This window comes from Barbus barbus (assembly GCF_936440315.1).
Source record: "Barbus barbus genome assembly, chromosome: 48".
Lineage (NCBI taxonomy): Eukaryota > Metazoa > Chordata > Actinopteri > Cypriniformes > Cyprinidae > Barbus > Barbus barbus.
The window spans coordinates 13,625,366-13,769,544 of NC_136726.1; the positions used below are offsets into that span (position 1 = coordinate 13,625,366).

General features: G+C 37.3%; 9 protein-coding genes across 13 annotated transcripts; 6 read left to right on the forward strand and 3 right to left on the reverse strand.

Annotated features, from left to right (window-relative positions):
* Window positions 1-339: 339 nt before the first annotated feature.
* LOC306866278 (adenosine deaminase 2-A) lies at window positions 340-7,662 on the reverse strand. The gene is made up of 10 exons (XM_079411371.1): window positions 7,559-7,662; window positions 6,298-6,631; window positions 4,807-5,026; window positions 4,518-4,728; window positions 4,299-4,426; window positions 3,889-3,979; window positions 3,701-3,809; window positions 3,396-3,553; window positions 3,047-3,249; window positions 340-2,901 (listed from the first exon to the last, which is right to left on the reverse strand). Exons 2-10 carry the CDS (start codon window positions 6,596-6,598, stop codon window positions 2,811-2,813), a joined length of 1,512 nt encoding a protein of 503 aa, XP_079267497.1. The 5' UTR covers window positions 6,599-6,631; window positions 7,559-7,662; the 3' UTR covers window positions 340-2,810.
* Window positions 7,663-11,488: 3,826 nt separating this feature from the next.
* LOC306866731 (uncharacterized protein) lies at window positions 11,489-44,089 on the reverse strand. The gene is made up of 18 exons (XM_079412034.1): window positions 43,794-44,089; window positions 26,530-26,624; window positions 24,249-24,432; window positions 24,003-24,130; window positions 23,837-23,905; window positions 23,639-23,706; window positions 22,992-23,152; window positions 20,178-20,267; window positions 19,945-20,089; window positions 19,208-19,337; window positions 18,998-19,035; window positions 18,789-18,880; window positions 18,581-18,707; window positions 17,832-18,190; window positions 17,542-17,691; window positions 16,701-17,433; window positions 14,810-16,583; window positions 11,489-14,659 (listed from the first exon to the last, which is right to left on the reverse strand). Exons 1-18 carry the CDS (start codon window positions 43,911-43,913, stop codon window positions 14,602-14,604), a joined length of 4,521 nt encoding a protein of 1,506 aa, XP_079268160.1. The 5' UTR covers window positions 43,914-44,089; the 3' UTR covers window positions 11,489-14,601.
* A 1,307-nt stretch (window positions 44,090-45,396) lies between these two features.
* Window positions 45,397-57,132, forward strand: LOC306866732 (mitochondrial glutamate carrier 1-like). Of its 3 annotated transcripts, XM_079412037.1 has the most exons (11): window positions 45,516-45,583; window positions 47,003-47,197; window positions 47,322-47,444; window positions 47,855-47,923; window positions 48,293-48,348; window positions 48,512-48,602; window positions 49,460-49,575; window positions 49,793-49,985; window positions 52,864-53,033; window positions 55,420-55,495; window positions 55,603-57,121. In XM_079412037.1, the coding sequence occupies exons 5-11, from the start codon at window positions 48,321-48,323 to the stop codon at window positions 55,742-55,744; spliced, it is 816 nt and encodes a 271-aa protein (XP_079268163.1). In that variant the 5' UTR covers window positions 45,516-45,583; window positions 47,003-47,197; window positions 47,322-47,444; window positions 47,855-47,923; window positions 48,293-48,320; the 3' UTR covers window positions 55,745-57,121. The 3 variants fall into 3 exon arrangements, with proteins under 3 accessions (XP_079268161.1, XP_079268163.1, XP_079268162.1); XM_079412035.1 differs by lacking the exon at window positions 47,855-47,923 and having other exon boundaries at window positions 45,397-45,583; window positions 55,603-57,132; XM_079412036.1 differs by lacking the exons at window positions 45,516-45,583; window positions 47,855-47,923 and adding an exon at window positions 45,763-45,911 and having other exon boundaries at window positions 55,603-57,122.
* Window positions 57,133-57,307: 175 nt separating this feature from the next.
* atp6v1e1a (ATPase H+ transporting V1 subunit E1a) lies at window positions 57,308-60,783 on the reverse strand. Its single transcript, XM_079411804.1, has 9 exons — window positions 60,589-60,783; window positions 59,865-59,930; window positions 59,672-59,781; window positions 59,528-59,594; window positions 59,342-59,431; window positions 58,955-59,023; window positions 58,752-58,846; window positions 58,576-58,663; window positions 57,308-58,476 (listed from the first exon to the last, which is right to left on the reverse strand). The coding sequence occupies exons 1-9, from the start codon at window positions 60,619-60,621 to the stop codon at window positions 58,414-58,416; spliced, it is 681 nt and encodes a 226-aa protein (XP_079267930.1). The 5' UTR covers window positions 60,622-60,783; the 3' UTR covers window positions 57,308-58,413.
* cpa2 (carboxypeptidase A2 (pancreatic)) lies at window positions 60,426-65,049 on the forward strand. Its single transcript, XM_079411803.1, has 11 exons — window positions 60,426-61,811; window positions 61,900-61,981; window positions 62,087-62,221; window positions 62,342-62,440; window positions 62,520-62,621; window positions 62,711-62,812; window positions 63,249-63,368; window positions 63,470-63,566; window positions 63,649-63,848; window positions 63,943-64,027; window positions 64,804-65,049. The coding sequence occupies exons 1-11, from the start codon at window positions 61,747-61,749 to the stop codon at window positions 64,989-64,991; spliced, it is 1,275 nt and encodes a 424-aa protein (XP_079267929.1). The 5' UTR covers window positions 60,426-61,746; the 3' UTR covers window positions 64,992-65,049.
* Window positions 65,050-66,137: 1,088 nt separating this feature from the next.
* On the forward strand, window positions 66,138-69,396 carry LOC306866945 (carboxypeptidase A2-like; the record flags this gene model as incomplete). Its single annotated transcript, XM_079412399.1, has 11 exons — window positions 66,138-66,202; window positions 66,302-66,383; window positions 66,493-66,627; window positions 66,748-66,846; window positions 66,926-67,027; window positions 67,117-67,218; window positions 67,653-67,772; window positions 67,874-67,970; window positions 68,053-68,252; window positions 68,347-68,431; window positions 69,209-69,396. 11 exons carry the CDS (start codon window positions 66,138-66,140, stop codon window positions 69,394-69,396), a joined length of 1,275 nt encoding a protein of 424 aa, XP_079268525.1.
* Window positions 69,397-74,676: 5,280 nt separating this feature from the next.
* Window positions 74,677-78,244, forward strand: cpa4 (carboxypeptidase A4). Its single transcript, XM_079412398.1, has 11 exons — window positions 74,677-74,772; window positions 74,870-74,951; window positions 75,075-75,209; window positions 75,392-75,490; window positions 75,588-75,689; window positions 75,768-75,869; window positions 75,938-76,048; window positions 76,960-77,050; window positions 77,512-77,711; window positions 77,845-77,929; window positions 78,015-78,244. The coding sequence occupies exons 1-11, from the start codon at window positions 74,708-74,710 to the stop codon at window positions 78,200-78,202; spliced, it is 1,260 nt and encodes a 419-aa protein (XP_079268524.1). The 5' UTR covers window positions 74,677-74,707; the 3' UTR covers window positions 78,203-78,244.
* Window positions 78,245-78,658: 414 nt separating this feature from the next.
* On the forward strand, window positions 78,659-107,910 carry LOC306866397 (structural maintenance of chromosomes protein 1B-like). 3 transcript variants are annotated; one of them, XM_079411583.1, is made up of 28 exons: window positions 78,659-78,883; window positions 79,511-79,699; window positions 79,787-79,899; window positions 79,992-80,195; window positions 80,271-80,509; window positions 85,968-86,226; window positions 86,546-86,686; window positions 86,813-86,895; window positions 87,122-87,329; window positions 95,674-95,859; window positions 95,961-96,146; window positions 96,251-96,397; window positions 98,348-98,485; window positions 98,587-98,703; window positions 99,103-99,209; window positions 99,331-99,472; window positions 99,984-100,129; window positions 100,218-100,371; window positions 100,474-100,575; window positions 100,660-100,816; window positions 102,554-102,708; window positions 102,797-102,948; window positions 104,819-104,888; window positions 104,973-105,083; window positions 106,077-106,728; window positions 107,261-107,407; window positions 107,490-107,598; window positions 107,722-107,910. In XM_079411583.1, the coding sequence occupies exons 1-25, from the start codon at window positions 78,775-78,777 to the stop codon at window positions 106,170-106,172; spliced, it is 3,711 nt and encodes a 1,236-aa protein (XP_079267709.1). In that variant the 5' UTR covers window positions 78,659-78,774; the 3' UTR covers window positions 106,173-106,728; window positions 107,261-107,407; window positions 107,490-107,598; window positions 107,722-107,910. The 3 variants fall into 3 exon arrangements, with proteins under 3 accessions (XP_079267709.1, XP_079267711.1, XP_079267710.1); XM_079411585.1 differs by having other exon boundaries at window positions 107,526-107,647; XM_079411584.1 differs by having other exon boundaries at window positions 107,526-107,598.
* Window positions 107,911-111,363: 3,453 nt separating this feature from the next.
* On the forward strand, window positions 111,364-113,948 carry LOC306867012 (TBC1 domain family member 10A-like; the record flags this gene model as incomplete). Its single annotated transcript, XM_079412478.1, has 6 exons — window positions 111,364-111,495; window positions 111,657-111,744; window positions 112,112-112,219; window positions 112,304-112,473; window positions 113,412-113,537; window positions 113,821-113,948. Exons 3-6 carry the CDS (start codon window positions 112,215-112,217, stop codon window positions 113,946-113,948), a joined length of 429 nt encoding a protein of 142 aa, XP_079268604.1. The 5' UTR covers window positions 111,364-111,495; window positions 111,657-111,744; window positions 112,112-112,214.
* Window positions 113,949-144,179: the final 30,231 nt, after the last annotated feature.

The following is a 144,179-nucleotide window of genomic DNA, read 5'->3' on the forward strand; positions in this document are numbered from 1 at the left end:
GTCTCTGGGGGTGAATGGAGGAGTGGGCGGGGCTGGACTCCGGGCTTCTGCGTGATGATTCGAGGGTCTGTCGAAAGACTGCATCTCCTTTTGATTGACAGCGATTGTGTCCTATAAGAAGTCGCTGATGCTGAAGCTGTTCGAGCTCAGGCCCATAGCGGATTGACAAACTGCTGCAACCTATTTCTTGGTATTTGCTTGGCGAAATTGCTGGCCAATTTTCTTACTTGGTGTTCCTTAACCCACCAGTGTGGGCTGTCTCGTTTTTCTTTATGAAGCGAAACAAACTAAAAATACTCCACGAGTTTTGATCGTATAGATAAGAGCAAGGTATCATTTGAAACTGCAAAGTCTACTTTTATTTGTGTATAGTCATAATAACAAAACAATGTGCTTTTAAAAAACTAGAGAAAATAAACAGGGTGCGTTCTCTGCGGGCTCTGTCTCTGTCACATCTTCACAGACACGAAAATAAAACAACATGAATACAAAAACAAATATTCTATGTTAAAGTAATCCGTATGAAACCAATGCGATGTCAACTCATATCTAATGCTGTCAGCGTTATATAACTGAAAGATCTGCTGAGAGAAATAACCCAGAATTTCTAAATGTGTTGTTGTTTTTTCCCCTTCAGAGCACATAAACAATATACACTATGAAAATGCCAGGTGCAAAAGCTTGGAGACAGTATATATAGAAATTAAAACTTTTATTTAGCACACAAGTGATGATAAAGACATGTATCATGTTACAAACGACGCTGTTCTTCTGAACTTTCTATTCATCAAAAAAATAAAAAATTCTTAGCTCTTTTCAACATAATAATAAATGTTTTTTTTAGCAGCAAATCACAATATTAGAATGATTTCTGAATGATCATGTAACTGGAGTAATGATGCTAAAAAGTCAGCTTTGAAAGACAGTTTTGATTGATCCTAATAAAATGTTTAACTGCACTCACAAGTGAATCTCAAGTTATTTTGTGTGATAGCTAAATATATACTTAATAAACGTATACATTTATTTTATCCTCATATTCTTTCTTGTAACTCTTCCTCTCAGTCACATACTTGACTCATTATGAAGCTCATTATGCAGGCCTGTCTTCTCAGATGTGAATGTGAAGGTTGACGCCTTCTCGCATAGACCCTTTTTACTCAAAAAATCAATATATTGTTTTTTGTGAGCAAACAAACAAGATGATTTTCACATTATTTTGAAGCAAAATAATTTTTGCTGTTTACAGTGTTATTACACTTTAGCCGTTTATATATTTATAAGCAACTGGAAAAAAGCACAAATGTCAGGGCATGTCAAAACTTCTCCAGGCCCCCAAAACACCCTCAGACCCCAGAGGGTTAAAGACATGGAGTTGGACAGTGCAATGCCTCAGCTTTACAAACTGTTCTCATTAGTGGCAACAATTGGAGCTACATCTGCAGGTATAGAAAGGAGCTTCTCCTGTTTAAAGCGGCTCAAGTCCTACACCCGTAACACAATGGGCCAAGGCCGTTTAAGCAGCCTAGCTCTGCTGGTCATTGAGAGGACACTGGTCAAGTCACTGGAAAAGACGCCTAGTTGGTACGACAGGGTCACAGAGCATTTTCTAATTTACGTATAAATAAATGGACAATTTGTATGATGTAGGCCGAAAATGAGCTTCCCCTCTTTGAAAGACCAGCAGTGGTGTTGAAACGGCTAATAATAAAATGTGACATTCTGTAGTTTTGTCTCATATTCATCTTTTAATCATATTTGCAAATGTCTTGATTCCACAGCCAACAGAGCAATTTTGTCTTTACTGTTCCAATACTTATGGATGGCACTGTATTTACAGTTGGAAATTTACAGAATAACTTCATGGAACATGATCATTTCCTAATGATTTAATATCCTAATGATTTTTGGCTTAAAAGAAAAATCGATTATTTTGACCCATACAATGTATTGTTGGCTATTGATGCTACTTATGACTGGTTTTATGGTCCAGGATCACATATTTTTTTAGAACAGTTTAGGACTTTTTTCACTTGTAAACAGTGCTTGATCTGTGTGTATTTCTCTCCTGATTCAGACAATACATTTTCACTGGAAAAAGCAATATTATAGATGAAATACACTATTTTAAGTGGAAGCAACGGTTTGCAGTTAAAAACTTTGTATTGGTGGATTTGTTTATTACAAACATGCAACTTTTTACTTCACTGGAGTCATATGGATTGCTTGTGGATTATTGTCATGTTTTTATCAGCTGTCTTGACTCTCATACTGATGGCATCTATTCTCTGCAGAGAGGATCCATTGGTGAGGAAGATGAAGAAACATACTCATCTACATCCTGAATGGCCTAAGGGTGAGTACATTTTAGGTAAACTATTACTTTAAGAACTTCTTTTTCAAATACAATACAAATTAACTGACATTGTACATCACAGTTTTTCTGGCTCATCAGGTGTCCTGAAGTGGTCTACCTTGTAAACGCCTATATGTTGTGTGACTTTGCTGTCATAAAAATCGAAAATCTTGATTAGCATACACAAAACTGCTGTCATCAGCCTGAAGGTTCAAGCAATGGAGTCCTCCATTTTGTTTCAATGGAAGTCAAGATAATCAGTACACAGATTCTGCACCAGATGGCAGCACAGGCCAGTTCAAGATAATACATTCACTTTCTCACATCAAGCAACAGCTAAATTGCAGAATTCACACCCCAGTATGTTCACCAATATGACAAACATAAGGGGAAAACATCCTGTAAAAAATGCCCGTAGAGGATGTTTAAAACCTCCTGATTTAGAGACCACCTGTTACAGTAAACTTTCCGAGACAAACTTGTCCCATTTTACCAACAATACCTCAATAGCCTTTTTCTTAGTTTGACTTGGCAATGAGCTGTACCTAGAAATAAAGAGCGAAAGGACAAATAAGTTACAAATAAACAGCAAAGCCTGGTTGTAGATTATGCTAATGACCAAAAAACATACAAACATTTAAGTAATGTCTGTATAAATCCTAAACTATGACAGTTGTAGTTATCTGTTACCTGAGGGAGTTTATGACCAGCTCTTTCAATGTGCCTAAATTAAAGCTCATTCCTCCAAAGCCCATGAAGGCTTCGTAGAAATCGTGTGAAAGGGCAGTGGCCCCAAATAGAGCTGGATCATCCGAGCTGATCACTACAGGATGACCCTCTGCCATCAGCACTGCCGCTGGGTGGTCCCGCAAGTCTGAGACCAGTTTCAAAACCTGACAAAGAGTTAAAATCAGTATTTTCAAATAAGTGGCTATTCAGACAATGAAACATAAATATAGCAAAGACTGAAAAAAAAAACAGTGGAAAGCTGGAAATATGAAAATGATTTATTTTGAAGGCATAATGGGTAATGCTATACCTGATTTGAGATTGGACAGACTTCAATTGGTACATCCATCTTTCTAGACATCTCTTTAACTACAGGATGACGTGCCAAAGCAAAGCCATGACCTATTCGTGTGGTGTTGAATAGAAGAGCATCCATGAGGTTCTGATCCACATCTGTTCCCTGTGAATCTGTGTGGGAAAAGCGAATAACGTTACAAGATGTTACTATAGCAACTATAAAAAAAAGAACAAGCACTCAATCTTTTTAAGCCTAAAGGATGACTTTGAGTTACGCTGCTTTATACTAGATGAAAGAACCAAGATGTCAAAAGAAACCTGTCTCTCCTGCATGGAAAAAGTAGGGCAGGTTAACGCCCCTGTCTTCAGGTAGACTCAAAGCATCCTTGAAGTACCACAGAGGTCTTCCAAGGTCTTCTCGTCCTACCTGGAGTTATAAAAGCAAATGTTTTCTTCAAAGTTTATTCACGAATTGTATTTCAGCAATATGCTCATCATATACTCACAAAGTCAAAGCCTGCCATAATATCTGGAAAGTTCCCGTGTAGTGTCATTGCTTCCTCTACTGTCTTCACCGCCTCAGTTGCATTTATACCCCTAAGAGCAACAGGAAATGATTTCTGTCAATTCAAATTTTCTTTAAATCAAACTAATATTTCAAACAAATGCTGTTCTTTTTAAATTGTATATTTATCAGAGAACCCTGAAAAAAAGGATCACAAAAAAAAGGTTTCCACAAAAAAATATGAAGCAGCACAACTGTTTTCAACATTGATAATTATAAGAAATGTATCATGAGCAGCAAATCAGCAAATTAGAATGATTTCTGATGGATCATGTGACACTGAACACTGGAGTAATGATGCTGAACATTCATCATTGCTATCACAATAAAAATTTACAATGTTTCTTTCACCTGTGGATGGTAAAAATCACCCGAGCCCCTAAGAAGTCTGGGTAGTTTGCAGTAAATCTTCTCACAACATCCTGGCAGGCCCTCATACTCCAGTCCTTATTATTTAGTCTGCCATCAAGTTCATATGTCTTGAAAATGAGCACATTATTAGTATTTATTTACGGTACACACAATTTTAAATTGATTTTCTTTATTTTTTAAGGAGAAATTCCTCCATACCGCTGGCAGCAGCGCCCTGATTTCTACATACATGATGTTGTCCTCATAAAACTGTCTGAGACCTTCATAGAGGTAGTCTTTGAACACAGGTGCATAGGTGACCAGCCCATAGGCCACTAAGAAAGCCTGCTCAAATCTCTTCCACACAGTATCTTGGCTAGGATAGGCTCTGTCTGGGTCCTCGGTGAAGAGCGTGAGATTTCGAATGAAACTGTGGATACAAATGCACATTTGAGACAAACATCCCTCACCTATAGTCTCAGATTCACTGTTTTATTTCAGGCTATACCTGTTGTCCAAATCAGTGCTGTTTTTAATCTTCTCCCTGATGGATCTGAGCAAAGTCCATGAGGAGCAGCGTGGACGAGATGCAGGCTGTCCAGAGGAGAAGATAAACTGCACGGTCTGCTCATCTGTGAAACACACGTAGCAGTTCTCTCTGTAGGTCACGTTCTTCACCAGCCAATCCACACTTACCATAGCAAAATCATGAACATGCAGGGCCGCACCTGGACAAAAGATAGATCAGATAAATCATCATAGTTAAGCCTAGGTGGAGTTTAAATTGTTCATACTTTGTCTTTCTATATTTATATATTGAATCGTTCAAAAGTTAATGTTTTTAAAAGATGCTTCTTATGCTCACCAGGGCTGCATTTATTTAATCAAAAATACAGTAAAAAAAAAAAGAAAAACAGTAATATAAATAACCGTCTCATTTCTTTTTTTTTTTTTTGATACTTTGATGAATAGAAAGTTCAAAAGAACAGCATTTATTTGAAATAGAATCTTGTAACATTGTAAATGTCTTCATTGTCACTTTTGACCTATTTAAATAAATGAAAAGTATTAATTTCTTTAAAAAATAAATTAACAAAAATTGTACTGTCCCCAAACTTTTGAACGGTAGTGCATATATATTAAATAAAACACACAGACATATATACACTCACCTAAAGGATTATTAGGAACACCATACTAATACTGTGTTTGACCCCCTTTCGCCTTCAGAACTGCCTTAATTCTACGTGGCATTGATTCAGCAAGGTGCTGAAAGCATTCTTTAGAAATGTTGGCCCATATTGATAGGATAGCATCTTGCAGTTGATGGAGATTTGTGGGATGCACATCCAGGGCACGAAGCTCCCGTTCCACCACATCCCAAAGATGCTCTATTGGGTTGAGATCTGGTGACTGTGGGGGCCATTTTAGTACAGTGAACTCATTGTCATGTTCAAGAAACCAGTTTGAAATGATTCGAGCTTTGTGACATGGTGCATTATCCTGCTGGAAGTAGCCATCAGAGGATGGGTACATGGTGGTCATAAAGGGATGGACATGGTCAGAAACAATGCTCAGGTAGATGTTTTTCCCTTTTCACACCATTCTTTGTAAACCCTTGAAATGGTTGTGCGTGAAAATCCCAGTAACTGAGCAGATTGTGAAATACTCAGACCGGCCCGTCTGGCACCAACAACCATGCCACGCTCAAAATTGCTTAAATCACCTTTCTTTCCCATTCTGACATTCAGTTTGGAGTTCAGGAGATTGTCTTGACCAGGACCACACCCCTAAATGCATTGAAGCAACTGCCATGTGATTGGTTGATTAGATAATTGCATTAATGAGAAATTGAACAGGTGTTCCTAACAATCCTTTAGGTGAGTGTATATATATATTATATATATATACACATACATAGAGAGAGAGAGAGAGAGTCTATTTCTGATTATTATCATTCAATCAAATCACTAACTACACAATAACTCTGCATTATTACCTTTAGGCATCTTCTGAAGCAAACTAAAGACAGGACTTTGATCGATGAGGTGCTTCGCCTTGAAGAAATGCATGGACGGTGGGAACTGTCTTGCTTCCATATCATGCTGCTTCAGTTTCTGAAGCTTTCCGTCAAGCAGTTTCTCTCTCTCGTTCAGTGTTATGTTGCCTCCTGTCCGTCTAGACTCCTCCAGCCTTATCAGAGCATCCCGCTTCCTAGGATCTGGTCCACAGTTACATGATGCACACCACAGAAACAGCATCCACATCCTCATCAGGTCTCTTAGTGTCACTGCGTGCATGGCTGGGATGCAATTCAACCACAGATCTCTGTGCTATTGGTGAAAAGTAATAAACAAGTAGCTGGTTAATTATTTAAAGGTGCACAAAGTGATTTTTTTTTTGTTTATTCTCCAATGATTGATATGATGGTCTTGTATTTAATACTAAAAGCTGATGCAGTAAAAGTCAAGTAGAAGTAAATGTTTTCAGTTACTGTGTCCATTCGTGTCAGTCGATTATATTTTGTTGAATTTAAAAAACAAAACAAAAAAATATATTTATTATTATTTGCATTGGTCTCCCCAATAATTAATTTGTAAAATATGTTTGTTTTTTTTTTGTTAAAATAAAGTGATAGTATATAGCAAGTCATGTCCACTCATACGTAGAAAAATCAATTGTAACATTAAATTTTTGCTTTCAAACACTCACACAAACAAAGAAAAAAATACTCAGAACATATTAGTCAGCTGTTTAGTGGCAGACAGAATGTACTAACAGTGTTGAAACTGCAGAAAATGGGATTTGGTCGCTACTTGCACTTCTTTTTTGACTCTCAGCAACAGATTTACATTGAAACCAGTTTCAACCTTCAACCACCAGTTTCAACCACCAGCTGCCAGCTGTTGGAAACGGTTTACTTCTATAAGCAAAATATAAACTAAAACAGCATATAAATTAAATCTATCAATCCTGCTAAAACAATATAACCCACATGACAAGCGGCCTGTTACTCCACCTATTATCGGTCAGGATTTTGCTGTCTAGCTGCTGTCACAGTCACATGTTTTCTTTATAATGCTGATATAGATCAAAAACGTCCTGACATGCCTTTCGAATTTCGATTGATTTAATTGCGAATGGACTTAATTGTCAATATAAATAGTTTTTCACCAAGCACATATTACATCGCGTTGTTATAAAGACCAATAAACGTATAGAAAATAAATACCTTCCGACACAAAGTGAACATGTCTTACCTGGCAAATGAGTCCGCCGTCTCTCTACAACAACCTTAGGCAATAAAAAGATGCAAGCTTCTGCTCCACTACTGACTTCCACAACAAAAAGTGACGTCATGTATTTCCTTGGAGCTCATTGGCTCCGCTCTGCGCCAGTGCGCGTGGACATAAGACACGCGGAGGACAAAGACTTGTCAGAGTATTCAAACACTAGAGTATATTAAATTAATTTCGGCCTTGTTTTTTGAAGTTTAAAAGTCCATAAGGCATCAGGTGATGACTACGAAAGCGATATCTTTCACTATTGCCATCTCCAGTGAGGTCTCTCAGGCGTTTGAACCCTGACTGAAATCTTTGAGACTTTCTGTGAGTAACGTTACACTAATGTTAGTTCAAGTAACGGAATATCACGGTTATCTATAATATATACAGTATATGTATAATGGCCATTCCTATGGAGCGATTTTTGTGCCAATATTTATCAAACAAATCCAGTGTTTTGCAAATAAACACAATCTGCTTTGCAAAGAAAAACTCAATTTTCAAACAAACGCAAAGTGATTTTCAAATACAAAACTCTTTGAGAGAAAATGCAGAGGTATGGACAAATATATGTATTGTGTGTTACAACTGTGAGACTCATTTGCCTTTTTATGAGGAAACTTGGCTTGATTTTCTCACAAATGTGACAGGCTGATTTTCTCACACGAGTGCGGGCAGATTTTCTCACATGTGCAATTGAGCAACTTTCTTTTCCAAAACAGCAGATGGCGCTGTTGGTCAATTTCCGCTAGTCTACCGAGACCTGAAACACCTCTTTACCTTTTCAGATCAATATGAGTGGGGAACAGGTGAGTTTCTGTCTTAATAGATCTATAATTAACCATTTAGATTTTCACAAAGCGACCCTACTACAGTGTCAGTGAAATTCACAACAAGTGCTGTAACGTTGTTAACATGATTGATTAGTTAAAAAATCAGAGCTGACCTGGATAAACATTTAACTAGGCTGTCTTTCCCTATAAAAACTGATCTATTCTCCGTACCTCTTATCCTCTGTTCATACCTGCAAACTTGTCGCTTTTCGGCGACAATCGCCGCTTTTATTGTCAATTGGGTCATTCACGTGAATCGTGTAGAACCGGAGAGTTTTTTTTTGGGTGGGGGGGGGGGGTCTTGCGTTAATTGACATCTGGGCCGATCGGAATCTCTACTGAGCTCGCGCCTGTCAAGAGAGGGAGGGCTTGCGTGCCATGTAGGCCATTATTGGACAATTCTTATAAATGACATTTTTTCTGGACTAATCGGAATCTCAGCGCTTGGTTCAGGATCTTGAAACACACTGCCATCTGTGTTCGCGCCTGTCAAGAGACACCTGACCTAATGTGGAAACTGATGGAAATTGAATTCAAGGTAAATCAGTCTTTTTGGAGCGAAACAACAGATATTTGTTTGCTTAAGTCAAATAATGTCAGCTAAGTTAGCGTTTTTTTTTCATACAGTTAGCCTATACTTCGAGCAAAATGCTTAATAGCAAGCAATACAAACGGATCCAATGCTGGAATTTCCGTTAGCAAGATAGCAAATTTTCTAGCCATCTAACATTGTTAGCTAGTTGTAATGTTAATTCCTGCATTGTCTGACCGTCTTGCTAACTAAAGTTAACCATTTAGCTTGCTACGTAAGTATATAGTATTTCAGATAGCCAACTTAGGTTGCAACCTTATCATTAGCCGCTAACTTAAGCCAGGTGCTCTGCCCTGAGTTCTGGCTACTACTCCAATTCTGAGCTACCCTGGTTAACGACACGTTATGGAGGTTGTCGTGTGCGCAGCAGTCATTCAAGTCAGCTGGATGTAGCCCTACTTTTAAAGCGTTTTTGATGTGTTGATGTGGGTAGATGTGACTGTTTAGACAACAGCTGATGCGAGAGTAATACAGTGTAACAAAGCAATTTGACGTCTTGTTGCATTGGATGCGCCGCCTTACTTGTAAACAATGTCTATTTAGAATCTGGCGAACGTGCAAGGCTAATGCGTTCACAGTGTCGGCGTCGCCCATTCTGCACCCCCCCCCCCAAACACTGTCACCCTTTTTTCTCTGAGTTTGCAGGTCTGTCTGTTGGATCGCGGGATATAGAATATACATATATATTGATACAATTGTTCAACATTCAAAACGATGCAAATGTATAATAGATAGCAACAATATTGTGTACCAAAAATGAAAGCTTAGACAATTTAATTTAGTATCAGATATAGTAATATCACCCAAGAGGTCATTATTTATTAAGAAAAAAATGAAAACAAATCACATTATTTAGTGCAATATCTAAAACTTTTTTTTTTAAATGATGTAACTGCAATCATTTGTCTAAAATAATTACGTATTTTTTTAGCTTAGCAAAATTATGAATATTTATTTTCTGGTGTCACTCTTGTCCTGTCAATTGGGGAGAAGGATCGAGTGATAGGATCACGCTGATATAATATAAATTCAGCATTTTAATAAACAGTGGTTTAATAAACAGCGTGCTACACGGGTGAAGACACACTCTGGACAGCGAGGACTCTTCTAGGAGTGACTCAGATGACCAACGTTTGCATTTTAAAGAGCCACTAATATAATTCCTGACGGTAGCCTTTTATTCTTAAATTCACGAGTTAAAATTTTGCTCGGCCATATATAAAAAGCTACATCATTTTATTTGAATTTCTCCAAACAGGCTATTGTCAGACTAAAATCTGCTGGTATATTGGTTGAAATAGGAAATATCTCCTTACAGGCCACTTTTAGTTTTAAATGTTGTACAAGGCATGTATATTACTCTACTATATTAACATAAATATGATAAACTGTGATATCCCTTATGAAAATTAAAGTTGTTTTTACTATTGTAAAAGTGTGGTAACCATGTTTTTTTTGCAGGTTACCATTTCAATATAGGCAGCTTTACTACAAATACCATGGTATTTATTTAGTAAAACCATGGCTAATTTTCATAAGGGATATTAATGTTTAGATTATTTTTACATTTACAGTAGCTGAATTACAATAAAGCTCACCTGAACTTAAACTAGTTTGATTATAGTAGCCTATTTGTATAATTAGATTAGCCTACTCCTCTCAGTAGGTTGTCTATGTGTAGTTTTATACTTGTTTAAACTTCTACTGCAGAGGTAGCCTATAGCATTTCTCTCCACTGTAGGCTATGTTTCAACATATATACGTAGAAGACAATAAATCTTACTTGACCTAACGTAAAAATAAAATTCAAAATGCTTTCATTTTTGGTACACAATATTGTCGCTATCCACTATACATTTGCATTTTAGTATTACAATATATTGTGACACGATATATTGTTATACCCCTGCATTGTTTTGAATGTTGAACAATTATATCAATATATATGTATATTCTATATCCCGCGATCCAACAGAGGATAAGAGGTACGGAGAATAGATCAGTTTTTATAGGGAAAGACAGCCTAGTTAAATGTTTATCCATGTCACCTCTGATTTTTGAACTAATCAATCATGTTAACAACGTTACAGCACTTGTTGTGAATTTCACTGACACTGTAGTAGGGTCGCTTTGTGAAAATCTAAATGGTTAATTATAGATCTAGTAAGACAGAAACTCGCCTGTTCCCCACTCATATTGGTCTGAAAAGGTAAAGAGGTGTTTCAGGTCTCGGGAGACTAGCGGAAATTGACCAACAGCGCCATCTGCTGTTTTGGGAAAGAAAGTTGCTCAATTGCACATGTGAGAAAATCTGCCCGCACTCGTGTGAGAAAATCAAGCCAAGTTTCCTCATAAAAAGGCAAATGAGTCTCACAGTTGTAACACACAATACATATATTTGTCCATACCTCTGCATTTTCTCTCAAAGAGTTTTGTATTTGAAAATCACTTTGCGTTTGTTTGAAAGTCGAGTTTTTCTTTGCAAAGCAGATTGTTTATTTGCAAAACACTGGATTTGTTTGATAAATATTGGCACAAAAGTCGCTCCATACATTCCTGCTAACGTGTAGTTTAAAATGTAACCCAGCTTAGTACCAAGTCATTAGTGCAAAATGCATCTAACAGTTATCAAAAAAGTTACCATGGTTTTTCAGGCATTTACTCTACCGTTGTATTCTTAAAAGTACTTTGGAATAACGTTACCATTATGTAAACGCCATGTTATAATCAAAGTAAAATGTCACTGTCCTCACCTTTAGTAGTGCATTGTATTTTTATGAGGGTAAATTAACAGAAAATTGAGAGCAACATCTAATGAAACGTAATTTATTCTAAGAAATGTACAGTATAGAAAATACTTCGGTCCATTTCCAAAATAATTTGTCAGTCAGGTAAGAACTTGTGAGCTTCACATAATGAATGTTACAGGTGTCGTTTTGGATGCCATCTTCGCTACTGAGGTAAAGTGAACCGTTTCAAAACAAACATAACACATTTATATTAAAAATGACATTTACAAAACATAAGAGCAAATAAATATGATTCACATTTAACCAACTAGTACAAACAATAAATGACAGCAGAGATGTGGAAGGATGGATTTCAAGAGATACAGTTCCGTTACCCAATACCCACCAATAGGTGAAAGAAAATAAAATAAAAACATCTGCACATAGCAAAATCCACACATTCTTGTAGTCCATTACAGCTAAATCCTCCCATTACATATTAACAGTGGAGAAAGGACAGTCCTCTGACAGACTGCTAAAGTGATACATCTTCACTTATGAGCAAAGACAGGTACAAAATGGTGGACAATGTCCATGTCATCTCACAGCTGCTAATATTTCCATATCCCTAGTTCATAAAATACATAAACAGTTCACGTCCACAAAAATATTACTGTCTGACATTTTGCACCATCACAGGTTTCTGGGACAAATGATCTCAAGTGTACCACAAAAATCACTGTCAAATCCTTCGCACAAATGTGTACAACCTCCTTTCCACTTCAGCATGGATTCCACAAAATGAGGGCAAAACTTTCTAGGATGCTGCCTTCATTTCACTTATGGGTGTAAACACCAACATTCAAAAAGTGGAATGCAAATGTTTTAAATCATGTTCAAACTTGGTAATGATAAATTAATAATTACCGTTTGGTTTTGCAAGTGAACATATTAAGGCTATATATAGTGTTGATGTATGGATCAAGCTGTAAATCATAAAAAAGGATATTTAAGTGTACAAAAAAAAAAAAAAATCTCCACATGCGTTTATGAAGGGAATGGAGAATGTGCCACATTCTGGCATTATGAGGTAGATATTCTTGCTGCCATATTCTCACAAATTGCTGTTTCTTTTCAATGGTTTGTCAACAAGAACTGAGTAAAATAGTAATTCAGACAGACCAAGAGAACAATAAAAAAGCAGATATTCAAACCAATTCATTTACTGCAGGACAACAATAGTAGTAACAGGAAATAAAATGAACAAAAACATTCTAGTTCATTTTCCGATCAACCTTTCTCCCCCCAATAAAAAGGACAAAAAGCATTTAAAACTAATTCAAAGAACACCTGTGTCTGTACTGAAGATCACAGATGAATTGAAGTTAATCACAGTTCCAGTGAAATTTCATTGCAATTTTTTTTTCCAATGAATATTCTATTGACAATACCCGTATTAAAACCACTACACCCTGAGGACACAATCAGTACATTGAATTAAAAGAGGATGCATTCATGTCATATGAGCACATCGACATTTCTCCTATTTGATAAAAGGAGCTACAGTGGTACTTTTACAAGTTTTAAGGCTGATATATATTCTCTCATTAATGCATTTTTAGTATTGCGACTCCAGCTGGTTGTCAGTTGTGACAAATTCAATTTACATTCCAATAATGTGAAAAAAACATTAAGATTGACGACCAGTGATTAATGATATCAGGGGAAGACAATAAACCAGCCTTCAAGGAATCCCAAAAGCCATGGATTAATAGAAAACTGTCTAGATATTCAGAGGTGAAAGATGACTACCTCGGTATCTGAAATCTGATTCAATCTGTGCGCGCACAAACTAGCAGGACACATCAATATGGAACAAGACAATGCATCAGAGATAGAGACAACTTGAGTGAAAAGTTAGAATTTAGTCCCGTACAAAGGAGCACACATCTAATTTATGTCCAAGGCCACTAATTCCAGTATGAAAGACTATTCCTAGGGCATAACAAATACAGCAGCCAAGTTCTCTGCCAGTCTAAGAAAAAAAGACAATCTTCAAACTGAAGTGGCATTAAAAGAATGCACATCACCAAAAATAAAGTGGATGCTGTGTTTTAGTTGAGATGAACATCACCTCATTAAAACACCCCAGGTGAGGTGTTTTTCCCAGTGGAGCACAAGATCCATCTTTTATTCCTTAAGTTGAATTACTACTATATCTAAAATCTTTCACAGAACATTCAAGTACATGAAGGCAACCGGGTCTAGTTTGTCCACAGAGCTTGAAAAAAGCTCCAGTAGGCCCAGTACCTTATTTACTACACCTGAGTTTAACTTTAAACCAGAACATGAACTGGTAAATCATATCTTTCTCTTCTCATCGACTGCAAAAAAAGTAGTTTATTTACTTCCCAAGTAACAGCCAATCCAAAGGAAATTGGAGATGTAGTTCCTTTGTAGGGAATGAGGCCAAAGAGACATTCCAGGCTGAAAAGAGAAGCTGCAGACCAGTATTATGGAGTTCAAACAGTATTTGCGCAATAAACAGGACTGACGATTCACAGCTCTTCCTTGGTCAATGATCCCAACTCTTGGTACTGTGAGTTGTTCCTTTTCCTCCTCACTGCAAAGGAGTGCCTAATCCAGACGAGGATGGGTTATCACGATTTCAAAAACATCTTCTAGGTGGGTAGTGGAGCATGCCTGAGTATCAGGACTTCAAATGATAAAATAACTTGCCTAGATCAGCAAATGATCATATCTTCCTAATTTTTGTTGTTGTCTCAATTTTCCTGTATAATTCAGGATGTAACAGTGTTGTAAAAGATATACATTTTCCTTGATTTTCCAATGAAATCCTACTTTTCATACTCCTTGTTTATTACCTGGACCATTGGGAGATGCTGTACCCAACATCTGGTGCCTATCAGACAAGAAAAAGGGTTACTAAAGGTAAGGAAAATTGATGTGAAGGCATTATATAGACAAATGTAGATGAATGTGTAAGTGCATCATTCTTCTGGATCCAAATCAATTACATCATAAGATCTGAGAGATAAATGAGATCTCTTACCCAGTGCGAAGTAAGTGTTCTGCAACCACTGCTCTTTGAGGAACCATCATTCCCTGGAAGTGTCCTGCAACATTTGAATGCCTGTACATAGCCATGCGAGATTGGCCTGGAGAGAAAGGCAGGTGCTGGGGCCTCTGTAAAGCTTCCATCAAATGTGGATGAGGATGCTGTGGTGCAAAATGTCCACTGGGAAAGTGCTGGCCAGAATACGGCCCACTTGCCACCATATGAGGTGGAGGAGCACCGCTTTGCTGCATGCTGGGATGAATGCCACGAGGCCCATATGGGAAACTGAGCTGAGCTGAAGTACGATGTCGGGCTGTTGCATTATGGCTGTCCAGGTCCAAGATCTCCTTTGGGCTCTCAGACCGTTCAGAAGGCTCTTCAGTCCTTGCCTGCTTGGCAGGTCTGCCATCCTCTCTGTTTTCCAATGCACTGCTATGGGACCCATCAGGTAAAGGACTAGGTGACATTAAGCTCCCAACAGATCCATCCGAGTCATGTGGAGACATGCTATTGTCCTTGTGTCGACCAGTAAAACTTCCAACGGATGGTGATGGGTAAGAATTGGGCATCATTGGGTGCTGAGGCTGGTATGGAGGTCTAGGCCACTCCTCAGATGGAAATCCAGGTCTGCAATGTCGGGGGTGCTGATAGAACTGCTGCTGGAACTGAGGATACATGCTGGATTGGCCTTGAGGATGCTGTGTGGCCATGCGATACTGGTATTGTTGGTGATAAGCAGGATAGTGTGCAGGATTTTGATGAGGGTTATTTCCCTGTGATGGTGGTCCCTGGTTTGGGTAAGGCTGGTGATTTGGCGGGTGTAATCCTCTACCCATCTGTGGGCCAAAGTGTTGATGTGCTGGCTCAGTTGTACCATATTGGGTCATAGTGTTACTCTCTGAAACCTGAGAGTGTATTTGAAGAGCCTGATTGTGAAGGGGTGCTAGCTCCTGCCTTCTTAGCTGGGTTTGTGACTCTGGACTGAAGGGCTGTGGTTTGTAAAGCCCGCTGGCACAATCAGTTCTCATGTTAGCGTTGCCGTCATCTTGGGAAGCTGTACTCCCACCTGACACTTTCCTGCTGGTAGGCTCACAAGGCCTTTGGTCTCCCTGATCTGCTGGAGAGGGTTGAGCAAGTGGATGTGATACAGGGTGGCTAGGTGGTAGAGAGCTGAGGGTTGCAGGCTGATGAACACCAGGCTGACCCCCCTGAGGTGGAATCTGTGGCATTCCATGAAGAGGTCCTGCCTGTGGTCCTCTGACTGATACATTGAATGATACTTGCGGTGAGCTGTTCTGAGCATACTGATGAGATGCATTTTGTGCCATCTGTTGAGGAAGATTCTGCAGAACATGTGAAGGAACATTCTGAGACTGCTGTTGAGAACCATTCTGAATAAATTGTGGTGGAACATGTTTATGGATTTGTTGAGAGTGATACTGGGGAATTTCATCTGGGGTTTTATGGGACATTGACTGAGGACCATTTAGGGGTAATGAAGAGTCATCCACAGATTTTTGCTGTGGGGGACCTGGTTGGGATTGAGAATTTGGATTATTATCATTGTGGATTTTCTCTAGATTTGACAGTCTATGTTTCTCTTCATTCTGACTGGGACCTTCCGTGCTTGGATTGGACACAGATCCCAGAGCTGTTCCTAGAGAAGGTTGCTCAGATTTTTCTCTTGGATTGGGAGGAGAACGGCTGTCAGCTTCAGTCAGAGCATTTTCTCCAGTTAATGGTTTTTCACCAGATTTTGGACTTGAACCTGTCAGGATATACAATGGTGTATTAATATGCGCTTAGATCATTGCAGGTGCACATCCCATTTTTATTGAAAGCAATAGTGCAATACCGAAATATGGCAAGGAATACCAACTCTTACCTTTGGGGGATACGGGAGTGTGCTGGATGTCTGCAGCACCATCTCTAACAGGCCTGATGAGCTGGTTTTCAGGAGAAGACAATGCAGCAGAAGCATTACCACCACTTTGTGGGGCGGGCTGAAAGTTCTCAACACGATGAGACGATGAGGTCGAGAGCTGCTGGAGGGCAATCATCTCTGGGCTATCAAGCATGGAAGCCAAATGTTGCCTTGAGACCTGAGGGGCCCCTGGTGGTCTTTGGCCAATGGGACTTTGGGAGCTGACAGAGGGCATTCTATATTGACCATTTGTCATTGCATAAGCAGTACTGTGTGGAGGATGGATCATATTGTTATTGTATGGATGCTGGCTTGTTGCACTCTGCTCTTGCATCATAGGTCCACCAGGTGTCGGCTGCCCATGATGGTTCATGGGAGGCCACATCCTGGGTACGCTCATACTATGGGGGCCATAAGGAGGGTAGGAACTATGCATTGGGACACCTGGCCTGGGATACCGGTTCCCCATAGGCTGCAAGGACCGTCCTTCTGGATGTTGCTGTGAAGGGTACATGTTGCCTTCAGGTGGAGGGGCACAGAAACCTCCAGGCTGAAGGGTCATTGGCCTTGGGCCAAGAGAAGGACCATGAGTAGGACCAGGATAAGAATGTTGCTGATGTGGAGGTTGAAGTTGTTGGCCATCAGGTCCAATTGGGTATCTAGGACCAAGATGTGGACCATTTATGTGGGAACCCTGATTAAAAATATAAGAAAGAAAACCATTATAAACAACCTTCAAGACGTGAGTTAACAAATTTTAAGGGACTGAATCTAATACTGCTGGATGAAGATCATTACATACCTGCATGTTGTACTGAGGTATATACTGACTTCCATGGTCCACCGGTGGCCTGGACATGAGGGGTCTCTGTCCAGGATATGGATACTGAGGGTCAATCATCATTCGTTGAGCATACATTCCTGGTCCCAAAGGACCAGCAGGTTGTTGAAACTATCGGCAAAAAGATCACATCTTTTATGAAATACCAACAATAAGAAGTGCTCCAGGAAAAACTTTTATGATAAGTCAAAACTGTTGTTTCAGCAGTAAGCAATAAACAATTTTTGTGTGTGTAGAGAGTGCAGTCTAACCTGTTGAGCAGGATGTAGCATGCCAGCTTGTTGCTGTCCTGGGTGGATGTTATGAGGATGCGGGGGACCATTGGTGTAGTGTGGGGGAGGGTACTGTAAAGCAGATTTGGGTTTGTCGTGTTGCTGATTGTTTCCTTTTCCACTATTGGATGTTTTGCGTTTTTGAACTTGCTCAGTGGCTCTGATCAAGCTCTCAGGACCTGACTGTTTGTGACTTTTGCTCTTCTTTTTATCCTTGCGGTCACGGTCCTCACTGCTCACATGAAACTCTTCGTCCGTGTCGCCATCCTCAGAGGGGAAATGCTTCAGTAGGGCTCGGCTAAAGCAGCGTTCCAAGGACTCAGCCATTATTGTGTATTCTGAGGAGATACAGACAGGTAAACAGAAGCGTGCACACACACAATCTCATCTCCCCATGCACAGCAAGCACACAGTTGACCTCTGACCCCGCCACCCCCCAGGGGAGTGCATTCTGATGGATGAATGGCTCCAGGAAGGGGAGCTGCAGGGCTGGAATGTCTCTGTGGCACTGCAGGACCTGGTGCACTAGAGGACAGCTCAATCACTCTCTATTAATCAATGTCAGATCCTCTCCACATACTTCCACTACTTGTATGACTTGCTTTGCTCATAAATTTTTAAACACTGCTACACATTCCTACATTTGAGCAGATTATTTTTAAACAGTTTCACTTCTGCTTAGCTCTTCTGCTTAACTTGGCAACAAAACAGTGTTAAATCATATTTACCACTATCTTCTCCATTGTATTCCAGACAGTTCTCAAACATAAGCTTTACATCAGCCACAAACTCATCCTTAGCGACGTACTCCCCATCATTCAGCTTTCTCTCAATGGTGGACAGGTCCATTGGAGTCTGACAAAACATTTTAAGCAACTTTTTGAATTATTCTTAACAAGGTAAAACTAATTTCTTTATACCATCTTGTATGCCCACCTGTATGATTTCATGATAGTTGGGGGCATAAGACTCATCAACAGGCTCCATGAAAGGCCAGGCATCTTTGTGTGCTTTGAGGGCCTCCAACACTGACAAGAAAATAATTTTACATTATTTCAGTGGAACTTCTACTTTACTGTAAGTAGTGAATGAGGAAACAAACACTTTGGTTTGACCACAACACAAACACCACTGTCCAAACGTACCTTTGTACAGAGCAGTGTAATCATCATCTATGTCATAACTACAATATAGAAAGAGAAATGAGTACCGAATAGCAACAACCACACGGAACTACACAAAAGCTTACATATATTAATTAAGTAAAAGTAAAATTAACATCAAATGCATGTTAGGAGACCATTAGCAAAATTCAAAGCTAATACTTAGTTTGAAAGCTAAAACAAAGTCCTTACAACTCTTTGGTGCGACGTGTTCGGCGACTAGGTGAGTGACTCTCCAGATTCAGCAGCTCAAGAGGAAGTTCTTTTCCTTGAGAGAGCAACCAGGCCTTCTCCTCTCGCTGCTTCCTTCTACGTGCACGCTCTGAAAAACATAGAAAAACGCATCAGTGAATGACAGAATAATAAAGCACTTTACACTTATTATTACCATTAATAGTGCACTTGTTACCTGCCCACTTTTGCCTGGGCCAAGGTGATGAAAAGTTTGCAAACTAAATCAAGTAGTAATATGAGCAATTCATCAGGCAGCTTTAGAAGGCACATTTGATCAAAGGGCACAGGCAAGATAAAGGAGAGAAGTGCTTTATATGCTGACATTAAAGGCCCTGACTGACACACCCTGCTGGGAGGATTAAAAGAGATCGAGGAAGAAACCACTGGAGAGAACTGCAGGCCCGATCTTCATCCATAATACATTAATGTGGATAGGCCCATCAGCAGCAGCACAATCAAGAGTTAATTAACCCGCTGACAGGGGATATCAGAGCTGGCTGATTCTCACGAGGAGTGAGGCTGATCGTTTCCCTAGGTCAGCTCTTTGTATGATTAAAGCAGCCTTGGGTTAAAAGCATACTGACTTCAAAATCCCCATGTTGAGACAAGACCACAGAATGTGCTTTAGCGTCAGCGTGTGTTTGATCATGCTTCTGAGGAAACTTTGGTCACTGGTTACCATGAGTGTGACTCACCCTCGACAGCTTTGACTCTCTCCTGTTCCTCTCTCTCCCGTTCTTCCTGAAGCAGTCGCTCTTCTTCTTTCCGTTGTTCAGCGAGCAGGACTTGCCTTTCCAGGTCCTCCTCCTTCTGCTTGTCCACCTCATTTGTGGCTCGTGTCTGCTTGGCACAAATTCACAAATTAAACAATAGCTTACATCACATAGATAAACACGAAAGTGCTGACACATGTTTTAAAAAAGCCAACCCCATTCTCTTTGCTGCCATTTTGTTCAGTGTGGCGATGGCTGTTGTGCTCTTTGGGTGGATTCAGAAGCTTCTGCTTCATCTCTTTCTCCTGGGGAAGAATAACCCTGTCAGTTATACACATATGTGGGTGTCAGGTAGGTCACTTGGGAGGGGTATCAACCCCTCCTGAATATGCCCTTTTGTTTTAACCAAGAGGCTGAAGGAAGGTTAAAGGGTGTCATCACAAAACCAAACAGCCCATGGCGACAAAGGCCCATCTTCGCCCCCATCTCAATATATTCAGGATCTTCATCTTTGTGCATTACCCTACAACACTTAATCCCATTCTAGAAGATGGAGTGTCTGTGGTATCACCACTTAAGAGGTCAAAAAACCTGCAGCGCTGCAGGCCGTCAATCACCATGCTCCAGCTCTCTTCAAGGTGAGAGCCTGCCACATGACGACAGCTAGATGGATTGGCTCTGACAGGGCTGTGAGGACTTCTTGTGTGCATGTGTGAGAGAGTGGGTGGATGGGTTTGATTTGAAGAGACAGTTGTCCAAGTTAAAACCCGTTGCATCAAGCTTGCGAAAGAAAGTATCTGGTTCTTTACAGATCTATGTACAGGTGTGGAAAATGTGAAGTTGCATAATGCTGGAAGCACTGACGCAAGATGTACATTTTACAGTGAGGGTATGTAATGGTGATTGCTGGGAGCATGGTAGTTATGGCAACCAGACACCATCTAATAGGTCTTAAGCCTTTTCACACATACAGACTTTTCCGGAAAGTTACCGGTAAATTGCCGTAAAGATATCATGTGTGAACAGGACCTTTTCAAAAATACCGGTAAATTCGTTCCGGCAATTTACCGGTATGAGAAGTTGTAACATTACCAGTAAATTGCCAGTAAAATCTGCTGTGTGTGAACACAGAAGGAAAATTACCGGTATGAGCACGTACGAGTTCAGAACGCGCTGACGTAAGACTCTACTCCAGGCCAATCATAACCTTCTGATACAGATGACGCATTCACTCCACACTTTCCCACGTATCCGCCCATGTCCGTCGCACAGACCTCTGCATTTGTGTAACATAACTGTTTTTTGTATTTTTTAAACTGTTCACATTTACTTAAGAAAAAACCTGGATACTCGCCAGGACAGCCATTTTTGCGTAAATTTGTGTGTATTTGGCCACTTAAGTACAACAAATAAACTACGTAAAATAACTCAATATGATACTCGCTATAGGCGGCTTTGGATGTGACTGTGCGCTCAGCCTTGAAACAGCCTCTGGAGAGCGCGAGTACCTACTGGCTTAAAAATAAATAGACGTGTAAATAGACGTGCAAATTATACATTTTTGTGACGATGCAACAATGACCCAATTAAGCAAGTTACAATTTTGTCAACCGTCCCGAAATGCAAGCGAAAGTCTTGGATCGGTGTGCAGCAGCTCGTTGCAGACGAGATGCGCTGATGTGAAGCCGCTTTGATAAGAGTGAAAGAGAGAAGACACGGTCCAGCTGAATCACTCACACTGTTTTCAAATGACATTTAATCTGCTAGTTTGTGTGGATTTATTTACTCGTATAACCTACTTGCTATCTTGAATAAATGTTTGCAGGAATTTCCCTCATTATAAACTTGAAAGCTGCGGGGATGAGTAAAACTATGTAATATATACACAATTCCCCACGAAAATTCTGGACATGATTAATCATAACTAAAATTAGAAATAAAATTTCATTTTTTTTTAGTATTTTTTTCCCCCAGGAAATTGCTGTTTTTAAAATTCAATAAGCAACTGATGCACGCAGTTAATCACTTAAGCCGCCCACCAATGTAATCGGCTGAATGTTCCGTTATCTCTCCCTCCTCTAATCACATGCCGGATCCATCACCCCGCTTTGTTCAAGGGCCTCGAAATTTTCAAATTAAGCACTGGATTGTAGTCGTCTATTATGATGTCTCTGGGACAAAAGCAGCTGCATGAATGCAAAAGTTTGAAACAAAAATGAAACCAACAAAAAGACTGACCGCATATACAATGTTTACAAATACAAGCGCAGCCATTGGAGGTTAATGATGTCACAGAATTTACCAGTATTTTGAATGAATATGTGAATGGTGCTTTTCCGGAAAAAAGACGGAATGTTGTTGCCTGTGTGAACAGCACATTTTTGAATTTACCGGTAAAGTCGTTCCGGTAATTTTACGGCAATTTACTGGTATTACTGTGTGAAAGGGGCTCTTGATTAGCCACGGAAATGACATGTCAACACCACTGCAAAATGTGCATATCAACATACATCTGATATAGACAGTTTCTCACTGGTAAAATAAAGCAAAGATCAGTTAATCTATTATCTATGTGCATATGAAAATGATCTAATATGGAAATAGCTTTAAACTTGAGTATTAGTAATCTGCTGCACTATGTACATACTCAGTGCCTCTGAAATTATTCTGGAGCACTTGCAATTGTCCCTAAGAACAATGGACCCTGCATGGCAAATTAATCTTGAGCCAGTGTAGAGGATAATTACTCCTGATTTAGATTTTATGATTTTAAGAACAATGCATTTTGAATTTAAATCATTTAAAAAATATATTAAGTAGTTAAAAATAATTTTATTCATGTTTTCTAAATTACAAGAGGTTAATCAAATTGTTCTCAAACGACTTCTCAAAGAAACATTTATATATCCTACTGACATTGCTTAACTGCATATCTCTACTAAGATTATAACCCGTATCCCAGTTTGACTCATTATGTGACTCATGATTACATCACATGAGGTGCAATCAGACAGAGTGAATTGTCTCACCTTGTGTTCAATCATTTTTCTGATCTCAGGCAGGAAGTTTTGAGTGATGATGCGGTGCAGGTGCTGGTCCTGAGGAGAGATTTTGTCCTTAACACTTTCGGCTAGATTGACCCACTGCTCCTCTGTGTCACACACCAGAGACCAGGCCCCACGCTCACGCTCTGACAATACATAATACAAATATCGCCTCATTAACAGATTCAAAAATGATCAATATCAAGGATTATTCATGTTCAAAGATCAGTTAAAAACCTCCAAAGTACACAAAAATGACTAACAAAATACACAAATTTTATAACAAAACCAAAGCATCCTGATAATAATTTGTCAGATGCTACTAAATGTATTTAACTACCAACCAGTAGCTTGAGCTTTGATCTCTTAGAAATCTCTATTCACCAAGCTACAACTGCTGGCACAGTTACTAGCATTTAATTTCAACTTGTGTCATGAAAGCTCCAAATTTCATGCTTTTGCTGAAAGAGCATTTCATGCACATTGCAGCAGACATGCATTACGGCCGCCCCGGGCACTTTAAGCCACTTACAATGCAGAATAATAATGAAGGAAAAATGGTTCTTCAATAACCCTACATCTTTAGGCCTAAAACAAACTAAAAGCAGCAATACTTGTTTCCAGTGTCTCACCTATTACAGGCTTGGGCTCCACAATAATTTCATCCTCTTCCTTCACAGAGTCTTCCCCCTCCTCCTCCCTAAAAGCAGCAAAATTAGACACTTATCTTTCTAAATAATGCAACTTCAAAGCACCAAACTATGACTAGGAAGTCTTTGTACAACAGCATCTAATACAACGCATTAAACAGATGTTTAAAGAGGTCTTACGTGGCCAGTCTATCTTCAGACTTCTTTGGTGGCCTCCCTCTTCTTTTCTTTTCTCTGTCGTAATTGTCACTGTGAAAATGTTTTTTGCAAAGGTTTCTTTTATATACACTAACAAATATAAATGCCATTGTTTCTTGTAGGCCTTTGTGAAAGCACCTCTCCATACCTGTATTGGGGAGACATTGCTTCGACTGGCTCCTCTTTGTACAGCCGTGTACCATAAAAGTACCAATAGAGGGCCCCGTTCCCATCCTGACCCAGAGGCTCAACACGTAAACTATCTGCATCCAGGCGCTGCAAAATCCAGGATTTATTTTAGACAAAACAAATCTTGATCACTTCTGCTATGGTGAGTATTAAACAAACAAATGCAAAAGCTGTATCTGTTTTTGTGCTATGACAAGCTTGCTACCTTGAGCCTGTCGAAGACATCAGCAGCATCAAGACGATAGTCACAGAGTCTGTGCAAGAGTTCCACCTGTGTGCGGAGTGGCAGCTCTTCAAACTGGTGCTCCTTCAGTGGATTGGCCTTCCCTTCTTCCAATTCCCAGCGGTAATTGATAATGTCTTCCAGGTAACTGCTAAATGACTGAATCCTAAAAAAAATAAAAACCCCACAAACTGAATATTTTGGTTTGCAATGCATTTTATATCTAGAATTGACCTAAACATTAATTAAAAACTTTCCAAATGGTGGATTTGCAAAAAAATCTAAACATTACAAATATTAGCAAAAATAAAGCCGGGTTTCTATCCCACACGTCAAAAAAAAAAAAAAAATATATATAGTAGTAATTTCTAGGAGTTTTCAAAATGCAGACAAATTGCCCTGACAATCTACAACAGGCAACAACATATTTGCTGGCCTGATGTCTGGAAGCGACAACATGTCAACATATTTCTGGAAAGTAATCATTGTCAGTGATCTCAGGGAATTATTCAGTCAAATGTCTTGATGCAGTCACATGAGACTTTGGATGCCCATTTAGTAATTTCCACTGCAATATGTGCATGTCTTCTAAGTGAATCAAGTTTTTGAACAATTTTATTCACAACTTTGTTTTATATTCAATATTTCAAAATTTGCTTATGAACGTAAAGCAAAATATCTACTTTGCAGCAGCCTCTCACATCCATTTTTAAGTTATGATAATTCTTATGGATAAATTATTCATATGATTTAAGGTCTATTACTGTCTTTTTGTGATGACATAGGCTATATAAATAAAAGTTTGTTCCACGTGGGGTCAATTCGATCAACCCAAAACCCAGTTCCTGGTACTAATGCGTAGGGCAAGAGTAAGCCTCAGGACAACAAGAGAGAAGGTAGAGAGCAAAAAAGGAGAGAAGGAAATAGGCTTATCTTGAGAAAGCAGAATGATCTCTCTCACAGCTGCAGGCCCCCTGCCATTCCATCTTTCTCTGCCTCTCTCTCTCGTCCGTAACACTCCCTCCCCCATTCTGCTGGGCCGTTTAGCACATGTAGAATGAAAAGGGCACTTCTGTGAAAGGCCAGTGCCCCGCGGCCTCCCCCTGGATGCCAGTTGCTGTCGAATCCAATAAAACCCTGCGTCCTGTTAACGGCCTGCCCGAGTATGCGAAAGGGATCATTCTTGCCTACCCAGTCATCGACTGGGTAGGCAAGCAAGACTTCTTTTTGCTGCTGATGAGGCACCGCTATGGAAGGGAGCTCCCTTTAAGGGCCAGTCATTTATCACAGCACTGACTCACACAATAACTCACACTCTTTACAGGGATGGGGCCCATGGCCCCTTGACCTACTACTGCTGCAGGTATCCTAGCTGCACGACTATGGGCAACTGGTCTAATGTTGGATTCCAAGTCAAACACAGGATGTGGATTGGGTATTAACATGCACAAGATATTTCAAGAGCACTGAGGAGGGGTGCTAAATTACCAAAAACAGTACAGTACTCTCAATAAAAGGTATATTTTAGGTTAATACAAGTTAAGCTCAATCAACAACATTTGTTGCATAATGCTAAAAAAATAACAATTGTTTCATCCCATGTTTTCTTTAGAGATTAAAGAGGTTTCGGCATGGCACTTGCAATGGAAGTGATTGGGGCAATTCTTTAAAGAGGATTTAAAAGAAATGTGAAAATGTAAATTTTATAAAAACACTTAAAATGTGTACTATTTGCACTGTGAAGATGTTTAATTTTTTTTTTGTCATTTTAGGGCATAATGTTTTCATGGCAATAAAGCTGTACAACTAGATAACTACACAGAAAAGCTTGTGAAATTAATTTAGTAAGCAATTTCATCACACTAAAATCATGTTAATAGTCATACTGTTTAAGTCTTGTGGTTATAATATTAAAAGATTTATTTTTATTGTTTTAAGTTTACAGATTGGCCCCATTCACTTCCATGTGGAAATGACTTTTTATGGAAATCAACATTATGACATTGGGCCATAAGTACTGACTGAGTTTTATTTTCAATTTGTTTTTTTGTTTTTTTTCTAAATGCATGTTTAGCTTTTTTTTTATTGATTTCATTTTTGTAATTTGTTTTGACTTCACAATTTTTAATTAAAATCTTTAATATTTTTTCATTAATCAGTTTTACTCGGATGTACATCATAATATGGAAGAACAGAACTGTCGCTACTTAAGTAACATTGTGACCAAGGAAGGAACAGGAAATACTGATGGTGATGCGCTTACGTGATGTCTCTTCGCTGGTAGCATCCTTTCAGCAGGGAGCAGAGGAGGTCTGAGAGGAAGTCTTGGTCTTGTTTCAGTAGTGCTTGCTCAAGTTCCTATCAAACAGAGAACAGCAGGCAGGGGAGGTTAGCAATTATAGCAGGGTTGAGTTTAACTAGCAGCTGCTTTTACAAACTGATGAAATGATATCAGTTTTAACAGCCCAGTGTGACATTTTTATACCACTCTTTCACTGATGAGAAAATGTTGTGGCTAACTAAAGCCACATAGCGTGAGGCACTCACAGTAGTAATGTGGATTTATGTATTTCATATGGTAGTTTGACATTTTCAGCGAAACAATATAACCTCCTGTTACAAAATCTTACTAAAGCTAAAAGTAAAGGGATGCAATAACAGATCATTTTTGACTACCTTCTAAGGTTGTCATTATGCATTATGACTGAAACCAGAGAAAGACAAATTGCAGTTACAAGGAACTGTCTGTAGAGTGATGGCACTCAACCATAGCCAGTTCAGGAACCAACCTGACAAACTTCTTTTGTTTGCAAGAGCCACATGTTTAAAACCCCTTCTAAATGTGCACTGAATGTTGGGTGAAAGTGGTGTCACCTTAATTAAATTTAAGCTGTAAGATTACACCACTACAAAGCACTTTTACACACCATTTGGCTTGGATAAATCCAACTTCTTGTATAAATGTTTGTTACTCATCCTCATATGTCTTTGCTTTCTCACCTGTGTGTTAGTGACATTTAGCCCAAGGTCAACTTTGACTGGTTAATCAGCACATAAAGTCGGGGTATGTCACAGTAAGTACATTTAAGTATGAACAGTAGTAATAAAGCTACAGTGGGTTTCGTGTAGGAAAGCTACAGTCCTCATCTCTCCAAGCACACATAACACAATATGCAAATATTTAAAAGGATTAAATGCACTTTTGCATTAACTCTGTCTTTCATTGTAAGCATACAACACAGAGCCCAATTGTAGTACAATAACTTGTATAGTTAATTTTAGTTTAGTGGTGTTGTGGCACCCTTGCTTCTCAACCTTCAACTCAACACTGCTCCGGGTGTGTGTTCACTGCTGTGTGTGTGCACTTTGGATGGGTTAAATGCAGAGCACGAATTCAGAATATGGGTCACCATACTTGGCCGTATGTCACGTCTCTTTCACTTTCTTTTTTTCACTTCAAAAGTTTGAAGTTAGTTGGACTAAAGCAATTTATCGTCCAATACTGATCAATCTCAATTTTAAAAAGATGGTCACACTTTAGTTTGGGGGCCAATTCTGACTATTAACTAACTATTAACTATGACGTTGCCTCAGTAAACTTCAGTAAAGTTAAGTTTATGTATGGGGTTGGATTAAGTTATCTACAATATGGTCATGCAGAATAAAGCATTAACTTGTGTTTTATTAGGACTAATAAAAAGCCAATATGCATGCTATTATTAGCATGCATATTGGCTTTTTATTAGTCCTAATAAAACACAAGTTAATGCAACTAGTTAAAAGTAAGAATTGGTACCTAAACTAAAGTGTTACCAAAAAGACAATTCTTTACTTTAGTACTAGGGCTGAACGATTTTGGAAAATAATCTAGTTGCGATTTTTTTTTTTTTTTACCAATATTGCGATTGCGATTTAATATGCAATTATTTTTTAAAGCTCTTTATGTTCTGTATTATTCAAAGACAAGCAATAAATCATTGTATAGTATGACCAACACAATATTAGATAGATTAAACATAAATGTTCTTTTCTGTAGGCCAGGCCTATATGTTATGATGAAATTAGGTGATGCATAAATTGGTAAGAATGACATTTTTGAATGACAACTATAATCACAGTAGTATATTGACTGTTGTCACAGTAGTATTTGTTGAACTTCCAGCCTTGTAAGCATGTAATAATTATGACAACAAAGCACAGACAAATAAGCCTGGTGTAAACATTATTATGAAAGTAAAAAAATTACACAAACTAAAGTAGATTGCAGAAATCTGTTGCTTCACCACACTCAGTATTTAGGTAATTAATTCAAAGGCACTGTAATAAACATGTGGATTGCACTTTTTAAACACTTAACTTTAGACAGACTTTAAATAAATTTTATATATATATATATATATATATATATATATATATATATATATATATATATATACACACACATACATATACACGCATACATACACATACATGCATGTATGTATGTAAAAGCACATGTAAAAACACATACATACATACATACATATACACACACACTTATTATATAGTCTGTTACCTTAAGGTCGACGTCTTCAGTAATGAAATGCCCCGCAACACTGTTACTGCTCAAGTAATTTCCCATGTGCCATTTTGAAGTAGGCTACGTTCATATATACGCTTTCAAACATTTCCGCATGTAGCGTGCCACGGTTGCCAGGTTTTCACAACAAAATCCACACAATTGCGACTCAAAACTAGCCCAATCGTGTTTCGAGGGGGGTCTACCGTTAAAAATCGCATTCCGGCGGGAAAAACATGTTTTTTGGAGGGGTTCCCCTAGTAAGATTCACATTTTAGGGGCTAAATATCACATTTTTGGAGGCAAAGCGTGGACTTGGCAACACTGCCAACTTGATGTTTCCTCTGAAGACTGCTTAGATGTGTTCGACTTGAAGCAGCGCTGTCATCAAAGTACTGCGAGAGCTATAAGACAGCGGACGTCTCCTTATGCTTTCTCTCGCCGTACTTTGATGAAATACACTGATCGGTCTTCAAGTCGAACACACCTCTTTACTCTCGAGTGTCACGTGACAATGTAATCGCAACATCTGCGGTTGAAAAATCACGTTTTTTCATATCGCGATATTATCGCAAATGCAATTAATCGTTCAGCCCTATTTAGTACAACTAAAATCAAACTTTTAAAGTGCGTTTAAACATACTTTGTGATGTGATTCACAAATGTGATTCATGTGAAGGTTAAGCTTTGGTCAGAAGTTCTCAATCCTGAAGCAAACTGATGCATTACATCATAACATCTAGCGTAGCCAAGTTACAAAATATCTGGGCACCAGGCTCAGTACCTTCGAGGGGCAATCCAATCCATGAGCTATTACCATCATGACCTTTGGCAAGACACTTCAGCCTGGGTTGCTCTGAAGGGATTTTCACAATAATTGGTGTACTGCAATTTGCTCTAGATGAAAGCTTCAGCTTAATGACAATTCAAAGCAAATTAGACATCTGAACAGGCTATGAAAACATTAGATAAAACCAATACAAAAAGCAATAAGTCACTGTCAATATGAATTAACAACGGAGTACTACAAGAGTACGAAAGTATGATTGGAAACCACCTGACTTTAAACACCAAACAAGTTGGATGTATAATAAAATCCTTAAAGAGTAACTGCACTGAAAATGCACTCAAAAAATGTCCAGGTTCTTGATCAAGCGAATAAGATGGAACTGTGGTTTAACCTTGACCCCTGTCTTATTCTATTGTGTTGCAGCTATAGAGGGTTTATGAAGCAGCAGTAAGTGGGACTGCAAACTCCAGCCAACTGAAAGGAGCAGAAGAGAAGCTAAGCGACAGCATGAGCCCACAGCAACGGCTAGGCTGACCCAGCATGCACTTCTCTCTCCTCAGGATGCCCAATGTCACCAAGAAAGAGGGAGGGAGAGATCGAGAAATGTAAATGGCCAGTGCTTCATCACTGGTTCATCTCAAGGAGCTTAGCGACTGCGGTTGCTTTCCTTTCACAAGGACTCAGTGAACCGCTCAGTCCCTCAGGCAACAGGGAGCACTTTTCAGCTCCCGTATAAAATCCTCCCCCTTTTACCCCTTCAGAGCAGAGTGACACTACAAAATTAACTCAAGGGCGAGAGAGGCAGCCCATCCATTCATTGTGAGATTCACTCAAGCTGCAGATTGCGGTTTCTCTCTAGAGAAATGGCAGAGAGAACGGGGTCACGGAGGGTCAGCTCACACACCTCCTGGTTGTGGAGAGGCACGGAAACCAGGAGCCCAGTGTCAGCAGGAGGAAAAACAGAGGGAGAGCTTGAAAAACAGGACGATACATGTTTGTGCTTAAGGTGAAAAAATGCACTGTCCTTAGATTGTTCTCTAGGAAAAGATGTCAGTGGTATTGCATAACATGCTGAATCTATTAGGTTATTTTGGGTTGATTGTTGAAGCAATTTAAAAGCTATTGATTACCCCTTCCAGGTACTCAATAAAGAGTCTAAAGTGTCCGTGAAACTCCTTATTGAAGGAGACCGTCTGCTCGGACAGGAAGTCCAGAGGTGAAATGGATCCACCATAACAAAAAGTTTTACTTTTTAAACACCATAACAATCCAAATTTTGTACCACTTCATGTCTTCATCTATTTGTATCATCTCTTCACAACTCACTCACACTCTGAGTGTCTAGGGTTGTCATGAACATCTAGGATCATCTTCGAGTGATGGGCCTTTCTGGCCTTCCACACATCCCTCAGATCCTTCGCTACGCCTACAAAACTTCCTGGTCCCTTGACAGTAAGAGGGCCAGAGTGGGCCCATCTATCAGTGCAGCCTCAACTTTGATCACACTTCAAACCTGAGGCCGACTGCGGGGGATTAACAACCCCACTTCGCTTTTGAAGTGCCATTCAGTGGCTCAGATGGCAGAGAAGGGGAATTAATGTTGTGCGTGTCCTTTCCTTCACAAAGTCTCCTTTAAAGGTCCCATGACATGCTGTTTTTTGGATGCTTTTATATAGGCCTAAGTGGTCCCTAGTAATGTATCTGAAGTCTCATTCCCGAAATTCAGCCTTGGTGCAGAATTTCAGCCACTACGAGCCAGTCCCAAAATGAGCTTTCCTTAGGACGAGCCCTTTCTGTGTCTGTAGCTTTAAATGTTAATGATGAGGAGAGAAGCGGGGCAAGGTGGAGGGTGGGTGTGTGTCCTGCAGCTTGCGGCCACGGTACCATGCGCTAATGTTGACAGTGGATGTATCACAATGGCTCGTAGACTCGCAGTCGTTCAAGCTTTTCAGTTTGACCCAGAATCGATCCGGATGGAGAAGCACCAGATGAAGAAGTTGCAACTCAGCGGCTACAGCAGGACGTCTCCGAATGGTTAGTTTAAAATATTGTGTCTGGATATGGTCAGTGTTTCCCTCACATAGACTTTACCTGGGCAGACCGCAACAATATCCACCACCCGCTGCCATCAGCTCCCGTGTCTCACACACACGAGCACGACTTTAGCACAATATTTAGTAACTTTCAGACCCTTTAGGCGGCTTTTTTCCCATAACTGGTACATACTAACAAACCTAGCGACGAAAAAAAAAAAAACCTTATTCAGTTGGAAGATGTCTCCAGTACTGCCCCACGAGCGCGAATTGCGCTCGCCTCGCACGGCCGTAGCTCATTTTCTCATGGGCGGGCAAAGCAGAGAAAGGGGAGGTAACCTTTCCCCATATGACGACATAAGGGGAAGATTCCAGATCGGGCCATCTGAGCTTTCATTTTCTCAAAGGCGAAGCAGGATACCCAGGGCTCGGTTTACACCTATAGCCATTTCTAGCCACTGGGGGACCATAGTCAGGCTAGGGGAACTCATATTAATGTTAAAAAAACCTCAAAGTGAAAGTTTCATGCCATGGGACCTTTAACAGCTCCCTGAAGATCTCCGACCTCAATCTTCTTTCTTAACCAACTAGCAAAACAGGTATGGCAAGTGCACAACAGTTGGGCAAGAAACCAAAGTGATGGCATTTGATGAATCATTAGGAGTAACATTTTCAGTTAAGTCCAAGGTTAAAGAGAGTTCACATAATGACAATTCTTTCATCATTTACTCGCCCCATGTGAAATTTTTAAGAACAGAGAGGAAGACTTTTAAGAATAGACTATGCCTTTAATAGTTCAAGCAAATCTTTAACATGGCTGACATGGTAGGTCAAATGACATCTGGGGCCGGATTCACTAAACATTCTTAAGAAATTTCTTCTTAACTGCCATTCTCTTCTTATTTTCATTCTTCTTAAGAATATTCTTATCTTTTTTTTCTTAAGATTGTTCTTAAGACAAAAATGAAGAATTCAAATTCTTGAAAAGAATCTTCGTAAAAATCATCATAAATAACTTCTTAAATTTAGGACACCCCCAGACTTGTCTTAAATCCAAAACAGTAAGAATTATTTAATGAATTTATTGGGTTATTTCAAATTAATTGTTATATTTAAGCATTACAACAACATTAGCTACATATAATACATAGTATGACTATTAATAGCGATGTGCGCAAGTTTTCTGAAGTGACAGCGATGACTGATAATGTAAACAATGATCGTTCATGATTAGCCTGTGTGTGGCACTACTTTTTGCTGACTTCAAAACTCAGTAGCAACTCTACAAAAACGAGTAAGATAGGGAGCTTTAATTGGACGCTATTATTTTAGCTTATAAATACGACAATCTTTGGCAGTATGCAGCGCATATAACTGTGCAGCGCGGACACACAGAAGCGTTCACTCGGATGAGATGTAAAACACAGCACTACAAAACCGAATCAAACAGATCGCTGCGGCTTGAGACAGGCTGTTCAAAAACATGCCGCATTAAAAATGTAAAGCTGAGCGCCAGTCAAAATTACAACAAAAAGAGTGTGTGTGCTTACTATGATTATAATGGTAATCTGCAGGAAGTGCAAAAAGACAATAAAGTGTGAGTTTAGACTGTCATTTTCTTCTGAACAAAATTAAGATGTTCTTAAGAATATATTTGAGAACTTAAGAATTTTTCAAGAATTGCACTTAATTAACATTCTTACGAACTTCGTATAATTTATCTTAAGAAATTAATTAATTATCTTAAGAACTTATTTCTTAAGATTTTCGTGAATCCGGCCTCTGCAGTTCAAGAATGTTTGAAGTGACACTACTGAAAACAGTTCATAAAATCATTAGTTTGTATATTTTATTAGTCTCAGAGCTAACTGAATGTCACTGATAAAGGTTTGTGTATCTGCCATGACAGCTTTGGCAAAACTGAGCCGCCCCCACTATCAGTCCTTGGTGCACACCAGAAACTCTCTACAGATGGTATACGGACAATTAACAGCTTTTGTTGGGTAAGGGAGCAACAGGAAGACAGTGAACGTTCCTCTATCTGCATAACGTCACCCCACTCCCTGAACTGTATCTCTTGATAGCACACTTTCAACCTACATAACAGTACAGCAACATTATGAAGTAAAACTTTTACAATCTAACTGTGGACCTTAAAGTAACTTAAGACTTTCTTCTTACATACATTTTTGCAGTGCAACAGATTCTGATGAGCAATGGTGGACTGGCGGTTGAGGATAACGTACAGTGGAGTGATACAATCCTGATAAGGTATTGTTCCTCTCTTCTCAAGAACTTAACCATGCATAAAGTTGCTGCCCAAATAACCGAGTCACCAGTGAGAAAGTGCATTGTTACCACTTATTCATCAAGACATTGGCCCGGTTTCACAGACAGGGCTTAGACTAAGACAGGATTAGGCCATAGTTCAATTAGGACATTTAAGTAATTTTTATTAACATGCCTTAGAAAAAACATTACTGGTGTCCATCTTGAGACAAAACAAAGGCACTAATATGTTTTAAGACCAGTCAGTGCAAGTTTATTTCAGTTGAAACAGCTCAGAATTACATTTTAGTCTAGGACTAGGTTTAAGTGAAACGGGGGATTCTGTCCTATGACAACCCTAGCTATTTACCCTTTCTAATGCAAGTACAATATATACTGTATACTTTTGCAATAATTATGGCTCATCCAGTAAAATTATAAATCTATTACTTTTTTAAATGTATTTTATTTGTAACTAAATACTAAAAGAGTTATTTAAATCAAATAAAAATAAAACAATCACAAAATAATCAGATTAAATTATGTAGCTTTAACTTTTTAAATACTAAATTCATAACTAGGCATTATTATATGGTTGTGTAAAATGCAAAATATTTTTGGGTTCAATTTCAATAATATTTTGGTCATGCCACCCACCAGTCAAATTTTACAAAGGGTCAAGAGCAGGGCCACTCGTCTCAATGTCAGGGCTAGGTGCAACAGGTGGCCATGGATGGGTGGCCAGACACATCCAGAGTTGGGGATCATTAACTCTAGGAAACCTCCCCTCACAATGGCCTCCCCATATTCTCAAGTCTGTAGCGTGGCCTCCACTTGGTGGTCTTGTTGCCAACATATTTAGCAGGATATTAGCCTATACCACCAGGTGCAATTATGTTCTTATGTATGGGCCATTAACACAGGCCTAGTTTGCCAGGAAAAGTCAAACAAAACGGAGCATTGGGGCTTAACACATGCACAATGACACTTATGAACACAGAACAAAAATAAGTCTTATCAAAACATTAACAAATACTACTCCACCAAATAACTTCATTACTTACAGTGGCAGCTAGGGCTGTGACTGTGGCAGATTTTTACCACCGCAGTGGTAATGGACCAACTACTGCTGGTGGCGCAGTGTTGTGTATATTTATATATATATATAATTCTGAAACGCAAAAATAAATAAATGAGGCTCAATCAGCTATTAACAAACGTGCGTGTTTATTTTAGCACTTCCGTCAGTGAACACTCAGCCTGCAAAACACTAAAATAAATATCAAAGAAATAATACAGTTAAATAGGAAAGTAGCCTTAAATAAGAAAGTTAAATACACCATTTCTACCTCACGCAAGCGACACAGTGAGAACCCATTATAATCAGTGATGCTGTCTACACTAGATGCGGCATGATACGACACGACAAATCCCTCACAGTAAACTGCCTCGTCCTATTTATGACGTACTGACACAAAGTTCAAATGTCCCGTTGACAGAGTCCACCTGTTGTGTTGCGATGCGGCGTCCGGTTTAGACACTCTTCCGCCACCAAGCAAGCGGGTGCGTTAACTCCTCGTTTGCACGCGCTCTGTGGAATAGGAATCGCGGCGTATGTTTCCACATTTCTTGTTAGCATCTTCCATTTACCGCTGTCTCATTCATATTTGGCCAGTTTGGAGAAAGCCTTACCAAAACAAACCTGACCAGCCGGGCGTTTGCTATCACGTGAACTTGAAGACACTTTACAAACGCGGATGGGTGACATGAATGGAAATGATTCCAGATCGTCGATGTAGTATTTGGTTTCCCAACAAGGTCCATCGCTCATCACTAAATTAATTTGCTGAATGCAGAATAAACTATTTTCCTGCACTCAAACCTGCCAATCTAAAGACTAAACAATAGTCTAAATAAAACAATTTTCAACTGTTACTATTATTACACTTGCATACAAAACTTTGTATTATGCTTGTTATATAGAGTGTTTGACGTCACGTGCACTATCACCGGTGGCAATAGACACAGCAACCGTCACAGCCCTAGTGGCAGCATGAGTTTGAAAGTATACTCGCTGTTTATTAAAGTCTTCCTGCTAAACAAATGTCAACAGATTAAACCATGCCTTGTCAAAGTTAAAGTAAAAATCATAATAAAAAAAAAAAAAGAAACTTATATTGTAAAATACAACTGTATATTTTTTATATTAGAAGTTTTAAAATGGAAGATTTGGCAATTTGATATAAATAAAATTACTTTTAAAAATTAAAAAAAAAAAATCAACATTCAAAGGAAGGGGAATTCATTTGAAAAAGCATAACATTACATTTTTTTTCTTTAAATACCACTCATTCAAATGTCTTTTTATTCATAGCACAGACTATAGAAGAGACTTGCTTATCTATAGTTCCACTACATACAGATAAAATATTTCTCATTGTAGGCCTAAACATAACTTAAGTTAATTTGTCGATTGCTTGTGAGTCTAAGTTGAGTCTGAATTTAGGTGTGAGGTTCAGGTTGAGTTGGTCTGAAAAAGAGGTCAGAGCAAACTGACATTGTCTATTTTTAACATCATTGAACAGAGTGTGTCGTGATGCGAGCACAACCAGGAAATATTACCATAAGCATAACAGACAAGACAACCATGGCTTCTCTCCAAACAACTGTTCCCAAGAGCAGATGAGTGGGTCTAGCCGAGCCATTGTTACAAACTCATCTCTCAAAGCACATCGACAGCCCCCAGCACACCCCTCCAAAACACACACACACACACGCTTCACACATACACGCTCTCTCTCTGCCACCTCCGCTGTAGGCTGAGGATCCCTCACGTCTCATGCGCGCAGCCTCCCCCACCATCCAACTCCATCCTGCAGGGTGACATTCCCGCTGAAGCCCCCATCACTGCCGCCCCCACCTACTCAACTGTCTGCGGGGATAGAGCTGCAATCCCCAGTGACACACTAAACATCAGATTTCCCATCGCGTTCTTACGAGCTCCCAGCAGGTTCTTGTATTATGCTGCCACGAGCAAAAAAAACAGCACGTCGCTCTGAGGAGCACCTGACAGTCACACTCTAAGCGGGTTAACACACAACCCAACAAACTAGGATCACAATGGGGCCTTCAATTTCATCCCAGACGTAACACAAACAAGCAACGGCGTGTGGAGCAGCAGCCTAAAACTGGAGACAGTCACTGGGAGCCATGGGGCGCTTCAACAATGGAGCTGCCTGAAACAAACACCACAGAGTACAAACCCCTCCAACCCGTACCCCATGTGGAACCATCTGATACATTTACTTCTGCCCTCACCTGTCAATCAGAGGTGGGGGAGGGGAGTTGGTGATCACAATGTGGATACGGTGGTTAAGGCAGAACTGTTGTGCACATATGATGGATTCACTGTTGCATGGGGTCATTATTTAACACATGAAGAATGCAAAGTTAATGCAAAACTTGATGCCATGATGCTAGATGGTTGTTATGCAGATGCCAAGGTGTTATGAGTGGTTTAAGGCCCCATTTTTGGAATCAGAGAAGCTGATAAATCTGTCTAGTACTTGAGAAAATAAAGATTTTAGCGTCATAGATTTAGATTTAGATTTGAGTCATAAGATTTTTAAATGTTATTGTAAGTTTCTTATGATCACCAAAACTTAATTTGTTTGATCAAAAATGCAGTAAAACAGTAATATTGTAAAATATTAAAATGTTAAATAACCTATTTTAATTAACTTTAAAACATTCCTGTGATGGCCATTACTCCAGTCTTCAGTGTCACATGATCATTCAAAAATCATTCTAATATACTGATGTATCAAGACACATTTCTAATTATTATGAATGATGAAAACTTTGTATTTTTCATATTCGTAATTTTAAAGGATTCTTTGATGAATACATTATTTATGAATACATTGGTATTAATGAACACCATTTAATGTGTCCTAACTGAATAAAAGTTTTCCTTTTTTATTCCTTCACTTCAAAACTTTTGAACAACTGATCACAATGGCAAAAATCTTAAATCTGAAGACTTACAGAGATCATTCACATTGCAAACAGTGCAGGACAAGAACATGTCTTGGCAAACTAATTAACAGTGATAAAGTTAAGAATGCGTGAAAGTCTTCTCATCTGGTTGACTGGAGTAAATTGTTTAAAACATCCAGAATGAAGGTGGGTGAAAGCGGCCCTTTTCAAGCCACAGCATCTGGGGTCTGATGACCCATCAGTTATTGATGGTGCAAATCCCACAGCCAGAGCTCACTTCCTCCTCCTCAAACTCACAGGAGCTCTACTGAGGAGGAGCCCCTCACACATCAAAGCTGCTAATTCAACACAGGCTTCACACATGCATGCGCATACGCGCTCATGGCCATCCTTCTCAATCGGCACCCGGTGTTGGAGCAAAACGAGAGAACACTGCAGATCCTCCTGACACAAATCCATTTTCCTCATCTTAATCCATCTGCTTTTCAAAACAAGAGCCGTTGTCGGCTCCCACTCCGCCAGGCCCCATTGAGATTAAATCTCCCTTTACAATCAAGAAGTGCAAGGCCCTAAAGAAAAGGTGCCCCAGACGAACACCAGCACCCAGTTACGACCATCTTGGCTCTCCGGGGGGAGAGGCAAAGAAAGCCACCATCTGTGATTTAGTCATGCTCATGCCAGGGCCAATGATGGAGCAGCAGTGTGCAAGGAGGAACGTGAATGAGGCTCTATTCAACATTGGCAGAACACACAACCCCAAGTTGGGTGGAGGAAAGAGCATAAGGGGGCACTTGTACCCGGAGCTGAAGGTGAGATGAGGAAGATGAAAGGGAGGGAGTCCGTGATAATCCACTGGGAAGACACAGAAAATTCTGCCATGTAAAGATCATGGATGAGACAAACAGCTGTCAGCGAACATGTGGACGTGCTACATCAGAGCTTGACAAAGGCTTAATGAGCTCTTGCACAATGGCCTGTGATCTCTGACAGAGACAAGCGTTAATTAGTCTGAATTATAAACTCGCTCAGTCACAGATTCTCATTAGAAAAGACAGAGAAACAACTATCAAACCTGTGCAAAAGGAGTCCAGCCACAAGAGAATTAAAAGTCAATTACAAGGATAACTGCATCAAACCCTGTAAAAATCTAATCTTTGCAAATCTTCAACAACAAAAAATATATAATGAATAATAGACATGGATTACCAATACCAACTCCATATAAAAAAACTGTGACTTTGTGAGATTTAGGCCTAAAGTCTCAATTGTGAGATATAAAGTTGCAATTACAAGAACCTGCAAATTTATATCTAATGTGACTTTAATTAAACAGTATGACTTTGTTTCATAATTGAGCCTTTTTTACACAAATTGACTGTTTCTTGTAATTAAAACTTTGACTTATCACTATTTCCTTAAAATATGACTACTTATAGTAGTCATTAAATCGTAATTTTTTTTTTTTTTTTTTTACTGTATTTCTGATCAAATAAATGCAACCAAAATGCATGAGAGACTTTTTTCTAAAACAAAATAATCCTTACAAATCCCAAACTTTTGAACAGTAGGGTAAAAATGAATGTCAACAAAATGGAATCTGGTTTAGGAGAAATGGAAATGGCTGCAAATCTACTAAAAGGATCGAATGATCGCAAACAGTCAATTCTTTCAGAATTGAAGAGTGCTTGTGATGGTTGGTTCCTTAAAATGAGAACTTTGAGTAATCAGCTCAATGAGCTTGTCTTTCTCCAGCTGCCCACATTTCTGATTTTGCCCACCAAATATAATCAATTCAGAAACTAAATTAAGTCCCAATCCCATCTTTTGCGGAGGCAAACGCTTGGAACAAATGCTTACAGATCAATTATCCACCCACTCTCTAGACACCATCAAATTGATAAAGAAGACATACGAAAACAGACAAGCAACAAAACACCAACTCTCATCCTCTGTGTGGAGTCGGCTGGCTCTGTCCTCTGGCTGTGTTTGTGTATGAGGGGTGAGGGGGGGGACATCCTGAAGGACTCTGCCTCCCTCAGCTCTCGAAGGCGGTGGGATTTCAGGGCTCGTTTCACAGCCACACTGCCAGGAAATCAAGCGTGCTTCACACAGACAAAGAGCACGGACAGAGCCCAAGCGAATAAGGCCTCTTCCTGCCGAGCACTTCTCTCATCTCACGAGATAACATTACGACTGTGAAGTGTAACCAAGGAACAATGTGCAAGGAGCCATTCTTACCCCTTTTCCACCAAAGCAGTTCCAGGTTCTAGTTCAAAGCCAGTGCTATAGCCGGTTCTTAGTTGGTTCGACTGGCGAGCGCTTTAAGAACCGGTTGCTTCTCCACAGGCTTCTCCACAGAGCCAGGTCTTACGTCACTGAATAAGTTTCATGTTTCGGTTCACTAGCGAGGCACAACAGGCTTGTTCGAGGTGCATCAGCGCCACGCAGATTGATCGATCGATCGGGACACAACACACTAAAGCACCGCGAGAGCGATCCAAAAGCATAAAGAGCAGTCTACTTTCCAGTTGCTCCCGCAGCACCCCGATATGCCTTGCACCGAACGGTCCGCGCAGCGCCGATCTATCCCGGACAAGCCTAAACAAACTATCAGCAATGGCAGACGTTGCTATTGATGTTCATGGCTTTGCGAACCTACATCGGCATCCAAACACGGCGAATCAAACGTGTTAGCGTTTAGCTGCTATTTCAAATATGGCGGTCCAAGTTTCTGTTCGTCTTGTTGGTCACGGTAACCCCGCCCCCAGCTCCTGACGCAAGCGGTTCTTCCTTCTAGCCCAGCAATGTTTTGGTGCTAATTACGAACCGCTTTTCCTGGTTTGGAGCTGGTGCTTTGGGTGTCGAAAAACAAAGAACCGGTTTGAAACTAGGCTCTGGCTCCGAACCAGCACTGGAACTGCCTTGGTGGAAAAGGGGTATCTGTCAGCTTGCCATGAAGAATCTCCATTGTCGGCCCCCGGAATGGATCCTGAGAAGGAAAGGAGCTGGCCAACACCTTAATCTTCACACTGGATCATTGCCTTTGTAATATCCACTGTGTTCGACACACAAAGCTTGTGACACTCATCAGCAAATTCAATCTTTCAGTGGTTTTCAGCCTTATGGCAAAATAAAACAAGATTCTTGACTTTGCTTTTCCCTGTTTATAATTATTGTATAATGCTCAGAAGTCAAAGTTTGATTTAAGTGACAAACGAATATTCAACAGGTGAGATTGTTAAGGGCTACATGATAAATCAGGTGAATGAGAAAATCAACGTGAAAAGTAAATGTTTATTGAAGACAAACAGCCAGTCATACGGCCACCTTATAGGGTAGGCTTTCTCCAACATAAAAGACATTGTATCCTCTTACAACTGGATTTGCGTTCTATTTACCGAACTATCCACCTGCTTTTTTTAGACATGGCCCAGGATAAGATCAACAAGGGCTGACAAACAAACAGGTGAGGTACATGAAAATGTCAGCTAAGCCAATGCATCACCAAATCATCTTAGAGCAAGTTGCTGGGAAATCTGCTTTGATTAAATTCCCTACAACTTGTGTTGACTGGCTCACGCAAATAAGATGGCAAAGTTTGACAGAAATCCAAAGACGCAAAGTGGATGCAAGAAAATAAAAGCTCAATTTAAAATTTTTGCACCTGAACTCTAGGATTTACAATGACAAAACATGTTCAACCTTCTGCGGTAATGCAAATACAACAGAATCCTTACTGTGTTCAACAGCCACTCCAACACTAATAAGCATTGGGACAATTGAGATTATAATAGAGGACTGGATCAATGTGAGGGATGACTTGAAAAACGTCTCAATCACAAGATTAAAACAACCGATTTGATTATTCACAATCCCATTCACGCACGGCTGCGAAGTTACCAGGATACTGAAGTGGGACTGAGAGCTTTTGTGCTGAATGACCTTGGACACCTACACTGAATGCAATTAGGATGCAAGGATGAATCGCGAAACAGTCAATGACTTGCGCCTGACACAGACTCCCACCCTCTGAATGTAAATCCTTTGACACTGCATTGACACATGCTGCCTGTAATCTGCAATCACTGCTTTAAATAAGATTACCAAACTGTGCTCATAGTAAACTTATGCAGGAAGATGGATATTGCAAAAAAAAAAAAAAAAAAAAAAAAACATAACCCAAAAGAAATGGTCATGGCAAAACAATCATCCAACATACCAATTAGAACCCAATAATTGGCTTGATTTTTTTTTTTTTTTTTTTTTTTTTTTTACAAATATTAACTCTTTGTTAATAATCTACTGATCATTTTTTTATTCTTCATATCTATTTTTATTCTCATATCTATTTGTTATTTTATTTTATTGCTAGTTTATTTCTGTATATATGTTTACTGTGCTTTTTCTATTTGTATTTTTGTAAACGAGGTTTTTCTTAAATTTGTTGGACAATTTGTTGGACAGTCGTACAATACATTTCACTACATGTCGTACTACGTATGTATATGTATGTGACAAATAAAATTTGAATTGAATTGAATTGATCAATGGCATCATTTGTCTCTGAAATATAGCACCTACAGGCAAAGAAACTTATTTAAAAGTATTGTTTGAATAATTTACAGCAATTTATTCTTAAGCAAGAAAAGTTATTACAAAATTCTGCATAAAATAAATCTTTAGAACTAATATCAGCAGCTGCATACCAAATTATAATTTAAAAGTAATAATTGGTGGTTATAATAAAAAAAAAATTAAAAACGAGTCAAAAAATAAATAAAAGACACTTATAATAATCTCTCATAAAATAATCCGCCATGAACAGGGCAGTATCAGTTGATCTCTAGTGTGCAATTCCTAATTGATCACGCCAGTTAACTTTTTTCCTGGAAGTAGCACGCGGTGATCAGCACCCCAAATCCCTCCTGCAATAACAAAGCCAGTGACCAGCACGTTTCACACATGTGGGGGTCGAGATGGACAGAGATTACTGACGCCTGTGACAAATTCACTGTTGTTTCCAAATGTTAGTTAAGGGGGAGACGTTCAAAATGAGGTGTCAATGTAAAAACGACTAAATTTAAAGGTTTCTGGCTTACATTCACATCGGTAAATCAACTTGAGACTAATTTCACAGCATCATTGTAAAGTGACTAAATCAATAACACAAACAAAACAGACAGACTGTATGGAACAATCACCAATTCGAAGGCAGCCTGTGATCCAACTATAAACTTGTAACCCAATAATCATGAACTTGGCTTGTTTTTATAACAAAGGACCATGCTTAAACAACACAGCACATCAAAACAAGCCTAGGTGATCCAGTTAATCAAGTCACTAGAAAGTTTGAGTCAATCGTATATCTCAAAACGAAAGAATGAAAACAGGTCGTACAACTTTATATTAACAGATTTTTAAACAGACCGTTTATATTAACAATGTTGAATTTCAACAAGACGAAATAAAGTCTAGCCTACAATATATAACCCAGTCGCGCAGTTTATAAACAAAGACAAAACCAAACACTACTAACCACTTACAAAACAAGTTTTGTCTTTAATAAAATCTCATTATGAAGTAAAAACGAATCACAAACAGCCAGCTCTTCCAGTGTTTTGAGTAGACGTCTGGCTGGACGGTTTAGTTTTGTTATTATATAAACCGACGCTAAATAACTGACTTTATCAATATCACTATCAGAGACTTGCGTTGGCGAACCATTGTTAACGTTAACTCACTAAAAGTGTGAATGTTTAAAGTAGCAAACATGTGGCTGGGAAATACAGCAAAGTTGAGTTTGTTTTGTTTAGTTTCAATTTAATGAACCTGGCGGAAAGGAAACAGAGGCGTAAGTGCGTGCTACAGGTATAATTTACCTCGATTTCAAAGTCTGGTAAATTGAACGCCGTCCTGAAGAGAGAGCAGAAGTGCGCTATGGCGGGGACTTCCCACCAAGACTGGATCTCCTCCACAGAAGTTATACATCCCTGGGACATTTTTCTGTTATCCAACGAGTGTCTCACATTAAAAAGTGTGGCTTAGACGACTCCGTCCGGCGTGTTCCTCACATAGGACTTGTTTAACTGAACAGTAAAACTTGTTGTCCTTGCGGTGCAGCAGCCATTGCGACCCGTAGAGTCGTACAATCTGTTTCAATCCGCATTTCACAGGAGTAGAACAGATGAGCTGGGCGCTACCATCGGCACGGGGAGAGGGGTTTACGGGCACCAAAACAAATAAAATATCAACACAAATCAAACTAAACCCTTTTTATATCTGTTGTTTACAATATTAGGCACTTTTAATAATTAGCTGACCTGATCGAGTCACAGTGAGAGACAAAATATCGTACTTAGTCAGTTATGCGGTCAGGTGTCTTACCTTCTTTTGAAGTGGTATGTTCATTTAAAGGGAATGCACACACATTTGAATTTCGTTGAAAGGGAAGTTGCGCTGTTGTTATTATTGGAGAATCCTCGCGACTGATCTAGATGTGAACGACAGATAGGATGATAATACAATACTCTGACATTTTGTTTAATTAGTGTTTTTTCTATCCTAAAATATTTGTTTGATTTATCTACAAAAGTCGATTAACACTGTAATTTATTGCGCTAGAGATGTTTTTAAACAGTGCTGTTGGCATAGTGATTATAAACATAAAGTGACATATTATTCGAATTATTATTTTTTAAACATCAGAATGACACGAGTTTTAAGACTAGGACCTTTTGACTAATTGTAAAGATGTTAATAACAAATTGGTGTTCAATATAAGGATCCAGCGCCCCCTGTTGACACGTAACCTATCTATCTATCTATCTATCTATCTATCTATCTATCTATCTATCTATCTATCTATCTATCTATCTATCTGTCTATCTGTCTATCTGTCTATCTATCTATCTATCTATCTATCTATCTGTCTATCTGTCTATCTGTCTATCTGTCTGTCTGTCTGTCTGTCTGTCTGTTTATCATTTTTGTTAAATAATTTGTTAATATATCATAAGATATACTTTCTATTTTTCTGTTTACATGAACTTCATATGAATAATTGAAAAAGGTTGTTTCCAAACAGTAGCATATGCACAGATTAGAATTTGTTGTGGTGAATAATAATGATTCAGAAAAAGAAGGAAAAAGATTTTTAAAAATCACATACCCAGTACTATAATATGTTTTATTTGTGAATTATGGCATCTTGGTTTATTACAGCAAGATAAATAGTAATTTCTTCATTATGATCATCAATAATCATTTGGTAGCCACAACTGTCCAGTGGATGTCACAGATATGGATGAAATATATATTAATATGTGAAACTTCTAATGCCTTTAAAAGCATAATTTTAAAATTTATTTTTAATATAATAATGTTAATGTGGTAGATTTTTTTGTCATTTGAGATGAAGTTGTGTAATGCAATGTGCATGCTTGTGTTTGTGTGCATATGTGTGAGTGTGTGTCAAGTTTCATTACTGGAAAGCTACACAAGAGGGAGGGACTTAAGCACGGAGGGACAATGCGTGTGTTTGTGCAACGGCCCCTGAGTGACGGCTGGCTCTGTCGGATCTCTTGTGCCTGACTACGGCTGCTGCACACATTGTCAGCGTGCAGAGGGAGAAGTGGACGGCTTGATCCGACCGGTCAATGCACTGACAGAGGTAAGAACATGATAATCATTCTCTCAAACTTGTGAACTGGTCAAATATGCTGGCTTGCATGAGGTGGGATATGTTTGGGGTAGTTGTGGAAAGTCTTAGCGAGGGAGTGCTTTAGGATGGGGAGGGGGGCCAGATCTCACTTGTCTGTGTTTTGGCAGTGGAGGGGTATGAATAGAGCAGGGTTGAAAGAAAGCAGGGCTGAAGAGAAAGGCATGCTCAGAATGCCACTGGGTTCCAGAAAAGACAGAGCGAGAGGAAGAGAGAGGGACAGAGAAAAGGGAGGATGTGAGTATGCCGGAGGAAAAGAGAGAATGGTACCCCAAATGAGGTGAGAGTTAATGGAAACACACACAAGAGTAAGGTTATGAGAGGGGAACTTTAGGACAAGTGAGGGAAAAGAGAAAGCAAGAAAACGAGTGACACAATGAAAAAGTATAAAGAAATCCTGCAATTTTCCCTGCAGTAATGAGTAGTTGACAAAATTTCAAGTGGCTTCAGTGGTTTGGCTTCCATTCAAAACTATTTTAAACTTCAAATTCTTTTCTGTAATTGTTATGTTTGCAGTTTAATTCATTGTGAGAACATTTGAATGATTAAATATTGTAACTTTAACATGAACTAACAATCAGAAATACATATGCAGCATTTAATAATTTTAGTCAATGTTAATAGTAACATAGCACATTATTAAAATCAAAAGTTGTATTTGTTAATATAATTTAATGGAACCAAGATAACATGAACTTACTATGATCAGTTGTATTTTTATTATCTAATGTTAACAGAAATATAAATAATAATAAATCAAATCAAAATAATGAATACTGTATCTAATGTACTGTTCATTGTTAGTTAATGTTTGTCAATGCAGTAACCAACATTAACTACTAGAAGCTTTTTATAAAGGGTTACTTTAAAAATATAAAATAAAATAAGATAACAGGAAGATATAGAGATTTCCTTATACTTGTGTAAATTTTCACCAGAAAAATTATGAATAAAAAAAAAGTCAACTACTCAAAGTTAAATTTTTTTACATTCATCTACTCTAGAAAACTAAAAACACTGATATACTGACATAAGATTTTCTGTAAGATATTTGCATCTTTTTACAAATGTTGTGGATACTGTGTTGAAGAACAGGAAATCATGTTGATAAGCCCTTCACCTGTTAGCTCTCTTCTCTAGATTAATTCAAGAGGTCACAACCTCATTAGCAGCAAGATTAGAGAGACTTTAGGAAGGAGGATGTTCTCTGTTTGTGCACCATAGAAAAGCACTATTCAGAAAGTAAAATCAGTGATTGTGCAACCAATGGAAAGTCTACTTTTATTGCAGAAATATTGCATGTCATTCTAAAAAGTCCCTCTGGAATCACAGCTATCCTGAATTGTATTTCTATTTTGTCTTGGTTAACAGCAAGTTCCAAGGTGATTTATTTTTACCAAAGAGTTGCTGTTCATCCTAAAAGGAAGGGTGTGAAGGTTGGCACACCGTGCCAGGAGGCTGGCCGGGTGGGTCGTGGACGGTTTGTGCTGACACTTTTGCAGCAGAGAGAGAAGAATTGGAGGAAATCAGTTAAAGTGTGGCCAAAATGGCCGAGAAGAAAGTGAGGTAAATTTTCTATTTCGTCTGATGTCAGATATACCATTTGAGATCCATCCAAGCTGTTATATTGACATGTTTTTGTGTGTGGTTTTTGTCCTGCATGTGCATGTTTGTTTCCTGATGTTGACAGCCTCCCTGTTAAGCTGATTAATGGGGGCGTGGCTGGACTGGTGGGAGTGACCTGCGTGTTTCCTATTGATCTCGCCAAGACCCGCATCCAAAACCAGCAGGGTGCTCGTGTTTATAGTGGAATGTGAGTTCAACATCTTTATGAGGTCCAATAACTATGTTGCATTGCGTATCCCCCACTTTGTTTTGGGGTCTCTTGATTTGAAGGTACACTTTAAAAATGAAGGTTCTTAATTGGAATCTGTGGTTGCATTAAGAACATTCATGGAACCTTTGAATTGCACAAAAAGATCTTATGGCCCTGTGTGTACTTGTTTTTGAAAAACATTTCTGAATCTAAAAAACAACTGCTTATGGTTTCACTAAAATAGAGTGAATGGCGAACGCAGCATGTGTTGGTGATTTACTCTGGGCGGAGGACTTTATCTGGATTTTACTGAATGACTCAGATGATGCAAAACAACTTGAGTCGCATGCTTTTGCATCTTTGATCTGTTCACGCTCCCAAATGTTTTTTCATCCCTTTTTAAGTAGCTTGCTCTAAGATATCTTTATGCGTGTGTGATACCATTGAGATGAAGAGAAGAACTCTTTGTAGTGATGGTGCGTAAAGAGCTCTTTTATTCTTTGTACACTTATGTAACAAGCTAAATACCCAAGTGGTTTGTGGGCAAGAGACAGGCTGCTATGTTTTAAGCTCTTTCTTCCGCACATTACTCACTCTAAGAATCCTTTGTGAATGTCTAATTTGGCTGTTCATTATACAAAGATATAGAGAACATTTCGGTTTCGGGTGTTTAAGATATTTTTTTTCTGGTTGTTACCAAACATGATAAGAAATACAACTTTACAATGCATTTGTTAGGGATATTTTATAATAAATTGTGATTTTATTACATTTCAATTAGCATATTTCACAACCAGATTGGAGTATTTAATTAATCATATCGAACATTTGTATTTGTTATGAAGGTTGGACTGTTTGGCAAAGACGATCAAAATGGAGGGCTACTTTGGCATGTACCGAGGTATAAACTTTGTTTTCTTGTGCTGACTTGTACTGACTCAAAATTAAAATCAAAATTTAATTTACCACCATGTTGCACGTTCCTGCTGTTATTGACGACAGTGTTATTTTAAATATTAAAAGTCAGAAATTCTCAGAATTTCATTTCACGGTGTTTCTCTCAGGTGCAGCTGTGAATCTTACACTGGTCACTCCAGAGAAAGCCATTAAACTGGCTGCCAATGATGTCTTCAGACAGAAGCTCTCCAAAGATGGGTAATCACCACTTTTTAACCATTTATAAAAGCAAGCATCTCATTACAGTTTAAACATAAAGAAAAAAATTCTGCAGCACTAGCGGAATAAAAAAAAAAAAAAAAAAAAAGACTGTTTCAAACAGGTTTCTGCAACACTCCCACATATGATATTTGTCTAAAAAAGCTATACTAATTTAAATCTCACAGTTATTTGAAAGCAGTATGTGTTTGATCTACTAAAAGTATTGGCTAATTCATTCATGAATCGAACCGCACTTGTTGCGCTGTATGTTTCTGATTCATTGAAAAGAATGGGCACATTGGAATAAAATGAATAATACACTTAAAAATGAACATTCTTTCATAATTTTACTGTAGAACACAATGGTTCTGGTTGCACTGTATGTTTTTGATTCACTAAAACAAATCAGCTTATTAGAGTAATTGTTTAGGAATCAGACTGCTCTGGTTATGCTGTATTTTTCTAATTCACTAAAATGAATCAGCTCATTAAGAGTCATTGTTTAGAAATCGAACCTCACTGGTCGCACTGTATGTTTCTGATTCACTAAAATAAATTGGCTAATTAGAGTAAATTGTTTGAGAGTCGGACTGCGCTGGTTGTGCTGGACGTTTCTTATCTGCTGAAAAGAACTGTCTCAGTAGAGTGATCTGTGGATTCAGTAGCAGTTTTAGGAAAACTGTGCAGGTGACTCTTTTTACTATGGTTCTTAACAAAGAAAACATTGTCTGTAAGCTATTCCACAGAGGCATTTAGATCACCAGCTGACTAATCTAAGCAATTATTTCTTTGGTAAATGCAATAATGATCATGCTCTCATCTGCCCCATCTGTCACTGTATCTATCACCCACAGAAAATTAGCTCTGTGGGGGGAAATCCTTGCGGGCTGTGGAGCCGGAACCTGTCAGGTGGTAGTCACCACCCCCATGGAAATGCTAAAAATACAACTGCAGGATGCTGGCAGGTTGGGTAAGTGTGTTTATTATGCTCCCGTGAGTGTCATCCAAGGTATGTAGGTCTCTATCTTAGGATGCCTTACTAAGTACAAAGGTTAGCCAGAAATAAGCTGTTTGAGTAGAATGGTGTCCACTGAACAGCAGTTCCAGTTGTAATTACACTACAAGATAAAATATAAAGATGATATTGAAGATATGAGTTGTAACCTCTTCACTTTACTCTTTACAAGCTGCTCAGCGGACTGTCGCTGCCTCTGCCTCTGCTTCTGCAGCTGGTCCGACCCCCTCACTGGTTGCTTCTCGAGCAGCACAGCCGGGCACCAACGCCCCTCCTCGACCCTCAGCGACCCGTATCACCCTGGAGCTACTTAGGACCCGAGGCCTCAGGGGACTGTATAAGGGAGCAGGTGCTACATTGATGAGGTAACAGACAATCAGCCATATAACCTATAGGAATATGGACTGTAAGGAAATATTTTTTATGTTTTCAAGGAGTACTTCACTTACAAATGAAAATTCTGTCATCATTTACTCCCCCAAACCTGCATGACTTTTTTTTCTTTAATGGAACATAAAAGGATTAGTTTTGAACATATTGGTAATGGAGCTTTCAAGGTAAAAAAAAAGAAAAGAAACCAAAAGCACTGAAATCATTGCACCTGCTGTACCCATGGTATGGCAGCAAAGTTCCTTGATTATTACGCCGGAATGAGAGTATAGTTCCTAGCCATATTGGTCTAGAAAATCGCAACTTTTCATTTTCCATCGGTCTTAGTACACGAAGTAACCAGTATTGGGGGTAACGCAGTACAAGTAACGCGAGTTACGTAATCAGATTACTTTTTTCAAGTAACTAGTAAAGTAACGCATTACTTTTTAATTTACAAGAAAATATCTGAGTTACTTTTAAAAAAAAAGTAACGCCAGTTACTTTTTTTTCCCATTTATTGACTGACAGTTCTCCTGTCCCCATTTTGGGAGAAATCGGAAGTACAGAGTCGTTGTGTGCGCTGTGTGAACATGATGTTACTGTAGTTTTAGACTAAATGTGACCCTGGACCACAAAACCAGTCATAAGGGTAAATGTTTCGAAATTGAAATTTATTCATCATCTGAAAGCTGAATAAACAAGCTTTCCATTGACGTATGGATTTGTTAGGATTGGGCAATATTTGGCCGAGATACAACTATTTGAAAATCTGGAATCTGAGGGTGCAAAAAAATCTAAATACTGAGAATTAAGTTTTGATATATTAAAATATATTATATGAAAATGTACTAAATATCTTCATGGAACATGATCTTTACTTAATATCCTAATGATTTTTGGCATAAACGAAAAATCAATAATTTTGACTCATACATTGTATTTTTGGCTATTGCTACAAATATACCCCAGCGACTTAAGACTGGTTTTGTGGTCCAGGGTCACATATGTGAATGTGCATTAATTCATCCCACTCTCAAAACAACAGATTTAGTAGGCTATTCATCAAAATTAATTAAAACAGTGAAATGCAAACTCAGAATATGACGCAAACCTGCAATAATTAAGTATGTTAAACAACACAAATGTATCTAAACCCATTTTATTAACCAATGTCTTTGCTGCTGACCTTTAATTATCCAGTTCAACCATACTAATAAGCAAAAATGACTTTAGATAAACTAACAATTGTGCTTCATTGTTTTTTTATTGCTGAAGAGTGTTGAACCTTTTTCTCCTGCGTTCTACTTTACAGACGTGAATTTACTTTTCCTTCAGCCTAAGGTTTATTCATTATACTTTTTGGTGTGAAAGGGCTTTTACATTTGCTATATTTAAAACTTCTTATATTAAAAACAATTAAAAACAAAACGCAAAAGTAATGTAACGCATTATTTTCCATAAAAAGTAACTAAGTAACGTAATTAGTTACTTTTTTTAGGGAGTAATGCAATATTGTAATGCATTACTTTTAAAAGTAACTTTCCCTAACACTGGATGTAACTACAGAAGAGTCAAGCTTTAAATAGGAAAAATATCGAAACTCTTTGGTCATTTTTGAGCGAGACGCTAATGGTCTAATCCGATTCAATGATCTATGCTAAACTAAGCTAAAAGTGCTACCGCCAGACCCGGAGATCGGCTGAATGGATTCAAAAACGGTAAAACTCAACTGTTTAACTCTAGGGGTGATGTAAAATTAGCCTTTTTTCAAAAAAAGGTGGAGCGTTCCTTTAAATGCTTGAGCTCTTTAAAATTGAGTGGTTCTGATTGGCTGTGTATGTTTTTATTACTCACAAGTTGAAAAAGAGCTCTGAAGTGATTCCAATGACATCTTTCCTGTGTGTAATAAACATTATAATTATGAAATGGAACTTTATCATTTTAATTATCGTCCTTGGTGTGAATCAGACATGCCTACTGAATATTTTAATAGAATAACAATTTAAATTTTGGTTTGTTCATCAAACAAATTTATTTTATGACTTAGGATATAGTGCATGAGTCAGATGGACAATTTATATGAAATTCTGTGGTGTTTTTTGAGAGCCCAATCATCATACACTAACATTATATTGTAAAAGAAGCCAGGAAATTCTTTAAAAATGCACCTTTTATGTTGCATAGAAGAAAGAAAGTCATAAAGGTTTGGATCACATACCACCCTTATAAATAATAACAGAATCTGCTAACGGCTAACATAGCTTAGTTATTTGACTTAAAGGGATAGTTCACCTTCAGTTGCTGGTCCCCATTGACTTTCATAGTATGGAAAAAAATACTATGCATGTAAATGGGGACCAGCTGAAGGTGAACTATCCCTTTAAGTCAAATAACTAAGCTATGTTAGCCGATCAACATCTAGATCTTTTGCAAACTTTCAGTGACGTGCTGTCTTAACTAACTTAAGTGATTGCTCTCTCAGCAAACATGCACTGTTTCGTTACAAAAGGATGGATATATGTCACATGACCTTTCACCTTTAACACCTCCCACACAAATAAACCCACTCACCTACTCCCCCGCAGTCTGTGATGTAATCCCAGCTGAACTGATGTAACCTGCCAGCTGTCAGTTCTGATCTGTTATTCATAGCTTCTAATTAACCGTAGGCGGAATTCTCTTCTTAATGGAATTCTAATCAGAACCCAATCTGTTGTCTCTCGTCAGCCTAAATTATGTTTCTGCACTCACACTTTCACGTTTTACATTTACAGACTAAAACTAATCAGACACCGCGATCAATCATGACTCATCAATAACGTCCTGCAGCTATGTCTACATTCTGTGGCTCAGTGTCTGTTCTCTGTGCAGGGACGTCCCATTCTCCATGATCTACTTCCCGCTGTTCGCCAACCTCAACGCCATGGGCCGCACTGAGGATCACCATAGCAATCCCCAGGAGCGGGCCCCCTTCCTGCAGTCTTTCGTGGCTGGCTGCACAGCCGGATCAGTGGCGGCAGTAGCTGTCACTCCCCTGGACGGTGAGATGTAGGCAAGAGAGGAGTAGAGGAACACAGTTTGCTCTCTCTCCTTTGGAAATGTATGCAGATAAATGCCCCATTCAGTTAGTCAGAGCTGTCCAAGCCTGTAAAAATCAGGGCTAATCCTGTTTCAGCACTACTGAGAAACTGTTGGGTGTTGATAGTCAGTTGTTATGGTTTTTGTATGGCTAACAGACACTAAATATTTATTTATTTTTTGTTTTAATATATGTAATTATATATATGTAGTATATAGTATATATAGTATTATAATCCAAAATTGCCTACTGCATACACTGTAAAAAAAAAAAAAAAAAGTTTCAAAATGTTGTTTCAACTTAAAATAATTTGTTACCCTGCTGACTTAAAATTTTTAGTTTAGTCAACTTGAAACTTGAAGTTACTCAATGTTAATTTAAGGGACAACTGGAATATTTTAGTTAATTAAACTAAAAATTAAGGCAGCGGGGGTAACAAATTATTTTAAGTTGAAACAACTTTCTTTTTTTTTTTACAGTGTATATATTTATAGATCTCATTAGTAGCTAGTAACATTAGAAAAACAAAGTGACGATTGCATTTAATAAATGTTATTTCATTATTATTATTTAATATTATTTATTTACAAGTATATTTAGCAGTATGTATAATACTCTATTTGTGAATATTTTGAGTTTGATTTTATTTTTGTATTTTCAGTTTTCAATTTAATTTTAGTTAAATTAATGTGCTTTTGTCATTTTTATTAGTTTATTTTATATTTATATTTAGCTTTATTTATTTTTTATTTTGGTATTTTAGTACTTCAACTCAAACATTATTTTTTAAACTTTATTTCAGTTAGTTGACAAAGCAGTATTTCCTATTTTTGTTTGTATGTTTGTTTATTTATTTATTATTTATTAGTTAGTTAAAGTTTCTTACCTAATATTTGTTATTTTATATGTATTATATATTAAATATTATTATTTATTTTATTTCAGCCTTATTTCAATTAACACATTTTCTTATAGTTTGTTTTTTACTGCATTTAACTGCATTTTTACTGCACTGCATTGAATAGATGTGATAAATTTAATTTAATTTAAGGGAATGCTAAATTTGTCAGTATTCCTCAATATATTTGCACTGACAGATTTTTGTATCTGTCGATGTTGGCAAAAAAAAAAGAACTAAATAGATGTATCCACAAATAGTTTTCATACATACACATACATTCATTTTTGTACTTCTACAGTCATTTGCGCAAGTACTCAAAATATTTTTAACATTTCTTTAAAAAGTATTGATTACTTCTAGTACTGAAGCTTAATCGAATGAATCGCTTAAAAAGATCTTTAAGAAATGTGAGCAGTTTTTTTTTTTTTTTTCTTTTTGAATTATGAATTTTTACCAAACTGTTCCCTAACTAGGTCACTCCCAGCATTTCATAAAGGCACAGAATGAGTCTTTTGCTTCTGAGTGATTAATTAGTGAAGCCTATGTGCTGTGGTAGAATCTTGCTGTGATGTGTAGACTGAAACATTTCATTTGCTTTGAAGAACGTGCAAAGTCTGCTTTCAAGTTCTATTCAGAAAGTGTTTTGTTTATAGCTCATCTCTACATCTATTGTATCATCCGAGGGGCAATTCTTTGTCGTCTAAATACATCAGTGAAGGGTACAGAAGGATTATTAGGACAGTGGAAACACTGGCAGCCGCCTCAGTGTCTCTATTTGAAGATTTGGCAGCACTGTCTGCAACATTACATTGTTTATAAGCTCATAAATAGAATACAGGAAACCTATCACTCAGTTTTTCATCACTTAATTAGTCCTGTGTAACTTTTTTTAAGGGGAGCATACAGCGGACACAGACACTAATTAAAGTTTATGTGCTTGAAGTCCTTATGCAGAAACATCTAATTAATGTTTAACTAACATTTAAAAAACCAACAGCTTCTGTATTAGAAAGTTTTTTGCTTTTCTTTCTATCTTTTGGCATTTTGAAACTAATCAGCCATAAACAATAAGCTATACAGTAGCAATGTTGATTATTAAAGAATAATACATTGAAAATTAAATAAATTGTAAATGTTTTTAGAGAATGTAGTATGTCAGAGAACATATGACAATAACATCATGAAGTTATTTTCAGTTGACGGTAGCCATTGACCCCTACACCCCCCCCCCCCTTTTAATTTTTGGATAAACTATCCCTTCAAAAGAATTGCTATATTGTTTTTCTTTTTTTAAAACAGTTCTTTGAAATTAATTGTTTGAAAGAACCAATTCTTGGAAATGAATCATAACTACTGTGCAGCTCTATTCTAACCTGCATTTGGGAAACCAGATCTTAAAATCTTAAAAATATAATTTAAAGTATCTTTTAATATGAATCATTTTCAGTTATAAAGACCCGTCTACAGACCTTACAGAAGGGGGAAGGAGAGGACTCCTACAGAGGCATCATCGACTGCGTACAGTAAGCTTTATATTTGTATGACTTATTATTGTGTGTTATGGTATACAATTTCCATATTCATGTATCATGTTATTTATATGGCAATCACTCCTTTGTTTTTTTCACAGGCGTGTTTTAAAACGAGAAGGACCATCTGCATTTCTTAAAGGAGCAGCGTGTCGAGCTTTGGTCATCGCTCCGCTCTTTGGCATCGCTCAAGGTGTGTATTTCTTGGGCATCGGCGAGCACGTGCTGGGGCTGCTGGGATAGCGGGAGGTGCCGTTACCTCAGTCATTATACACACAGTACTGTTTCTACATGGGCCAAGGGATGAAGATGAGAGATGAAGGAAGACGTGGCGATGTTAAAAGAAGCTGCACGACTTTATTTGTGATGAGGTAAATATGGAGGGAAATTCACTTTGGGAGAACAGAGGAGGGTTGTGTAACGCTAACATAAAAGCCTATATTGCACACTAACCATGTTTAAGTACCTAAAAACTACAAACAGCGTTCTTTAGGTAAGACAGGGTCCTGTTCTGACTAACCTGGCAGGGTTTTTTGTTCACAATTTTTGTCCAATTAATATTGTTTTTATGCCCATAGCTACAATCAGTTTTAAACCAACATGATTCGTGATAATCAATTTATTGGTTGTGAACAGGGTCGATGTGCATTTAGAAAGGTATGGAAGCCCATTTCCACCAAGGAATAAAAAATAATGATAATTGTATGACTTTTTATCTTACGATTCAGAAAGAAAATTCAGAATTGTGCTCAGAATTCTGAGTTTACATCTCACAATTCTGTTTTCTTTTTCCTGCCACCAAATAAAAAATTGAGAAAGGCAATTGTGTGTTTATCTCACAATTCTGTGAGGTAACATCTCACAATTCTGACTTTTTTCTCACAATTCTAAGTTTATATCTTGCACTTTTGACTTTCTCTGAATTCTGATTTTACATCTCACAACAGTTTTTTTGTTTCCGCCACCAAATGAAAAATAAAAAAGGAAATTGCGGCTCACAATTCTGAGTTTATATCTTGCAGTTCTGTTTATATCTCACAATTCTGACTTTTTTGCTCAGAATTCTGATTTTACATTTTGAAACTCAGTTATTGTTTTTTTCACCACTGAATGAAAAAATAAAAAAAGGAAATTTCTCTCACAATTTTGAGTTTATGTCTCATAATTGCAAGAAAAAAGTCTTAATAGAGATATAAACTCAGAACTGCGGGGGGAAAAAAATCCCAATTGTGAGATGAAAAGTCGGAATTACCTTTTAAAGTTTTTTATTTTGTGGCGAAAACGGGCTTCCATAGAGAGGAGACCTGAATCAAAGTTGAGATGTATCTGTATCATCTAAATTTATGTTTTGGCTTTCTACTGCTGATTACCATCATTTAAACAGCAAAAAATAAGCAGAAACTGGGTTTAGTGTCTGCTGACTGCTTTAATTCTCGTCTCTCAGTAAATTTCAGTCTTTACTTGTGAAGAAACTGCTGGACATTGCAGCAGAGGCCTTGTCCTTCTATTATATGTTCCTCTGCGGGACAAAATTCCTTGTAGGTTATGTAATGTTGACCTAATATTTTTTAATGCTTCTTTAAATGATTTTGTTGAGTGCACAATAAATTAAAATGCAACAAAGCCTTGTCTTTGCCACTCAAGTTTTTAACTGAAAAATAACAAAATATAAGTACCATATATATATATATATATATATAGAGAGAGAGAGAGAGAGAGAGAGAGAGTCATTCTTATGTAGAGAACTGATTTTGCTGTAGTTTTTCACATTCGGTAGAAAAGGGTACAGTGAAAAATAGAGAAATTAGATCTTGTATAGTTTAATTTTGTGTGTACTTCTGTAAAAAGAAACAATAGCAGAAAAATGTAAGATATTTCTGTTTCAAATATTTCAGATAATAGAGTTTTTCAAATAATACAGTATTTTAATAATACCGAGAAAGAGATATTTTTAAACATATGTAGTGGCATATTCCTGGAAGATAAGACTTGATTTCTGTGAAAAAAAATATCTCAGAGGCTTCATATTCATGTGTTATACTAAATAATTGTAATGAGCAACAAGCAATCTGTATTAAATATGCAAGACTGATATAGGCATCTCTGCTTATTAAATCACTGAAGAGCTTTTGTATTTTAAAGTATCTCGAAAACATGGTCTGAACTAGAGTCATTGATTTGATTATGCAAAAACTTTGCAAAAAAATTTGCATCTCGTGTATTTGAATTCCACAAGAGGGCAGCGTGTTTTTAATGTTTGAGGTATTTGTAGCATCTTTAAGCCTCTGTCAGATTTCTGACTTGATGTAACCAACAAGCAATGTTTTGTTTATATTGTCATGGGCACAGAAATGCTTCAAAATATAAATAAATATATTTGATTTATTTCTCTGTAGTATAATGCAGTTGTACTACAACTGAAAACACACAAACAAGTACAAAGGCATCCATATTTTTTTAAGACATCAAATGAGGGTTTCCCTTTTCCAGGGAAAACCTGATAGGCTGCTAGCTTACCTAACAACACTCAAAGAAAAACTATTTAAGTTCCCGAGTGCTTAAAGCTTTTTGTTCAAACAGACGAAGATAAAATATCCGGTGTCCACTTTCCCTAGAGATGACATGATTTTCAAACAGAAAGCGCTAAATAAACACTCAAAGGAGAGGTATAAGGTAACATAAGCACACATAATAAGCCTTTCATTTGAACTTTCTTTGGCTTGTTTTTTTTCAAGAAAAACACAAAAGAAAGAGAGAAAGCAACTTATTGCTGAAACATGATCAGATGAATTTCCTGAATTGCAACAGAAAGTGACCTTAAAAAAATAATAAAACCTCGTTGTCACTTTATCAGGGCTTTTGTATTTCATCGTTCTCCCAACTATCTCAAAAGCACTTTTACTAACAGACCATTAGTCCATAAACTTGCGGTTTTGGTTGGCACCAAACAGTTGCACTCTGATCTCAGGCATCATCTGTGAAAACAGGAAAGCAAAGAATATGAGGACCTGGTAATACAACAAACAGCTTTTATCCTGTTTCTTCCTGTTCTACAATGTGATTGGATTCTCTACCTGTTGCGCTAGAAGGTCCAGTCTGCTCTCCAGTGTGTTGGACACCTTGATTTTGCCATCAGCGTTATAGACTTCAACACCTCCTGAGCTGAGGATGAAAAGCATGGCCAGTTAACACATCTAATTATGTATAAATGAGCCTTTTTCAACAAAACTGAGTATATAAGTGATCTCACAAATCAGGGGCCAGGAAGTTGTTTTCGTCAATGCGCACTTCAATATTACTCTTTACTGTCTCTTTGTAGATGGGGATGTTTTTCTTAACAGCAGCCTATTATGAACAGGTATATCAACCTCCTTAAAAATGTAAAAGGTTTGTATAGTTCATATGCATATTGCAGAATATGATGTCAACAGATTGACGGTGAACATAGCTCACCTGTACCATCGCTACATCTTCCTTTCTGCACCGAACTATAACCTTGGGCTCCAACAGCTGATAAAATCCCTGCCAAGGCAAAAAGAAAAGGTAATAAAATAGTTATTAATCATAAAAGTAATAAATGCAAGAAAAAAACTGTAATATTGTGAAATATTATTACAATTGAAAGGTTTTCTATTTAATTTATTTCTGTGGTGGCAAAGCTGAATTTTCAGCATCATTACTCCAGTGTTAAGAAATCATTCTGATATGCTGATTTATTATCTACTGTATGTTGGAAATGGTTGTGCTACTTAATATTTTTTGGATCCTGTGATACTTTAAGATTCTTTGATGAATAAAAAGTTAAAAAGAAGCAATTATTTAAAATAGAAATCAGCTGACCTGTAACACCAGCCCCTCCAGCAGTGTTGGGTACTCATTTGGGTTTTTGGCAATGTTGGCCAGCTGTTGTCTTGCTTCATTAAGGAGATCCTGCAAAGAATCACATGAGGAAGATGAAGGTGAGATTTCTTGCAATTCTATAAAAGTATAAATGCTAGAAATGTCAAAATTACATAATCATCATACCTTAATCATGTCATCACGAGCTTTGAGTACCTTCAGTCTGGCCTGGTTCATCAAATTCGACATTTGGCTGTGGATTTGAACAGAGACGTTATTAAATAATCTAAAGAAGGTCTCGTGTTACTCATTTAAAGACCTCAAACTCACATTTTCTTCTGTTGTTCAATCTGTTTCTCTTTCTTCTCATAGTACTCCATTATCTTCAACCTCTGAGTCTGTACCAGTCGTCCTTTTTCAATATTAAACTCTTCTTCTGCCTGCAAGCCACATACACATGATGCTCCAGACAAATTCAGACCATATTCATGCACTTATGCTAATCACTGCATTTATACTTTACCTTTGCTTCTATTTCTTCTGCCTTCTCATTGGCTTCCTGTTCAATAAAGGCCATCATGTGTTTGATCTGGAGACATGCAAGGAGATCGGTGTCAATAAAAGAGCAAAGCAAGGTTAAATTACAGTGTTAGAGTTTCCAAGCCCCTCTGATCCTTTATTGAGATGATGTAATAAAATAAAAGGCGATGAGGGTAGAAAATGATGGGGAAATGAGACAAAGTGTTGCATCAGTGCTGTTGGGGAAGTCCATGGATGTGTGCTGGACAACTGAAGGACAGAGATTTCCTCTTTTGGCTTGATAATACACAGCATTAAACACTCAAACAATATTAATTAATGCACTCTAGATTTAAGATGGTGCCTTTGTCCTCTTCAAAGTGAATGGAATATAAAGAGATGTCTAGCTACAAGTGCTAGACAATAAATAATAATAAAATAACGCATTTTATTTATATACGCCTTTCAAAACATTTAAGGACACCTTACAAACAATATATAATTCATAACAAATATAATACAACATCAGCGTTATTAAACTATAATCTGATTTTAAAAGATGAGTTTAAAAACGTGATTTAAAAGTAATGGGACAATCGCTTTCACATTCTTAAAATATGTTTACGACAATTATCAATTTTTTTTTTACTAGTTATTAGTTTATAAAACATATAACGTTACTGTATATAATGGTTAATTAAATAAACTCTAAAGTCTGGTTTTCTTACCTGTTTCTGTACGGCGGCATCGCTGAGCGCCATGGCTGATGTTTTTAAGGCACTGACTGTGATTTTAAGATAGATTTATCAAAGAGAATATTTAAGACTAGAAACTACTAAACTAAACTATCCACTACTTTATTTATATTACTAAAATGTGCAGGACTAAACTTCAGTTCCGCCAAGCGTCAGCTGACAAGAATGAAGGCGTCACGTGATTTGAAAGCGTCACGTCCGAGTTAAGGCTCCGCACATTTCTCATTTTCTTGTTTGAGCTCTGACTTCAAATACACTTTATGACTTGCTGCGTGCAGGAGGTATTAATTAATTCTTGGAAAAGTTGTAATTGTGAACGATTGTAAGAGAATATATTTAATCCAATTAAACGTCCAAGACGAAATGTTATGATAAAAGGTGATTTTCTCAATGGGAAAACCTGTTGGGCCACATGTTATCTCACCCTACTTTTTTCAGTAGATATACATTTCTTTTAAAGGCTAAATTTTGATTGTCGTTGTTTGCATATTTAAAGTATTGATTAAAATCCAAGTAATGCTAAATGTATTTAAGTTTGAGACTAAGTAAATTAGAGGATAGCCAGATAATTTGCAATCTTGACCTTTGGCCTCGACATGAGCAGCTCTGAAGACTAGTATGTTTCTATGGCAAGCCGTTTTAACTTTTATTCCTTCACATGATATGAATTCTTGATATCAACAATTCAATTTTTACTAGTTAAAATGCTAATTCTTGATATCAGGAATTACATTTCCACTAGTAACAATGTTAATTCTTGATATCAACAATTCAATTGTAATTGTATTTTCACTAGTAAAAACTGAATTGTTGATATCAAGAATTCATATCCTGAGAAGGAATAAAAGTCAAAACATGTTTCACTCTTGATTTATACACACTATGAAGTGAGCGTCATGTGAGTTGAAACTTTTCTTTGTCCCTCTTCTTTTTTTTTTCACTGAGAAACACAAAGCAATGCACACCTGGAGCAGATACACATTCAAAAGTTGGCTGCATCAGGTGACAAAAGTCAAATTAACCTGCATCAGCACTAATACTACTGAGAACTCAACATATGTCTGTGAGTGTATAAGAGCTGCTCTAAATGAAAGAGACCTACAGTAGAGATCATTCCCAGAACAGGAGAACATGAGACTCTATCTAGCAGTCTTTGCGCTCCTGGCAGCAGTTCACTGCGAGGAGCTCTTTAATGGGTAAATTCTTTTATGACTTATTAACGTATGTCAGCCTTGTTTCTTGTTTAAAATGTCTAACTGTATTTTTTTTTTTCTTTCTTAATAGAGACCAGGTTCTCAGAATCAATGCAGAATCTCAAAACCACATTCAGATTTTGAAAAAGCTGGAAAGAGACATGGATTCTGGGGTATGTGTTAAAATGCCTGCTGTGACATGTTTTAATTGATCACATATATGCAATATGACATGGAAATCTCTCAGATTGTGGATTATATATTATATGATCCTGTAGCTGGATTTCTGGACTCATGGCTTCTCAACTGAACGGCCTGTTGACATCCGTGTGCCTCACTCCAGTCTGTATGCTGTCAAGGACTTCCTCAAGAAAAACAACATCCCTTTCACTGTCATGATCAACAATGTGCTGGTGAGTTATTTACAAAAATCTATACACAAAATAACATTATTTGCCTTTGCGAAATTTGTAGAAGATGATCAGCGATTTGATTATAATCCTATAAGTTTCAAAACTTTTTCTGTGTCTCAGGAACTTTTGGTCAGAGAGAGAGAAGAAATGGTTTGCAATGCAGAAGTGGAACGCCAGACCAAGAACTTCAACTTTGCTGCTTATCATGACCTGGAGACTGTAAGTCTCCAGCAAAAATCCATGCACAACCATATTTATAACCTAACAAAACATCCAAATTTCTTTTTATTCCTTTCAGATTTACAATTTTATGGACACGCTTGTTGCAAGTCACTCTAACCTGATCTCTAAAGTGAATATTGGCAGCACTTATGAGAACCGCCCCATGTATGTCTTGAAGGTAAACAGATCATATGCTTATAAACTCAGATTACAGACTGATATCTATGTATCACTACTTGATTTTTTGTATATATACAACGCATACAGTTCAGCACTGGTGGAGAGAAAAGACCTGCAATCTGGATTGATGCTGGAATCCATGCGAGGGAGTGGATTTCTCATGCTACTGCAGTGTGGCTTGCTGACAGGGTGAGTGAGATTGTTGAAGAATTATACCTTTATTGTTTGTTTCAGTCTTTTTGTAATATTACATTCAGAGCTATTTTCTTGTTTTTTTTTATTTTTATTTTCTGACAGGAAAAATCATATCTGCCAGCTCATTTAGTTTTTGTAGTTCACTTGCTATTACACATGACCTCCATTAATAAATGGATGCTTAAAATGATTTTTAGCTAGATTTTATTTCATAATGTTTTTTTATTTAAATGGTATGTGCAGTAACAAGATCTTTTATTATTTTATATTTATTTACTTATTTTAGAATTTTCCAGAAAGAGAGCTCATGTGCAGCCACAATTAACTTTTTAGCAATTTGTATTTATTTATTTGTATGTACATTTTTTATTTAATTATTATTTATATTTTTTTATATCTTTTTAACATTCTGAACTTTTTGACTCTGTAGATTGCCACAGACTTTAAGGAAAACCGTGCCCCTGTGCCCAGCATCCTTAGTAAAATGGATATTTACTTGATGATTGTGGCCAATCCTGATGGATATGTCTTTACTCACCGCTCTCCCAATGTAAGCAGCCACTCACTGGTTTGCGTAAAGCACAAATAAATATTTAGAAGCATTTTATAAGCTGTTGTAATTGCATATGTTGCTAATTAACATTACCTTAGGAGTTTTACCGTTTGTGGCGTAAGAGCCGGTCTGCAACCTCTAACCCCAAATGCCCCGGTGTCGACCTCAACAGAAACTGGGATGCTGAATTTGGTGGTACGGTCATACTGTTGGTTTTTTCTTGTTGCAACAGATCCAAATGACTTTGCTTTATTAAATGTGCCTACATTTTCTCCAGGTCCTGGAGCAAGCGATGACCCCTGCGCTGAAGACTACCGCGGTCCTTCTGCTCAATCTGAGATTGAAGTGAAAAACATTGCAGATTTCATCATGAGCCACGGCAACTTCAAATCCTTCATGACCCTTCACTCTTACAAGCAGCTCTTAATGTATCCGTATGGCTACAGTGGCACAGATGCTCCTGACCGGACTGAACTGGTAAGCAAATCTACTCCCATAAACCTCCTTGGCTTTCTGAATCTTGTCTGTTTTATGATCTCACAGTGAATTTTTTTGTGTGTGTTTTTTCTAGCATGATGTGGCCTCACAGGCAAGCAACGCCCTCAATTCCTGGCATGGCACCGTTTATAAAGTTGGAAGCATCTTCCACATTATTGGTTAGTGGATTGTGGAAGTGGATCTGTTTTAACCACTTACCAAGACATGGAATATCACATTTAAAAGTATAGATTACAAAAAAGTGTGTTAACCATTTTTTTTTTTTAGATTTTAATAATCCAATCTTTATAGTTCTAAACAGTCTTTAAAAGGTTCCATTGGTGTTAAAGGTTCTTCATAGAACTATTGATGCCAGTGAAGAACCTTTCTTTTTATTTGTCTGTGTTCTAAACTATGCATGGTTTTGTCAATGGTTTACATTACACTGAATACATTTTAGTACAAATTGCATTCAGTGACCATATTTGGCAAGATTTATAATCATCATAATCATGATTCATAATCCATTCATCTTTTCTCATTCAAACTTTATATAGCTACAGCCTGTTTTCCACTTTGGTTTTAAATTTATTTGCCAAAATATAACAGTAAAGTATGCTTAATTAGACAACGATATGCTTTATTTATCAATACTTACTGAAGAATATTCAAGATATATTCTAGAAAACTTTGTCCATGCAAAACAACAAGTAAAGCATATTCACGCTCAGAAAAAATGGTTCAAAAGTTGGCGGTACCCTTTCAAAAGGTACTAATAGGTACCTAAACAGAAGGGTTCACTCATACATGAAAATGTGACAGATGATGGGTTTGTTTCTTCGTCGGTTTGTTATGGTAGAATGTGTTGATCTGAAAGGTCAATTTGCACGTTACAAAAGACTGAAGATTTTTAAAAAAGTGGTCTCAGTATTGCAAAATGCATGCTTCTTTTCAGAACCAGCTAGTGGTGCAAGTGTTGACTGGGCTTACCAACGTGGCATCAAATATTCCTTTGCTTTCGAGTTGCGTGACACTGGTGAATATGGATTCCTCCTGCCTGCCGACCAGATCGTTTCCACTGCAAGGGAGACGTGGTATGCTCTCAGATACATTATGCAATATGTTTGTGATCACCCTTACTGAGAGAAATGTAATGAAGCTTCAATAAAGGTCACAGAAAATACTGTGAAACAGCATTGTCCAAAAGGCCTTGATTCAATTTTGACAGAGGTCAGAATTTGTATCCAGTCCTTAATCTTTATTCACAATGCAAACAAATTCCTCAAATCTATTTTGTGATGGTTAGTGTTCAAATTTCAACAATAACTTTTATTAGCAGTTTTTATTAACAGGGTCAAATCTGCTGAGTTTTGTCTTGTTCAACCTCAACAGTCTTTTTGGCAGCCCTTAAGGTTAACTATACCTATTAACTTATAAGAAGTGTTATAAGACAAGCAAGTTTTCACGTTAACACCTTAAGTGATTGTGCGTCACTGGTGTGATTCCCTTCTCCTTCTCTGGGGAGAGTGGGTTTTGCAGTGTGTTTTTACAAGTATATATGGTTCACCATTGATCAGTCCCATCGAGAGGTCTGGCATACTTTCATCAGCATTTTGAAGTGTCATAGTTAACAGGAAGTGGTTGTGTCTCAGCTGACACTATTATTACAGAAGGCAAAGATAGATACAGATCAGTTTCAGAATAAACTATTTCCATACCCAATGAACTTATGCATCAATAGTTGTGATTACAAATAATTGAGCCTGCTTTGGATTAGTTTTGTTTAGACGTGTTAATGAATAACACTGAATGACTGAGAATCAATGTTTTCTTTTTAATTTAGGTTTTTCTGGTCCCTTGTCCGAATTTTGTTTTTATATTTTTCCGTTTTATTAAATGACTCTCTTGTGGTCCAAATAATGGGTCTCCTCATCCTCAATTTGACAAGGAATTGGCAATTTCCATGTAATCTGATATAAAAGATCCATCCCTATAGGGAAAGGATCCAAGTGTACATTTCCTCTTGACCAACCAGCAAACGTAAATCTACTAATGCACTAGAGGAAAGGAAAAAAACTGTGGCCTCACACCTTTCAGTTGACTTTACAACCCAGGCCTAGACCTAGAACAGTTCTCTGAATATACTGAAGGAAGTTCAAGGGTGTCACTTAAGTCATCATATGGTTAGAAGAGGCGTAAAAATATAAAACTTCAACGGTTTCTGAGTGTATAAGAGCTGCTCTACATGAAAGAGACCTACAGTAGAGATCATTCCCAGAACAAGAGAACATGAGACTCTATCTAGCAGTCTTTGTGCTCCTGGCAGCAGTTCACTGCGAGGAGCTCTTTAATGGGTAAGTTTAGATACTTTTCTTCCTTGTATGACTCATTAACGTATGTCAGCCTTGTTTCTTGTTCATAATGTATAATTGTCTTTTTTTCTTTCTTAATAGAGACCAAGTTCTCAGAATCAATGCAGAATCTGAAGACCATATTCAGATTTTGAAAAAGCTGGAAAGGGACGTGGATTCTGGGGTATCTGTTAAATCCCTGCTGACATACTTTAACTTTTGTTTGATCATATATGTGCAATATGACATGGAAATCTCTCAGATTGTGGATTATATATTATATGATCCTGTAGCTGGATTTCTGGACTCATGGCTTCTCAACTGAACGGCCTGTTGACATCCGTGTGCCTCACTCCAGTCTGTATGCTGTCAAGGACTTCCTCAAGAAAAACAACATCCCTTTCACTGTCATGATCAACAATGTGCTGGTGAGTTATTTACAAAAATCTATACACAAAATAACATTATTTGCCTTTGCGAAATTTGTAGAAGATGATCAGCGATTTGATTATAATCCTATAAATTTCAAAACTTTTTCTGTGTCTCAGGAACTTTTGGTCAGAGAGAGAGAAGAAATGGTTTGCAATGCAGAAGTGGAACGCCAGACCAAGAACTTCAACTTTGCTGCTTATCATGACCTGGAGACTGTAAGTCTCCAGCAAAAATCCATGCACAACCATATTTATAACCTAACAAAACATCCGAATTTCTTTTTATTCCTTTCAGATTTACAATTTTATGGACACGCTTGTTGCAAGTCACTCTAACCTGATCTCTAAAGTGAATATTGGCAGCACTTATGAGAACCGCCCCATGTATGTCTTGAAGGTAAACAGATCATATGCTTATAAACTCAGATTACAGACTGATATCTATGTATCACTACCTGATTTTATGTATATATACAATGCATACAGTTCAGCACTGGTGGAGAGAAAAGACCTGCAATCTGGATTGATGCTGGAATCCATGCGAGGGAGTGGATTTCTCATGCTACTGCAGTGTGGCTTGCTGACAGGGTGAGTGAGATTGTTGAAGAATTATACCTTTATTGTTTGTTTCAGTCTTTTTGTCATATTACATTCAGAGCTATTTTCTTTTTTTTTCTTTTTTTTCTTTTCTGACAGGAAAAATCATATGTGCCAGCTCATTTAGTTTTTGTATTCACTTGCTATTACACATGACCTCCATTAATAAATGGATGCTTAAAATGATTTTTAGCTAGATTTTATTTCATTTAATTTTTTTATTTAAATGGTATGTGCAGTAACAAGATCTTTTATTATTTTATATTTATTTACTTATTTTAGAATTTTCCAGAAAGAGAGCTCATGTGCAGCCACAATTAACTTTTTAGCAATTTGTATTTATTTATTTGTATGTACATTTTTTATTTAATTATTATTTATATTTTTTATATCTTTTTAACATTCTGAACTTTTTGACTCTGTAGATTGCCACAGACTTTAAAGAAAACCGTGCCCCTGTGCCCAGTATCCTTAGTAAAATGGATATTTACTTGATGATTGTGGCCAATCCTGATGGATATGTCTTTACTCACCGCTCTCCCAATGTAAGCAGCCACTCACTGGTTTGCGTAAAGCACAAATAAATATTTAGAAGCATTTTATAAGCTGTTGTAATTGCATATGTTGCTAATTAACATTACCTTAGGAGTTTTACCGTTTGTGGCGTAAGAGCCGGTCTGCAACCTCTAACCCCAAATGCCCCGGTGTCGACCTCAACAGAAACTGGGATGCTGAATTTGGTGGTACGGTCATACTGTTGTTTTTTTCTTGTTGCAACAGATCCGAATGACTTTGCTTTATTAAATGTGCCTACATTTTCTCCAGGTCCTGGAGCAAGCGATGACCCCTGCGCTGAAGACTACCGCGGTCCTTCTGCTCAATCTGAGATTGAAGTGAAAAACATTGCAGATTTCATCATGAGCCACGGCAACTTCAAATCCTTCATGACCCTTCACTCTTACAAGCAGCTCTTAATGTATCCGTATGGCTACAGTGGCACAGATGCTCCTGACCGGACTGAACTGGTAAGCAAATCTACTCCCATAAACCTCCTTGGCTTTCTGAATCTTGTCTGTTTTATGATCTCACAGTGAATTTTTTTGTGTGTGTTTTTTCTAGCATGATGTGGCCTCACAGGCAAGCAACGCCCTCAATTCCTGGCATGGCACCGTTTATAAAGTTGGAAGCATCTTCCACATTATTGGTTAGTGGATTGTGGAAGTGGATCTGTTTTAACCACTTACCAAGACATGGAATATCACATTTAAAAGTATAGATTACAAAAAAGTGTGTTAACAACCTTTTTTTTTTTAGATTTTAATAATCCAATCTTTATAGTTCTAAACAGTCTTTAAAAGGTTCCATTGGTGTTTAAGGTTCTTCATAGAACTATTGATGCCAGTGAAGAACCTTTCTTTTTATTTGTCTGTGTTCTAAACTATGCATGGTTTTGTCAATGGTTTACATTACACTGAATACATTTTAGTACAAATTGCATTCAGTGACCATATTTGGCAAGATTTATCATCATCATAATCATGATTCATAATCCATTCATCTTTTCTCATTCAAACTTTATATAGCTACAGCCTGTTTTCCACTTTGGTTTTAAATTTATTTGCCAAAATATAACAGTAAAGTATGCTTAATTAGACAACGATATGCTTTATTTATCAATACTTACTGAAGAATATTCAAGATATATTCTAGAAAACTTTGTCCATGCAAAACAACAAGTAAAGCATATTCACGCTCAGAAAAAATGGTTCAAAAGTTGGCGGTACCCTTTCAAAAGGTACTAATAGGTACCTAAACAGAAGGGTTCACTCATACATGAAAATGTGACAGATGATGGGTTTGTTTCTTCGTCGGTTTGTTATGGTAGAATGTGTTGATCTGAAAGGTCAATTTGCACGTTACAAAAGACTGAAGATTTTTTAAAAAGTGGTCTCAGTATTGCAAAATGTATGCTTCTTTTCAGAACCAGCTAGTGGTGCAAGTGTTGACTGGGCTTACCAACGTGGCATCAAATATTCCTTTGCTTTCGAGTTGCGTGACACTGGTAAATATGGATTCCTCCTGCCTGCCGACCAGATCTTTAACACTGCAAAGGAGACGTGGTATGCTCTCAGATACATTATGCAATATGTTTGTGATCACCCTTACTGAGAGAAATGTAATGAAGCTTCAATAAAGGTCACAGAAAATACTGTGAAACAGCATTGTCCAAAAGGCCTTGATTCAATTTTGACAGAGGTCAGAATTTGTATCCAGTCCTTAATCTTTATTCACAATGCAAACAAATTCCTCAAATCTATTTTGTGATGGTTAGTGTTCAAATTTCAACAATAACTTGTATTAGCAGTTTTTATTAGCAGGGTCAAATCTGCTGAGTTTTGTCTTGTTCAACCTCAACAGTCTTTTTGGCAGCCCTTAAGGTTAACTATACCTATTAACTTATAAGAAGTGTTATAAGACAAGCAAGTTTTCACGTTAACACCTTAAGTGATTGTGCGTCACTGGTGTGATTCCCTTCTCCTTCTCTGGGGAGAGTGGGTTTTGCAGTGTGTTTTTACAAGTATATATGGTTCACCATTGATCAGTCCCATCGAGAGGTCTGGCATACTTTCATCAGCATTTTGAAGTGTCATAGTTAACAGGAAGTGGTTGTGTCTCAGCTGACACTATTATTACAGAAGGCAAAGATAGATACAGATCAGTTTCAGAATAAACTATTTCCATACCCAATGAACTTATGCATCAATAGTTGTGATTACAAATAATTGAGCCTGCTTTGGATTAGTTTTGTTTAGACGTGTTAATGAATAACACTGAATGACTGAGAATCAATGTTTTCTTTTTAATTTAAGTTTTTCTGGTCCCTTGTCCGAATTTTGTTTTTATATTTTTCCGTTTTATTAAATGACTCTCTTGTGGTCCAAATAATGGGTCTCCTCATCCTCAATTTGACAAGGAATTGGCAATTTCCATGTAATCTGATATAAAAGATCCATCCCTATAGGGAAAGGATCCAAGTGTACATTTCCTCTTGACCAACCAGCAAACGTAAATCTACTAATGCACTAGAGGAAAGGAAAAAAACTGTGGCCTCACACCTTTCAGTTGACTTTACAACCCAGGCCTAGACCTAGAACAGTTCTCTGAATATACTGAAGGAAGTTCAAGGGTGTCACTTAAGTCATCATATGGTTAGAAGAGGCGTAAAAATATAAAACTTCAACGGTTTCTGAGTGTATAAGAGCTGCTCTACATGAAAGAGACCTACAGTAGAGATCATTCCCAGAACAAGAGAACATGAGACTCTATCTAGCAGTCTTTGTGCTCCTGGCAGCAGTTCACTGCGAGGAGCTCTTTAATGGGTAAGTTTAGATACTTTTCCTCCTTGTATGACTCATTAACGTATGTCAGCCTTGTTTCTTGTTCATAATGTATAATTGTCTTTTTTTCTTTCTTAATAGAGACCAAGTTCTCAGAATCAATGCAGAATCTGAAGACCACATTCAGATTTTGAAAAAGCTGGAAAGGGACGTGGATTCTGGGGTATCTGTTAAATCCCTGCTGACATACTTTAACTTTTGTTTGATCATATATGTGCAATATGACATGGAAATCTCTCAGATTGTGGATTATATATTATGCGATCCACTAGCTGGATTTCTGGACTAATGCCATCTCTCCTGAATGACCTGTTGACATCCGTGTGCCTCACTCCAGTCTGTATGCTGTCAAGGACTTCCTCAAGAAAAACAACATCCCTTTCACTGTCATGATCAACAATGTGCAGGTGAGTTATATACAAAATCAATACAACATTAATAAACTACACAATTTGTAGAACAATGTCAACCATTGATTATAATCCTATAAATTTCAATAGTTGTGATTTTTCAGTAATACACTTTTTTTCTGTGTCTCAGGAACTTTTGGTCAGAGAGAGAGAAGAAATGTGGCCTCAAAGCAAGCAAAGCCCTCAATTCCTGGCATGACACAGTTTATAAAGTTGGAAGCATCTTCCACACTAGTGGCGAGCGGATTGTGGAAGTGGTTATACTTTAACCACTTACCGAGACATGGAATATCACATTTAACAATATAGATTCCAAAAAGTCTGTTTTACGTTTTCGATGTCATAGAAGAACTATTTGAGGTTTTTCAGAGAATCAGTGAACAGTTACACTAAATACATTTATAGTTCAAATTGCATTCAGTGACTATATTAGGCAAGTGACCAAAATACAAGTCCATAATCCATTATTACGCCCCGCCTCTAGGGAAAATATAAAACACTAAAGAGGCGTAATAAATAATTAGTTGGGTTGTGGAAATGGAATCCCAGCACGCATCCCTCCGGTTGAAAACCAAAAAAACAAATGCACAAAATTGAAGCAAAAAGTAATAAATTTATTAAAGAATAACAAGTGAAATAAAGAGCAAATCTTCAGGGTGTCCAAAAGGCCAAAATAACAAACAAAACGAATATAAAAAGAAAAGAGGGGAAAATTAATAACCTAATCAAATACCATAAGAAAATACATTTATCTTACCTAACTCCCTGCCCAAAAACAGAGATCAAACAATTTCAAAATAAACAAGGCAGGACGCCCCTACGCTCCACACTGTTAAAATGGTTTAGACGTAGGAGAACGGTTCAGAAGTTTACACAAGATGCACGTTTACTAGAACGAGAAACAAAATCTCTAAAACACAATTTGATCATCGGCCGGAGGAGGGATTCCGGAGCTCTCTTCGTGCGACCGAACCAAGAATGAGCTCCTCGATGAGTGTCAGCAGCGTCCTTTTAAAGACCCCGCCCCGACTAGGCAACCAATGGCTGCTTACATCCCATGATTGGAGAACCTGTTTTGGATTAGAGAAAACAAGAAAAGAAAAAGAACACAAGCAATAGAAAACAAACGAACACAGGTCGTAACACCATAATAACGCTTTCTCCAAAGCAAAGTTTCATTTTGGGTAAACTATTTCCAATTAAGGGGTAAATAAAAAATCTGGCTGGTCTGCCATCAAACGCAATCAAACCTCTACAAATGATTCAGAATGCAGCGGCACGACTGATCTTCAACGAGCCCAAAAGAGCGCATGTTACACCTCTCTTCATCTCCTTGCACTGGCTACCAGTGGCAGCTCGCATCCAGTTCAAGTCACTGATGCTTGCGTACAGATCTACCACAGGCTCTGCACCCTCCTACTTCCACTCACTATTACGAACCTACATCCCCTCCAGAAGTTTGAGATCTGCTAGTGAGCGACGCCTTGTGGTACCATCACAGAGAGGCTCAAAATCACTCTCCAGAACATTCTCGTTCACCATTCCTGGCTGGTGGAATAATCTTCCCACCCCTATCCGGAACGCCGGATCCCTGGCAACCTTCAAGCAACAACTGAAAACTCATCTCTTTCGGCACTACTTGACTTCATCCTAAACTCAAAAAAAAAAAAAAAAAAAAATGTCCCTCTATCTTTCTCTCCACCTACTAGCTTGTACTTATTTGAACAATGACTGAGACTTGGTGTTACGAGCACTTCCTCTGTCTGACTGCCTCTTCAAGATGAATCGCTTTTTGTATTCCCCAATTGTAAGTCGCTTTGGATAAAAGCGTCTGCCAAATGACTAAATGTAAATGTAAATAAGATTAAAAAGATGTACCAACCCAGTGCCAATAGTATCACAAAATGTTTGATTTACAGATCATATTGAAAGGCCTATGCTACACAGTAAATGTGTCATTCTTGTTTTGTAAAAGTGTTATGATTTCTATGTAAAATCCAGGAATAAAAAGTTGTCTCAGTATTGCCAAATTCACATTTCATTTCAGATCAAGCTAGTGGTGCAAGTGTTGACTGGGCTTACCTACGTGGCATCAAATACTCTTTTGCTTTCGAGTTGCATGACACTGGTGAATGTGGATTCCTCCTGCCTGCCGACCAGATCGTTTCCACTGCAAGGGAGACATGGTTTGCTCTCAGATACATTATGAAATATGTTTGTGATCACCCTGACTGAGAGAAATGTAATGAAGCTTCAGTAAAGGTCCTAGAGGATATATGCTATGAAACTTGTGTCGTTTCAGATACTAAGCTTCAATGTTGTCCAAATAACAAATAACATCCCAAATGCCACTCTTCAACCAAATACCATCTCTTCAGTCAAATTTTTTTTTTTTTTCAAAATTTCTCAGATCCATTTTGTGATGGTCATTGTTCAGGTTTATAAAATCAGTTTTATGGCCGTTTGTTTATTTATTAAAAAAAATAAATATCAGTATTTTTGGGTCAAATCTTTTGCCTTTTGTCTTGTGTAACTTCAACAGTCTTTTGGTGCCTCTTAGAATGACTACCATGAACTGTTTTGATGTTTTAAGCACAGTTTAAACAAAATGTCTAAATCTATAATAAACTAACAAACAATATAACCAGTAGGTTTACTTGTGTTTTGTTGATGCACCATCCAATACTGGTCTTAAAGCGATAGTTCACTGGAAATGACAATCCTGTCATTAATTACTCTCACCTATATTGTTACAAAACAGTATTCTTTCTTCTAAATAAAAAAGGGGTAAAATGTCATACAGGTTTGGGACAACCTGAGGCCTGAGTAAATAACAAAATATTCATTTTTGGTGAACTATCCCCATAAAGGAAAGAATTTAGCAAATGAATTGTTGAACATTGTTTGAAAATGCAAAAGAGACATACATACATAAAAGTAAAAAGAACACATACTTTTAAGACCCAAGCCTTTTGTTCCTTGAGGGTTTTTAAGTGTTAAAACCTCCCATAATTCATGATAGTATTGTTTCCCCCATACTCTCTAATTCTGAATCCAGTTGAGGAGTTCTTCTCTTGGTTTTTGACGACAACCAGACAGACAAACTATATAGGAAATAAAATCTGGTGTATACTGTACATTTATTCTGTAACAAATTGAAAGATCAAAGCCACAAATTTGTGGTTCTTGCAGTACTTTAAGACACCATGGCATAAATTTAAAAGCCAGCAACTTTTTTCAAAACCACTCATGTAACAGTCTGCTAACTTGTGAACAAACTTAAAGGGATACTTCAGGCAAAAATGGAAATTGTCATCATTTACTCACCCTCAATTGTTCCAAATCTGTATGAATTTCTTTTATATTTTGAAGAATGATAGACATTGACTTCCATAGTAATTTTTTATACTTTATTACAAACTCACTCGGTTTAGCCACTAAATCTCTTTAAACTGTGTCGCCTTTTGAACGATTTCCCACCTAAATTTAGAAGCCTGAGAAATTTGCAGCAATGTTCACCTGGAAAAGATACACACTTGTTGTTGCTTAATAATCATATCAACATGCGTCAGCACTGATATTACTGAGAACTCAACATATGTCTCTGAGTGTATAAAAGCAGCTCTCCCTGAAAGAGGCCTACAGTAGAGATCATTCCCAGAACAGGAGAACATGAGACTCTATCTAGCAGTCTTTGCGCTCTTGGCTGCAGTTCACTGCGAGGAGCTCTTTAATGGGTAAGTTCAGATACTTTTTTTCTTTATTGACTTATTACTATATGTCAGCCTTGTTTCTTGTTTAAAATGTATAATTGTCTTATTTCTTTCTTAATAGAGACCAAGTTCTCAGAATCCATGCCGAATCTGAAAGCCACATTCATGCTTTGAAGGAGCTGGAAGAGAATGTGGAATCTGGGGTATGACCGTTTTATATCTGCTGACATATTTCAGTTTTCACTTGAACACCAACAGCTTTTATTGCACACACACACACACACACACATATATATGTATATATATGTATATATGTGATCCTCTAGCTGGATTTCTGGACTCATGGCTTCTCCACTGAACGGCCTGTTGACATCCGTGTGCCTCACTCCAGTCTGTATGCTGTCAAGGACTTCCTCAAGAAAAACAACATCCCTTTCACTGTCATGATCAACAATGTGCAGGTGTGTAAAATACAGAACAAAAACATGAACTGAAATGATCAGCTTGTGCAAAATGTATCAGTAAAATCAATATTACTAGAAATTACATGGTAAAGCTTTTTAGAATTTGCATTTTGTCCCAGAATATAAGCTGTTAATACTGCAAATAAAACTGTAACATACAAGGTTTTTCTGTGTCTCAGGAACTTTTGGACAAAGAGAAAGCAGAAATGGTTAGTAATGCGAAGATGGAGCGCAGCACCAAGAGTTTCAACTTTGCTGCTTATCATGACCTGGAGACTGTAAGAATTTGGACTATAGAAAACAATTGGCATGATATAAGAATTATGATAAGCTTTTCTAACATGAACAAATGTCTGAATATTTAATTCACTTCAGCTATACAGTTTTATGGACACGCTTGTTGCAAGTCACCCTAACCTGATCACTAAAGTACACATTGGCAACTCCTATGAGAACCGTCCCATGTATGCTCTGAAGGTAAAGTCTGATACAGTTAAATAATACAGATGTGATTTTGAACACTGACTTTGTTTAATCTATTTGCACTGATTCCAGTTCAGCACAGGTGGTGTGAGTCGACCAGCGATCTGGGTTGATGCTGGAATCCACTCCAGGGAGTGGGTTACTCAGGCTTCTGCTGTGTGGATCGCCAACAAGGTAAGATGAATGAAATGTGATAAAAATAAAATTTTAATTTTGTGGAATAATCATCTTTTCTACTTTAGATTGCTTCAGACTATGGCGTTGATCCCTCCATGACCTCTCTCCTTGGTCAAATGGATATCTACTTGATGATTGTGACCAACCCTGATGGATATGTTTTTACTCGTACAAATGTAGGTCACCTGCTGTTGAACTAACTTGTTTTGTTTTGGTAGATGGCAAATATTTGGTAGATGTTAAAATACTCAAGAGCTCACAAATTGGTTAACAATTTTTTGGTGTTTGAGGATTTGTTGAGCAGGGGTTTTTGATTCCAGTGACCCCCTTGCAGTGTTATTTTAGTATTATTTATCGTTTTTATTAAGATTTTGAATTAGCTTTTATTTTTCAGTTTTTATTTGTATTTTGTTGAAATTTTTGTCATTCTGATATGCATTTTTGTCATTTCATTTCTTTTAATTTTTAATAAATATTGCTATGTAGTTTTATGTTTATTTCAGATTTAGTTTATTTCCAGTTTTAGTTTTCATTTGCTTTCGGTCAATCATTTTATTCATTTTATTTCAGTTAGTTAGCCAAGGCAACATTTTTAATTTCTTAATTTCTAATTTTTTCATATATTTATGTTTCAGTTGATTTCAACTTTATTTCACTTAACACAAAATAGTTGATAATTTTTAGATATCAACAGAATTTTTTACTATGCTTTAAAAATAGTAATTGATATGAGAAAATGAATGGCTAAATTAAATAAATGCAATTTATATAGTCATATATTGTAATTTATAAAGCCAAAATAAGTTTACTATTAATGTAATATAAAAAAGTATTAAATAAGTATTTTGTTTTTCTACCCAATATTAGAGTAGTAGCAGATGTATAAATCTGAAAATAAACATTAAATTAATCTTTATTTATAAGGATTGGTAAGAAGTAGGTTGGTACCAAAAAATAAACCAAATTCTGAAGCCTTGACATGCAAATTTTTAAAACCTTTCATACAATAATTATTGTTCCAAATATCACTTAATGTAACGGTCAAAAACATAAAGCAAATATGCATTAAAATGTTCTCTACATTCAGAACCGTATGTGGCGTAAAACTCGCTCAGTGAACTCTGGCTCCTCCTGCCGTGGCGCTGATCCCAACAGGAACTGGGATGCAGGTTTTGGTGGTATGTAGATATCATCATTGTCTTGTTGCAATAGTACACCATACACAGTTCTGTCTGGACCACTATTGTCAATATGATAGATACTTAGCAAAGTTTTGGTTTGGCAGTATGGTTCTGTTCTGTGCAAAAACTTAGCAGCAATAATAGCCCCCCTAGGGTAAACAGAACAGAACAAAGCAGATATCATTAATGTACTTCATGATATTTAAGTGTAGCATTATTCAAGAAAAGAAGTCTGCTTCAGCAAGGAATCTCAGAAAGCTAAGTCCTGACTGTGAAAAGGAGGAGTTGGGGATGGAGAAGGGTGATTTGCTGCTGATTAATACTGAATAGAGCTTATATAGGAATGCCACGATAGGTGTCATATTCCTATAGGTAGATGTGATCAGCTGAGAATGCAAGCTTGACTCACGTGACCTGCCAGAACTAACGTTTAATTAACTGTAGACATGTTCTGCCAGGTTCCGGAGCCAGCAAGGACCCCTGTTCCGAATCTTACCATGGGCCCTTTGCTAACTCTGAGGTGGAAGTGAAAAACGTTGTGGACCTCATCATGGGCCACGGCAATTTCAAATCCTTCATCTCCATGCACTCTTACTCCCAACTTTTAATGTATCCCTATGGTTACACATGCACAGACATTCCTGACAAATCTGAGCTTGTAAGTCAGTTCATATCCATTTAATTTTTGTATAATCTGGTTTGTTTTATATAATTGCGTTTTCAGATGTATTTATTATTTATTTTTGTATTTTCTTGTTAATATTTTGTATTGTTGTTTTCATTTATTGTAGCATTCTGTTGGCACAGCTGCGATCAAAGAACTCACCTCCCTCTATAACACCAGATACCAAGTCGGTAGCATCTGCAAAATTATCTGTAAGTAGACTGCATGTTCTGTTTGAGTACCAAGATATGGCTTCTGACTGTTTTCTGATCATGATACTGGCCTGTTATATTTCAGACCAAGCAAGTGGTGGAAGCATCGATTGGACCTACAATATTGGCATCAAATATTCCTTTGCCTTTGAGTTGCGTGATACAGGCTACTACGGTTTCCTGCTGCCTGCCAACCAGATCGTCCCCACTGCAGAGGAGACCTGGCTTGGTCTCAAGTACATTATGGAATATGTTCGTAATCACCCTTATTGAGAGAAATTTATTGAAGGTTCAATAAAGGTCTCAGACACCCTTTGCTGGAGTAGTTATTTGGAATAAAAATATGAAAATATTTTTTTTTGCCATTATATGGTGACAACATATTGCCCTTTCACAATTACTATTTTGCCTCAATCACAGTATAGTTTAGTTATATAGCAGTTAGTATAGTATAGTTTTAAAAATACATTGATTTTATTTTTTATTTTATTTTATTGTATGTTTTAAATCAGAAACGTATTTTATGATTTCTTTTTTGAATGCATTGTGTTATGCCTTTACATGTACGTTTATTAATTATTTGATTAAAAACTTAAAATTCTATTCTGAATTAATCCTAGATGTATATTTATGATATTTTAACTTGATGCAAAATATAAATATTTATTTTTGGAAGAATTAAGTGGCTCAAATTTTTTTATATTTCTTTGAGGTAATTTTCAAATCGGCAGATGCAGCAGTATGACGCAGTTTTCGCGCCTTCTCCTGTTTTCAGTCAGCAGCTTTCTTTGAGTAAAGCAGTTAATATCAGTAAAGCCGTTATCTGGCTCATCCACAAATGAAACATGGGTTTCTTAAAACAGTTAGACGTCGAAAATTTCAAGTCATGGCGAGGAAAACAAACTATTGGCCCATTTAAAAGGTTTAATTGCATAATTGGCACTAATGGATCAGGTAAGCTGCTAATTAAGCTAATTTGCGTGGCTAACCTTTTAAAACCGTTCGCTACTGTATATCGCTAGGGCAAAATTAATTAACTTATTAGTAATTTTGTTAAATAACCTACATTAATTAGATGGTTAACGTGCTACATACGGGTTTGAAGAAAAAAAGTCCAATAAGTTACATTTAACTAACTGTATTTAGATGGCGTCTTAATTGTATTTTGTCTCTTTTTACGTTATTATTTTGTAAAGATTTTGGCAAATCTAACGACATTGAGGTTCTTGAATGGGAAAGAGTGCAATGAAATACTTTTAATAATATTAACGGCGCCAAAACATGTCGTTTTGAGTTCTAAAGCCGTTTTTAAGAAATATCAGGCATAAAAGATGCACCATTATTGATATATAACGTTATAGCATTGTATTTTGTGTTGTATACTGTTGTAGTGAAATATAGCAAGAATACCATATAAATACCTTGGTATCTTCTTGTACCATCAGTGTACCACTGACCCAACACAGTTTTTAAGTGTAATAGCAAAAATATGAATCGTGTGGTTGTTTTTGCATGCTAAAATTTTTAAGAGGCATCATCAGTATTGATTATAATTATTAATTCTTCTTGGTTTTTTTCAAGGTAAATCTAACGTCATGGATGCTCTTGGATTTGTGATGGGCGAGAGAGCAGTAAATCTTCGTGTCAAACACATCAGAGATCTCATCCACGGTGCCCACATCGGCAAACCCTCGTCCACCTTCGCCAGCGTGAGTATGATATACTGTGGAGACAATAATGAAGAAATGATCTTCAGCAGGCGCGTTTCAGGTGAGTGTGATTGAGCTCAGGCTAAAACATATGATAGATCATCAGCAAATTTTATTGTTTTCTGTTGGTATGATTCATTTTTTATAGGGGAATCTTCAGAGTATCGTGTGAATGGTAAACAGATCACTTTGGCGAAGTACACTGGAGAGCTGGAGAAGATTGGCATTGTGGTGAAAGCGAAGAATTGTCTGGTGTATCAGGTGCTTCAGTAGTCAACAAATGCTGTAGCATTTGGTTATCGGTCTTTATGATAATTTATAATGTTAATATTAATTCTTACACTGATAATCAGGGTGCTGTGGAGTCAATTGCCATGATGAATGCTAAAGAACGAACAAAGATGTTTGAACGAATCAGCAACTCCAGAGAGCTGAGCGCAGAGTATGATGCCAAGCTGTCGGCCCTGCAGAAAGCCAAAGAGGACACCCAGTTCCACTTTAACAGGAAGAAAGCAGCTACAGTTGAGAAGAAACAAGTCTTCAAAGATAAGACTGAGGTATTAAACTAAAGACCTGTCAGATGTCAAAATGTTTACATCCTCTTGACAATGTATTTGTCTCGATCTTGTCAGGCGGAAAAATATCAGGCGCTGGTGGATGAACACAGAGAAAACAAACTCCAGCTGACCCTCTTTCAGCTTTTCCACAATGAGAAAAAGATAGACGCACAGTCCGAATCACGGAGGGACATGCAGGATGCTGCAGCGCAGCAGAAGAACAGCCTGGACGTCTATGAACAAACTGTGAAGGCTCAGAAGAAAGAACATGGACGCATGAATCGAGAACTTCAGCAGTTGGAGAAGGAGATCAGGTTGAGTCACCGGCAATGCATTTTGACTGGCAGTAAAAATAAAGTGTCTTTAAAAATAAAACGAATATTAAATTAAAATATGTAGATTTAAACAATTTAAATTATTTTGAAAAATACACCTTTACATTTTTATATATTAAAAGAAAATATATATATACACACACAGTAGATGCATATAATTGGACTATTTCAATTAATAACTAATAAAATATATAATTATCAATTAAAAGTATTTATATTTATAAAATTCTGTATTTGTAAAAAATAATCTTATGTTTGTGTGTGGGTATGAGTGTGTGTGTTTGTGTGTATATATATTGACATGAGCGCAAACAGTCTCCGGGGGAGTGCACGAGTGCTGAATAGTTTAAACACTGGCAAGAATGAAAAAGAAATGTATTTTATAAACTTAAGTGACGATGCGACACTGCCTCAATTGTGCAAGTGACAATTCCTGTGTCAACTGTGCAGCTCGCTTATAGTGCAAACGTGATGTGATTTGAAGCCATTTGTGCATTTTGAGAGAGAGCGCACGCAGTGATTCACTCATGCTGTTTGCGAAATTGTCTCACAGAAAGTACGTTTTCAAATTACTTCTAGAAGTCATTTAATGAAGAAATATGAATTGTACAGCATTGTAATTATTTCACCCACACCGGACAGAGACGGTGCCGCTGCATGTCGTGCCAAATCTCTCACAGCAGGCGCGTCATCAGCTTTAGATCGTTTTTTTTTTTTTAGATCTGCCTTTTTAGAGACTGCCCATCAAACATCCCAAAGCGATTATCGGCCGATATTGATCGTTAGCCGATCAATCGGAGCACTACTATATAATAATTAATTTGCAAAAATGGATAGCTCCGTTTTTAACAATTCTCAAAAATCTATTTTTTTTTTCCATTGTGCTTTTCGGTTAATTTCATTCAAACTGCAGTTGGGTTATTTTGATTAGGTAAAAAAAAAACTAAAAATTCTAGCTAACTAACACAAGAAAACAATAAAAACATGATAACATAATAAAAAAACATGATTTTTGAAAATTAATAAAAAAACGAGTTATCACAAACTATATATATATATATTCACACATACACTCACTGGCCACTTTATTAGGTACATCTTGCTAGTACTGGGTTGGACCCCCTTTTGCCTTCAGAACTGCCTTAATTCTTCGTGGCATAGATTCAACAAGGTGTTGGAAACATTCCTCAGAGATTTTGGTCCATATTGACACGATAGCATCACGCAGTTGCTGCAGATTTGTCGGCTGCACATCTATGATGCGAATCTCCCGTTCCACCACATCCCAAAGGTGCTCTATTGGATTGAGATCTGGTGACTGTGGAGGCCATTTGAGTAAAGTGAACTCATTGTCATGTTCAAGAAACCAGTCTGAGATGATTTGAGCTTTGTGACACGGTGCATTATCCTGCTGGAAGTAGCCATCAGAAGATGGGTACACTGTAGTCATAAAGGGATGGACATGGTCAGCAACAATACTCCGGTAGGCTGTGTCATTTGAACGATGCTCAACTGGTACTAAGGGGCCCAAAGTGTGCCAAGAAAATACCCCCCACACCATTACACCACCACCACCAACCTGAACCGTTGAGACAAGGCAGGATGGATCCATGCTTTCATGTTCTTTATGCCAAATTCTGACCCTACCATCTGAGTGTCGCAGCAGAAATCGAGACTTATCAGACCAGGCAACGTTTTTCCAATCTTCTATTGTCCAATTGTAGCCTCCTTTTCCTGTTCTTAGCTGACAGGAGCGGCACCCGGTGTGGTCTTCTGCTGCTGTAGCCCATCTGCTTCAGGGTTCGACGTGTTGTGCGTTCAGAGATGGTATTCTGCATACCTTGGTTGCAACGAGTGGTTATTTGAGTTACTGTTGCCTTTCTATCATCTCTAACCAGTCTGTCCTGTCTCCTCTGACATCAAGGCATTTTCATCCACACAACTGCCGCTCACTGGATATTTTCTCCTTTTCGGACCATTCTCTGTAAACCCTAGAGATGGTTGTGCGTGAAAATCCCAGTAGATCAGCAGTTTTTGAAATACTCAGACCAGCCCGTCTGGCACCAACAACCATTCCACGTTCAAAGTCACTTAAATCCCCTTTCTTCCCCATTCTGATGCTCCGTTTGAACTTCAGCAAGTCGTCTTCACCACATCTAGATGCCTAAATGCATTGAGTTGCTGCCATGTTATTCACTGATTAGCAATTTGTTACCAAGCAATTGAACAGGTGTACCTAATAAAGTGGCCGGTGAGTGTATATACACACACACACACACACACACACACACATTTGTGTATATATATTTATATTAGTCTCACTGTATAATGCAGGGATTAAAGTTCTCCGTCGCTACGACGGATTTCCGTTAATTGCAACGAGTCTATGACGGATTTCCGTCAATTGCAGGGTTCCGCCTGTCCTTAATGTCTTAAATTCACTTTTCACAATTTTAAGGCCGTAAATAGGCTTACATTTCTCAAATAATGTAATAAATGTCTTAATTTCAGTTTGAATAGGTCTTAAATTAAGGAAAGATGAGGTGTATTCAGCCTGCTGAGGGGGATGTGATCAAAGCCTGGAGTGGAGTGAAAGCACGTTCCTCACTCCTCTCGAAGCGTTCTGTAATCACTCCGCTCTGGATCCACTCCGGGTTTTCTTTTCCCGCTCACGGAAAAAAGTGCTCCGTGTGTTCAATCCATTTTAAAAGTTATTCTAATATGTTTATTTTTTGCATGTCAGGCTACAGCTGAGGTAGAACTATATTTCAGATAGCATGGACACACTTATAATGCAGGAAGGCTCCGATGTATCAGAGATCGATAAAAGTGTAAAAAATAAATGGAGATGGGCTTGGCTTGGCGAAATGGGGGAGAATGGCAAGCCTTTTAGTTCGTGGGCTAAAAAAAAATCAAACAGCCAGGTACGTGTCTTTGCACAGTATGCCACAGGAGACTTCAATATGGCAATAATGGCAAAAAAGTGCAAGCGCGCCATCAATCAGAAGCTAGTCACAACCGTTCGTGCTCTACAGTAGTACACATGCTCCCTGCCTGGTGCGACAAGTACCACAACGGAGGTTAATGCAGGGGCGTAGATTATAAAAAGTAAATTCGTCCCCCGCACTTTTTCATTGGACAGTTGTGTTCTCGGCAACTTGAGGTTTTAATGGAGCAATGTATATAAATGCAGAATGATTTAAAATTCAAAGAGACAGGATAATTTATACATGAAGTTTACGTTTCCATGGCAATCAGTCACTCAGTTTGTGACGTCACGACATGTCCAGGCTCGCGCCCGCGGTCCCGCGCTGTATCCATCATTCATTAGAGGTCGAGATGAGTTCAAAGCGGCAAGAAACTCTTCACTCCTTTTTTACGAAGACGTCAAGCAGCGTAAGTTGGCATGTGGGATCCGAATAGTGTTGCACAATGTTGAGTGACTCTGCCTATTGCTCTTGTTGAATAATTAGCGATTTTTTATGTTCATTATATGGAGAAATAAAAAACTGCCTGGACAAACATGCACTTATTTATTTTCAGTGTATTTTTCCGTAACTCTTTTGTAACATCTTTTATTTTAACACGTATGTATGTTATTAGAACCCTTCAAATAAGATTAAAGATAATGTTGAACTGAGATTTTACAGCGTTTGCAGCATTGTGACACTCTGCCAAATCTACATGATGTATTTCAATCAAGTATGCTATGCAAGCACTGATCTGATACAGGACCGATCTTCATTTAGGGCTGCTCTGTCCTTATTGCACTAATTTGACGTTTTTATGTGTTGTCAAGAATGACCAAGAAACAGTCAGCCTAGGTTTGTTAGGACAGAATCAGGACGACACACAAGAAATACAAACTTCACAGGTGAGAAGAACTGATAGAGTGGCTTTTAACACCTGGCTGTTTTTATATTGTATAAAATATATTAATACACAAGCGTTTGTAGGATTATATATGGACCAATCATAGAAAACACATAATTAGTCAAATATAGAAAAAAAAATAACATTAGTATGATGAACAACTTCTCTAACTACAGTAGGTAATTATTAGCTTGCATATTGGATGTTTATTAGTACTTAAGCACATATTAATTCTGTATTCTTCATGATCATATTCTGCATCCCATAATCCTAAATTTAACAACTACAACGACTACCTTACAAGCTATTAATAAGCAGTAAATGAAGAGTTTATTGAGGCAAAAGTCATAGTTAATAGTGAATGTGTGTTCCCCATTCTAAAGTGTTAAAACTTAATTTAGGATACAAATGATTGGTTATTGTCCAGCAGTGTACTTAATGTGTTATTTTCTTCTGTATGTACATGTTTCAAACACTGCTTTATTTGCTGTAGACAGAGGCAGAAGTGAATTCAGAGATGAGAGTGAATGAGTTTCAGTGAGGCTTCAGAGGTAAAGATTATTTACAGCATTGTCTATGATAAGATATTTCTTTTAACATAGACTAATCAGACTAATGTATAATAGAACAGAACAGAATAAAGACGTATGTGAATGTGCAAGTATCCATTACTATGTGCCATGTACTGTACATACAACACACACACAATACAATCTGAAATATGTCAACAATAGTACCCTTATAAGGACATCTTTGTAACTTATACTCAAAAAGGTGCATATTAGTACATTAGAGTACCAATATGTACAACTATGAAACTTTTTGGGGTAAATAAGGTACAAAGATGTGCTTTTAAGGGTACTGTCCCAGTGACAAGCTGTTCTATTTCTTTCTTTTTCTTTTTCTATCTTTCTTTCCTTCTATTTTATAATCATATATAATAATATCATCATAAAGCATATTAAGCAAAAAGGTATGATTAAAAATAAAACCTGTCAATTAGACAAGGGTTAACTGAAAAAAAAACAACAACAAAAAAACAGGTATAACACTAGACACCCCCCCCCACACACACACACACACACACACTTTTGAAATGATAGCTACGCCCCTGGGTTAATGCATCTATGGCCGACCGTGTGTGTGATCTAAAAGTGCGCATATGTTCTTTCATAGCGGAGCATGGCTTGTCGTTCACAGTCTCACAACCGCTAGTTAATTTAATGCAATCAGTTGTCAAAGACAAGAGTGCACTTTCAAGATGATTAATTATTAAGAGTTTCACAAAACATTGTTTGGTCTTTATAAGATAAATAAAAACATGCACTGAAAAGTTATGTTGATGGTTGATTATTTGTCAAGGTATGTATAATTTTTTCATAGATAAAAAAATAGCTTTTAAAATACGCAAACTGGCAATATTAAAGCGGTTTAAAACATCTTCCACGCTATTGGTCTCGACTATTTAAATAAAGTGTTGGTTAAAGGAATATGACTTGGCCTGAAAAACAATTTCAGTCAGAAGAATTTTTTTCACTTTAATCCCTGATAATGTCTCTCACAGATCTCAGGAGCAGATCCTCAATCAGCAGAGGCCTCAGTACATCAAAGCTAAAGTGAACACCTCCCACCATGAGCAAAAAGTGGAGGAGGCGCACAAATCGCTTCAGAAGAACCAAAGTCAGCAAGCCAAAAAGGAGCAGGAGCTGCAGGAGCTAAGGAGCGAGCTGGATGAGCTGGAGAGGGCTTGGAAGGCCTCTGAGAGACAGATGGAGGAAGAGGCGGCTCAAAGAGGAGCTGGAGTGCAGCTAGAGGAGAGCCAGGTTACAACTGATGTTTTATGAACAGGATCTCTCTACAAAGACAACATAATTGCAGTGGAAAATAATAATCACTGAAATAAAGTGGGACTGAATTTTAACTGTTGAAGTTGTATGGAATGGCAAAAAGTGACATGAATGGTTCATTTTTTTTTTTCTCACTGACATGGCATTGATTGTATCAGCAGAGTAGAAATATTTTATAATAGTAGAAACTGTTTTTATTTGAAATTTTAGGGTCATAATTAGGGCCGATTTTGAATAGACTGACTGTAAAACATTTAGATATTTTATATACATATTACACACTGTCTTGATGCAGATGGAGCGGTACAAGGAACTCAAAGAGCTGGCCAGGAAAAAGGGAGCCGTTCTAAACCAAAGTGCAGAGAAGCTGCACTGGGAGGTAAAAGCCGACTGCGAGAAGCTCCAGTTTGACCTGAGGAGGAAAAGTGAGATGCAGGTAGGCTTCAGTCTTTCTGCTACATCGTGAAGATATATAAAACATAGCCTACACACAAAAATGCCCAAAAAAATGGAAAATGGCCTTAGGTGTAATTACTTTTAGTATGTAAATGATTGTTTGCAGGCAAATATTAAACACTCTCAGACTCGGTTGGAAGATTTCAGCAGAAGGGCAGAGAAGCTGGAGGAGTTTGTCAACACTACTAGGTTTGACTACCTCATGTACCTCTGCATTAATTGAAATCACAAATGAGCTGAAATTTTACACCTTGTAGCAAGTTTCATTTTTATTTTTATAAATGTATATATTTTTTATTAACATGATTCAGTAGAGCTGTCGGAGTCACTTTTTATTTTTTATTTTTTATATATATATATATATATATATATATATATATATATATATATATATATATATATATATATAATAAAGGAAAGCTCTTGAGGAGCAGAGGCAGCAGGAGGAGCAGCTGGCAGAGGAGTTGGCGAGGGGCCATGTACGAAGGGAGGAGGTGAATGATGAGCTTGCCCAGGTGCTGACCAAGCTGCAGAACGCTCGTCTGGACAGCCAAGAGAACCGACGACAGCAGAGACGCGATGAGGTCCTGGAAAGCCTCAGGAGACTCTATCCTGATACAGTGGTACTGGAACAATCAACTTACACAGACCCCTAATTCAATTAAGCAGATTAGATCTGTTATTTGACATGTGACAAAAAGTTTCCATTTCCAGACCTGCCAACATGTACGAATTTTGCGTAACGTCTACGCATTTTGACCTCAAAGTACGCTGGTACGATTTGTCACTCTAAACCAGGGGTTTTCAAACTGGGGGTCGCAACTTGTGAATTGCAATAGTATGATTTTTGAATCGCTATTAAAGGGGTCATATGATGCGATTTCAAGTTTTCCTTTCTCTTTGGAGTGTTACAAACTGATTGTGCATAGGTAAGATCCCTGAAGTTGCAAAGACTAAAGTCTCAAAACCAAAGAGATATTCTTTATCAGTTAAGACTCTTAAGTTAAGACTCTGCCACGCTCCCCTAAAACGGCTCGTTCAAACACACCTAGGGATGGGTACCGAAACTCGGTATTAAATCGGTCTCGGGGCTAAATTCTGAAAGACCGGAGTATCGATAAGCTCTGACGTTATCGGTACTTCTGTCGGTATTGGAGAAATTAAGAAAACACACATACATTTATTGTTTCTCTCTCTCTCTCTCTCTCTCTCTCTCTCTCTCTCTCTCTCTTATATTTATATATAGAGAATGTATGTCGCCAGCTGTTTTTATGTGCAATAATATTCAAACATTTGTCTATGATGCATTTTTGCTATGCGCAATTCAGAAGCGAGATCGCGCTCACGCGGAGCTTCAGCACACGCAACATGAAAGTCCTGTTAATTATGATCGAGGAGAGAACCAACTATTCAAACATCTGCTCACACTTTAGGCCTGTGGCTGTTATATTAAGCTAAGTATTTTTTTTTTTTTCGATTTTGGCTTCCAAGGATTATAGCCGCATTTCTTCTAGCACAACTCCCTTCCCTTCATAGCGGCGCGGATTCGTTCCTCCGAACCAAAACATCTGAATCAGCTCAATCAGTGATTGTTATAAAATGCCGTCTTTACTGTTGCTACATTACAGGACATATTTGATAGTAAAACGTTGAAAGTACAATCTGCTGTTCCCCAGGCTGAAATGTGTGTGCGCGCGTGTGTGTGCCTGCGCGGCGGCGTGCTCCAAAACGGACAAGCACACTTTGAGCTTCGGGCGCGTCGAAATAGCACACAAAAATATGCCAAAAAATACACACACAATGTGTCAAAATGGCCGGTTATGAGAGTCTTCACTTTTGTTTTAAGTGGACGAGAACAGTTGGGAGAAAATCCGATGCGTGTCAGTATATTGTCTTAAAGTGTCAGACTGGAGCTTGAGCCATCAATGTTAATCAAAGAACAAAATGCAAAGAGAAAATCACCCACAGCTCTTAATCTGAACAACGTTATAGCTTTAATAAACATAAATCTATCAGTACATACAGTGAAAACTATGCAGTACTCATTTACATCTGATTACTTTTGTAACGATTACTTACCTGAACATTAATATTAGTAGACCTTCATGGAAAAATGAAAGCACTGTTTATTTCATTTCGTTTGTGTGTTTGTTTTATTGTATCTGTCAGTTTGTTTTACTTTTTCTTTGTTCATATTCTTACAGTATCTTATCTTATGTATATAAAACACTAAAAATACCTGCACACTGGTGCATTTACAAATTGATGAAGTGCAGGCATTTTTAGTGTTTTATATACATAAGATAAGATACTGTAAGAATATGAACAAAGAAACAAAGTAAAACAAAAAGTACCGATAAGAATACCGTTAAAGTACCGGATCGATAAGCAGTATCGATAAGAGTAGTAATACCGTTAAAACCTTAACGATACCCATCCCTAAACACACCCCCACATCTCTACGTCAAGATGTGGAAATATTTGCGTAAGGTGTGGTTTCAGTAACCGCAGTAGTGTTGAAGCAGCCATGACAGGGAGAAGCTGTGTGTTTTTAGGCGAAAACAAAAACACTTTATTTGGCCTTCCGAAAGTAGATGCAACAGAATAGCAACGCAATTTATGGATGATCGTTTCGCGAACCTAGGAGAGGAGATAATTCTGACTTTGCTATGACAATCTGGTGCTTCTGAATCAGCGACTGTATGTATGTTTTGTTATTAGTTTAAGTATTTGCTATTGACTGTTCAAATGCGGACACACACACTCACACAGCAGAGTGTATAAATAATTTAATATACATATCCCGCTCACGCAGGATTACAGGGTTACGTTCCGTAACCAATCCGGAATGGACCACCATGCGCTCGCAAAAAGACAGGGCGGAGCGCCTCGCCGTCTGCATTCTGAGTAATGCCGCTGCAAACCGGGGTCGTATTCAGAAAGCTTGCTGGGCGAGTGGAAGCGCTGTATGTTAGCGAGGGTGCTGCCTTGCTGATTAACGGGGAGCGTGAGCCTACTGCTGAATGTGTGGGTGACACAGATGTGTCTGTGTGTGTGCGAAGTGTCAAGAGCGAGCCGTGGCTGCGGAGGTCTCCTCCTCTGTATCTCCCCGTCAGGAACGAGGCTTCTGCTCCAACGGAGGAGTTCCCCTGTCTGGACGGCCGCCCTTCTTGAAGCCGTAACGGCCCTTTTCTCTTGGCATCCTCTGCCACGGAGTTTTGGCACGAACAGCAGGCTCTGGGTTTGGCGCAGATGAAGCGGAAGCAGAGGGAGGCCGCTTCGACGGCCGGTTGGAAGCAGATGAGGATCTACTCCGTGCTGGAGGCTGCATGCAAATTTAACATGAAAATTATATTTGGTCAGTCTAGGGGTGTGCGATATGACGATTTTTGATCGTGGATGATAAAAATGTCTCCACGATCTGCTTTTTAAGAAATATCGTAGTATCATGCTACAGCACACAGTATGTCAAATACAGTTCTGGCGCCTCCGTCTCTATGTACTGTACAACACGACATACAGCGTTACTCTGACAGGACACTGCACTTATTCGCAATCGCAAAAGTACATTATTTGCACACAAGCCTTGCTGGTTAAATGTTTAATTCGCGCGCTGGTCTGACGTGCGCTTTTTCTGAGCACATACACCTGAAGCACGCGCACTAAAAAGCCTGTCTAACAGCGCCTGATTACTCAACTAACTTATCTTTTGCGCTAATACTGTCAAAACACACAAGGTTTACATACAGACTCAGTTGGTTATCTCTAAAATCAGAGTAAATAGTTAAGAGCGAAACAGATGCGTGCCTGTATATTAGATGTGTGCAGGTCTTAAAGGGACAGGACACTAAACATGCTGTCGACTGTCATTAAAGGGATAGTTCACCCTAAAATTTAATTTCTGTCATTATTTACTCACTCACATGTTGTCCCAAACCTCTATTAATTTCTTGTGCTGAACCCAAAAGAAGATATTTTGAAGAATGAGGGTAACCAAACAGTTGCTGGTCTACATTGACTTTGATAGTAGGAAAGAAAAATCCTATGGAAGTCACTGAGGACCAGCAACTGATTGGTTTTCCACCTTCTTCAAAATAGCATTTATGTTCAGCAGAAGAAAGAAACTCATTCAGGTTTAAAACAACGTTTGAGTTAATGATGGTATAAAAATAAAACATGACAGAATTGACAGACAGATGACTATTTATTTTTGGGGGATCTATTAATTTAACGTTAACAAAACAACAAAACGCAAAGAGAAAAATCACTCCCTATTCTTGACGGAAAAACTTTAATACAGTTGCTATAGGAATCAGTCTATCTAGGGTTTTATTTTTATTTGTTCATTCAATTTCATTGAATGCTCTGCTAAATACACCTATTGTACCTGAAAATAAAGCACTGTTTGTTTTATTTGTATATTATGTGCATTTGTAATGTGTATCTTTTGTTCTTTATTTTTTAATAAGAAAGATAAAATAATGACTTTTATTTATCTTCGCCCACTTTGGCCTAAATATCTGCCATGCATCTTTGTCTTTCTAGTTTGGCTGTAATGCTCAGACAACTTGTAAAACCAAAATAGTAAAACTAACATGACAAAAAATCGTGAATCGTGATATTTCTAAAAAAAAATCGTAATATGATATTTTTCCCATATCGCCCACCCCTAGGTCAGTCTAATCTAAAGCCCTTTGTGATGTTAAATTGCAAAGATCTCGAGTTTTCGTTAAAGGGAGTGTCCATGGCAATAGAAGTTGTAATAGAAGTACAACAACAATAGAAGTTGTTGTACCTCAGCCATACAATGTCCGATCTGCCCCAAACTTCACATGTTCAATAAGAGTCCGTGTGCGAGGGCCCTTTCAATGCTGCTTGCAGCTTTGACGTCAATTGTTTTTTTTTATCTCAAATATCTTGGTGGGTCGTGAAATAGTTTTACTTGTGTAGGTGAGTTTGGGAACCCCTGCTATAAACTATGTAAAAAAAAAAAATCTGTTTTGAATACTGTCCATGCGCAGTATTCAAAACAAGCAACAGAAAAAGATGAAGTTGAGTTCAACCAATCAGAGCGTTTTTTTTTTTTTTTTTTTTTCGCTTTTGCATTTTAAATTTCCATGTGTTCTATTTCTCTTTGGCTCTGTTTGTGTGTCTGAGTCTGCGCACTGAGATGAGGAAACGTGTGCATCTAAAAAAGCAATACACGCCGAGCATCTTCTCTTTTAATGACTTGTAATGCAGAGTGTTTCTAAACCTGTTGTCCAACAAAAGAGAACATTATAACATACCCCACAACATCAGACGATTTTAGAAATAACTTCTGTCCTGATCTGATGTGGCTTCTTATTACAGAATGACGCAGAAATATATTCTGTACTACAGTGGTCAAATCTCTCCATGATGTACCCCAGCACTACACATTTTGTATGCCTCCCTATAGACCATTTCAACGGATATTCGGCGGTATAAGGAAGTGACGTCTTTGTTCCACGGACGTTTCCGGTTAGTGTTCAGAACAATGGCGGCAGGCGCTTGATACACAGTGGGATTGCGATGAATTTATTTAATCCTGCTGTTTAAAATGTAGAAATTAAAATTAGATCCTTGTAGTTCGGTGGTTGGGTGCTCCCGCTGGGCTCGAACTAACATTAATTTATAAATAATCGGAAATTAAAGGGTTAGATGCCCGAGAAACGCGCCTGGATTGCAGCAGTGAAGAAGCAGAATAGACACTAGCAACTCTAGGATATACAGCGCACATTTCCATTCAGGTAAGGACAAGCTCTTGTTTTTTCCATCTAATTCTTTGTATTTATTTACGTTAACTCTTCAAGTATGATGCAGCATTTTGTTTTCGTCATTGTTTACATATGCGCCTAGCGTTTTGATTCTTTTTAAGTGAAAAAGGCCAAGCTTTTATTTCTGTTTTATTGCAAGCGTTATGTAGGCTATAAAAAAATAAATGAGTTCTCATTAGTTGTCTAGCTATCTTGTAAGCAGATAAATGCAGTGAGTAACACATTATAGAAATGTATTCTCTAAACTTGAATGTTGAATAGTGAAACAGTTAACTACAGTAGTTTACAAAAGCTAACGGTAAACATTTGTCATCACTTATGCTTGTCTAATGTTAATTCCAACATGTACTGATGTATTAAACAATAATAGTATTATTTGTAAATGTTGTGCATTAAATAAAATAATTGTTTTTCTACTTTTGTCTTTAGGAAAGCCATCATCTGTAATGTAAGACAGCGAAGACAGTGAGTGCTACAGGGAGACAGGACAGTGCCAAACCACATGTGACCATATGAACACCCAGATGTGTTTGAGAACTTGAGGATGAAATGCAATGTAATGTAGTACTCAAAGCTGCATATGGTCAGCCTGCTGCTTTTGATATTGATCACGTTAATAAATATGCTGGAAACAGTCTCTGTCTTGTTTATATGCCACATATATGGACACAATGTCTGGACACATTACTATTTTTTATGTTTTTAATACAGACAAAATCAGTAATATTGTCAAACGGTTTTCTGTTTTAATATTCGTTATATTTCTGTGATGCAAAGCTGGATTTTGATCAGCCATTACTCCAGTCTTAAGTGTCACATGATCCTTCAGAGATCATTCTAATGTGCTGATTTGATATTTGGTTAGTGTCAGTGTTGGAAACAATTGTGCTGCTTAATATTTTTTTTTCTGGAACCTGTGATGCTTTATACAGGATTGATTAATTAAATCCAGACAGGAATTTTCAAAATTATAGAAATCTTTTCTAACAGTGTCTTTACTATCACTTTTTAAAATCAATAAAAAGAAATTCTGAATAAATGTATTCATATTCTTAAAAAATTAAATAAAATAAATACTGACCCCAAACTTTTGACCAGTAGTGCATGTTGTTACAAAACCATTTATATTACAAATAAATGCAGTTCTTTTATTCAAAGAATACTAAAATTATCTCAGTTTATAAACATGTTAAGCAGCACAACTTTTTCCAACACTGATAATAAATCAGCACATTAGAATGATTTCTGAAGATCATGTGACACTGAAGACTGGAGTAATGATGCTGAAAATACAGATTTGATCACAGAAATAAATTACATTTTAAAGCATATTAAAATAGAAAACCATTATTTTAATTTGTAATATTTCAAAATATTACTGTTTTTGTCTATATTTTTGATCAATTAAATGCAGGCTTGATGAGCATTGGAGACTTATTTCAAAAACATTAATAGTGGCCACACTTTTTACCTGTATGTGTGTTTACAGTAAATGTGCATAAAAACATACATACCCACATATAAACTCGTGTGTGTGCATTTATTAATCTGCATGTAGGCTATACTTTATCTAAAAAAAAAAAACCTAATAAAGGTTTATGCAAAACACGGTAGTCAGCACTGAACTGCATTCATCTTGTTTATTTATGACCACATGATGGCTCAGATAGAGCATTCTCGCACTGTTCCACAGCAACAAACTTGACCACACTAAGCACACATTATAAAACGATTGAAATCAGTAATAATGGGATGTAGTGCTTAGTTTATTAGCATTCATTTAGCATTGTAATAAACATGCATGTTCAGTAAAGCTGCAGTGAAACTATATGTATTGTGAAAAGCGCTGTACAAATAAAAATGAACGCGTAGACATACAGACTGACCCAGCAATGCAAGTGAAATGTCCACCAAAAACCTCCCCTGACATCTTAGCACACACCATGATAAGATCGTAAGTAACACTGTTTGTCTTGCTTCAGTTTAACCGAACATAAGACTGATGTCATCCATCGTACAAACAAATGATCCCAACTTCTGAGGAGTTAATTGTAAGCATCCAGACTGCGATACGCGTTTAACGCCATCTCTCGTGTACACGCACACAGCATCAATCAGAGCCGTCCGGAACACTACTTTTAATGTTCTCTGTCATATTTAAAGGGTAATTATTATTATTATTATTTTAAATACCTAACTTGCGTTTTCGCTAGGCTTAAAAGGGATGCGCTTGCGCTAGTTATAGGTTTTTATAGATCTGAGATTTTAAAATGGCGCTACCGGAAATGCTTCAGGACCAGACATGCGCAGTAGCGCTCCAATGCCTTTGTTATTGTTTACGTCCGTGAAATGGTCTATATCTGACAAACCCACTTCAGGTCTTGCAGTCTCCACTAATGAGCTGATGAGTTGAATCAGGTGTGATAGATGAGAGAGACATACAAAATGTGCTGGGCTGGGGGTACTCCAGGACCGGTTTGAATACCACTGCTATACTGTAATAAAGGCGTTTAGAAAAAAATGTTGTTTAGCAAAGGATTATTATTAAAATACTCAAGGTGGTTTTAAGAACACAGATAAACTAAATATTGTCACAGTGGAGTGTTTGTCTTAATTTTGTCTTTGAATGTCATAATTCAAAGCATTTCTATCTTCATTTATTCACTTACAGTTATAGCTGGATGCTTTTTTTGTCCATATTAGGGATTTGCTGGAGCGTTTTGAGCTCCATTTCTTCTGTAATTCATATGTGGATTTTCTGTTTGAGGGCGCCCTCAGGTGTCCAGTATGAATGAAACATTACATTTGTACATTTACATTGCACTAAATGATGGTCAATCCATAAAAATAAAAACATTTTACAGAAGTGTACTGGAGTTTTAAAGTGTAAAAAAACCGAGGTATTTATTGACCCGTGGGCTAACTATTGTTGCCTCCCTACTGTTTACTCTAAAATACAGTTTAACTGGAATATCACAAACCGAGTGCAGACCCTGAGTACTAGCGTATGAAAAATATTTAACATTAAATTTAAACATTAAAACAAAACTTATCTTGCTGCCCTAAGTCTTTGAAGTGTAGTGCACCTCAGCTACAGATATTATAGTTTTATGCATCTTGTGGCATTGGATCAAAAAATATCTGCTGCTGGTTTCTTGACTCTTTTCAGTATGGTCGTCTAGTGGATTTGTGCCAGCCCATCCACAAGAAATACCAGGTCGCTGTCACCAAGGTGTTTGGCAAGAACATGAACGCTATTGTTGTCACATCTGCGAAAGTGGCTCATGACTGTATCCGATTTCTGAAAGAAGAAAGAGCTGAACCAGAGACATTCCTTCCTATTGACTATATAGATGTAAGTGAACAGTTTATTTACATTATTAGTTTTAAACTCTTTCAACATCTTTTTATATGGTTCCATTAGTAAAGAGTGTTCTTTCCCCATACGCGCATCAGGTGCGGCCTCTGAACGAGCGTCTACGGGAAGTGCAGGGAGTCAAGTTGGTGGTGGATGTAGTTCAGTGCGCTCAAAATGCCCCTCAGCTGAAGAGGGTGATCCAATATGTGTGTGGGAACTCTTTGGTTTGCGAGACTCTGAAGGATGCCCGTCGCATTGCCTTTGACGGCCCTGAGCGCCTTCAGGTGAGTGCATGCCACCAGATCACCAACATTTTACGTCAATCATATTGACTGTTATTCATCCTTAATATCTATGGGATGTTACACGTGTAAAATGTCTTCTTTAGACGGTGGCTCTTGATGGCACCTTGTTTCGCAAGTCTGGGGTGATTTCAGGAGGCTCCTTGGACCTGCGCAGTAAAGCTCGACGCTGGGAGGAAAAGGATATGAACAAACTGAAGGAAGAGAAGGATCAACTGTCGTCTGAGTTGCGTGTAAGTGTCTTGGATTACTAATACTGTCTGACAGCAGAAATGCAGTGACAAAAAAAATTCTCATTGCATTACGGAACAAAGTAACTGCCAGTCAGCATGTGCTGGATGTTTAATATACAGCTGTATGGAGCAATATTTTGGAACAATGAGATTTCATTGTGGGCAGGGCTACCTTGAATAAAAAATTCTCATTAGTATGGAATAGATTTATAAATTTCACTTTATTGTGATGTAATGTATGCTAGTGTTGTCAAAAATATCGATATTTCGATAAATATCTATACTGAAATATCTGAACGGTACCAATATTAATTTCCCGAAGTATCGATACACCGATACTAGCCGAGCTGTCACTTTCACTTCTCTCCAAAGGCGCGTGGACAAGCCCCACACGTGACCGCACTCGTCTCCTTCGCTCTGGTTAAATAGCAAAAGTGAAGTGAATAGAAAGATGACTGCTCTGGTTGTTAAAGAACACAGCAGGAGCGCTATCTGTAGGGATCTATGATCTCCGCGATGCAGAGAACGCGCACGGAATCCAGTCATAAAAACGGAATTTACAGTTTAACGCGGAATGTCACGGAATTTGTCAAAGCTTGGATGAATTAATCAAAAGTACGTCATTACACTTAAATCAAATCGCGATATGGACTAGTATCTGTAAATATTAAGCTGCAAAAGTCGATTTAAATATGTATCCTGCATGTTCTGCGCGTCTCTGTGTGAATGTGCTGCAAGTGCGGTTGTGTTTACTAATGTGGCGCTCGCGGTGATTTCAGTGTCTGCCATCTCAATGAGGACATAAATACATCAACAATATCTCCAGAACTGATCTGAAAGGCACTTTACGAGCATTTTACCATTTAATTTGAGTAAAACTAGCATCATATCATACACACACAGAACTTTAGAAGTATTCACGGCAACCCGTCAAAATAAAAGTTCGGTTTAACAGTCACGCCTATTAAAGACCGTGTGCCAGAATGAAATAGGCTAGATTACTATTATTTAGTAGAATGTACATAATACTACTACTTACTACTACTGTTAATTTGTTTAAAGAAATAATCACAAAATATTTTAATTTTAATAGTAAATCCCCTTCATTTGCCAAAAATGTAAATGTTTAATTTTCATTAATTCAAATATAAATGAATTAAAATTGTTTTATGCCTTCATCTGATATCCAGTAAAATTTAAATACACAACACAGAATTTCTGAGGGGGAAAACACATTTCATAAGGCTACTGTAAGAATAAATAAAAATTGTTTGTATGCATTCAAATAATAGATATGCTAAAACACAGAATTTGGTAACAATAAAACATAAGGTGAGAAAAAAATAAAACATTTCATACGGCCCTAAACGTGTCATTTTTGTTACACTTTTAATAAATTAAATGTTAAATTGTAAATTTTCATGATTTTAATGAATTATACATGCTTTTAGATTAATAGCATTTAATTTGACAATTAAAAAAAAAAGAGTCCAGAAAAATAAAAATGGAAAAAATTTAATGTAGAAAAAATTTTAACGGAATTTGGGGAAAAATAAAACGGATTTCATAGGGCCCTATATCTGGAAATATTTTGGTTATGAAGCAAATGAGAATATCAACAAATAGAACTTTGGATTTTAATTAGTACATGTATTAGTAAACGTCAGTTTCAATTAACATTTAACTAAGATTAATAAAAGATTAATAAATCAACAAATGCAGTACCTCAAGACATTTTTTTTGTTCATGTAAAATATACCGCATGTTCTCGACTTGTTACATTTATCTTTAAATTAAAAAAATTACCCCCTTAATATTGTGGCAGTTTTTTTCTCCGTGTTATCGAAAATGGTATCGAGTATCGATATTTTTCAAGGTATCGTATCGAAGTTAGAAATTCCAGTATCGTGACAACACTAATGTATGCTAATGTTGTTGATTTATGTGCAGGCCCTGATGAAGCTGAAGCGTAAGGAAGTGGATTTAAAGCAGATCAGGGCTCAGTCTCAGGGAAACCAGACTCGCCTCAAATACTCCAACTCAGAACTGGACTCCTTACGCAAGAAGAGCATGCCAGCTTGTCAGGCTGCGAGTCAAACACTCTTTCTCTCTATACTTTTTTTTCATGACTTTTAAAAAGCTCTGATACTATACTAACGTGTGTGTGTGTGTGTGTGTGTGAACTTTAGGAGATTTCCAGACTCAGAAGTGAGCTCTCCAACCTCGAGGCCCAGATTGAGATACAGACTGAGAGTGTAGAACTAAAGGATAATGAGATGAAGGCCGTCAGAGACAAAATTAATCAGGTCATTTCATTCATGTGTAGCATCATATCTTGCAGTGTTCTATGGTCATGGAAACCTGGAAATATCAGAGTTTTATAATTGTTTTCAAGCGCTGGAGAAATCTTTTAGTGAACGACCAGTATAGGCTTTTTTCAGTGATTCAATCCAATAATGACAGTAAGGTGGCACAGATGCACACCAAATGGCTATGAAACGGTGATAATTTTACAGTATTTATTTTTGATATTTCAATTGAATAATGCGACACTGACAACTGGAGTAATGCCTGCTGAAAATTCAGCTTTGCCATCACAGGAATACATTACATTATAAACTTGGCTGCAAATTCATATTTGGAAGTGCAATCTTTATCAAATTGTCTTTCCTTGATGCATTGTTCTGTTTATTTTTTCATCTTAGTTGGAGGATGTTGTGTTTGCCGACTTCTGCGCAGAGATTGGTGTGGCTAACATCCGTGAGTATGAGCAGGATTATCTCCGAATGCAGCAGGAGATCGAGAAGAAGCGGTAAGACCTGCACAAATAAAGCCTGCCCATATTTTAGCTGTGGCCATGTGTGCATTTATACAGTATAGCATGAAATATAATGCAAACTAATTCTAGCTTATTAAATCTCCTGATTGTCCAGCCTGCAGTTTGAGTCCCAGCATACCCGTCTAAGTACCCAGATAGAGTATGAACAGGCTCAGCTGGAGAAACTTGTCAAACAGATGAAGAAGATAGAAGAGACCATAGGAAAAGAGGAGAACGTTGTTATCAGCTTGAAAGAGGCAAACTCATTTTTCACTTTAATTTCAGAGAAACAACAGGGAAATTATGGGAATTGTGTTATGTTGGACTGGATAGATAAAATGGTTCTGACATGTTTGGGTTTTGCTGTTGTTTTTTTGTACTTTTAGTATTTGAAGGACTAATGTCTATTAATGTTGTGGGAAGTCGTGGCTTAATGGTTAGAGAGTCGGACTCGTAATCCAAAGGTTGCGGGTTCGAGTCTCGGGCCGGCAGGGATTGTAGGTGGGGGGAGTGAATGTACACCGCTCTCTCCACCCTCAATACCACGACTGAGGTGCCCTTGAGCAAGACACCGAACCCCCAACTGCTCCCCGGGCGCCGCAGCATAAATGGCTGCCCACTGCTCCGGGTGTATGGTCACGGTGTGTGTGTGTTCACTGCTGTGTGTGTGCACGTTGGATGGGTTAAATGCAGAGCACGAATTCTGAGTATGGGTCACCATACTTGGCCGTATGTCACGTCACTTTCACTTTCCCACATCTCCACCAGGCGGAAGACAGACTTTTGATTGCTGTGGAGGAGACGCAATCAAATCTCATCGACCTGAACAGCCAGCTGTCAGAAAAGACAACTTTAGTTAAAGATGCCAAGACAGAGCTTGACAAGACTCTTAAAGGCCTCCAAGAGAAATCCAAGTGGGCATGATCTGAAAAACGATGCTTAGACCATTGTTGATTTTATTTCTTTTATTTATCTATTTTTATTGCTTGTGTTTGTCCGAAGGGTGCTGGTGAAGCTTCAGAAGGAAACAATCTGTGCTGAGGCGGCTCTGGAACAGCTGAGACTAGGCAAACACAACCTGCTGCTGGCCTGTAAGATAGACGGCCTCCCGTTGACACTGATCTCTGGAGCACTAGATGATATCAGTGACATACAGGTGCAAACAGAGGGTCAAATCTGCTTGAAGCAAGGCAGCACAGATTATTCCCTATTATTATTTTGTTATTCTGCTGTTAAGTGTATTCAAACTTTATTGCAGCTGGACTCAGAGACAGAGTCTCAGAGCATCAGCACTCTGGACATTTATGAACGAGAGGCGCAGATGGTGTTTGATTATTCAACACTGGACAGAGGCCTTAAGGTGAAAACATGATGCTAAAACTGTCACTCACATCAGTCGTTCTTTTGTGGGAATGTTGTTTTGGATTTTATTATGTGTATGTAGGCCCTCACTGAAGAGAGTGAAGTGGAAGCTGAGTTGGAGAAGCTCAAAGAGGGCGTCTCCTCTTTGGAGTCCATGATCATGATGTCCAGAGCTCCCAACCTGAAAGCTCTAGAGAAGATCAGAGAGGTTAAGGACAGCTTTCGGGAAGTAATGGATGGTAAGGGACAAATATACGCAAGTTTTTATACCAGGGTGTGGACTACTACTAAAATTGAAGACTGAAGTTGGGTCTCTTAGACTGTGATCTGTCCTTTGACGTACAGTTTGGCTCAATTGCTCAGATTCAGATAAAACAGAGTGGGAAGTTAATAGGGCTGCATGATAAATCAAAATGAAATCAAAACCTGTGATAGTCATGCACATCTTGTCAGTGAAGCACAGTTCTGTGAGTTGTAGTAATTTCTCCATCCGGAGTCCAGAGGGCGCGCTCGCGTTGAAACTTGAAATACGCCCTGCAGAAGAAATCCAGGAAATCCCTATAGTGGTAGCTGAATGAACAGACGATTGAACTGCTTTCACTGGGTGTTCCTCAAACGGAAGGCTACATCCTACTGAGGCTGCGTCCTTCATAGTTCAGTCCTTCAGAGTCTTGTAGGCTAGACTCCTCATCGGCATATAAACGCTAGAATGAGACGCTCTAGTAAGTGTGCGTGGCTACATCACATTTGTTCCAGCACCGTCACAGCACAAAAACACTAAAACTTAGTTTTGGGGAAAAAAAACTTTGTATTACAAATCTTTATATTATTTGGCTTTCTATTCATGCAATACAATGAATCACAGCTGTCTATAATCTCCCTGTAGCTTAAATTATAGGCAGTTTAGCGTTTAGTAAGTCATTTACACCAAAACAAAAGATTACATCTATCCTTTCATGTCCGAAAACATTATTTTTGTCTTAGATTTCATAATAAATTCAGACAAGCTCAGTACTGACTCGTTTTTTTTTGTGGAATAAATCTTCCATTTGTGAACATTTTCCACTGACTATTTTTGTGACTTAATATTGTAACAGGTGGTTTATGTTTTTGCTATCCTGGGTTAATTTAATTTTGTCAGGATAAATCCTGGCTAGCGCCCGAAAAAATTTCTTTAACAGAATTTATTTATGCTAGGGCGGCCACCACCTTACACTGTGTAAGAAGCTACATCTCACAGAAAGATTTATTTCAAACACTCGACTGATGTTATGAAGTGAGTTTGGAGTAAAAACATGTTATTAAATGTGGTATTTTCAAATGCTTTCAGATATTTTAGTACGCAGAGCCGTAGTTCACCGAGAAGCTATGCAAACAGCTGTCATTATCGTGAATGATTTCTTCGATTTCAGTATCGCGCGATTAAATAGTCTGCGATTTATGAACGTGATATTGCGTAGCTTGTCCGTGAACTACGGCACTGTGTAGTAAATGCTGCTCCATCTGGAGATTTACTAATAATCACAGAACCGGATTTACTGACTAGATGTGCTTGACTATCGCATTTGATTAATCTTGCAGCCCTAGAAGTTAATGACAAAAAAACCTAAAACTAAAAATTTTCTCAGTTGCAGTGTTGTTATTTGTCTTTTTTTTTAGGGTAGAACAGACTTGTTTCATTTTTAAATTATGCTTATAATTAAAAGTAGTTTGTCTTATGTTTTGTAGTAAACTAAAATAGTAGTTTACTACTTCAAAATATAAATCGTAATTGCATTCCACCCTCATTTAGCAAGTGTTTTATAATAATAATAATATATTTGGGAATTGGGAAGATTTTGGTTCAGTGTTAACAATTGTTAACAGTAATTACCTTGAGTCAGCTTAAGTTGTTGTAACATTCATAACTGACACAAAACCATGATCATGTTTGTGTGCTTTTACCCCTTAATAATCATAAACCCTCCATAAATCAGCATTTGAGACCAGCACACACATCACTAAGAAATGCAGTCAGGAGTTTGAGCAAGTGAAGTCCAAACGCTTCCATCTCTTCAGCCAGTGTTTTGAACACGTGTCTGTCATCATCGACCAGATCTACAAGAAACTCTGCAGGAACACCAGCGCTCAGGTCCATGCTTGACTCTAACTCATTCATTCAATAACATGTTCATTAATTTTATTGTATCACACTTTGTTTGTATGCACATGTCCTTTAGGCTATTCTAAGTGCTGAGAATCCAAATGAGCCCTACCTGGACGGCATCAACTATAACTGTGTGGCTCCTGGGAAACGATTCATGGCCATGGACAACCTGTCAGGAGGAGAGAAGGCCATCGCCGCTCTCGCTTTGGTCTTTGCCATTCACAGGTGAACAACCACTTAAACCCATTGACAGATTTCTTCTGAAGTACAGGTGCTGGTCATAAAATTAGAATATCATGAAAAAGTTTATTTATTTCAGTAATACCATTCAAAAAGTGAAACTTGTATATTAGATTCATTCATTACACACAGACTGATATATTTCAAATGTTTATTTCCTTTAATTTTGACGATTATAACTGACAACTAATGAAGTCCCAAATTCAGTATCTCAGAAAATTAGAATATCAATTAAGACCAATGCAAAAAAACATTTTTTAGAAATGTTGGCCAACTGAAAAGTATGAACATGAAAAGTATGAGCATGTACAGCACTCAATATTTAGTTGGGGCTCCTTTGGCCTGGATTACTGCAGCAATGCGGCGTGGCATGGAGTCGATCAGTCTGTGGCACTGCTCAGGTGTTATGAGAGCCCATGTTGCTCTGATAGTGGCCTTCAGCTCTTCTGAATTATTGGGTCTGGCGTATTGCATCTTCCTCTTCACAATACCCCATAGGTTTTCTATGGGGTTAAGGTCAGTCGAGTTTGCTGGCCAATCAAGAACAGGGATACCATGGTCCTTAAACCAGGTACTGGTAGCTTTGGCAGTGTGTGCAGGTGCCAAGTCCTGTTGGAAAATGAAATCTGCATCTCCATAAAGTTGGTCAGCAGCAAGAAGCATGAAGTGCTCTAAAACTTCCTGGTAGACGGCTGCGTTGACCTTGGACCTCAGAAAACACAATGGACCAACACCAGCAGATGACGTGGCACCCCAAACCATCAATGACTGTGGAAACTTTACACTGGACATCAAGCAACGTGGATTATGTGCCTCTCCTCTCTTCCTCCAGACTCTGGGACCTTGATTTCCAAAGGAAATGCAAAATTTACTTTCATCAGAGAACATAACCTTGGAACACTCAGCAGCAGTCCAGTCAAGACGCTTCTGACGCTGTCTCTTGTTCAAGAGTGGCCAAAAAAAAATAAAATAAATAAATATATAAAAAAAAAATATAAAAAAAAAAAAAAAAAAAAAGGCTGTGAATGATGATAGCATAGCTACACATACGTACTGTCATGTGTTATCTGTGTTACTGACAGGCCGAAGAAAAAAAAAAAAAAAAAAAAAAAAAAAGAGTGGCTTGACACAAGGAATGCGACAGCTGAAACCCATGTCTTGCATACGTCTGTGTGTGGTGGTTCTTGAAGCACTGACTCCAGCTGCAGTCCACTCTTTGTGAATCTCCTCCACATTTTTGAATGGGTTTTGTTTCACAATCCTCTCCAGGGTGCTGTTATCCCTATTGCTTGTACACTTTTTTTCTACCACATCTTGTCCTTCCCTTCGTCTCTCTATTAATGTGCTTGGACACAGAGTTCTGTGAACAGCCAGCCTCTTTAGCAATGACCTTTTGTGTCTTGCCCTCCTTGTGCAAGGTGTCAATGGTCGTCTTTTGGACAACTGTCAAGTCAGCAGTCTTCCCCATTATTGTGTAGCCTACAGAACTAGACTGAGAGACCATTTAAAGGCTTTTGCAGGTGTTTTGAGTTAATTAGCTGATTAGAGTGTGGCACCAGGGGTCTTCAATATTCAACATTTTCACAATATTCTAATTTTCTGAGATACTGAATTTGGGACTTTCATTAGTTGTCAGTTATAATCATCAAAATTAAAGGAAATAAACATTTGAAATATATCAGTCTGCGTGTAATGAATGAATCTAATATACAAGTTTCACTTTTTGAATGGTATTACTGAAATAAATAAACTGTTTCATGATATTCTAATTTTATGACCAGCACCTGTAATATCTGACTATATATGTATTTGCTGTTGGAGAAAACTATAAAGATCATCTTTGTTTCATTTTAAGCTTTCGTCCTGCCCCGTTCTTTGTGCTGGACGAGGTGGATGCTGCCCTTGACAACACAAATATTGGCAAGGTAAGACTAGCCTCAGTTTTAAAAAAAAAGTGCTGTTCTGATATTCTCTATCTGTCATGATGGAGATCCATCGGTTTCATGCAGGTTACAGGATTTTTCCGGATGATGTCCAGAGAGAGCTGCCAGATAATTGTGATCTCCCTGAAGGAGGAGTTCTACTCACGGGCAGACGCTCTTCTTGGAGTCTATTCAATGGTTTACACATCCACACATTCTTGCTCTATCACATCAATCTCATCACTCAAACTCAATTTAGAAACCCCAGACTAGGTGTTCCATGTCTATTACCTTTGAGGTCATTTGTGTAGTAGTGGACTCATAAAATAAAATTCAGATTTAAAAAAATACCGTGTTCTGACACATTAATAGTGTCATTCAAATCTTACAGCTGTCAGTATTTACAATATTTGTCAAAGATTTGGACACACCTGCTCATTTTACACATTTCAGTTTTCCATATTTTAGAATAATAATGAACTATTAAACTGTATAATTACCATTCAGTTTGTGTTAGTTTGTAACCAAAAGGATAAACAACAGCAACAACACAAATTAAAATACACACTACAGTTAAAAATTTGGTTTGGTAAGATTTTATTGTATTTTTTTTGTTTTTGAGGGAAGTCTCTTATGCTCATAAAGTTTGCATTTATTTGATCAAATAGTACAGTAATATTGTGAAATATTACAATTTAATATGCTTGTTTTCTATTTTAATGTATTTTAAAATATAATTTATACCTGTGGCAAAGCTGAATTTTCAGCAGCCATTACTCGTACATTTTTTTTTTTTCAGGACTCATTGAAAAATTGCAGGTTCAAAGGAACATCATTTATTTGAAATATAATTTTTTTTGTGATATGATAAATGTCTTTATTTTAACGTTTTATCAATTTGATGTGCCCTTGCTGTATAAAAGTATTAATTACTCAAAACATACTGACCCCAAACTTTTGAAAGGTATTGTATGAGCTCCTTCAAAACTAACCATATTTTTCTTGCATTATAGCTCAAAAAATGCAGGAAAATCCAACTAAATATTAACATAATATTTGGAAATAATATTTAATTTGAATATTTATCAAGTTTATTTAAAAGTCTTTAAAGGGGTCTTATTTGATACATCTTATTCAGATCATAATTGCCTCATTTGTCATGCAGTTTTTTTCTTTTGCTTCTGGTCACAGTTTGATGAATGCATGTTTAGCCGTCTGCTCACCCTGGACCTCACCCCATACCCACTCAATGAGGAGAACGCCACAGACAGAGAGAAGGACAAATGATGGGCGGACAGCTGATAATGCAGGATAAAATATTCATTGTTAAAGTTAAAATTAATTAAAAATATCTAAAAGATTGAATGTGGAACTGTTCAATTTAATTACCTAAAGATCTTATCATTCAGCAGGTTTGAGCTGTTTTTACATTTTGTATTGATTTGAATGTTTAAGAGATTGTTCTGTGATGCAACTTGAAAAGTGTTTTATGTTAAAGCGGTTTTATGTGTTATTGTTAAATGCCAGTTTACATTTGTTCAATGTGGAATGTGATTTTTAATACAGTTTTACTGTTTGCATTTGTGGAGGTTTCTGTCATTCTTTATTAGTCGTTGTGCAAACTGTACACTTTGACCTGTCTCTCTGTCACTAGGGTGGGGTTTCAGCAAAACATCAGCCCCTGTTACTCTATTCTCTCTTTCTTTGTCCCTGCTTCTCTTCTTGTCTCCTGAAATATAAAGCTTTGCTTTCCTTAGCGAGTCCAATGGCATCTTACAGTGTGGTCACTGTCCCTCCGAGGAACAGTCCTACCAGTCTGGATGCATTGCATTTCTTCCTTTGGGTTAGTTTGGCTTTTCTTGTATGCTTATTTGTAATGTGTTTTGTTTCTTAGTTATGCTTTTTAGTTGAAGTGATTCAAATATACAGTAACTGAAGTGACCGTGTATGTTGTTAGATCAACTAAACGCATTCACGTTGTTTAGAAAGGGTGAAAAGCATAAATTCAGTCATGTATTTACCAGTTTATATGGTATATTAAGTTTGTAATCTGTCATTTTCAAACTGGAGTAAGATTTACATCAGTATTTGTTTTCAAACCAACTATTCTCATATTCAAAGATGTCAATTATCACAGTTCATCACAACATTCCTGTCCAGCTCTGAGGGGAATATTCAAAGTTCACAGCTACTTAACACACACATTGTGATCTATTTTTATTTTGTTTACTCTACACAACGCAATTGTGAAAACTGTTTTTTTTATCAGAGGTAGCTATGGAAACAAACACTAATATTGTCACTGATAATCATGCAAAAACTACAAACCTTTTTTTTTACATTTTAAAATGTAAGCGCATGAGTTTTATTTGCAGGTTAAGAAGCTGAAGGACTTGGAGAGGGAAAAGGATCTTCTGTGGATGGGATTACAGGCTTTAGAGCAGGTGCGAGAGAAGTCATGTTCCAACCTAGATAATGACATGGAAGTGAAAAACAAATTCAGCAAAGGAGAGATGAAAAAAGTGAGTTTTGTGTATCAACTTTTTATATATATATATATATATATATACCTACTTCGTGTTTAATGCATTTTCTGTGCATCAGGTGTTTCCATACACCCCCACCCTACTGTTGGCTCAGATTCGCAGAGTGAACAGGACCTTGAGGAATCTATTGTGTGACTCCAGGAATCCCACTGTTCCTTCAACAGAAGGTTATTCCTTTAACAATACTGTGCACCAAGTTCCTGTAAAAACATTTAGGTAAATCTTCATTGTCACTTGTGTGGTAAAACTATAGAATTTTGTGTATTGAAAGCGGTTTACCTTTTTGTCAGGTACTGAAGGACACCAGGCCTCTCCTGCCTGTTCAGAAGAAAGTGCTTGTTTTTGATCATCTATTTGTTTTTATGTTCTCTTCTGTACTGCATTTGTGCTTGCAGAATGTATTCTGCACTGAGTGGATTGAAATAATCGTTTTGTGTGCAATAAAGGAAACTTTCCAAAACAAATGATATACAACTAGCACACCGCTTTGGATGGTTTATTCAAGAATTCAATGCACTTGACTTGACCTTCAATTTCCAGAGGAATGAATTAACTGAATATAGCAACCACATGTTTTTGGTACCATTGGATTAAAAATGCAAAACACTTGTATTTATTTTTGCAGTGATAACTTTACATACATGCAATGAAATGAGATCATGTGAGAACACTAGCATTTTTTTATATATTATTATTTCTTCACATACACTGGCTGCCAAAAGTTTGGAGTAACTAAGATTATTTTAGGTTAATTGTAAAAGATGAATTTAAATGAAAAAGGAATTAATATTTCACAAGGGTGTAATGAATCATCAAAAGTTATAGCAAAGAAAATGTTTAAATTAAATTGTTAAAAAAATAAAATTAATGATGTTCTTAAGAAATTCTTATTCATTAAACAGTCCTGAAAAAACAAATATTAAGCAGTAAAAACTGTTTTAAGCATTGACCGTAATAAAAACCATTATGGTCACTGGGAGTGTTCCTGTTTATAATGGTGTGTGGCTGCTTCCCAGAAACCAATGACCTGCAGATGATGGAACACAACATCTGGACTGAGCCTGGCTTGTCAGATCGTAAGATGGCATTCATCACAACCAAGAAGACCAGTTGTAATTTTGAATCAAACTAAATAAATGAAAGAGAAAAGGTGGGAAAAGTGTCTGGAATTTTTCAGGCTCGGCAAGTGCAGGAACAACCTTCACCAGAATATGAGAGAAGCGCTGATGGTAAATCAGTCAAATCTACAGCATTTTCACCTAAATATGGGTTTCCATTAATAAGGACTTTATTAGGGGAAATTACAATGTGTTATGAATTACTGTAAGCAAAAATCCATATCACACATGATATCCAAATCCAATTGAAGTTGGATTAAACTGATTTTTTTTTAAACACAGATGAAACTAAGTGGACAATTGTTACCAGCAGCCAGAAAAGAAAACGGAGTTCACACAGCGCTCAGGTGTACAACCTCTATGAAAGTACACCCTCAACATCCAGCAGCAGCGGAGCGGAGTACCCTTCAGTCCATTAGTGATGATGAAGATGGATAGTGTTGAGGAGGCATCCTCTTTGTTTTTCTATGAGTGGAAAAGCAGCCCAGGTCAAGGTTAGGCTCAACAAGTGCAGAAGCAGGCTGATATGCCAGAAAAATCAAATATCCTTGTTGAGAATAAGCCTAACCCTAATTAAAAATGTCCCTAACTGAAGAAACATTTGATATTTTCCACTTTAGAGCAAAGTCTTCTGCAGGACATTAACTGTGCTGTAGCAGACAGTGGTCTTCAAGAGCCTCATTCCAGTCAACATGAAAATCATCAAAACATTTTGAGCCAGTATAAAGTCGGCCGATTGCTTGGTGTGGGAGGATTCGGCGCTTACTATGAAGGCAAATGCTTGGAGGACGGCCTTGAGGTATTGTGATTTTATCTTGAATATATAGCTTGCTAATTGTTTTATCTCACTCTGTCCATTTCAGGTCCTCTTGGTGTATGTTTTGTCCACTGTCTAGTGCCCTTGATATGTCTAAAATGAAACTAACCATTTTTTTGTTGTTGTTGAACAGGTGAAGAAGATGAGGAACATGGTTTGCATCAACATTTTAAGTAGACTACTTCTTTCACAGATTTAAACTGTGAACAGTTGATCCAAGACTGGACTGGATCCATATTTAGTACAATGCTCCCATCTAACAATCCTAAAAATGATCTTTCTTCTAGCCTGGTGATCCTGCACCTCTTCCATTAGAGGTCGGCCTGTTACTCTTGGTTAATAAGGATCCTAAAGTTCCTCAGGTCATTGAGCTGCTGGACTGGCAGGATGGCACAATACATCATGGTCCTGGAACGTCCCTCACCTTGTGAGGATCTGCTTGATTATGTTGAGCGTTGTGGTGGCATCCTCAATGAGGATGTAGCGTGGTTGGTCATGTGGCATGACCAGTGTTTCACCACGACATCAAGCTGAACAACCTCTTGATCAATCCTGAAACCCTTGAAGTCAAGCTGATCGACTCTGGATGTGGGGATCTGATGAGGGAAACTGGCAATGGCATCTTCTGGAGTATGTATTATTCATCAAATGTGTAGTTTAAGATTCCAGTGATGAATTAAACCATATCTGACTATTTTGAAGACTTATCAAACAAAATGTCTTTCCTTCAGGCACAGCAGAGTATTTTCTCCTGAGTATGACATGGAGGGCAGGTACTATGGGAAACCTGCTATCGTATGGTCACTGGGAGTGCTCCTGTTCGTAATGTAATGTGTGTGGACGCTATCCCAAAAACAAGGACCTGCTGGAGATAAGTTGAGGCGAATGGTTTGAGCTTGGCTTGTCAGATGGTAAGATGGCATTCATCACAACAAAAAAGACCAACTGTCTATTCGATTCTAAATCGTGCGAAACAGAACTAAGTGAAAAGGCGGGAAAAGTAGCATCTGGGCCAAGTGTAGGAATGTTCCTGGCTTTTCTGACCTACAGTTTAGAGCAGTCAGAGTTAAAGGTTATAACCTGACTCGCCCGTCTCCCCCTCTTTCTCATTGCTCTGCTCAGATTGCTGTCATCTGATTCAGTGTCTCCTGCAGCAAGCCAGAGAATTGGACTGGATGAAATATTTCTCCTGGTGGGAATGGCCATTCCATGCCTTAGTGTCTTTTGGAGCTGGAAAGCCTTGGTAGCACCTGGACAGTCCCAAAATGCCTTGCCACCTGTCATCGTGGTCCCAAAATTACCAGCATAGTTTTTTTAAATATATATCATTACAGCATAGTAGTTATTGTGCAATGCCTTGGTAGCATCTGGTGCCATGGCTTGAGGTGGTACCATAGCAGCATATTTTAACAATGCAGTTAATTGTAGTTTAAAATAATATCACTCAGAAATGTGGCACACTTTATGTATTTATTTATTTTATGTATACAACTGTTGTGCCATTTTTCCAAGTCATTATGTTTATCATAACAGCATAGCTTGTTATACTGTTCTAAATGTTACATGATGTTGAATAAAATGGAGCATTTTTGAGTGAGAGGTTGTCACAGTTCAATGTTCCTGATTTTTTAGATGAAATATGTTGCTTTTATCATTTATAATTTTTATTGTTCAAGTATGTAAATGTGATATAATTTAAATCATTGAGGAAATTTGATTTATTTTTTTATTTTTAGTGGGCCTCAGCCACCCAGTGGAATGTAATCGAGTCCAAAATAATACATAATAGTAAATATTTATGTGGGTTCAGCAGAGGAAAGATTCCATTCATATATTTTATTGTATGTTATTTTAATAAAATGTTTTTCAATGTCACTTTTGCGACTGGCTTACGATATGTGTCGAGACTTTTATTTTGAAGAGTAGTTTCATTGTGTTGTTCTTGGCGCTGAGTTCAAGCGTCGCTTACAGTTGCGCAGATGAAAGGACGCGCGTCCAGAGTGAAATCAAACTGATTGTGTGAGAGTCATGTTGAGGAGAGCGAGCAGCGCGGGAGGTTTTGATGAATTCGGCCTTGCTTTCAGTGAGAAAAGAGACGAGAAACTCCAACACAGATATCATGACTACAGGTAGATGTTTTTTTTTTTTTAATATAACTTACTTGTTCAGAATTCTGTACATTTTCACAAATAACTCGAGATTTCGTAAGTCAGTTCACATGAATGAGCACTGTTGTGTGATGTGCGCGTGGCGAGTAACGTTAACACTTTAATAACTATGTTTTCCTCAGTTATCCTCAGCCTAATACAGTTAAAGTGAAGGAACTGTGTGAATTTCTCAGTTACTGGAATGGATCCAGTTTTATCTGCAGAAATGAGGTAATGTTTCTATATATAACTCTAGGCTGAGCACCATTCAGAACCATTGATTTAAATTAACCTATATTTACATTTTTAGTGTAATCTTTAATCTCTTGTCTTTAGATAAATACATCTGCTATAAAATATTTTTCATATCAGAATTAATGACTTGTGTTTTATAGCAAAACTTGTGCTGGATAAATTACATTCTTTCTTGAATTTATTAAAATCAAAGAACTTGTCCAAAACCAATTTCAAATCAATAATTAAAAATCTGAGACAAATTTTAAATGATGAATTTTGCCCAACACTGCATTTACAATGCTTTGCATTAATATTTTTATGTATTAGTAATTTTTATCACTTTCCTTTTTCCTAATTTCAGATCGAGAGGTTTATGCGTATTGGTATTCCTCCAGCAATACGTGGACGAGTTTGGAAATGCCTCCTAAATATCGACAATCTCCAAGCTGCCAGCTCTTTTGATTATGAGGTGCAACCCCACCAATGTATGTATTTGTATTACTATGCAAACTCGTTTTCCCTTGTAGTAACCCATTTTGATTGTTTACTTCAGGCATGTCAGACAGATCCGTAAACCTCTGGTTGATCTTGGAGTCAGTGAGGACAGCATCATCCCTACTATAGACTCTCTAGTGGACACAGAGAATGAGATCAGCAGCGGACAGGCATCAGATCTCCCCAGCGCTGACCTGACACTCTTCAAACAGATCGGCCTCGACCTGCGTGAGTTTTCCCTTTGGACGACCACTGAAATTGCATGATATTTTCAATGTTAACTGAACTGTTTTGTTTGCGTTAGTGTGAATATTTGTATCTGAATTAAGAAATGCAATAACTTTGGAATAATAAAAGTTTGAAATAATTAATATTTTATGTTTTATGAGTCTTTATGTTTACTAAGGCTGCATTTATTTGATAAAAATACAGTTAAAATGGTAATGTGAATTATTTTTAACATTTAAAATAACTTTTCTATTTTAATAAGTGTAATTTATTCCTCTGATGGCATAGCTGAATTCAGCAGCCATTATCCTGCTATCATTGTCACACATAATCATTATAAAATGCTCATTTAGTGTTCAAATATTATCAAATTTTGGTACTCAGCTATTAATAATGGGTCTTGTTATTTTGCTTATTACCATACTTTTTTTTTTTTAATAGGATTTTTGTTTGAAGAGATGGTACAAAAGCTTTATATATATATATATATATATATATATATATATATATATATATATATATGCGCTGTACATTTTGGCAAGTAATTTATAAAATGTTAATAATTAAAATGCATGTGTATATTATTTTTTTTCTTTCTGCTAAAATGTGTGGTTGACTGCCTCATTTTTGAAAGAATGGGACTTTCAAGTGAAGGCAGTGTTTTTGTTTGAATTTGGCCAATATTCTGAAAACCTCATGGGGGCGCTGCATAAACACTTTCCCTCTATTCTTGCACATGTACTGTACATTAATGCATTTGTCCTCAATTTTAACCCAAAGTGCACCAAGGCACTGGGAATCAAATATATGTCCTTGGTGTTGCTGGAACCATCTTTCGAGCTACAAAAGCCTGAAACTTATGTGATCTTTCTAGAACTTTTTGTATATAGAGTTTGAAGTGTTTTGGTCGTTCAGCTGATCCATATTTGTCTATATAGGAAGGTCATTTCCGACCCATCGCACTCTGATGGGTGACAGTCCGGAGGCTATTGAGGGCCAGGCCAAACTTTTCAGAGTTCTTACCGCATTTGCCCGATATTATCCCCAGATTGGATACGTACAAGGTAAAGAACTTCCTTTACTTCCACAAATGAGGTCTCTGGCATTACTGAAATCTTCTTGAACTTTGCACCTGTGCTTTTACTGGTTCTGTCACACATTTTTAATCTCAGTGATATACTGAGGTTCGGTCTCAAGAGGGCAGTCAAGTGCTATCTTGTTGCTATTGCATGTCATGGTCATAACTTTGTTTGCATTTTGTTCTGTGGAACTAATTTAGTTAGTTTGCCCTTGACATTCAGGTCATAATGGGAGTATGTGATGCCTCAAGGTTTGTTTTTTGATCAGGGATGTCCTATATAGCTGCTGTGCTCCTGATGATCCTCTCTGAGGAAGAGGCTTTCTGGGCTCTGGTTGCTCCGTTAGAGAAGCCCAAGTATCTCTCAGAGCTCTTTGATTCTTCTCTGAAGAAGTAAGACCTTCAGCTGTACATAAAATACATAAATAAACACTTATTTTACAAAGGTTTACTCAAGTTACACTAAAAACATCTGTTGACAGAGCTGTTGGAAGATTTTGGATATATAACACGCATCAGTCAAGTTAATGTTTTTTGCAAATGCCAGTAATTGAAAATAGGCTACATATTGTTTGGTTTGTCAACTTTTTTTAAAATCATTTTTTATTTTTAGGATTTAGCATCAAGCTTTGGTTTTTCATCAGCTCTTGAAGCACAGGAAACCTCTGCTCTTCCAGCACTTGGTGAGAATTATGGTGTACTTTTTTTTTTTTTTTTTTTTTTTTTCTCTAAATAACATTTTAAAAAATAATAAAAAAAAATCACTCAATAAAAATTAATTACATGTTATTTTGCTACCTATGAAATGCAGATGAAATTAAGTCCTGAAATGTAAACCTCTATTTAATCTTTGTGTGTATATGTGTATATATATATGTGTATATTTATTTATTTATTTATTTATATTTTTTTGTCCATTTATATTGAAAGCTGAGTAGTATCTGACACGAAATATTTACTTGAAATATCTCTGAGGAAGTTAATATTTCAGTAATTTTTTTTCCCTTTCAATATGGTATTTTTAATGAAAGTTCAAAACTAGCTTGTTAAAAAGTAATCTAAAAGTAGTCAGAAAACAATACCTAAAAACATTAATTTGTAAGTAATCTACCCAGCTGTATATCAATTAAATATCCTTTTTTGCTTTAATGACAGCAGCACTTGGTTGTCCTCTCACATCTAAAACAGGATCAGCATCCCAACAAACTTTCATAACAGCAGAATCATATTTTTCCTTTGCACTTCCTCTGAAACTAAGACCTACTAAACTAAGGAAGAGGTCTTAAACTCTGGCCTCAACTCTCATCAGGAAAATGTGTGAATATAAAAACAGGCACATGCTGCATTACACACAGTGGTTAAAATGTCTTAGCCCTCTAGAGTTTTGTGCAGATCACAGACTTTCTCTTGAGAAGCCTCTCACATTTAACGCCCCTCACAGATTTGTCACTGTCTTATAGACCTTTTCCTGAGGGCTTTCAAATGAGCCCTTCTGTTTTTTATAGTGGTGGCTGTCCACCCCCTCAGAGCATTTGTACAGCTTGTTGAACTCTTAAGGGATTTCCTTCTCATTGTGTGTTAACTCAGCGCAGCTGTCTGAAAAGCTGAGCTATTAGACAACCGCACAGTAGAAAAGTGCAGCGGCATACCTAAAACATAATTAAAAATCTTTTATTTAATCGCAATCATGATGTAACAAACCTAAATGACTTTCTTTATAGTATGGAACACAAAAATGAAGAAGCTTATCAAAATGTGCCAGTCGCTCTTTTTCATTAAATTACAGTGTGAGACTGGAGCTTTCAAGTTTAAAATATTTATTTATTAATTTGTGTAAAATATGGCCTGTTTGTAGAGGTTGACAGAAGTGTGTTGTTGTCTCTCTGCTGGTAGGAGACTCTTGGGGTGTCTTCTCTACATTTCATCATGCAGTGGTTTCTCACTCTCTTCACCTCGCTGCCGTGTTGGGACTCAGTATTGGCCATTTGGGATCTTATCATGCTGCATGGTATTACACCCCTTTGTCCTAGAATAATAACACCTCAAGTGTCAAGCTGGCATGTCTGCTTATTAGAAGTGAAATGTGTCATTTATGCGCCTTAAGCGTCACTAAACAGAAGAGAAAATGATTGTTTTCAAACAGGTTTCTTGAACCTGATTTGATCAGTTTCTTATGTTCTTTTCAGGTCTGCAGGCTGTTTTTCGCACTGGCCTCACCATCCTCCTGCTGCTGGAGTCTCGTATCATGAACATGAATGAGGAGGCCACAGTACTGCGAGTGCCTGTGGACGTGTGAGTGCACTGATATAATTTCTTCCAAAAAACACAAGAGGCTTTCCTGTAGCTCAAATAGTAGAGCATGGTGCTAGCAACGCCAAGGTCATGGGTTCGATTCCCAGGGAAAGCAAGAGCTGATAAAATGTAAAAACTGTAACTTGAATGCAATGTAAGTCGCTTTGGATAAAAGCGTCTGCTAAATGCATAAATGTAAATAATTTGTAAAAAAAAAAACAAAAAAAGGTTTTATAAATGTATGGTATGTATGTATGTATGTATGTTTGTTTGTTTGTGGTGGCCAAAATTATTAGAACACTTGGTTTTTGAAGATACAATACCCTAGAAACCATTGAATAGAGCCATCATAAGGAGATTTAGGTCATTTTCCTTCCAAAAAACAAGCTAGGCTTGTTTCACTGTTAATGTCACAATCATTTTCCTTTACAGAAGAACCCAAATTACTTGTGTAATCATTGTCAGGTGTGATTGTGGTTAAATTGATGGTGATGCAAGAGTCTCAGGACACAGCTGTGTGATTCTTTTGAATGTACAAGGCCTGTCCTGCTCATTAAGTGATTGGTAACATCAAGGTTTTGGTTTTTAGAAATCCAAAGCCTCAAGAAGTAATCTTGAAGCACATATTGCTCTTTGAACGTGGCTAAGGTGAAGGAGCTAACGAGTGAGCGACGGGTTCGAATAAAAAGCCGTTTTTGATGCTGGCTAGAGTTACCGCCACATAGCCAAGGACGTGAGCTGCAGTCCAAGCACTGTAAAGTAGATGATAGACCGCCATGATGCCACCAATTCACACCAGAACCGAAAGGGGAGAGGTAGAAAAAATAAACTTTCAGACAGAGCATCTCAAAATTCTCAGTCTTAAGGACCGAAGAAAGCCCTCACGAGAACTGCGTGACGAGATCAACACCACAATGACTAACGGTGCAACAGTGTCTTCAAGAATTGGAAACTTGGGGAAGGATGACTTTTTGGCAGAATAGCAGCAAAGAAACTATTACTTAAAGAAAAATAGAGTGAAATGCCTGGAATTTGCAAAAGAACACAAGAAATGGACAAAGGAAAATTGGTATAAATTGTTGTGGACTGATGAGTCCAAGTTTGAACAGTTTGGCAACAAGTGAAGAGTGTACAGGCGCATCTCAGAAAAATTTGAATATGGTGAAAAAGTTCATTTTTTTTCTTGTAATTTATTTAAAAAATTTAAACCTTCATATATTTTAGATTCATTACATGTAAAGAAAAACACTTCAAAAATTTTTGTTTTCATTTTGTTGATTAGAGCTTACAGCTAATGAAAGTCAAAAATCAGTATCTCAAAATATTACATTTGAGTTTCAATAAATGACCATCTCTACAGTATAAATTCTGGGTATCTTGTTCTTTGAAACCACAATAATGGGGAACACTGTTGAATTTGCAATGGTCCAGAAGACGATCATTGACACCCTCCAAAGAGGATAAGGCACAGAGGGTCATTACTGAAAGGTGTGGCTGTTCAAAGGAGTGCTGTATCAAAGCATATTAAATGCAAAGTTGACTGGAAGGAAGAATTTGGGTAGGAAAATGTGCACAAGCAACAGGGATGACCACAAGCTTGAGAATACTGTCAAGCAAAGCTGATTCAAACACTTGAGAGAGCTTCACAAGGAGTGGACTGAAGCTGGAGTCAGTGCATCAAGAGTCACCACGCTCAGACCTCTTCAGGAAAAGGGCTACCAAGCCACTTCTGAAACAGAAATAATGTCAGAAGAATCTTACCTGGGCTAAAGAGAAAAAGAACTGGACTGTTGCTCAGTGGTCCAAAGTCCTCTTTTCAGATGAAAGTAAATTTTGCATTTAATTTGGAAATCAAGGTCTGGAGGAAGACTGGAGAGGCACAGAACCCAAGCTGCTTGAAGTCCAGTGTGAAGTTTCTGAAGTCAGGGATGATTTGGGGTGCCGTGACGTCTGCTGGTGTTGGTCCATTGTGTTTTATCAAGTCCAAAGTCAATGCAGCCGTCTACCAGGAGATTTTAGAGCACTTTATGCTTCCATCTGCTGACAAGCTTTATGGAGATGATGATTTCCTTTTCCAGCAGGACTTTAGCACCTGCCCACGGTGCCAAAACCACTTCCAAGTGCTTTGCTGACCATGATATTACTGTGCTTGATTGGCCAGCTAACATGCCTGACCTGAACCCCATAGAGAATCTATGGGTTATTGTCAAGAGAAAGATGAGAAACAGTCAATCCAAAAATCCAGACAAGCTGAAGGCTCAATAGTGCCTCAGCAGAGCCACATGCCATTCCTCACTGATGCTGGAATTTTTGCTAAAGGAGCCCCGACCAAGTATTGAGTGCATAAATTAACATACATAACATACATTTAAGAATTTCAACTTTTCTGTTTTGCAAATCCTTTTTTTGATTGATCTTAGGAATTATTCTAATATTTTGAGATACTGATTTTTGACTTTCATGAGCTGTAAGCTCTAATCAACAAAATTAAAACAAAAAAACGTTTGAAGTGTTTTACTTTACATGTAATGAATCTAAAATATATGAAAGTTTCACTTCTTGAAATAAGTTACAAGAAAAAATTAACTTTTTCACCATATTCTAATTTTCTGAGATGCACCTGTATGTTCGACAGAGGGAGGGGGAGAGATATAAAAATGAGTGTCTCTTCCCAACAGTTAAACACGGAGGGTGTAGTATTATGATGTGATGTGCCATTTCAGCCTCAGCAACAGCAGGAAAATTGATGTCGTCTTATTGGGCCTGGATTTATTTTCCAAGAGGACAATGGCCCTAAACATTCCTCTAACTATTGCCATAACTACCTGCGACGGAAGGAATCTGCTGAAACATTGAAAATGATGGACTGCCCCCTCAAAGTCCGGACCGCAACCTAAAATTTGGGGCGATTTGGAAAATAAACTGTACAAATCTATTGTACATTCAAAGGAAAGCCCTATAGCTTGAGTTGCAGAAGACATGGGATAAAATTATTGTTGAAGTTCTCAGGAAATATGTTGATACTATGCCAGAGAGATGTGCTGCTGCAACAGCTGTACAAACCAAATATTAAACTTAAACGTGGACAAAAGCTGTACGACTCACTTCATCTGATATTTGTTGTGCTCAGAGTAACCATCTGCATGTTTCATGAACATTATGAAATGAATTCATGTTTTGGAGGCAAAAATAGGTCAATATTCTCAGGTCTGTCCAAGTGTTCTAATCATTTTGGCCACCACTGTGTAAATAAGAGATTATATTTCTGTTGTTTATAAAGATTAACTTTGAGCATTAAATTATGGCAAAATAGAAGATAGGAACATGAACGATTAAATTTCCAGCATCAACCAATAGCATTAAATTAAAAAATCTCTAATACTGGCCGATAACTAATATGATAATAATTAAAATAAAATGAAATAAATGTGTTTTCCGTTAAAGGATTTTCTCCCTTAATTATTAGCTCTATTGACAGATATTAATAATTGATGCACATACAGAATACAAATTTGACTTATAACGATATTACCAATAATTATTTTATTCTGTAAAAATAAAAATCTGTAATACAGCTAATAATTGCTATGATGACCAATATTTTAAATGCATTGATTATTTTTATTTTAGATTACATTAGTCTTTGCTCTAAATTGCACTAAACGTAGAATTTTGAATGCTTAAATCCAGCAACAAAATGGTATGCACGGTATGGTATAAAAATTAATAATCAGCTAAAGCTTTTAAAACATATGCAAGTAAAACAAATAAATAAACCCCAATATTATCTGCTTTTAAAACTCGTAGTATATAAATATTTTAACTGCTATTTCTTTTGGCAGTATGGTCAAGTGATGCCAAGCAGATTCATAATGTCTCTCTCTTCATCACAACAGTGGAAGAGACCTGGTCTAGCAGTTTAAGGAATTAGGTTTATGAAAATATAATATTTATATTAGGTTTATGAAAATAAACACTTGTTTATTCTGGAAATGGAAAAAAGATAAAATTAGGTTTCATGATGACGTAAACTTCAGACAGAAATCAGTGGCTCTCGTTTCATAGTGGTTATGTTGATTTGATGATGTCACAGTGGCCATGAGTACCGCTTTCATTAGTATAGCAGAACTCAACGACACATGAAGCCGGGCCATATTGTTAAGCTGTTAAATTGTTTCTATGGCCGCCTTTTATTCAGTAGTGTGTCATGCCAATCCAAAGAATCCTTTGCCATGTGATCCGGAATTCTTTTATATGCATGTGCGCAAATAAAACTCACCTTTCTGAATAGATCTTCAATTAACATTATAAAAAAATATATATTTGTTGTGGCCTGGTGAAAAAACATCCATGCACTTTGTCAGCCACTTTACAGGATTATAAGGGCAAACGAAGCCATTTTGCGTGTTTCAAAGGGGATATTTGGCATTGACATGCAGATGGCAGTCAGCACAAAGCTCCTACACATCAGGGAACGGGTTCACGTTGCTCGCCTGGCACGACGGCAGTGCCGGCAAGGTCAAGCCTAAATGCTCCCCTCTGATTCAGAGTATCAGAATTTTGCTAGGCGGAGAACTGAGCCGTCTGGGAAGGAATCGGTCGCCTCGCTTAGGAGGCCAAAGAGGGAAACGGAAAGAAGAAAGAGGTGAAAAGAGAAGAAACAAGTAGGTTTGCCTCAGAAAGAAAGGTGGTTCATACCAGTCTCTGAGTTCCCAATCTGAGAAAACCAGCTCGGTTGGCCTTTAAGAAGCTGGTTTAAACATTTATTTTCCCAGCTGTGATGATTAATTTCTACAGCTCATGTTATGTAATTAATAAATCAGGGCGAGTCGGTTGACGTCACTGCTAGCTGGCTCTTTGGTCTCCACAGTGATGCGGCTGTCTGTCAACCGTCACTGGAGACTGTGAATAATGTCAGGTCTTCATATAAGGGACTGGGGTGTCCTTGCGCTCTTTTACAATACCGGCCCCAACATGTCCTGTTGACATGTTGCCCACTGCAAAGTCTTGACAGATCGTTTTTGTGCCACTTTTTCCCTGACAAGGCCAATTTAGAGCTTATGTAACTCACTGTGACATTAAGCACAGGCAGACAGGGTTTATTTCTGCTAGGAGGGCTGCATTCACAGGGATAGCATTTGTTTTTAATAGCAAGGGAAAGAAGAGTTTTGTTTTTGAATCTTGGATGTTTTAATTTCTCGTTTGCTGTCTTCTATTTGATCTATAGTTTGTGTCTAAATTGTATGGAACTGTCAGATTTAGAAAAGTTGTTAATGTAGATGATAAACTTTTTTTAATCTATCTTAATCTTTTATCAACATTTGAAATAAACTTCCTGTTTGTTGACATCACCTAGGCCAGGGGGTTTTCAAACTTTCTGGCGCATATATAGATATTTCCTCTATTTTTTTTATAATAAAATATTTTCCTATATTAAACAAGTGAATTATTAATATTACGGTCAAAATATTATCTGGAAAGTTTTTAACTTGTATACATATTTGCACACATACCATATTTTAGTATTTATATATTTAAAAAGTATTGATGTTATTTGTACTATTAATTTAAATATACATTTATAATCAAAAATATCTATGTATAAACATTTACTTTTAAATATACATATTTCTAATTGTATATTTATGCATAAGTATTTCCAATTTACTAAAACATTGTGTGTGTGTTTAAATATGAATATGTATTACAAATAATATTAATACAAGTATTTATAAAAAAAACTTGTCTTGATAAACTTTTAAATTTTTTTGCACCCTCAGATTCCAGATTTTCAAAAAAAACATGCATCAATGGAAAGCCTATTTATTCAGCTTTCAGACGATGTATAAATCTCAATTTCGAAAAAATTACACTTATAGTGCCCCTATTATGCCTTTTCGAATATTACCTTTTATGCAGTGTCATGTAGCAGTATGTGAACATAAACTCTCTGCGAAATTGTGAAGCCGAAAGTGCACGATATATAAAGTTATTGTCTATAAAAAAAAAAAAAGAGTCGACTCGCAATCGTCTAAATAAGTATAAGTAGTGACATATTGTCAAGTATGGTGACCTATACTCGAAATTGGTGCTCTGCGTTTAACCCATCCAAGTGCACACACACAGCAGTGAGTAGTGAACAAATGCACACACACACACACACCGTGAACACACACCCGGAGCAGTGGGCAGCCATTTATGCTGCGGCGCCCGGGGAGCAGTTGTGGGTTCGGTGCCTTGCTCAAGGGCACCTCAGTCGTGGTATTGAGGGTGGAGAGAGCGCTGGACATTCACTCCCCCCACCTACAATCCCTGCCAGCCGGAGACTCGAACCCGCAACCTTTGGATTACGAGTCCGACTCTCTAACATTAGGCCACGACTTCCCTTCCTAAACGAGTTGTTAGGAATTCGAATCTTATTCTGTTACGGCTGTACGTCACAAAGTAACACATTTGCATAATGTCTGCCCATGGGCTGTCATTTGCGCTGTACGCGGTAGACCAATCACAAAGGACTGCGCCATCTGACCAATCACAGCAGTGAGGGTTCACGGAAAGGAGGGGTTTAGAGAGACTGATTCTTTGAACTGCTTCGCACGAGTCGTTTAGGAATCATTTAGAAATTAGGTTAAATTAAAGCTATTTTTGAGAAAACTAAAGTGTTTTTTGACCTTGGATGCATGTAAACCTGTTTTAGGAGACTCATAAAACAATATCAGCAAAACTGGTTTTGTGGTCCAGGGTCACAATTTTGATGAAAGGTTTTGATCCACTACAAATGTTGACTACTGTATGAATATTTGTAGGTGTGTATATATGTGTATATATATACACACACACACACACACACACACACAAACAAACATATCTAGAAATAAATCTAATCTTAAAAGAATCTAGAAACCTCTTGTGGTTTCCTGAAACCCAGTTTGAAAACTTCTGTTGGTTAATATTAGGATTTTTTTCTAACAATCTTGAGGAAAATGTAAATCAGTGTGCAAAATGTAAAAAGTCATTATCTTAGTTTGACTGTTGTGGTGTTTGTGTGTCCAGCTCCCAGCATCGTGTCCTGATCCCGGCCCTCTGGAACACTGATGTTCAGGAGTGGGAAATCAACTGCATGAACCGCCTAGTCTTGGAGGAGGCCGATGGCGGTCAGGATGAAGGTAAACACACACCCACAATCCCACCATTAAACATCCGAGCACGCAAGGATGAATACAACAATGAATACGCTTGTTCTCCCATCCAAACATGCGCAGACATTCCAGTCCCCCTTACATAAGACCTCCTCCTTTGTCCAGGTTGTTTGTTTAGTGTACATATGAGCCCACCTTCAGTACAGTATGTTGTCCCATGTGCCACAGCAGTCTACTGTGCTGTAAGCAAGACGCTGAGTTCAGGACTAAGGGTCAAGTGTAATGGGCTGACAGAGACAATATGTAGGGACAGACTGGTGACTCAATCTCTTCGGTCATCAGCGTCTGTTAGGGGACCAATAACAGGGATGCTTTTCACTGGATGAGCCCATAAGTGCTAGCTTTTAGGGAACAAAATGTCAGCTGCATCTCATGTTAGACCCAGGGGAAGATGCCACGCCTGGGTGTACAAAGCGCACTCTTAAGTGTGCTCAGGCTGGATGCTATCTTTGAGTTCAGTAACAATAGGCTGAAGCGAACAGACCTTGTGTACTAATGCAGGTTTCAGTGTTTTCACACAATAATGGTTTATGAAGTATTTCATTTATTTATATACATAAAGTTAATTATACAAGTTTACCATGTCTCATTGTTCTACCCAGTATTGGAGTACTGTTTAGTCTTTAAACTTGAATAGAAAATATTTTCTATTCAACGTCTCCAAGATGCTCAAGAGACCAAACTGCAATGTTACCTGAAAAACTATGCGCAAGTGCACCAAGAGCAAAAGCTGCTTTAAACGCAAAGGATGCTCACACTAGGGCTGAACGATTAATTGCATTTACGATAATATCGCGATGTGAAAAAACAGAGGCTGTGATTACACTCTGTCACGTGACACACGAGAGTAAAGAGGTGTGTTCGACTTGAAGATCGATCGGTGCATGTCATCAAAGTACGGCGAGAGAAAGCGTAATATATTAATATTAAGTCCCTTTCACACGGGACGCGGCGAGTGTCTAGTTCATTTTCAATGGGAGACATGCGGAAAGCGGCAAACCGCGAGCGACGCTTCGTGGCAGCCACGTCGGCTTTAACCAGTTACTGAACAGAATATTACTGACTTTCATAATAATGTTTACACCAGGCTTATTTGTCAGTGCTTTATGTTGTCATAATTATTACATGCTTACAAGGCTGGAAGTTCAAAATATCAGTCAATATACTACTGTGATTTATAGTTGTTAAATAAAAATGTCATTCATATCAATTTATGCATCACCTAATTTTGTCGTAGCATATAGGCCTGGCCTACAGAATTGTGTTGGTCATACTATACAATGATTTAAAGAGCTTTAAAAAATAATTGCATATTAAATCGCAATTATTTAATCACAACTTCTGATTTAAGTTCCTCTGGTGATTTACAGTAGCGTTAACGCAGGTTTGACAGAATACCGTTCGACAGGCACTTCTCTGTCTGGCGACCGTGACTCATCTACTTTTAATGATAGAGAAATTCCCTGAGGGTGGCTGTGCGTGCTGGAGCTGTTTTTTTGGGGGGCCCGGTGTAATTGAAAGGCCCAGCAGTGATTTTTACAGTATGAATCTGTCATCCAAAGCTCTGTGAGTCATCCGGGGGGCCGTCAGCCCTCTCTGTCCACCTTTTAACAAGGTAATGAGAACTGACTCATAGAGGCTTCACTCACTGCACCTGAGCTTCCTTAGAAGGTCTATTTGGGAAACATCTGGATGTCAGGAAACCACAGAACAACCACAGATGACTTACTGTTGACTGAAGAGTTTTTTAATGGTCTGTGTCTTTAAATAGATTGCATGTTTATTAGGTTTTTAGCACACCTGTCCGTGACTTCATACCAGCCTGGAGGTATTTTGACATTTGCTTTAAGAAACAAGAAGCATGAGTTCATTGATCTGATTTGCTCTCTCTCTGTATTCTGTTATGAAGCTAAATCATGGTACTCTTGTGAATGTATGTCGACTGAAACGGAAGTTATTTTTGTTTTCTTTGCGCACAAAGTACTTCATAAAATTACAGTTGAACTGTTGTCGTATAGACTATTTTAACGATGTCCTTACTACCTTTCTGGGCCTTGAAAGAATCAGCATATTACAATGACTTCTGAAGGATCATGTGACAGTAATGATGAGGAAAAATTTGCTTTGTCATCAAAGGAATAAAATACATTTTAAAATATAATCAAATAGAAAATCATTATTTTAATATTTCAAAATATTGCAGTTTTTGCTATTTTTGATCAACTGAATGTAGCCTTGGTGAGCCTAAAAGACTTTTCAAAAATATAAAAAAATCTTACTGACCCAAAACATGTTTTTTTAACTATCAATTGTCATATTTATGATACTGATTTAAAGGGATAGTTCACCCAAAAATGAAAATCGTCATTAATTACTTTCCAAACCCGTAAGACACAAATGAAGATATTTTTGATGAAATCCGAGAGCTTTCTGACCCCTGTATAGACAGCAACGCAACTGACACGTTCAAGGTTCAGAAAGTTAGTAAGGACATCGTTAAAGTAGTCCATGTGACATCAGTGGTTCAACCTTAATTTTTTGAAGCTTCGACAATACATTTCTTTGTGCACAAAGAAATCAAAAATAACTCTTTTTATAATCACTTTTTCAATTCAGACTTGTTGAGCCTGGAACAATTGCAATTCCAACAAGTATGCAATACCATATAGAGGACCTAAGTGGGACCCCTAATGGTGACTCTGGCCTTTGGGATGGTACAGTGCTGACTGAAGAAAATTAAAACGGCTATCAAAACCGTTTATATTGTATTTTAGCTGCGACTCTGCTTCTCTGGTCACATTGAGCAGGGCTCTGTGCCTGAGGAAACTCAATAGTCAGCCATTTTGCCTCTAATCCTGTAAAATGAGCTGATTAAGTCAGCCCTTCATTGCGTTTGACTGTTCTGTCCCTGAGCATGTTCTGCTGAAGGCTAATATTTTCTGTAACCCGAGTGCTCCCACCGGACCGGCTTAATCAAATAACCACCCAGCGCTTGTTCAGAAGATGTGAAACACACAATGACCAACACAAGCCGTTCCATTCTAAGCGGCACACAGTTGATGAGCGTGAAGAGATGGCTTCATTACATTTAGTCAAAAGACTGCTGCGCAGCTTAGGGCCCGGCTTAAGCGGGTCAGAAAGGTGAAATTCTTCCGACCCTCTTGAGTAAAGCCTTATGTTGGCTAAAAATCCACTAATGACTGAAGGCTTTCCTGGGTCGCCAGTATCAGGCCACCCATCATCCAGTTGGCCTTCCAGTTTGGACCATGTGTCTCCTGAACTTCTATTGGTTGAGATTAGAGGTTTATCTTCAGGTGATTAAAGGTTGTTTCCATGTGTTAGACAGTTACCGTCTTTACTGATTGAGAGAAAAGGGTCATTCCGTGTCAAATCAACCAAATTTCTGAAACTTTCCCAGTTCAAATTTTTGATTTTGCTAATATTTTTTTCTGAAGAAAGATAAACGCGTACAGTGATGATAGCCAAAATATGAAATGTTATGGATGAATATTTACTGAGTAATCCACTTTTTTTGTAGAGGGGGGTCAAAATGGCAATTTTCACTTGAGATTCAGAGCCAAATTACAGGGGGTTAAAAATGACTTCAGAAAGATGGCAGCATCATAATGTTATTGATACACAGAGATTGGTAGGTCTATTAGTAAAATCTGTGGACTTTAGCAATCTTTGTTGCTTTATGTGCCAATGGTGACCATTCAGAAATGAGGAAACAGCACTTTTCAAGTTTTCCTCTAAAGTTTTCAGGCTTGTAATTAAAAAAAGTATTAAATATATCTTAATGCACTTTTAGATAATGGGTCTTAACAAACGTTCCTTTTGGCATCTTCATTTGTAGGGCCTTATATGGTTTGGTCCCAGAGGTATTGGAATCTCAATATGCCTCAAGGGGTAAATCGTTGAATTGTACACATTTTCATTGGTCAAAAACCAAATGTGGGTCACTTTGCAAAAACAAACATGATGCTACTTTTCTTTTAAAGAGAAATGTTTAAAGAACAAATAATGTTGAAACTAGAGATGTATCTCGTTTCCTTCTGTTTTATATTCTTTTTCCAAAGTTTGCATGTCTATAACTCAAGAAGTATTAAAGATATTGCAATATGATTTTAGATTCTAGTTATTAATAAACTTTTGTTTTGGAATCTTCATTTTCAAGGCCCTACATCAATCAGTCCCAGTCAGTATCAGTGTTGCTGTCAGACTAAAAGCAATATTTGTTTTTTATGGTGGCTTTTTGGGGAAATCAAACTCCAAATGTTTTATTTTTGCTGTCTGCAGGAGAACGTGGAATTTTTTTTTTTTTTTTCTTAAATATACTTTAAGATTGAAGTATTTTCCAAATGTTGAAAGCTTAACCCTGTTTTTATCAGTTTCCGTTTGGATTTGCAATATGTAAGGACTCGCGGGCAATTCTTTTTGAGAGAAGGATTTGAGAGAATCTGGGACACAACTTGAAAGTGAATTGTATAACAAAATTCACTTTCAAGAAAAGCCAAACCGCAGTGGAATTAACAGACGCGCTACGCTGGACTTCAGTTGGTTTATGCTACTGTGACTCATATCCATTGGGATATTTTATACCCTCCCATTAAAACTAACAAGGGCTTGTTCATCTCAAAGTGCAGTTATTGAGAGATGCTCTAGACTTTTGTAACTGTGTCCTGTATCAGCATTCGTTTCAAAGCAGTAATGTTCATATGAAGCCCTACAATAACTGATGTGCAATTGTTTGCAGTTATTTTAATTAATCAGTCTGTGTATCATATAATGAATTTTATTAGAAATTTGAAGCCATTGACCCATCCTTTTTGTGTTTATAATAACGCTAAGATGTGCAGAGTGATTTAAAAAAAAAAAAAGATCTCCTCCAGCGCATTTTCTCCAGGTTCCTCAAGTCTTTGTTGGGTGTTTGGCCCCTGACCTGCAATCAGGCTTAAAGGCCCATTAAAGTTGAGTCCTGGATGTTACGAGTCTAAGCTCCGCATCAGCAGGTCAGTAACTTATGGATGCCTTCAAATCTACTCTTAAATGATCTGCCACTTCACATGAATTTCAAAAGCCAACTGTCTGAGCATATAATTAGAAAATGATTGCTTGAGTTCAAACTGCATTTTAAAATTTATATCAGCTTTCACTTAATATGTATGTTTCAGAATTTGATTCATAATTCCTTAATTTAAATTAATTTATTATTATTAATTTATTTATTTTAACATGCTGCAAATGCATTAAACTCATGGCTAGAAGCAAACATTTGAGTGTGCTGTATCCTCACCCTCCTCCACGGCTGAATCCATTCTCTTTATCTTTGAGTGCCGTCCACGAAAGCCATGGTTAGTGATTAAAATGAAAGACCAGCATCAAGTGGTTCTTCTTTGACCCGGCAATGATTGATATACCTGAGAGTTTGATAGATGACTATCTTTCAAAGATGATTCAGGCTTGACTGATGGCCGGAAAGCACAATGCAGTGGTGGGCCTCCCACCACAAATCCTCCTTTGTGCCCTTTCGTGACCTTCTTACCTGGCCCTGGAAAGACATGCTTTGAAAAGCAAAAAAAAAGTAGTTTTGAGGAAAGCCATTTAAAGCTAATTAAAGACTGCGTATGGTTTTTGCATAGAACTTGCTACTATTTTTATTTACATTTCATAAAATGTGTGTCCGTATATAAAATTATTAAATAACAGTAATAGAGCATGTGGTTGTTGCATGGCACTTGCTGCTGTTTTGATAACATAATATTTTTTTTGTTAATACATATGTTTTACATGTAAACTATATTTATATTTAAACTATATATACTCCTATATATAATTTCATAATTGGTTTACTAATATTTTCATGTGTATATATAAAATTTGCTTCATTTGCATATTTGAATAGTGACCTAGAAATAGTGCAGAATCTGAAATATATCTTAATCATTGATGTTTCTCCCTAAGGTTAGTTGGAATATAGCCCAGGATTTGTGCATACAGAAGGAGCACAGTTAATCAGTGTGAAGATGCTTCGATTTTGTGTTTTACTGTCTGCCAAACCTCCTCCCGTCTGCTTCAATCTTTTTAATATCCTCAAAGGTCAGTCTGAATTGCGTCAGCAGCACACATGGTGACATCTCCATCATAAACAGACGGTTTACCAGTAAATATTTTCATGTCATTTTGCCTCAATCAAATCCAATGCCAGAACTCAGGCAGCCAGTGAGACTTTTAAAGGAACAAGTCGCTCCTCTCTTTCCAAACCTGCATGCATTTATTTTACTCAGTGAAACACAAAAGAAGATATTTTAAAGAACCATTTCTGTCCAATGAAAGTCAATGGCATCTAAAACAACACTAATTGGACCTCATTGACATCCATTGTATGGACATTTAAAAACGTCAAATTATAATTGAATTTTCCATTCTAGCTTTTATTTATTTTTTTTCGTTTAGTTTTTCATTTTATATTTTATTTTTTCATTTTTTTGTTTGTTTTAAAATCCTTACCTTTTCTGAAAGAATTGAGTGATAGAATTGTCAGTTTTGGGTGAACTATCCCGTGAACTAAGTGAGCTTGTTTCTAGATGAGGCTTCTTTTTTTTTTTTTTTTTTTTTGTGTTTTGTGTCACCCATCTTAGTTATGACTTCCTGTAATCACATGTCCCACAGCTGTACCATAAATCTCATCAAAGGGAAAGCAGGACATTACAGTAGTTTAATCACCATCACGTTACCTTTACTTTGTGGAGGTGCAGGTCTTTTCATCTTAAATGTTTTAAGTGGTGGTCTCTTTACTTGTGTTTTTTTATATTGTGATGGATTGTTTGGCTGCAAGTTCAAAAGTCAGCCCATTTCCTTTGTGTTCACATGCATAACCTATTGTGTTCCTTGGCTCCATCTCAGGACTTTTACTATTGTCATTGTTGGGCTCTGTTATCTGTTTTCCTACGGCATAATATTTCGGCATGTGCAAACTGCACGCATAATGTTACACTAAATAACTTTGTCAAATTGAAAGCTGATTCTTGCGGGTTTTGTTTGGACTCTTTTAGATGAGGAGTTTATGGGAGCTTTAATTGGAAATTATGGGAACAGGAAGCTTTGAAGCTGGATTTTGGACACTGATAAGACATCCTGCATGTTCACACCTCTTCCATGAGTGTGATTTAAGAACAATTATGAACCTTGTGAAAATATTTGCACTCTAATGAACCCAGTAAACAAAACCAATAATGACAATCCCTACCAGATTTTCTGAATTTTATTTATTTTAAATGAATTTATTTTTAGTTTTTTTTATTTATTCATTTATTTTGCCTTTTTATTTCATTAATATTACATGAGAGAGCTGAGCTGTTTGTACCAATGAATTCGTATTATGTCAACTTTCTAAATGCATTAAATATTATTTTTATTTTATTAATTTAGCTTATTGAGCTTTTAGTGATTATATGTTGTGGGTTTCAAAAGGAAACTACATTGATATTGTAAAATTTAAAATCTAAGTTCTTAAACTGAATCCTGGAAATTAACATTTCGAGTTTCAGGATCATCCAAATACTCTTGACATATGATGCAAAAATTCGAAAATATGTATTTTCACAATTGGAATAATACTATACATTTTTTTTTGTAGTTCGTTCTCTTTTTGTACTATATTACAAGAGATGCAGTCTTTATGAAATGGTAACTGGCCAGAAGGAAACTTCAGGTTTAATCTTGTTCTTGCAGAGTTCCTGTGCACAGACGCCATGGTTTACTGGTTGTCAGGCCAACATTGTTGCACTTTGTGCGTCAGAGGAAGTGGCAGTTATCGGTTTCGGAGCAGGAATATGCTGCTGCTGATCCATGCTGACCTGCAGCCCTGTACTCAGCCAAACATGGCATGCACAAGCAGATTGTGACAGTAGCGGATCTGATCTGGTGCAGTAATGTGATTTGTTGCATAAGGATCTTGAAATGAAGAGCTTCACAATATTTTACATATTTCAATCAGATGCCTTGTTTTTTATAGATTTAGTTGCTGCGTAACTTAATTTCTGCAGTATCGACATCAATAAACAGAAACAAACATAATATAAAACATCACAACATACATCACATACACAAGCACAAACCCGGGCATTAATAATCGGAAGTTTTTTTATTTTTACAGATATTTTTTGTATTTTTGATTGATGGCATAACATTTTTTTTCCCACAGTATCTAAAATTTTCTGTTAGATAAAATTCTATAATATTATACCCAGAAAGGTAGAATGACATCGGTAAAATAGTCCATGTGACATCAGTGGTTCAACCGTAGTATTTTTTGAGAATACTTTTTGTGCGCAAAGAAAACAAAATAACAACTTTGTTTGTAATATTCTCGTAGCTTCATAAAATTACGGTAGAACCACCGATGTCACATGGACTGTTTTAATGATGTCCTTACTAACTTTCTGGGCCTTAAACATGTCAGTCGCGTTGCTGTCTATGCAGGGTAGGAAAGCTCTCGGATTTCATCAAAAATATCTTAATTTGTGTTCTGAAGATGAACGAAGGTCTTACGGGTTTGGAATGACATGAGGGTGAGTAATTAATGACAGAATTTTTGTTTTTGTGTAAACTAAACCTTTAAGGACTGATTATACTATTATTTAGAATGTATTAATTTAAACTGTACCTATTTCGCCAATAACATCCAACGTGTGCGTTTAAAATGTCTTCTCATAATATAACGTTGGTTGAGTGCTCATTAGCACACATACACACCAGATGTGTGTATTGTCACTAATGCGTTAGCTATCGTTGTTTACACAGCCTTTTTCTGAGTCTGATAGAGTGCGATGGCCTTCTGGTTATCATTTGAGTCATTTGAGAGCAAAGCTGCTTTTCAGCATCACCTAAAGCTGGGCGTTTTCTTCTTCAAAGAGTGTATGTGAGGGCTGGAGAATGTCTGCAAGCGTGGATGAGTTAATGAGACTTTATCCTAACCTTCTGCCAACTTTATCTTTTGTATTTGTGGCGTCAACTGGAGGAGAAAATACAATGAGAATTCCTCCTGTCGAGCAGCACAAAAATGATGAAATTACTTATGATTCTCTCAGAATAGCCCTGTCATTACTGCATCAGGATAAACCTTTATTTTGCATCTGTTAATGTGTTTGGATCCTGCTCTTTGAAACCGATGTCATTGGGTCGACTGTGGTAACGTGGTCCATTAACTTTAATTCCCTACCAAATTATACCCTTGAATCTCTACAAGGGAAACCCCTTCAAATGTTTCAATAACTTATCTCTGTCATATTTTAGCTGTGTGTCATTGAAACATCCATCAGAAAATATAGTAAATGAGAAGTTTTATTTTTTATATATGTCCTTTAGGGCCTTCGGTGCTTCAGGGAGGCAGGATGAGCTACGGTACCTTCCAGCGTTTTCTCATGAACGTGCCAGAACTTGTTTTTATGAGATCCACTGTGAACTAAAGCCTTTAAACTGCTGCTGATGAAGATTGATTGTGAAATTAAGGCTTTCTCCAAAGTCTGGGTGTAATGTTTAATTGTAGTTGGGAAGTACTTCAAAAAGTACTTTGACTCTTTGTATAGTTAAAAATGCGACACAAACATTTACTGTTGCCGTAATTTGTAATTTGTTGGCACGTGTCTGCTGTATTTTTCACTTTGCTTTTTGTGTGGCAGAAAAGCTTCCATACGAAATGATGTGCTTTTTCTACAACACTTAGGGCAAACACACACTACAGTATATACTGTATGTGTGTGTGTGTGCGCGCATGTTTGTTATATATGTTAATATTTATTTATTTATGTTTGGTATTAATTTTATTTGTAGAATTAGTTTGATTTTAAATGTTGTTTTTTTATTGTAATTTTAATAAATCTCAGTTATTTATTTTTATGTATTTCTTTTATTGTATTTATATAATTCATTTTTGTCTTACTAGATGCTTCATATACATTGCATATAAAAATGTTAATTTCACATCTGTCTTTGCAGAAAAAGTGAAAAAAGAAAGCGCCAAAGGCTGTACAAGTTCTCTCATCGATGGACAACAAAATGAAAAACCTTCTCAAGAAGTTGCCAGGAACACTTCCAAGAAAGGTGAGGTGGTTCGTAGAGATGATTTATGAGTAATTTAGGCAGGTCTGGACCTCCATGCTCTTAACCTAATGGGTCATTGCTACGAGAGACGGATACAATGTCATAACGAAAGTGCGTTAGTACCTTAAGGTGGCACCCTGCCTTATCATCCATGAGATTATAGCGTTGCTTGGATCCAATCACACAGTACGAGTTAATACTGTTGGCGGAAAGCCCAGAAAAAGAAATCAAGACAATAGGCTAAAACCCTTGACTCACTGTACTTCAGGTCACCAATTCACGCATTCAATGTCAAGCAAATTACGCTCCAGTTTTACAGAGCTGTACTCTGTCACCTGCCAGATACAAAACCACCAAAACAGGCGCTTTGAAATACGATACAGCCCACATTTCCTTGTTGTGTTGATGAGATTACAGGGGACTGGCAGAATCCCTAGTGGCATATGTGGCCTGCATGGATATCTGTTCTCCAGCACACAGCCTGCATTAGCAAGAGCAGGCCGGCAGCACCTGTGTAAATGTGATAGGGTCTGATAACATTCAGTTTTGTGCTGTGGGTCCGTTTGTGGTGTGATATTTGTTTGTACCTGGAAATATAGTGCAGCTCTCAAAAGTTCAACCATCGGTACTTCTTTTAGATAAACTTTTGAAAGAGCCAAGTGCTTTAAAAGTGGCTTTAAAATAACTTTTGTCCCAGTTGAATCTGTTAAGGCCATGTGCATGCTATAAAAAGAACCACTCATTTGTATTATTATATGCATTTATTTATTTATTAATTTAATGTTTATTTTTGTATTTCATTCCTATTACATGAGAGTTGAGCAGTTTATACCAGTGAATTCATATTAATTTGATTTTATGTATGTATGTATATAAGTGTTTATTTCATTACTGTATTTGTAAATTATATTTATATTATGCTGTCACCAGTTAGAAGTGCAAAAATCATAAGTTTTATGCTTATTCGTATTTAATTTTATATTGATTTTATATTTTATATTTATTTGTGTGTATGTATTTATTACGTTTCTGTGCATATAAATGTTAATAGACGTATACTTCCCTTTTATGTGCTCTTTGTTTCTCCAGCAGCTCCCGTTTTCATGCGGCTGCTGAAAATGGCTCAGCATTACCTTTTGGAATCAGGCAAGTACAGTGCAGCTGCCGGGTCTTTTCCTTCCAAGAGGAGCCCTGCCCTTGGCCGCCTCCCCAAAACCAGAACCTCCACCTCCTTCACTCAGGCACAGGTGCATCTCATTTTATGACCAGCATCATTTGAAATCAAAAATGACAATGCGTTAGCAGCAACTCCACTGCCAATATTGATATCTGAGAGAAGAAACGCACATTTTTTTTTTTCATTTATCCTATACATATCAGTCTGACAACGTATGTGATTCAGGGTCGAACCAGGAGGAGCAGTAGCAGGCGTTCCCAGAATTCCACTCTAGGTGGGGATAGAAGGAGCAGCTCCCTTCTCAAGATTCAGATGAAGGTGCCACTGAAGACAGGTGTGTGAAAGAAATAAAGAAATAAAATTGGCTCTATCACTCTATCAAAAAGTGATAGAGCCAATCCACTTGATGATTGGCTCTATCACTCTCTCCTCTTCACCTGTAGCTGGTGTGTGGTGAGCGCACTGGCGCTGTTGTGCTGTGGCTGCCGTCGCATCATCCAAGTGGATGCTGCACACTGGTGGAGGTTGAGGAGAGACCCCCCACATGATTGTAAAGCGCTTTGGGTGTACAGCAATACGCAATAAGGCGCTATATAAATGCTTCATTCATTCATTCATTCATTCAAAAGAGGCTAAACAATCTGTCCCCTTTTGTATTCAAATATAGTTACTTGGTACAATGCTTCAATTGACTACAATACCTGTGCCTCATTTTAAAAAAAAAGTTAACCAAGTATAATACACAAGTTTTTGGAAGTATCCCATTAAACTTTTTCATTATTTACTCCATTATTATTATTTACTCTATTGTTCCAAAACCCCATGACTTTCTTTTTTCTGTGGACACAAATGTATTAATTAAAAAAATAAAAATGTAAATAAATACATAAATTACTATTCAATTATACAACTTTTTTATTTTATTTGTATTTTAATATTATTATTAATATTAAATGCAAAAAAGTTTTCAAGTAATAATCAATAAAAAAAGGAAAAAAAATCTTGAACTCCATTAGCTTATAGCAAGTTTTTGAGAGACTTAGAGATGCACAGTTTGAGTACGAATAGAGAAATTATGACAAACAACGCTTATGATGCTCAAATAGTGCTTTTGCAAAGCTTGACAGGTCTAGTCATCATTCATTGTAATTGCATGTAAAAGAGCAGCCAGCACATTCTTTGAAATATCTTCTTTTGTTTTCCACAGAAAAAAAATTAAGCCATGCAGGTTTTGGTACAAGATGGATTAAATGATTAATAAACAAAATAATTTAGATTTTTGTGTGAGCTATCGCTTTAGCAGCGTTCAAGTAGTTAAATACTGGTGGATGTCACAGATCAGGTCCTTGTGTTTTTTTGTTTTTCCTTTGTCACAGAGTGACATAATTTATGGCTTTGTACTTTTGTCTGAGCAGGAATTAATCTCGTTCTGGAGCTTTAACTGTCTGAGAAAATGCTTCTGGCTAGTTGAGAGAGTTTTGTGTGTATACTCACCTGTTTGCATGTGTGTGTGATTATCTTTGTGCAGGAAATTCAAGTTCACTTGCACGTCATCGCATTTTATTATGAGAGCTTGTGTTCATACAGAACATTGCTGAAATGCGTAGATCTAGCGCATACTTAAGGGTGGCAGGTGTCTTTTGCATTTTGCTACTTTAGATATTTAGGTTGAAAGCAGTTGAATCCATATTTCAAAGTGACTTCATTGAACGTAGTACCTGATAGACTTACAAGGATTGAAGTGAATGGAAACTGTTCAATTAAAATTATGCTGTACATTTTAATGTTTGAACACCCTGATTGTTTCACAAACCTTTCTCCTAATAAAAGTCGGAAATATTTGCCTACATACCTGTCATTCCCAGCAGCTCCCGCATTAGTGTCAGTAGAATGAAATCCTTGAGACCGAATAGGGTCACTGATAGTCAGAGTGTAGATTTTTCTCATTTGACATGATGAGGAAATAAGGAGGCTGTTTCTCTGTGTGTGTCCAAACCCTCAGCTCAGGTTTTCAACACTTCACCCTGATCCCAGAAAACCAGGAGTAAATGCCCTAGAGCACAGCCTGCGTTGAAATGCAAACATTCATTGGCCCTGTGAGAAATACACATTTTACTGATAGGTTGCAGAGTCATGGAGGCACTCTGGGATTTGAGTGGGTTTTTATGGCTGTCAGAAAATCCAAATTTGCATAAATATGGTATCAGAAATGACACTGAAAATCTCAAAGCTTTGCACAACAGATCAAAATACTCTAGAATAGTATTTTGCATCATGTAGGTAGCTAAATTTAGTTAAATAAATAAAACAAAATTGCATAAGGTATATAAATAGTTTTTAGTGAATGTTTAATTAAGCAGCGTTGTTTGTTATTGTTAACTAATACTATTAAAATAGTTTTTAACTAAAGTAAAGCTTAAATAGAAATATTAGATAAAACATTTGAACTTGCCTGAAAATTAGAAATTTTGCTTTAGCAACTACATGAAATAAAATAAATTAAAATTGAATTAAAATGATAGTAAATTTAATAAATTAAAGCTAAATACAAAAAATAAAATGAAAAATTATCACAACAAAATGACTAAAGTCATTTTCTTCCTTTGTTATTTTTTTCTTGTTTAGCAGGTTTTAGCAAGGTTGATGCTTAAAACAAGAAATTCTTTGCCAGTGCAGTTTGCATCTCAAATTAAATTATTTGAAAATAAATTTAACTGCCTTTCCCAGGTTAAGTTTTGTTTTTAATTATATGAAACCAATCTGTTTTTTGTTTTTCTGAATTGCACAGCACAAGTTGGCTCAAATGCGCAATAAAATATTATTATTATTTATAATTTAGTATAAATATTAAAAAAATGTATTGGGATTATGCTGTTTAGGTATATTTACCTACAAAAATCTATATATTTTCTATATATATTTCTCTATATATCTTTAAGAGAAAATGTTACCACAATTTAGTACTTAGTAATAGAAAAAAAAAAAAAACTGGTTTATTTAAACAGTAATGTTCATTGAATGTGATCAGGACTCTAGTTCCTGTTTAATAGCCATGTTAATGTGTTGGATTCTCTCGGGTCATCTGTTACTCAGTGGTGACGATCATGTGTGAAGTCTACATGTGTTTTGCGATGCGGTGAGTGTAATTGTATGAGGGTGTGTGTTTGGGTGAATACAGTAAACAGTGTATCAGGACTACAGCTGCTTCCTCTGATGTTCAGATAAATCAGTGTGTGTACGGTGTCCTGTTGCTCCAGTGTAAAAATGATCCCGTAAGAAGCAAAAAGAAGTGAAAAAAGATCTCAATGTGCAGATGCCACAAGGTTTATGCAATTAAATTTATTCTTTAAAAAATGTTTTTTTTTATTTACTCACCTTTGTTGTTCCAAGCCTGTATGAGTTTCTATCCTTAAACATGTCCTTCTAGCATGTGTTTACATAGAAAAACAATGGAACAGCAGGGCAATGATATAAAAATGTGTTCTTTGTGAATGGCCAAGTGTCCAAATACTTCCTGGGGTCACTTTGTGTCCCTGAGTGAGTTTTGAGTACTGATTTCTGTCTCTTCACAGCTCCAGCTCTTCGGCCTGGCATGTGAGGTTAGGGCCCGTGGGTAAAGTGGCTCGCAGAAGGAGCCGAGGTCAGTCCGGACGAGGAAGTTCCCTCCTGCTGAAGAATCGCAGCTCTAGATCTCAACAGACAGCAGCTCAAACGTTTGTGCGGCCGGAGAGCAGCAAGACTGATGATAGTCAAGAAACCCAAAGCAGGTACTGAATCATTTACTTTCAAGATTAATACATCTTTGCTTATGTAGGCGGAATGAAGGCATTTGATCCTCCATCATAAACATTTGTTCGCCAGTGCCGACAATAATTAATGTATTTTAACTTTCTCTATGCTTTGGAATGGGATTACACTGACAGGTGGCCACGTTGCTTTGGTTTGGCAGGTTTTTGTACTCGTTGAAGAGGGGTTAGTTATAATGATGCTTTAATCTGGACCCAATCCCTTATATTCAAAGTGATTAATGTGACCGTATGGATTCTCTACTACGGATAAGGATTTAAATGAAAGCACAGGGAACAATGAAAGATGATACTTTGAGGTAAATGGGAGTTTTAGGGGCTTTTTTGACCACTTTTGAGTGGCATACCTGTGGATTGTTTTGATGTCAGCGAGGAAGTCAAGAACGTATAAAAACGTATCATATTTAAAGTTATGCAGTATATCAGCCACATTTGGTTTTGGATATTGCATAAAAAAAAAAATTAGGGCTGTCAAATCGATTAATCACTATGTATTCCTATTTATATGACTTATTTATATTTAATAAAAATCTCGGCTAGCCGAGACTTGTCATAACACCTGCATCTTGTTGCTCTTTTGTTGGTTTTGATTGGTTCCATTGTCTTCATTTGTAAGTCACTTTGGATAAAAGCGCCTGCTAAATGACTAAATGTAAGTATATATATTTATTATAAATTTAATATACATGTATGTGTGTCTATATGCATATATACATAGTACACACACAGATATTAGGTAAAGGCAAACTTTTATTTGCGATGTAATTAATCATTTTGACAGCCCTAAAAATATAAATATTAGATTTAAAAAAAAAAAACTTATTTTATTTAATTGAGCTGCAAAATTACAAATTTTTACTTAAGATCTGAAGTATTAAAATTGACTAAAATTTCAAACTGAATAAAAAAAAAATATTAAAACTAAATAGAATGAAAAAAACTAATTAATACAAATGACAAAAGCACACAAAAATGATCAAAACTAAAATTGAATTGAAAACTAATTCAAAATATGAATAATTACTATAATAGTATCTAAATGTTAAATATCACTGGTATTTTTCTTCTCATTTGCCATTTCTTATTTAAATATTAAATAATACAAAAGAGAAATAACAAGAAATAAAATCAATTGTCAGAACTTGTATGTTTTGCAAGGTAAAAGTCAAAAATCATATTTATTTACATATAAAATATATCAATAAAATTGTTTTTGGATATATATCAGCCAATAAATGATATTTACTTGTCTTCGAACACTCACCTAAAGTTATTCTTTAAAATCACTTATTTAATTACTTAAATTTGCTGAAAATGTCATCTTTAGCAAATCTTAAAATGAATATCTATTTTTTTATATTGTATATTATAATGTTGCAATGCCTAATTCACTTACAGCATTTAAAATGATTTAAAACGTCAATTTATTAATTATTGGCTGTAACATGAACAATTATCACGTTATCTATATTGAAATTTTTATATGGGTGCATCTCTATATTTACCAGAATTCCTACCTTTACAAATTCCTCCATGTTCACACTTAAGCAGGCCTGTGTCGTCTCTGTCACTGGAAAAAAAAAAGGAAGATAAAGATAGCTTATGAGCGTTATGAGGATAAAAATAAATTATGCCTGCATCCCTTTTTTGAGCCCTGACTGTGTCACCATTTTACATCCAGCATCTTTACCCTCTGGGATCAGGCGGAAAAGCAGTAGGTGTGGCGGAAAAATGAAGCAGAAGCGTTGATCTCCAGTCAGTTATGTCAGCAGGCTGTATTTAAACCCTCGGGGCCCCCAGAGGCCAACGTCCTGCCATTTCCACCTGCCCCCTTCTATGGAAGGAGCTGACACAGGGGCAGATGAGTCACACCAGCTATGAAAACAAGCATCTTGCCTTTTAACTTTTAGCATCTAACATCCACCTTCCTGGTGCTTTGCACTGTCCTTTGTAGCACTTGTAGTGAAGTCAGGGGGGAGCATGAAACTTTCCTTGAGTGGGACTATAAGGTTGTTGCAAAGGTCATCTTTTATGTGTGTGTCTGTGCACATGTGCGTGTTTAACAAACATGTTGTTCCTTTAGTTTCAGTATCACCTTCTGAGAATTTGAATCCTTCCGTGAACCAATAATGCAGTTAATAAGGAGTTCAAAATAAAATTCCTAAAGCAGAATCCTTGCCAGGAACATCTTAATTGCTACTTCAAAGTGTAAAAGTGGTCTAACTACATTTTTCTTCATTCACATGCATAGAGAATCAGGGGAAAGAAACTTTTATGCAGGCTAACTGACTCGGGTTTCTTCCAGCAAGTTTCCGGTTTTATATAAAAAAAGTCCCTTGTTGCACATAAAATGCAAACACAATGACACAAATTCAGCATAAAGAAAAGTTTGTCTAAAGGTCCAGTAACAGCATACAATTTGTTTAGTTAATCTCAGTTTTGTTTTTTTATTCTTTTTTTTTGGTTCTTTTTAAGTTTTTTTTTTTTTTTGTGTATTTCTTTTAAGCTTTTTATATATATATATATATATATATATTTTAATTTTTGCTTTATGCTTTTTTGCTTAGTTTCTTTTAAACAAAGTTTGTGTTATTTAATATAATTAGTTATTTTATTTCTGCTTTGTTTTGCTTTTATTTTATTTTAGTTTTTGGTTTTTGCTTAGTTTTGTCTTTGTTTTTCTTTTAAGCATTTTCTTTTGTATTTAATACATTTTGTTATTTTATTTTTTAAATAAAATACAATTTTTTAATACATTTTATTTTATTCTTTTTTTGCTTTTTTTGTTAGTTTAGTTTTTGCTTTGTTTTGCCTTTTGCTTAGTTTCGTTTCTTTTTTTCTGTTTTTGTTTCTTTTAAACATTTTATTTTATTTCTGTTCTTTTTATTTATATTATTTTTGTTTTTATTTCATTTTATTTTAATTCAATTTAATTTTGGTTATAGTATATAAAATGCATTTTATACTTTAATTTTTCCACTTCTTTTTTATTTATCATTGGTGGCTGTAACAGGATTTCCTAAAACGTATATCCAATTATGAATAAGGCCGATGAGTGGGGTGTCATCTAAAGTTTGCAGATGACGTCACACTGATCGGCCTCATCCAGGACGGTGACGAGTCTGCTTACAGACAGGAGGTTAAGGAGTTGGCTGTCTGGTGCAGTCTCAACAACCTGGAGCTCAACACGCTCAAAACTGTGGAGATGATCGTGGACTTCAGGAGAAACCCCCCTGCTCTCCCCCACTCACCATCACGAACAGCACTGTGACTGCAGTGGAGTCATTCAGATTCCTGGGCACCACCATCTTTCAGGACCTGAAGGGGGACAATCACATTGAGTCCATTGTGAAAAAGGCCCAGCAGAGGCTGTAGTTCTTTCGCCAGCTGAGGAAGTTCAACCTGCCACAGGAGCTGCTGAAAAGCTGCTGGTTCTACTCCACCATCATTGAATCTGTCCTCTGCACTTCAATAACTGTCTGGTTCAGCTCAGCTACCAAATCTGACCGCAGAAGACTACGGAGAGTAGTCCGGACTGCTGAGCGAATCATTGGTACAACCCTCCCCACTCTCCAAGAGCTGTACTTATCCAGAGTGAGCAAAAGGACTGGCAAAATCACTCTGGACCCCTCACACCCAGCACACTTCCTCTTTGAACTGTTACCGTCTGGTCGACGCTACAGAGCTCTAAGCACCAGAACGGCTTCTGTCACTATAACAAATTCCTCATATGTGTAAACATACATGCAATAAAGATCTTTCTCATTCAGTTAGCAAACTGTTCCACACAGCTCTAGAATTTATTCACATATGCATATACTTTGACCAGATGTTAGCAATGAACATAAAACCCCCACCAACCAACAAAAAACAACAAATATACTTTATAAAAATATATTTATATATATTAAAACCTCTATATTTTTTATAAATATTTTAACATTTGAATGATTTCTATATTGTAGTTATAAGTAGTTCATCAGAGGAAAAATTCTACTTTGAACTTTTTTTTCCTTTTTTGAAGTTAACAGTGCTTCCACTGGAATAATTTTTTTCGTGTGTTTTTTTTTCTCGCCACCACAGCTTGCCATCTTCACAAACCTGGCTGAATCTGTGGTGTGGTTATTTTCCTAATCATGTAATTACCAGACGCCCCACCTCTGAAAAGAGCCAGAGTGTGGGAGGCTATGGGAAAAACCTCTGTCCCTGTATGCCATGTGTGTGTCACGCTCCGTACGAGCTGCGGAGACATGTGATACTATGCCCAGCGTTTGATCTTCCTCTTCTGTATATGGTTTCCAGGGGCTCCCAGGGGAAAAGATTACAGCATATCTGGCAACCCTGACAATGCAGTAATGGGATACAAGGTTTGAAAAACAGCACACAATCGTCTATGCGTGTAGGTTCGTGTCGGGCTGTTGGATAGGGGTGCGATAGCCATTGTCGTTCGCTCGGGTGTGATGGTTGCGCAACAACACTGAATGAAAGTAGGAAAGCTGATCAAGGAACTGCTGATCTAATCTGATCACATTGAGATTCAGGTGACCGTGTTGGTGGCTGTGCTCTAGATGTTGCATAAACAATTCTGAGGAAAGATGTGGTGGGATCAAATCTCAAGGGAAATATGTGCAGTATGAACTCCCATGATTAACAACACTGAGCCGGAGTGGTGTTTACTTATTTATGGCTTAGCTCCTGATTTCCCAGCATCACCCTGCTGTTTAGAAGGCTGCGTCTGCCCCAGCGGATCGGGTCATTAGGGAATGGTTTCAGCCATCTAGAAACCTGAGTCCGTGCGAAGTTTTTAAAGTGCATGGTCACTCGGTTGTTATAAATGTAACTTAGGCAGAGGTGAGTAATGCTTTAGCTCTCTTCCAATGCAGCACTTTAAATGAACTTCTCGACTGATTTTGAACGCTCTACATAGGCATCAACTTGAAATGCACAGGAGATTTGACTCTTTGATTTCAATAGAGTTTGACAATGCTAAGATAGCAACAGCGTAGTAAACATAATTGGTGTACAGTTAGTAATTTTTAATATGCACAAATACATTTCACAAGCAAAGTATATTGAGTGGAAAAGTTTTTTTGTATTGAACTTTATCAATTTTATTTATACTTTTAGGAATTGGATGAATGGATGGATTTTATTGAAATCTATTATATTTGTCAATTTCTGACCTTGTGAATATGCAGTTTCAAGATTTCAAGGCATGCTTTTTGATTAATAAACTTTCATTTGCAGATTAAAATGGAATCCAGAAAAATTCAAATGGAAAAAGCTGAATTTGGAAAAAATAAATAAAACTGCTTTTATAGGGCCCTAAATATCTTTACCTGATCCCAGGTGCAGTTGCTGGCTTTGTCTTTCATAGTTAATGGCTTCTTGAATGTACAGTTTAAGGTCCAACAAAACCACAATCCCAGCTCACTCCCATTGTGACCACATGAATACTAAATGAAGTTTAGCCACCTAAAGGTTATTTAAGCATGAATATTGATAATTAGTGCTGCCGCAATTACATCTAAAGAGTCCAAAAGACTGAGGTCACTAATGCATAGCTTATATTGTGCATGCTTTCCTTTCTATTAATACATTTATTTAATATGGAGGCTATATTATTATTGTATGTTTTGAATTAAATATTGGATTACATTAAATATTTAAATATTTTATAATACTAAAAATGCCATTTTTAAATGTCAAAAATCCCAACTGCAATTTTGTTTGTGTGATGTCTGGTATTTATGGAGTTATATGGCTTCATAGGTTGTCGTTCTGCTTTTCAGGCTTTGCCTTCAGGGCTGTGTCACATCATTCCAACCCGTTCGCGTATGTTCATGTCCAAGTCACACTTGGCCAGTGTTATGCTGTCCAGGGTCAAGAGGCCACCAAGGTTCTTTTGTTAACGAACAAAAGATTTGTAGATATTCGCTAACACCCATCATCTGCAAGGTTGCTTAAATTGGGTCTTTACTAGCTTTTCCATTTTGATCCACATCCTTTTAACCAACAGCAGCTGTCAAGTGCATGAAAGAGAGTGCCTG

Bases quoted from the DNA above. Each gene is read 5' to 3' on its own strand.
- LOC306866732 (XM_079412035.1), top strand. From the start codon at position 47,178: ATGGCCGAGAAGAAAGTGAG. The intron at 48,603-49,459 runs GTAATCACCACT...TATCACCCACAG, and splicing joins CAGAAGCTCTCCAAAGATGG to AAAATTAGCTCTGTGGGGGG. The intron at 55,496-55,602 runs GTAAGCTTTATA...TTTTTTTCACAG, and splicing joins GGCATCATCGACTGCGTACA to GCGTGTTTTAAAACGAGAAG.
- atp6v1e1a (XM_079411804.1), bottom strand. From the start codon at position 60,621: ATGGCGCTCAGCGATGCCGCCGTACAGAAACAG. The intron at 59,024-59,341 runs GTCAGCTGATTT...TTGCCTTGGCAG, and splicing joins TGGAGGGGCTGGTGTTACAG to GGATTTTATCAGCTGTTGGA. The intron at 58,477-58,575 runs GTAGAGAATCCA...CTGTTTTCACAG, and splicing joins TGGACCTTCTAGCGCAACAG to ATGATGCCTGAGATCAGAGT.
- LOC306866731 (XM_079412034.1), bottom strand. From the start codon at position 43,913: ATGTCCCAGGGATGTATAACTTCTGTGGAGGAGATCCAGTCTTGGTGG. The intron at 24,131-24,248 runs GTAGCAAGCTTG...TGGATTTTGCAG, and splicing joins ATGTCTTCGACAGGCTCAAG to CGCCTGGATGCAGATAGTTT. The intron at 23,906-24,002 runs GTATGGAGAGGT...ACATTTTCACAG, and splicing joins GCAATGTCTCCCCAATACAG to TGACAATTACGACAGAGAAA.
- cpa4 (XM_079412398.1), top strand. From the start codon at position 74,708: ATGAGACTCTATCTAGCAGTCTTTGCGCTCTTGGCTGCAGTTCACTGC. The intron at 74,773-74,869 runs GTAAGTTCAGAT...CTTTCTTAATAG, and splicing joins TGCGAGGAGCTCTTTAATGG to AGACCAAGTTCTCAGAATCC. The intron at 75,491-75,587 runs GTAAGAATTTGG...AATTCACTTCAG, and splicing joins CTTATCATGACCTGGAGACT to CTATACAGTTTTATGGACAC.
- cpa2 (XM_079411803.1), top strand. From the start codon at position 61,747: ATGAGACTCTATCTAGCAGTCTTTGCGCTCCTGGCAGCAGTTCACTGC. The intron at 61,982-62,086 runs GTATGTGTTAAA...ATGATCCTGTAG, and splicing joins AAAGAGACATGGATTCTGGG to CTGGATTTCTGGACTCATGG. The intron at 62,441-62,519 runs GTAAGTCTCCAG...TATTCCTTTCAG, and splicing joins CTTATCATGACCTGGAGACT to ATTTACAATTTTATGGACAC.
- LOC306866397 (XM_079411583.1), top strand. From the start codon at position 78,775: ATGGGTTTCTTAAAACAGTTAGACGTCGAAAATTTCAAGTCATGGCGA. The intron at 79,900-79,991 runs GTGCTTCAGTAG...ACTGATAATCAG, and splicing joins AGAATTGTCTGGTGTATCAG to GGTGCTGTGGAGTCAATTGC. The intron at 99,210-99,330 runs GTAAGACCTGCA...CTGATTGTCCAG, and splicing joins CAGGAGATCGAGAAGAAGCG to CCTGCAGTTTGAGTCCCAGC.
- LOC306866278 (XM_079411371.1), bottom strand. From the start codon at position 6,598: ATGCACGCAGTGACACTAAGAGACCTGATGAGGATGTGGATGCTGTTT. The intron at 4,729-4,806 runs GTATAGCCTGAA...TTGTATCCACAG, and splicing joins AGCACTGATTTGGACAACAG to TTTCATTCGAAATCTCACGC. The intron at 2,902-3,046 runs GTAACAGATAAC...CTTTATTTCTAG, and splicing joins CTGGTCATAAACTCCCTCAG to GTACAGCTCATTGCCAAGTC.